General features: G+C 36.9%; 1 protein-coding gene across 1 annotated transcript; it reads right to left on the reverse strand.

Moving 5' to 3' along the window:
- Positions 1–29,469: 29,469 nt before the first annotated feature.
- On the reverse strand, positions 29,470–102,367 carry LOC131078133 (beta-glucuronosyltransferase GlcAT14A). Its single transcript, XM_058015806.2, has 4 exons — positions 101,213–102,367; positions 99,411–99,486; positions 99,183–99,298; positions 29,470–30,384 (listed from the first exon to the last, which is right to left on the reverse strand). Exons 1-4 carry the CDS (start codon positions 101,802–101,804, stop codon positions 29,870–29,872), a joined length of 1,299 nt encoding a protein of 432 aa, XP_057871789.2. The 5' UTR covers positions 101,805–102,367; the 3' UTR covers positions 29,470–29,869.
- Positions 102,368–144,179: the final 41,812 nt, after the last annotated feature.

Below are 144,179 nucleotides of genomic sequence, written 5' to 3' on the forward strand. Positions count from 1 at the left end.
TCTTTACTGGTTTCTCCTGATTTCTCAAGAAACTCATCAACTCGGATATTTACACTTTCAATGATCTTCTTGGTCTGGTTGTTGTAACACTTGTAAGATTTTCTCTTGGTGGAGTAACCAAGAAATATGCCTTCATCACTCTTGGCATCAAACTTACCAACATAATCACCTCTCTTGATAAAACATCTGCTACCAAAAATCTTAAAGTAACTGACATTAGGTGATCTACCATACTAGTACTCATAGGAAGTTTTATCCTTACCTCTTTTGATGAGTATCTGGTTCATTGTGTAAACAGCTGTGCTGACAGCTTCTCTCCAAAATGTCTTAGCTACACCTCCTTGAATTAGCATAGTCCTAGCAGCTTCAACAACTAACCGGTTGTTCCTTTCTGCAATACCATTTTTTTGTGGTGTTCTAGGTGTAGAAAGTTGCCTCTTAATTTCATTGTCTTCACAGTATCTAGTGAATTCCTCTGAAGTAAATTCACCACCTTGATCAGTTCTTAATAACTTTATCTTTTTTCCACTTTCATTTTCAGATAAGGCTCTTAATGCCTTAAACTTGCTAAATGCTTATCTCTTGTCTTTCAATAATGTGAACCACATCATCCTTGAGTAGTCATTAGTAAATATCATGAAATACCGATCACCTTGAATACTCCTAGTCCTCATTGGTCCACAAAGATCGGTATGAACCAAATCTAACAAATGCTTTGCTGAGAAAGATTTTCTCTTGAGGGTTGAGGATGTCATCTTCCCTAACTAACATTCCTTGGACAAAGCATTCACCAATTTGTCCAATTGTGGCAAACATCTTACTGATTTGGACTTATTGACTTTTACAATATTTAAAGCTATGAGATTTCCACAATCCATTTTGTATTCTAATGTATTTTTCAAATTTCGATTGTGTATTTTTTTCCATCAATGTTTTGAATCACACTCCGTGATTCATCTTTAGGATGAAAGGAATTCCAAAGACATGAAAGATGTTGAGTTGCATATTTGAGACAAAATATAAAGAGGAGTGGGTGGGGGAGGGCACGAGGAACAAGGAGAAAGGAAAAGAAAAAAGACCACCTAAAGGATGGGTGACCAAAAAACCCCTAGGAATAACCACTCAAAGAAAAGAAAAAGGAAAGCCAAGCAACACAAACAAAACCACTAAAAAACAAAAAAGAATAAAAGAAATTAAGTCAAATTAAATATATATATATATACCAATAGAAATAAACACAAAAACATATATGTATATAAACATTTACATATACCAATAGACATATGCATATATAAATATACATATGTATATATCTATATACGTATATATATTTAAAAATATGCAAATATGCAACTAAACCAAAGGGGGAGTGGGAGATGCACAAAGGAAAAAGAAAGAGGGGGAGAAGTCAAGGTGGGGGGTGGGGATGATATTGGAGGATAGAAAGAAGAGGGTGCCACGAGATACTGAGGTTTAACCCATCTTCTCGATTAAGATTGGAGGGGTGATGAATAATAGCAATGGCCTCTTGAAAAAGTTGTTCTCCCTACACAATATCTGAGTGTCCTCCAAACAAATATGATGCTTGGTAGTTGATGAATGCTCAGCTAAGGCTGATTTGAGGGCACGTTCATGCTTAATGTTGATACTATGCTCTTTTATTCTAGTCATGAACGAACGACCTGTTTCTCCAATGTATGGAGTTCCACAGGAGCATATAATCTTGTAGACACCTGACTCTAAAAAGGCATCCCTAGTGTCCTTAAGCGGGGAGGCATGCGTCTTAATGGTGGAAACAGGTTTGAAGGCACAATAGAGACCTTTTTTTACAAGGATTTTTGAGATCTTGTGAGATATGCCTTCAACATAAGGGAGAGAGACAAACGGGGCCTGAGATGGCGAAGAGGGCAAGGGATTAGAGATGGAAAGGAAATGAGATTTGGCTTGGAGGAAGGCCCTAGTGATCTGCTTGTTCGAGTAGCCATTCCATTTGAAGACTTGACGAAGATGGGAGAGATCTTGATCTAAGTTATCCTCATCACAAATCTGATGGGCTCTTAAAGCTAGAGTTTTGAGAATCCCAACTTTCTGGCTAGGGTGGTGATGAGAAGTCGAATGAAGATATAAGTAATTGTGGGTAGTTTTGCGAAACACCCGACAACCAAGGGATCCATCAAGCTTTTTATAGATTAAGACATTGAGAAAAGATAATTGGTTGTTGGATTCAAGTTCTTTGGTGAAGGCAATAGAAGGAGAAATGTTGTTGAGGTGAGCATGAAACTCCTCTAACATGTCCAAGTCGTGTGGCCAACAGACATTTGTGTCATCCATATATCGTTTCCACCACTTTGGCTTGAGGGGGAAAGAATGTAAGGCCACCTCCTCAAAATGTTCCATGAATAAGTTGGCAATAACCGGTAAGAGAGGGGAGCCCATGGCTACTCCATCAACCTGTTCATAGATAATGCCTTGGAAGGAGAAGAAGGTTGTCCTTAAACAAAGTTCCACCAAAGAGGCGATCTCCTCATTGACCTTAAGCTTGACAATCTCGATGGAGTCTAGAATAGGGACCTTGGTGAAGAGGGACACCACATCGAAGCTCACAAGAGTGTCTTGAGTGTCTAACTTGGTGTCCTTGATAAACTGGACAAATTGGTTGGAATCTTTGATGAAGGAGTTGGAGTTACCAACAAGTGGAGAGATTAATTTGGCAAGAAAAGCAGCTAACTTTTAAGTCAGAGACCCAATGGTATCAACAATGGGTCTCAAAGGAATGTTGGCTTTGTGAATTTTTGGGACCCCATATATATGAGGGGTCACTTCCTTAGAAGGAAGAAGACGAAGTTTGGTAGAATCATCCAATGAGTAGTTGGAAATAGCAAATCTAACTACCTTCAAAATCTTCGGGCATGGGTTATGTGACAAAATTTTGCAACTACTGGAATCCGAGAGGAGGACTTCCATTTTGGCCAAGTAATCTAGTTTGCTCATAATGACTGTGGCATTACCCTTGTCTGCTCTTGAGATGATAAGGTCATTATTACGCATGAGATTATTAAAGGCCAACAACTCTTCTTTAGGGATGTTGAATTTAGGAGGTTTAGCATTACGGAGCGCCACAGCACAATCTTGTCTAACCTCTTCAGCAACATCAAGGGGAAGGGTACGCACCGCATTTTCGATCTCGATGAGGAAGTCGATGTGCGGAATGTTGCGGGAAGTCAAGGCAAAGTTGAGACCTCGCTTGAGGAAGTTAAAGGCGAGAGGATCAATAGGGGCGAGAGAGAGGTTGACGACAAGTTTGGACTCCCGATTACTAATAGGGTTGAGGTTAGGAGAGGACCTAGGAAGAGTGTCGTGATCCAAGGTGGGGGACATGGGTGCTGAAAAGACAGTTGGACATGACTACATGCAATGGGTGGAGTTTTTAGCAGGGGGAATGGTCAGAAAAGAGTTAGGCGGAGGTTGATGAGCTGAGGGGGATGTGTCCACCTGCTCCATAGGAAGAGCAGGGTACGGCTGGACACATGGGCACGAAGGATTAACCTCACATGCCTCAACCGGATGATGGGACAGTGAAGGAAGGGCTCGAGGTTGGAAAAGCTTGGGCAATGGCTACGTAGCGGACAAAATGGCCTGCTGCCATGCCTTCTCCATCGGATGTCGCATGCCATGCCATCCCATCACGCCCGTCCATGGCCATCCAATCAAACACAAACGGTCCCATCAACCCGTTACATCCGCCAATTGTAAATAATAAATTATATATTTAATTTTTTTATAATAATTTATATGTTTAAATTTTTAATTTATTTTAATAGAAAGTATATTACAATATATAATTAATTGTAAGATATATATTATATGTAAATTTTAAATAGTTATTTTAAATAGTTATTTTAATTTAAAAAGTAAATATATTTAGAAAATATAATTTTAATATAAGAAATAAATACCTAATTTTAAAATAAAAAATAATTAAATGATTTTAACATAAAAAATAATTATATGATTTTAACCTAACAAATAATAAGTGATTTTACTAATATAAGTATAGTTATTTCTTATGTTAAAATCATTTAATTATTTTTTATTTTAAAATTACTTATTGATTAGGTTAGGTTAAAATCGTATAGTTATTTCTTATGTTAAAATCATTTAATTATTTTTTATTTTAAAATTACTTATTGATTAGCTTAGGTTAAAATCGTATAGTTATTTCTTATGTTAAAATCATTTAATTATTTTTTATTTTAAAATTACTTATTGATTAGCTTAGGTTAAAATCGTATAGTTATTTCTTATGTTAAAATCATTTAATTATTTTTTATTTTAAAATTACTTATTGATTAGGTTAGGTTAAAATCGTATAGTTATTTCTTATGTTAAAATCATTTAATTATTTTTTATTTTAAAATTACTTATTGATTAGGTTAGGTTAAAATCGTATAGTTATTTCTTATGTTAAAATCATTTAATTATTTTTTATTTTAAAATTACTTATTGATTAGGTTAGGTTAAAATCGTATAGTTATTTCTTATGTTAAAATCATTTAATTATTTTTTATTTTAAAATTACTTATTGATTAGGTTAGGTTAAAATCGTATAGTTATTTCTTATGTTAAAATCATTTAATTATTTTTTATTTTAAAATTACTTATTGATTAGGTTAGGTTAAAATCGTATAGTTATTTCTTATGTTAAAATCATTTAATTATTTTTTATTTTAATTAAATGATTTTAACATAAGAAATAACTATATGATTTTAACCTAACAAATAACTAAGTGATTTTAACCTAACAAATAACTAAGTGAGTGATTTTAATTAAGTGATTTTAACCTAACAAATAACGTAACAAATAACTAATTTGATACTTACTATTGATTTCGATGGCAATATATATCAAACACCATAATTAAATGATTTTAACATAACAAACAACTAAGTGATTTTAACCTAACAAATAAGTAAGTGATTTACAGATAACTAAGTGAGTGATTTTCACTAAGTGATTTTAACCTAACAAATAACTAATTTGATATAATTATTTCTTATGTTAAAATCATTGAATTATTTTTTATTTTAAATCTACTTATTTATGATTTTAACATAACAAATAACTAAGTGAGTGATTTTAACTAAGTGATTTCAACCTAACAAATAACGTAACAAATAACTAATTTGATACTTATCAAACACCATATAATTATTTCTTATGTTAAAATCATTTAATTATTTTTTATTTTAAATTTACTTATTTATGATTTTAACCTAACAAATAACTAAGTGAGTGATTTTAACCTAACAAATAACTAATTTGATACTTACTATTGATTTCGATGGCATTATATATTAAACACCATATAATTATTTCTTATGTTAAAATCATTTAATTATTTTATATTTTAAATTTACTTATTTATTTTTTATATTAAAATCTATTAATTATTTTAATTTAAAAAGTAAATATATTTAGAAAAAATAAACTATTATTTACTTATATTTGTAAAATAATATTATTAAAATTTACATATAATATATATCTTACAATTAATTATATATTGTAATATACTTTCTATTAAAATAAATTAAAAATTTAAACATATAAATTATTATAAAAAAATTAAATATATAATTTATTATTTATAACTGGCGGATGTAACAGGTTGATGGGACCGTTTGCATTTGATTGGACGGCCATGGACGGGATGGCATGGCATGCGGCATCCGATGGAGAAGGCATGGCAGCGGGCCATTTTGTCCGCTGCGTAGCCATTGCCAAAAGGTTGCAAGCCACTCAACTACAAAAACAAGAAATAGCAGTGCAATTAAAGCAGAAGACGTGAGATTGGACAACAGAGGGAGAGGACAACGTACCATGGGTTGACCGAGGAGAGCCGTTGGAGTTTTGCAGGTTGAGCCATGGCGGTGGGCGTACCCAGAGGTGTGGTCGAGTCTTCAATCTCCACGGTGATTTCTGCAACGTCCTCAGGGAACTCAACAAAATGATGCAGCAGACAGGAGTGGAGGGGAAAAATAGAAAACCGCGAGACAACCATTTCTGTCGAGTTGATTGACAACTGGGGATAATGAACATGGTGGACCACCGTTTCAGCTTCAATCTCAATGATGATGTTTGCTTGATCCTTAGGAGGAGTCGATGATCTTCCGAGGTCCCCACGAGGCTGGCCAATGGATGCCTGAAGGTTGCGAAAGTGGTGGGCAGCGGCTTCTGCACACTCATCTAGTGACAAATTCGTGGAGGAAGAGTCAAAAAATGATGGGTACGAGCATGAACCACGTGCAGAGGGAGTTTGGTCACCAGAGAGGGAAGGAGGGGGCGGAGGAAAAGGGACGGGGGCAGGCGAAGACACCGTAGCATGGGGGTTAGGTAGAGATGGCGAGGAATGATGAGGAATAGAGGAGGCGAGGTAACGACTGACAGACGGAGAAGAGGAATGGCTCCAGTAATTTGAAGCTCATATTTATATTTTGTCAACTAGAAAAAACACCACTGTACCGTCAACCATAGTTACCAAAAGAACAATGTTGCTAGTTAAAAAAGTTTGATATAAGTGAAAACAAAAAAGCCTCAAAATAGTTGAACAGAAACCCTGATATCAGAAGATTCATTTAAGATAATATTTTCTACGACCCTCACCCCACTTGTCCAGCTTGCATATAATGAAGCTAACCACCTCTCACACTGATTTTAAAATTTATTTTAACAAATAAAAGTGGGATTTTCTGGCAAAATAGAGCACCAAGAGATCATGTTAGACCAAGCCCAATACGTGCCTCAAATTCCTCATTGCGGAGCAATCAATTTGTGTTAATTCTTCTTCAATTAAAACCTTTTCTCCTGCAACAACCACCATCTTCTTGACAGAAAACTTAGGCACCGAGAGTTGGCCTAGAGCTTCACTGGAAATCAACAAACATGGTGTCAACCCATTCCTCAACCTCAAATGCAAAATCACTGAAACGAAAATAGGTTATTATGCATGCATACTTAAAATATAGAAAATCACTCTAAAATGGAATGTTATCAAATATGGATGTGATTACTATCGTTTCCTCATAGTTGTGTAAAATGCACCGAAAATATAGGATGTTGACAATTGTTTGTACTTATCCCATGCATTTTTATTTTTTCAAACTGAGAAACGGACAGAATTTTTTCAGATTTGAGAAATGGCCAAACTTTTTTTCTAAATGTGAGCAATGGTGGATTTTTTTTTACATAATTCTGGTGGGCTATGTCCACAAACTCCACACTAAATATTTTATCGTTGTAGAGCTTTTAGATCCAAGATACATTTAATTTTTGAGTTTTCATTTTTTAACATTCATTTGTCATTCATAAAGTTGAGTGATCTATCATTTCATTTACTTTTTTCTTCAAAACATAATTCTACAATTAACTATCTAAATGTCTAGGATTTTATTTATTCAATTTTGTCTATGCTTTAGTTTAAGGTATTTTTTCTTGTTTATACAATATTTTGTTGACCATTCTAGAGTAACCTTAGGGATTGTGTTTTTTATTTTAATTTTTTGTAAATTTGATCTAGATTACACAAACCAATTTGTTTTTAAGGATTTAAGAATTTTTAAGAATATGTAATTATTTATTCTATTTTATTTTTACATTTGAACTCTCCTTTTATAATTTTTCTTTATTGACAAATCTTCCTTATAGAGTTTGGTGGTTTCGTAGGCCAATTTATTGCTCACCTCAATCATCCTAGATTTGCCTTAATGTTAACTCTTCTCAATATATTATAAATTTAATTTTGGAAATCAATATTTATAGATATAATAGATTATACCTTTCTTTATTGTGCTACATGATTCATCCTCTTAGGGTTGTCACTATTTTAAGCTTCAATCCCAAGCACCTCAAGATCAAATCTTGAGTGGCATGAGATTGAACTTATAAAAGTTCTAATTTTGAGGTAATAAATTAATGTGTTGGTGGGTGTGTCTGTGTGTGTGTGTGGTTGCAAAAGGTGTAATAAATGATGTATAAATAGTGAATATATGAAAATATGTGTTAATCTTAATGGGCCCTTGGTCTACTAATAAAGTTGAATGGCTCCAAATGAGCCCACCAGGGATCAAGTCTTGTTGAGTGCAAGGGTTCCAACATCATAAGAGATGAGGTCAGGATCATATCGAGCAAATTTGGCGAAATGGATACCCCTCAGTCCTTGGCTCTTAATTGAAGAGGTTTAAGCCTATAGGCTCGTGCCCTGTATTGAGTGGCAAAAACTACTCTGTGAAGGGCCTCGCTGGATGGTGGCTTTTGGGCTTCATGCACTTGGTGGGTTGTCGTGCTCGCAGGTTTGGACCTCCATCAAAGAAAAAAAATGTTAATATGAATAAGATAGGTTCAATGTATGGTAATACATGCAAATACAAAAAAATATAAGTAGATAAGGATTGTGCAATACATGTAACACAACTGTCATTTACCAATATATAGTCATACTAGCATGTACCTATCTTTAGAGGAATATAGGTAAAGTACGCTGAAAATATCATATTTGTTCATTATTCCACCTGAAAATTTATTATATTTTTATATTGTAATTAATATTAAATTGTTATTATATTATAATTGTAATTGATATAAATTATTATTAAGATATGATTATATTATTATGTTTTTACATGTTTTTTTTATATTATCAAATTATTATTATTATATTTTATTTTATATTCCTTCTTATCCTTAAAAAAAATGGACTTCATGTAGGAAACCTCCCTAATTAATAATATTAGATTAAGATAATTAAGTTAGATGGAGACAAATTGATTCATTATTAAACTCTAGTAGAAGTTGAGAGGTGGAAGTCAAGATATAATTAGCATTAAATAATTAAAAATTAGTTAATTGAATTCTTGAGAAAAGAAAAGAAATAAATTTAAAATAAGAAATAATAATTAAAAAAAAATTGACTCGAGCACATGGGGAAGTTGGCAATCGGTACCTCACAAAAAGATATTTTAGTTTTTAGGTTTCGTTTGATCTCTCTTTTTACCATTGTAAGTTTTTGCTCCAGCTATCGTCAGTCAAACATCATTAGCGTCTGTGCGAAAATGTGATCTTTAAAACAAGGCATGGACTTTAATGAAATCATATAGAAGTTACATCAGATATCGTTGTGACCGCCTTGGAAGTCATGTCTGTAAAATGTAAATTTAAAGACAACACACATGAACTATTTGACAAATGCCTCATTAAATGCAATCTATGTGAATGTAGATATGTAATCTATGTGAATGGATCTTGGAAAGTCTTTGGAAACTTTTAAAGTGAAATTAGCAGGCGTAAAACGAAGTTCCACAAACTTTGCCAGCGAAATGGGAGCCTTGAAAGGGCATCTGGAGGCAGATCGTGAAATAATATAAGAGGAGAGGGGCCAAGTTGCAAAAGTGGTCCAGAGGAGGTTTGGGCTGCATAAAGGTAGATTGAAAAGGCCAGAGCTTGACTTGGTTGTTTGAGATAGATATACTATAGCGGTTGTCCAAGAAAAAAAATAGAGTTTAGTTGATGTAGGGAATAAAAAGAGTTGTAGGTGTAGCATAGTGAATTCTAAAATTGGATTGTGAGTTCAAAGAGTTAAAGGATTGGATTGTGAGTTCAAAGAGTTAAAGGAGAAGGGTTTCATTTGAGGAAGTTTTATTTTGTATCTAATTGGTAGAAATAGAACATTTATTTGTTTAGATTTAAATAATTCTATCTGTAAAGCTAATTTAATAAATTATGAGTATATTATGTTTGTATTGGATTCTAATATGAGAGCAAAGAATTTGTTTACGTTGAATTGTGTAAGTTTGAGGCATGAGGGGACTACTCATATTGCATCAAATGGTATCAGAGCTAGAGATTCTAAGAGGATACATAGAGCATCGAGCGAGAGGCAACCTATGCCAAGACCTATAGGTAAAGAGAGGATTTGTGTGAACAGATCATCAATCATGAGGTAGTTTGCACTTGAGAGTATGGAGTGGTTGTGGAGAGCTCAAAAGGATCATTGCAAGTGTGAATTCTTAATCAATTGAGAGTTAAAGCCACAAACGTGAATGTTTAATGTGACAAATAATAGTGATTATAGAAAATGGGAGGATGAGTCTGAAAATGAAGATGAGATGGGTCATGAGGCGGCTCGTGTTGATTTCATTCTTGAAATGATATTGGGAAGAAAGCTATGGGATGTGGAGATTCCCATTGAAGGACAATAGTGATAAATATGTGTTTTGGAAAAAATGTGAATCTACCAAACACATCCTTTGGAACTACTTTAGCACAAAACTTGTTAGGAAAATGATGTCTCAACTTTGCAATAATTAAAAAGTTACTATTCATATTTGAGTGCATCTGAAAAGAAATTTCAATTATAATTTATCATTGTGAATCTTGACCAGTTATCATTAAGTCATAGATCTAATAGTGGATATTTTGTGTAGTTTATTTTCTCTAGAAGAAAACTCTATAAATTATGAGGGTGTTACATTGCAGCTGTGCATTGTGATGTATTCTAAGAGTTTGATAGTTGTTGAGTTGTATGTGGATCTCCATTGGTGATACTCTTGTGAGAAGCTTGCTATGTAAGTATATTGTGGTTTGTTGTTGATTTATGAATAATATATCATTGGGCATCTTTTAGAGTGTGGGGTTTTCCTCCCAAAAGGGTTTTCCCCACATAAATGACAATGTTGTGGTATGCATGCTATTTATGTTAAATTTCGTTAATTGTTACAAAGATCTGTAAATTTTTTGCATTACCCTCCTCTCAAGATTAGTGTAGGAGGTTGTTTCGCTACGATAATTACCTTACACAGCTTAATTGATTTTTTATTCATAACAATACTCATATAGCAAATTTACCCTCAAATTAACATGGAAAGTTGCACCATACAATCACACCATTTCTAGCAACTTTGTCCCTAAATCATTTAAACATTTTACTATAAATCATGTATGGAGGAAAAGGTGTAGTGTTGTTTGTAGAAATCAAAGTCCTCGTGGAGTTAATATTTGAATTCTTCACTCTAATTATTTTTTTTCAAATGGTGTATCTTTCTCACCATAAAAAATATTCTCTTTAATCTAATGGAAAGTTAGACCAACAAATCAAGAGTGTGCACCACCAAATAGATTAGTCAGAGCATACCCAAGTGTAAGATCAAAAATACATACTCTATACTTTCCTTTATTCTATTTGGATTTGCATAGTTGGAATTTTCATATATGTATTTTAAACCTCATTTGTTATCTTCCCTAGTCCAATCCGTATGTGCATGTGTCACCTTGTCTCTTTCATGTGTTTATCCATTGTTAATTTATTATTTTAGTTTCTTTTGATCGCTAGTCCTAGGTATCTTTCTCCTTTGCATGACAAATTGCCCCTTCACCTTAGCAACTTATTTCCTCTTAATCTTCCTAATGGAAGAACCACATTCAAGCTCGTAAAATATTAACAATAAATGTCTTCATGATGGGAACCACCATTACTAGACAACAAAACTTTCTTCTATGTGGTTAGGTAGGAAATTAAGCCTTTTTGAGTTTTGAGACTTCTTCAAGAGCATGCACCACCAAATAGATAATTTTGATAATTGGCATATGATAATATTGCTATAAACTATTCACCCAATACAAACTAATATATACTATTAGTTTATATTGGGTGAATAGTTTATAGCAATATTATCGTATCCAATTAAATTCAAAATTTTACTATTAATTCATTGAATTGCAACTGATTTGGTCTACTTTGTTTATAGCCCAAATTCCCTCCTACAATCATAATCTCTCATGTTAATACTACAATAGAAAATTTTCAAGTTGAGAGCAATTTTTAAATAATATTTTTTTGAGTAAAAGTGTTTGAGTGATTAGAGAATGCATTCATAGAGTCATATTTTATTCAAGCTGATGTAAAAAAAAAATGATCCCAACATTAGCCTCTATAGCCAAAACAAGTAGCAAGGGTATAATATTTTCATATTTTTGTACTAACTAGTTTCAGTTTTTCACTACAATAGCTTAGTTGGCATTACATTTTGGTTTCTAGGTTACATACCCTAATCCAGTTTTGCATTGCATTTTGGCTTCTAATTTGCATACCCTTATCCATTGGGCATCACTTAACCCACCATATCGACTCCCATTAGTTACCAATTGTCTTTCACATCTCTTCTTTTCCCCACCCCTCCTAGCTCCATTGCAATCCATAGAGCCTCTTAGCTTTGAATTTTCATTAAACAATTTGAAAATATATAGATATTTACATTGTTTTTCAAAACATATACTAGTCCCATAGTGTTTTTCATTAGTTTTTATTTGTATATATACTATTAGTCTACAATTTTCATGCTCCTAGATGATACTAGATCCATTCAAGTCCTAAGACATCCTAGTTTGTATTTTAGCTTGTATTTCATATAAATACAAGAAAATATTGAATCATATCAATCATATTAGTCTCAATAGTAATCATTTTCAGTTATACATTAGTTTTAGTTTCATAGGTTATATGTTTGTCTTTTTTTATAACTCTTCATGATTGTAAGATTTTAATAACCTAATAAATTGGTATTTCTTGCATAACTTTTGCATGCTATCATTTTCTCTCCAAATTAGTTTTTCCACCTTCCTAACTCAATCAATCATGTCTATTACACATTTCTTATATGTCAATTATCAAAATCAATGGCATTTCATTGATTATGCTTCAAATTAGAATAACATATATATGTGTACTTCATCATATTCCAAGTGGAATCAAGTTTGAAAGCCCATAGTGGCACTAAGTCGGGTATCTTTCCCTTCAACTCTTTGTTTTGCAAGTGTTCCCTATTATAGATTTAACTTGAAGGTCATTATGTGAACAATCTATGAAGAACAAACTTGGCATCAAGTCAAAGAAGTGATTGGAAAACCAAGAAGTAGCGCTCTATGTATTTTCATGTTATTCTAAGGTACAAAATTTCTCTCTAGTCTTGGGTGCAATATATGACTTCTTGTACCCCCTTGCAATGATGTATTAACATCATGTATTGCCTCTCATGTTTGCATTCTAGTAGTCTTATTTTAGACTTGGACTCATATACTAATACTTGATTCTTTTATTGGAGATATTCTCATTTCAGCATTTTGTATTGACAGCCAAGTCTTGGTGCATATTGTGAGACACATGTGTGTTATTACATTCTCATGTTTATGCTCCAACTAAACCTTTTCTTGTTTTAGTATATATATATGCATCAGTGGATGGATGTTTGCCTTTATGTTTTATGATGTTATACCCCACTCAAGAACTTATCTTGTGATTAGGCTATCGTATACGTGTTGCAAGTATACTTAATGTGGGTTATAAGTGTGCAAGTACAAGGCATTTCTCCGCTTGACTTTACAAGTCTAAGTTATCCCCGGTGGTGGTATATAGGAGATGTCACACTAAGTTGTCCCTTTTTCCTATACCTAATAATACTTGATTTGAGTATGAGTCATGTTGTGGTTGACCTATGCTAACTTGGATCCAAATTGGGGCAAATTTGAGAGTTTATACTTGTTGTAAAATGTCAATATATGCATGATTTAAATAATTACTTAAATTTTGTGTTTTTTAGAAGAAAAAAAAATTATGAGTTCCATTTATATGATTCTGTTGCTATTTAAATTATGAAATAAATTGCAGATGAATGTTTAGTTGATTTTAGTTATTGAAGGAATATTTTCAATAGGATAAATTAAAATGAAACTAAAGAAATAAAAATAATATAAAAGAACAAATTGAAACACATGGGATTTAGAGTCAACTATTTCACCTTATTGTTCATTTTGGAAGGACCTTTCTCTCAAAACCCTCTCCAAGCTAAAATTAAGAATTTTACTGTGGGCTTAACTTGGAATGAAAAAACAAGCATTTGAATTATAAAGGGAAGGGAATTTCTTGTAGGGTTTGGATTCTCCCTTTCTTAGACTTATGCAAGCTCTATGTGATTGTTTGTACCAACATATTTTAGGTAGGTTATTCATTTATCCTTCTTTGTTCATGTTATTTGTTATTTGATGGCATGATCATGCTTAGGGAAGCATAAGACATCCCTAGTAAAATTTAAATATTGAATTATGAGTAGAATTCAATTAATATTTATTTTTCCCTGTTAATGGGGTGGGGAAGGTTGATCTTACAATCAACCCTAGAGATGGTGTTCAGTGGACTACTCCTAAGGTAGGTTGGATAAAAATCAATTTTGATGGTGCCCTAATGGGTAATCAAGGACCAAGTGGTGCGGAATGTATCGCCAAAGATCATGAAGGACAAATAATGGGGGATAAATTTGAATTGTTATGGGTAGCCACCAATAAGCTGGTTGAGTTTTAGGCGGCTCTACTTGGACTTGAACTAGACCTAGAACTAAAGGCAAAAAAAGTGCATTTGAAAAATGACTCTTTAAACACCATCAATACTATCCATTAAAATCGAACCCCAAATTGGAAAATCAATAGATGGTTGGCTCTAATCCAAACTTTGATTGGGAAATTTTTGAACTTCATGATCACATGCATGTAAATAAGAAGGGAACATGTCAGCAGATGAAATCTCCAAGAAAGCATCAAATGGGAATTATGTGGTGGCGACAAGAGAGGGAAATTTAAAAATGATATGAAGAACGGGTGAATTGATAGATTTGAGATAGGGTATTATGAGTTGGTGAGCCTCAAAGAGGTGAAAAGATGGAAGCATTAAAGGAAAGTACGGGGGCTCATCAAGTATTGCCATCAAGTATGGAAATATGGTAGCTAAAGGAAATGTGTGAATTATCCTTGTAACAAATATTTAAGGTAAAGTGGTAGATTGGGAAAGATCTAGCCATATGGAAAAACTCATTAATGTGAAAGGCATTACTCCTTCATGATGTTGACACAAGGTAGATGATTATAAAAGGGTGGAGGTGGCAGCAAATGTGTAATCTCGAGGTGTTTGGCTTTGTGAGTTGAAAGGAGAGAAAATGGACATGTTAATACCACTTGAATCCTTCTTGGGGGAGGTGACTGATAAAAAGTTAGTGGCTATATTTGCCATAGGTCACCCCTTGGTCATTCATGTAGTAAAGACCATTTTGGGGAAGGAATTTATTTCAGCCTTCCACTGTCACATGATGAACACAGATGTGATTGATATGTTTCTAGTTGATGTTTTGATGGCAAAGTAACCGAAGGACGGAGCCAAGGTGTTGTGTTAGAAAGTGTTAAAGCTTGACTTCCTAAGTGAAATTGATGTATTCTTGGACAATGTGGATGGAAACCTCCACATTATGGTGCCATAGAATTACTACACACAAAAATATAAGGGTAGAGAGGTGAAGAAATTTCACCTTATTAACACCCTAGAGCCAGACATTTTGGTTGGGTGTGGGAAGGAAATTGGTAGGAATATTATCTTCCTACAAAGGTTGACTGGGATATGGATCGAGGAGTTGTTGGAGGAGAATGAACCAGGGCCATACGTGGACTTGGATTTTGCTATGCTTATACAGGAAGAGTAATGGGTTGAGAACAACATGCATGGCCCCCTGAATATGGAGAGTACTACAGCCCATGATGTTTGTGGACCACATTTCCTTATGGTAGCTAGAGCCTTAGCAATGAAAAGGATAAAAGATGATGACTAGCTTGGTGGACTACATGGAAATGGATCTTGGCAACTTCATCTATTTTTCTAATGAAATGATAGTTTAATGTTATAAAAAGATAAGACTTAGCCAGTGTCACCATTTTGCTAATAGTGAAAGATATAGGAAATATATGTGTATATGCCTCCAATCTTGTGGCATGGAGGTTAATGTCAAGGGTGAGTATGGTTATATGAATGTATATGATGATACAGGGACGTAGAAGTACTAGGGAGTTGAATTGCAAGTAAATAAATGCCAATGAACTATATTGTAATCTTTTTTTCACTAATATTTGGGTGATGTCCCTTAGCAGTAATTTGACTACCAAAAAAAAATTGTTTATATTTTAAGTTTTGGCCATTTTGTGCCCTCATACTGCCCATTTTTTTTAAAAAACCCAAAAAGTGAAATTGATGACATGAAATGATTGTTGTTCACATTTAGAGAAAAAGGGCACTTTTTTAAAAAAACTATCAACATTTAGAGAAAAAAAATCAAGGTATTATAATGGAGTTATTTAAACTTTTTGGTTTTGGGTGTAGGAAGAGTTTTGCAAAATTTGAGTTTTTATGTCTTGGAATGGGGGAAAGAATGTATCCTCCATTATTTTTTTAATCAATATAGGGCTAGAAAAAGAGCAATGCCAAACTAGGAATTCGAGAGTAAAAGAGCTAAAAGATCAAGATGAACTATCAATTCATAGTTAATCAAAATATTCATAGAAAAATAGAGATAGTTTCTTAAGAAGATTAGCCATCCGAGGATGGAGAACCTGGGATGGAAGCAAAATTAGTCAGTGCCCCAATTAGAATGGTTGGAAGGTGTTTGCCCCAATCAAGCTAATTTGGCCTAAGAAAGCACTCAATCTCATGATCTGGTTCAACACCACTGATAGCCCAAATGTCTCGAAGCTCCTCAGCCCAATCCTTCATTTTCTCCTTTGAAGCAAATTGAGAAAATCCTAAAAACTCAAAGAAATTTTCTATCCAATCCTCTTTGTCTATATTAGTCTGCTTGAATAGAGCCCATAAAAAATTATTCTTCTCCTCAGTGAACTTATTGTATTTGAAGGCCCTCATGTCCTCAATGTGTAAAATTGGAAATCTAGGCAGTTTCTTCCCATTCTTAAAAGTAACTCTGAAATATATTGGCAAAGGATTATTAAATCATCATCTATATTCTGGAGGACTTGGTCTAGGCCCCCTAGAAGGATAGGCTTGAAGACCATCTGACAAAGGATCTCCTCTTTGCGCTTTGGAAGGCCGAAGTGAAGCAAGGTTGCAAGAAAAATCGTTGGAATTTTAGTATTCACTATGTATTTATAATTAGACCGCAAGAAGAGATCACCCAAAATGAGTTTAACCACCCTAGATATGATGAAATAATAATGCAAAGACACCTCTTGCATTCTTTTCTCATTAATTTCTCCAATAAAAGTCATTTGTCTTTTAGATGATAACAAACAAATAGGAGAATCCATTGGCAAGCACTCAAACCAAACCTACAAAATAGAGGAGAGAGTTGGCCACAAAAGGAAGTGGAAGATAAAATTATAGAAATGCAAGGTAAGAAATGAAACTTGTAGAGGACGACATATACAAAATAATGAGAAGAAGGACTCCCTTTACTTCATCTATCAAATCTCATAATTGCTAATTCTTGAAAGTAGAACCCTATCAGCTTTGTCAGATAGAAAAACTTATCTATCTATATTGTCAAAGTCAACATCCTCCAAAATCCTTGGCTAATGAGGTGGATAACTTCACTAAACAAAATGGACTATTCTAGCGAAAATAATGGTAAGAAAAGAAGCGCCCCATGATGGATTCAAATCCTCAAACAAGGATCTTTAACCTTTAAAGAAGGTTTAGATTCTTGGATTAAAGAAGGGGATTGAAATTTGAATATTTTAAACAAAAGGTAAATACTCAAAAGGATTCAAATTATTGGCTTAAAGTTCTAGAGTGTCTAACCCAAATTTTGAACCCTCCCAGTTATTTAAAATGTGTTCAAAATAAGCTACTAATTTGTTTGAGATTTCCACCGAGTCTTCGATACTAGCTCCTTGATCATCCTCAATTCTCACTATTTTGTTAATAGTCCTTCTCTGTTTGGTGTTGTTATGAAAGAAATTCGAATTTCAATCTCCTTCTTTAAGCCAAGTATCTCTTGATTATTGCCTCCAAAAAATCTCTTCTTTTGCTAGGATTTCTTCAAATCCCCGTAATAACTCTTTCTCCTTGTGAAAACTAGTTTGATCCATCCCAAACTCTAAAACTTCTAAATTGAGAAGCTCCATTTCTCACTATTTTGTTAATAGCCCTTCTTTGTTTGGTGTTGTTATGAAAGAATTTTGAATTTCAAACCCCTTCTTTAAGACAGGTATCTCTTGGTTTTTGCCTACAAAAAATCTCTTCTTTTGCTAGGATTTCTTCAAATCCCTGTAATAACTCTCCTTGTGAAATCTAGTTTGATCCATCCAAAAATCTAAAACTTCTAAATTTAGCAGCTCCATTTCTTTTTCTACTTTGAGTTTTTCTTGAAAAATATTTAAGAAATTTTTTTTATTCCAAAGGACTAGTTTTTGCTTGATCTGTTTCAATTTTGAGTTAAAACAAAATAGTTTTGAACCATCAAAACTTTCTTCATTCCACCATTTCTCAATTAGTGAATCAAAATTCAAGTCCCTCAACCACATTTTCTCAAATTTGAAAAGGCAATTAATTGGTTTTCTATCCCCTACAATCAAGAGCTGAATTGGGAAATGATCTAAGCCTGAGATAGGACTTGTATCTCTGATTTCATTGTGAAAGAAGCTTTAGAAAGGTATCCTTTAAAGAAGAATTTGTCCAATTTCTCTGCTATGTAACTAAAATCTTGTCTTCTATTATTCCAAGTGAAAACTTTGTTTGATAGTTCAATGTCCAGAAGATTATTTCTGCTAAGCTAATCTCTATGGTTTTTTTGAGATTGTGATTCCCTCTTAATACCTCCAAACTTTTCTGAAAGATGAAGGCTTTCATTGAAATCTCCGCCAATCACCATATCCTGATGAGGGCATTTTTTCATAAGACCGCTTGATATAATTTGTTCCAACTCTAGTAGAAATGGTTTTAATGTATTAATCCAAAAAATGATGGGACAAAAATTCAAAATCCTAAAAATTATATCAAGAGGGATTCCTCTATTATTCAAACTAGTGAGAATATCAAGAGGGATAACCTTTAACCTTTAAAGAAGTGAACAGTTCAATTATATCAAGAGGGATTCAAAATCCTAAAACTTATATCAAGAGGGATTCCTCTCTTATTCAAACTAGTGAGAATTCAAATATTATGATCAAGAAAACTTCTTAAATATTTTTCAAGAAAAACTCAGAGTAGAAAAAGAAATGGAGCTGCTCAATTCAAAAATTTTAGAGTTTGGGATGGATCAAACTAGATTTCACAATGAGAAAGAGTTATTACAAGTATTTGAAGAAATCCTAGAAAAAGAAGATTTTTTGGAGGCAAAAATCAAGAGATACCTAGCTTAAAGAAGGGGATTGAAATTTGAATTTCTTTAATAATAGCACTAAATAGAGAAGGGATTTTAACAAAATAGTAAGAATTGAGTATGATCAAGGAGCTAGTACTGAAGACTCAGTGGAAATCTCAAAAAAATTAGTAGCTTATTTTGAAGACATTTTAAATAACTAAGAGGGTTCAAAATTTGGGTTAAACACTCTGGAGCTTTAAGGTAGGAATTCGAATCCTTTTGAGTATAAATACCTTTTGATTGAAATATTCAAATTTCAATCCCCTTCTTTAAGCCAAGAATCTAAACCTTCTTTAAAGGTTAAAGATATGTGTTTGAGGATATCCTTAAGAGCTGAGGTTTCCTCCTTATTAGCCTATAATTCATCAAAATCTTTCCACTTCCAACCAAGAGTTGAGTTCTTCTCATCCTTAATGATGCAGTCATTGAGATAAACTCCCCAACTATTTTCTGAAATACATTTAAGGAGAGAGGGGGCCAATATTGAAATAAGGGTAGGGTATCCACCCCAAGAGTCTGACCAAAATTTCACTTTACTTCCTTCTTTAACATTCCAAGATAGCTTTTCTGAAATCAGGTCCCTACGGCTTAGAATAAAGCTCCGCACTCTAGAACCTTTAGGGGGGTTGTTAGTTTGAAAGATTCCTTCTGGGCTTAGGTCTTCCAAGTATTTATATTTCATGATCCTCACCCATTTCTTACTAGGGTCACCATATATCTTCCAAGATACTTTAGCTCCAAGGGATTTATTCTACTAGAGTTGGTTCCTAAGACCTACTCCTCCATGATTTTTGGGTCTGCAAATTTTATTCCATGCTATCATAACCATTTTCCTTTTTTCAGTCGCCCCTTGCCAAAAGAAAGATATCATTTTCTTGATAAGGTTGTCATTAGCTTCAATTGACAATGATAAACATGACATTAAATATATTGGAATGGTTGAAAGAACGTTTTTCAACATAATGATTATGCCTGCCCAAGAGAGTCATTTATATTTCCATGAGTCAATTTACTTATCCATTTTTTGACCCAGCAAGTCCCAGACTTGTGTGTTTCTTATTCCTTTATCTATAGGTAAACCAAGATAAATGCATGGAAATCTCCCTTTGTTGAAGTTAATATGGGCAAGGATCTAAAGTTCCATTTCATTTTTTGCATTGAAGAAAAAAAAATTGATTTCTCTTTATTGATCACTTGACCTGATGCAGAGACATATGCCTTCAAAATGATCTTAAAATTGATTTCTTCTCTCTCTGTTGCTTTACCAAACAAAATTGTATCATCTGCAAACTGCTAATGTGTGACTGCCTCCATTGCATTTGTATCATGATCCCTAGAATGCTTCCTACTAATTGAGTTTTTTGAAAATCCCTTCCCAATGATTCACCCAAGATGATATAAAGGAAAGGGGAGGATATTGGATCTCCTTGTCTTAGCCCTCTAGAAGACTCAAAAAAACCATATGGAAATCCATTAACTAGCATTGAAAATCTAGGTGTTGAAATACAATAGAAGATAAGCTTTATCCATCTTTTTGAGAAGCCAAAGGCTTCCAAACACTTGCATAAGAATCTCCAATCCACTTTGTTGTAAGCCTTGCTGATGTCCAATTTTATCAGCATACTAGGATGCTTGTTCACTTGTAGGGAGTGAATGGATTCCTGACCTATAATTACCCCATCCAAAATGGATCTACCTAGAACAAACCTAGTTTGTTCTACTAAAATGGTATTAGGAAGAAACTCCTTTAATCTTTTTGCTACATTTTTTGAAAAGATCTTATAAATGGTGTTGCATAAAGAGATAGGTCTGAAATCTTTTTAAATTAGAAGACTTCTCTTTTAGGGGGATTAAAGCTATAAAAGTGTTATTGATTTCCTTCAAAAAATTACCTAATTTTCTCGTTGCTTCTAAAGCATTTGTAATCTCCTGGCCAATAATTGACCAACATCTCTAAAAAAAGCATGCAAGAAAACCATCTGGCCCTAGAGATTTTTCTAGGTGCATCTGGTTAAGAGCTTTCTTTGTTTCTTGAAAAGATATACTTTTGTTGAGCATAAGGTTTTCTTCATCTGATATAATCTTTGGGATGTTTCTAAAAAACTCCATTTGAGGACCTAATTTTGAACCCTCCCAATTATTTAAAATGTCTTCAAAATAAGCTACTGATTTGTTTGAGATTTCCACTAGGTCTTTGGTACTGGCTCCTTGATCATCCTCAATTCTCACTATTTTGTTAATATCCCTTCTCTATTTGGTGTTGTTATGAAATAAATTCGAATTTCAATCCCCTTCTTTAAGCTAGGTATCTCTTGATTTTTTCCTCCAAAAAATATCTTCATTTGCTAGGATTTGATCAAATCCCTGTAATAACTCTTTCTCCTTGTGAAATCTAGTTTGATCCATCCAAAACCCTAAACTTCTAAATTAAGCAGCTCTGTTTCTTTTTCTACTTTGAGTTTTTCTTGAAAAATATTTAAGAAGATTTCTTTATTCCAAAGGAGTAGTTTTTGCTTGATCCATTTTAATTTTGAGTTAAAACAAAACAGCTTTGAACTATCAAAACTTTCTTCATTCCACCATTTCTCAATTAATGAATCAGAAGTTGGGTCCCTCATCCACATTTTGTCAAATTTGAAACGGCAATTAATTGGTTTCCTATCCCCTACAATCAAGAGTTGAATTGGGAAATGATTTGATCCTGAGACAGGAAGTATCTCTGATTTCATTATGAAAGAAGTTTTAGAAAGGTCTCCTGTAAAGAAGAAATTGTCCAATTTCTCTGCTATGTAACTAAAATCATGTCTCCTATTATTCCAAGTGAAAACTTTGTTTGATAGTTAAATGTCCAAAAGATTATTTCTACTAACCCAATCTCTAAGGTCTTTTTGAGATTAGGATTCCCTCTTAATACCTCCAAACTTTTATGAAAGATGAAGGATTGCATTGAAATCTATGCCAATCACCATATCCTGATGAGGGCAATTTTTCATAATCGTTTCTATTTCCTCCCATAAGGCTAATTTCGAATTGTTTTGAATGGGCCCATAAATGTTGATGATATTGATACTAATGTTCTTCTGAAAGTTGACAATGTTTGAACCATGAATCCAATTTTTATCCGAGGATAGAAGTTGAAAAGAAATTCTCCTGGGATTCCACAAAAGAGTCATCCCTCCCACTACCCCTATAGCCTCCATTGAAGCCTCCTCCGAGTAGCCCAACTTTTTCATGAAAGAGGAAAGTTGATCTTTGTCTAATTTGGTCTCCTGCAATAAAACCACCTCTGGCATAATCCTTTTAATACTTATCCTAACAAATCTTTATTTTGAGGGAGAATTAAGTCCCCTAACATTCCAATATATTATCATTATTAGGGGAAAAGGGAAGACCCTTTATCTTTGCTCCAAAGATCTAAAATTACAATTGATTCCAACCTTTCCCATCCAAATGTCTGAGTGTTTCCAAAGATTTCCTACCCCTTCTCTTCTTTGGCGACTAACCACACTCGGTTTTCAGTTTAGAAGAATGTTGAACATTGCATGATACCAAAATATTCCAAGGCTTCTTCCCCATTAAGGATTGCCCCTGCCTCTGAGCATGTTGGGGATAAATTTGTCTCGTTCTCAATTGTCTCATTCATATTCAAAATTTTCTTAATAAGATCTTTTTTCTGAAGCCATGATTCCTCAAATTCCCCATTTTGTGGAGAAGATATGCCTAATAAATCATAAACTACTTCCAATTCTCCAGTAAAAGGACAGGAGGGGCAGAGTTTTCCTTGTCTGAGTCCAATCCTGACGAGGGGCTTAAGAGGGGAAGAAGGTCCTCTTGAGACTCAAGGGTATCTGAGAAGTCCTTAGAAGGGCTTTCCAACACCATTGAAGAACTAGAATGTTTAAAGGAGCTTTTAGGAGACAAAGAATGAGATCCTTTCAAAAAAAATTTCCCCAATATTCTCATTGATCTTCTCTTTTCCGTTTTGAGACTTGAGGGATCAATTTCTGAATTAAACAATTCTTCACATTTTTTCCCTTTTTGAGACTTGGAATTTCCTGGAGGTCTCCCTCTCTTGGGAATGGGAGGAGAGGAGAAAACCAAATCCTCTATACATGGCAAGGAGCCTGAGCCCAATGGGGTAGCTAAGGAAGAAATTAAGACCAAAGAGGATCCCTCAGCAACTTCTATGCTCAATAAAGGACAACTCTTATAGCTTTGAATGAAGTTACAAATCCAGAGGATAAATTGTCTAACATACTAAACCTTTTGATGATATGTAGGAATTTCAAGAAAAACCATGTTAGCAAGACTTGTATGTCTACCATAGGGCATATTTCCCCTCTGAGCTCTACTCTTAAATCTTGGGAATTTCGGATTTTGAACTTGTGAGAAAAGTATTTGAAAAATAAGTTTCCAGAATTTATACATCCTAGATGTCTTATGTGTGTATGACAATGATTTGTTCCAATCTGAATTCCCAAACTTAAAGAAGAGGGGAGATAAAGAGCTAAGGCTTCAAAAAGGACCAATGAATGGAATATAATATTACAATCCCCTACTCATACTTAAACTTAGCCTCTGAAGCTAAGAGTCGGATACACAGAGGGCCTAATTGTTTAGCTCTAATACCCCTAAAACACTTTGGGATACTATGTCCCTGAGAGTGATCTCACTTGAATTTTACCTAAAACTTGATCCACTATTTATATTATCAGCTCTACTTGTGTTTCTTCAATCCATTTTTTAAGTATTGCTTCAAGATCTATGGGAGGAGAACCACTTCTATTAGGCTCACCTCTATCTGGAATAGTTATAGAGGAGGATTGAGATTCTAGAAGGGATATTTCTGGAAAGAGCTCAAAGGCTTGAGGTCTGATTTCTACAATGGACCAGTTTGAGCCAAAACAACAATCCTCAACCTTGCACTCGGGAGCCTCTGCAATTGAAGAATATTTTGCATCTAGACATTTTGCATCTCTCAGAAAATAGGTGACAAATATTGCAAGAAGAATTGGGACCTTCATAAAACACCTTTTTTGACTAGCTTCCATTTTTGGAAGTGATATTAAGAATGGAAGGAAGATTTTTAGTGGTATCCATGAAAAGGCAAAGTCTAATAGCAAAATTCATGTTTTCAAAAAAGTTTACATCCATTTTGAGGAAAATCCCCAAAGAATTACCCAAAATCTCTAAGATTTCTAATTCCCTATATTCTAAAGGTAGGTGATGAAATTGAATCCAGAAGGGGACAAATTTTAAAATGGTAGAAAAGGGATTAAAGTTAGGAAACCATTTTTCCATATATAGGCCTGAGGATTCAAGGCACCATGATTTAATCTTGAATACACTATCCCTATCTTCTCTAGAATCAAACAAAGTGATAAAGTAACCATTTCCATTATCAATCATGAAAACTTCATTTACCCATGTCCAATGATCTAAAACCCATTTAAATAATGTTCTTTTTTCTATTGATTAATTCCAAAATTTACAAATCATGGCTTTATGATGATATTCTATAATTTGAGAGGAAAGGGAATGTTCTGCAAAGGTAACAATTACCTCATTGCCATTCTCTCGAGTCTGAAGATCGAAGCCCTTGTCCAACTCCTACAGAGAGACTTCTAGAGAAGAATGAGAGGTTGAGGCAATGAGGCCCCACTCTACTATTTCTTTAGCTTTCTCTACATAACTTATTTCACCTTTTTTTTTAGGCTCCAGATCTGTTGATCAAGTTTGTCCCATTTGATTGACTTTCTCTTTTCTTTTGTCCAAAGGACAAAGGGAGTTAGAAATCCTGATATGTTGGCCTTCTGAAATCTATTGAGGCTTGAAAAAGGACTTCCCAGAAAGCCGAGAGTTCTTTCTTTTCTTGAGTCTCCAATTTGTATGAGAGAATTTCAAAGGTCTGTACTTTCCTTTTATAATAGGGCCCCTTCTTCCCTGTTGCGTTCTATAATTTCCTTTAATAATAGAGCTCCTTCTTCCCTACTAAAGAGAGATAGGGATGTTGTTCGAGAAAGAAGGAAAGGAGCTAGGGGGATGAAAAAAACTACATTGAATCTGATGAGGATATAGACCCCAGGGGATGAAATGATGAAAAGGGGAGCTCCTATCAGAAAACTTTTTGAGCTTTCACTATCTTATCTCTTGCCAACACTACTTGCCACTTCTGAGACCACGCTTTCTTCGGCAGTGTCGGTTTAATGGGCTTCCCAAAAACCCCAATGGAAAACTAGCGATATTATTCAGAAAAGAGCTTGGGCCAAACGAAGAGGGAGAAGACAGAAAATTAGGTTTTCGCAACTTCCCCGAAATAACCCTCTGAGAATCATAGCTTTTGTTTTTCTAGGAATTTTGATTGAATGCAGATTGATAAGAAAATCGGTCTTGACTTCGTTTTCTGTTTACTATTCTCCAGCCTTCCTCATTCGGCTCTGAATACCTACTCTTCCAAAGGGCCACTTTAAAAAAAAAAATGTTCTTCCAACACCTCTTAGAAGGTCTACAATTGGAGAAATGTTGCAATCATAAATAATTTTCATAAGTGCCTTGAGACTTGAAGGTCCACTCTAACCGATCCAGACAACAATGGATTATGTTGCAACTCACTTGTTATATCATTTTTAGGATACTTATGAAATCATTATTACCGAATGTCTCCTCCATTATTTATTGAGGCAAACCTATTGAGAATATGTTGAAAATTTTGTTGTGTTAAAATTTATACATTGTTTATCATACCATATTTGACTTTGGAAATTTGATGAACCTAATGCATAGGTGTTAGAGAGAAGTATGGGAGTAGCTTCCAACATTTGTTGACGCCCAAAGTGGTTCAAGGATATCTCATGTGTAAGTCTCTTAAGCAAGTGATAATGAATGAAACACATGGGTACATAAAATAAACGAAGATAATGATGCCTACTACATGCTTGGAGCACTTGTAAATGTACTTGATTTCACTTAGCCAATACCTTAGGATATTGCAATGGCACTCCCTATTCCCTCTTTAAGATCTAATCCTTATGTTGTCTAAGTAGTGCCTAAAAAGATCTTGTACTCCTTCCTCATGTTATCATTTATTGATATTGCATTCTTTATATGTTGTATGCATTTTCCATGTTTGATGTGAATGTAAACCTACCCCTCCCCCTTGTGTATTACATGAGTGTGTTTGGGCCTTTGTGACTATCTCCTAATTGTGTGGCCTAGAAATCATCATTGGGGACTAGAGGATCATGGATGGTGTTGAATATTGTATCAAGTTGGGTAAAGACTTTATCATTATTTTCTCTTTTATTCAATTGATATAAAATTTTATGAAAGGATGTTTCAGACCTCATGTTATTGTAATGGAATAAATGGGTCTTCCCTTCTAAATGGATTTTAAGTGTGCTACATAAGTGGTGTCAATATTGTATCACCTTTACATGTCTCGACATGGGAATCAAGGACACATGTCATCTTGTTTGTTTTCCTTACTTTCATATGGTTGATTTAAAATAAAATTAGGCATTTCATATTTTTATTTTAGTTTTTTTGGGGGGGCGGGGGGGTAAAATGAATATTGTGTTAGAAAATGGAAAAGTGATGTTGAAAACTATAAGTACTTTAAGAGATCTTAGGTGTCCCTTCTTAAGGAATCATCTTGTCTCAAGACTATTTAGGGTCACTTGTGTGCTCTTGGAGTGGATGAGGTGTGGAACCACCTTCCCCTTTGTCCCTTTTGTATTAAACCACATGTTGGAGTCTTGGGTGTTCCACCAAGCCCTTGAGAATCTTCTCCATGTGTTGAGGCGTCTTGTGATTAGGAGCCTAAGATCTCTAGGAGACTTGACGTTTCTAACAATTTGGAGTCCAATTTTTATTATAGGCTCTCATATGTAGTTAAATGTTGCTTGGAATGTCTTTGTAACCAATCCCTATATTAGGATTTCTCATTGGTAAAGACTCTAGTGCCAAGATTGGACTACAATCCTAGCTCAAGAATTTGGTATCAAAACATGACACCTACACCAATCTAGGACATTTGTGTTTGGATGCTAGTATCTCACCTAGGCATTGAATTCCTCTTAGGGAATTGTAGTCCCCTGGGAGCACCACTATCCCTCCATATGTTAAGGCAATGAGTATTTTCAGACCTTATTTTTGAAAACATTGTGAATAGATTTTGTTCTACATGGTCTTGTGAGTCTCTTTAATTTTAGATCATGTTCATAGGTGTAGTCATTAAAAATTTATATCATCTTTTATCTTGGGATACATTTCATCACATAAAAGTGTCATGTTAATGAAAATTAGCTTAAGGAACTCATCCTCCTAGTGTTATCAAGTCTTCTAAGTATAAAAACCTCAAGTTAGGGACCCTTGTCATGGTTATCACATCCCTTGGATGGTAAGGTGTGATCAATCGTTGTCGAAGTCTTTTGCTTGTGCGACATCCCTTGGCAACAGTAGCATCATTTGATGGCACCATAGTGTCATTGGTTTGAGTATTGTTGTTTCGAAAAAATGTGTGTTTTTCCTAATTAATATCTCGTGCGTCCTTGGTGGTGCATTACACATGATAGTTAGTTGTCTACAAGCTTAGAATGGTCTTCTAATTCTAATCTTGAGCTGTCAATCACCACATGTTTGGCTCACTCACATTACAAGTGTCCATATTAAAAATTGAGCATTATCAAATTCTGCAATCCCTAAAAATTTGAAGTCATTTGAACCTAGAGAAATTCTCCCCACCCCTTTACTTCTCCCCAATGTTGAGTGCACCACTTCTTTGTAATGAAATATTGAACTCAATTTTCAATGAAACTTTATTTACAACCTCCTTAGATAATTTCCAAACCAATTCTAACATGTCCCAATCTAAATTGCATTTAATGAAATTATATTTTCAGAATCCTTAAACAATTTCCAAACCAATTCCAACATGTCCTAATCCAAAACGTATTTTTTTCATCTCCTTTACCATTTTCAGATTCTTTAATTTAGCATGATTGTTTCTATTTGTACCCGTCTTGAATTGCTTTTAGACCATAGCTCAAATTTAGCTTTTAATTTATAAGTGCTTGTGTGATTTAAAACACTTAATTCACATTTACATTATTATCTAACATCTTAAAAACAAAGAAATAAAATGTATTCCTCCTATCTTAAATAAAAAAGTGAAAAAATAAAAAAATTACAACAAATCTGCAAAACATCACCTCTAATGTTGCCTACCTATCTACTAGAGAGCTATACTCAAGAACAAAGGAAAATCATGTCAAGTGAGTGTACAACACATTGAATAAATTCACCATATCTCATGCAGAAGGTTTCTTGTAAATTGGGTGACACCATTGGGGTTCCTTTCATAGGGGAATAGTGGTTATCTTTTTTCTTTTGGAGTAATTGGGTGACACCATTGGGGTTCCTTTCATAGGAGAATAGTTGTTATTCTTTTTTCTTTTGGACTCCACTAATTGTATCATGTCTCACTCTGAACATTGATTACAATTTCTTTTATATACAGAGTAATAATTTAGCTTTCTTGAAACAATATATCCAACCACAAGAAACACTAACACATTCGACAAAATGTTTATAAAATATATGTAACATCCATCCCATTGACATACAAACTACAAGAATGGAGTTTCAATGTGCTTATAACTTGACCTCAAACACCATGTAATGGGTGTTCAAGTATTTATAGGCTTTTGTTTATAAGGGCTGCATTATTTTAGTTATGATCTTCATGTGCCATCAAATTTTGCCATACTCTTGACAACCCATTGGGTTAAGCCCTTAAAAAAAATCTGAAACACATGTTTTTGCTTCCCAATAAATAATTTTCAATGTTTATAATTAAATCATAAACAAGCATAATATATATTTTAGAAATTTTCATTGTTTTATCATTTTAAAAAACATATAAAAACTTAATTTTTAAAGTTCACTTATTTAATTGACAAATACAGATTAAAAATATAAATATAAATGGCTTGAATAATAGAAAACGTGTACTATACTTTTAAAAAACAATTTAATTGCAACTTTATTTCTATTTAAAATGTTGGAATCATATTTCTACATTACCAAAATATTCCTCAAACATAATTTACATAAAACACAATTCATTTTCAAAGTAAAAGATGAACATAACTCAAATCTCCACCAAAGAAGGGGAGAAACCCCATCTCTCTATGTACTCAAAAGTAGAAGAGTTATTATTTTGAATCCACAATTAAAAAAAATCATATCAGAACAACAAAATTCCCATTGTAGTCCACCAAACATAAGGATGCTCGTAACAATTTCATGATATTCTTTCCCTACAAATACTGGGTAGGTCCTATTTGTTCAAAACTTGTGTACAGATTTCACATGATTTCTGTGGCACGAGGAAGAACCTCACAGATAAGCAAACTGCAAGATAAGATAATTCGACGTTAAAATCTAAATACTGTAATTCAAAAGTTATCTTAAGCATAGTTTAGTGGGAAGTTCTAGACATGACTTTAGTGGGAATGATGTCAGATATACAAATAAATACTCCATTAAGAAAAGATGCACCTTCCCATATTTCCATTTATGTCTCTTGGTTCAAGATCCCATGCCGATAAATACAAAGACCAATGTTCCATTTTCATTTGCATTGTTTGGTCTGAAAGTTTTCAGAGGATAGTAACTTCGTCACCAGGCCTACTAGTCTTTTAGCACCTGGCCCAGGTCTGAGGACCATTGGATCACCTTTGACTGTGCAAGGATCTTTACCACCACCGCTGCTCCCTACACACCACCCACCAGGTGTGAATTGATCCTCAGAACGTCCCAAAAGCTCTTTGTCTATTTTATCCAAAACAGGGTCATCTTTAGGAAATTTCCTAGCAAATGGAGCACCACTTTTAACCATGTCATTAAAATCCTTCGAGGACAACAACTTCGGGTGTTGTTTCGGTGGGGTATCCCAGGCTATATAATGTAAGTCATGGTTCACTGTGGTATTCCGGAATTCCTGAGCATTGCAGATCACTGTGTGAAAGTATCCTTCTGGGGATGAAATAAAATTTGTGTAGTACATGAGAACTGTTCTAGGCAGATTATCCCACCCCCATATACAGAACTCCAAAAATGGACGAGTCAACATAACCCATGCTGATCCTGCAAAAAAAAATGTGCATCATATAATCAGATTCAAGTTGTTTTCTAATATGAAGCGGGTAACATATAGCACTTTCTTGAACGTACGTCTTTAACTAGATAATCTACCATTCTATTTACTAAACAACATGCAAAAGACGATAAAACACTTTTCTGTTTGGCCACACACAGAGAATCAAAAAAGTCATTACGTAGATAATTTATATCAGAATCAAACAATACCAAGAAAGCAACAATCAGATATTCCCTGAACTAAAGAACTAAGAAATATGTTCCCTTGTGCCATAATAGATTAAGACACCTCCAAGGGATGATGGCAAACCAATTCCACATATAAGGATAGGAAAATCTTATTTATTATTATCATTGATATAACCATGGCAACATGTAAGAACAAAGATGGTCACACATAACCATGACTGTATTTTATGAAGCGTAATGGAAAAACAAGTTGTAATACCATAGTTTAATAAAGCAAGAAATACAAAACGTAACAGCTCACAGCAATTCACATTTTGTTAGTAATCCCTCATGAATTCCAAATCTGACTTCATTCGTTTGAACTATATGCATGTAAATGTTGTCTATCTCTACATCGAATATTCTTAGTTCTATTAGATTCTGCACCTCAGTTTCGTGTGCTTTGCAACTAGAAGCAGGTTGCAGATACTTAGTCAGCTTGAGGGACGCAAATCAAGGCTAGGCTCCATTGGCTCAAAATAGGTGATAGTCTCAAAGGAATTTTTTCAAGCCTTGCATGCCCGACATTCCTCACCATCCATCAAGTGAATTTGTGAAGGACGACACCTTCTGCAAGAACTGTCTAATATTCAAGCCTTTGTCCAACAGTATGAGTAGGTCTTTGCAGTTCAAGATTATACGCTGGAGCAAATGGCTGCCTTGCAGCAATGCCTCAACGTGGTCCCTTGCTAGGTCAGTAATTACTAGCATATTTTGTGTGAATCTGTGATCAACTTCTTGCCTGAAAGGATTTGAAGGAGGATATAATTTCAAAGGAATTTTTTCAAGCCTTGCATGCCCGACATTCCTCACCATCCATCAAGCGAATTCGTGAAGGACAACACCTTCTGTAAGAACTGCCTAATATTCAAGCCTTTGTCCAGCAGTATGAGTAGGTCTTTGCAGTTCAAGATTATACGCTGGAGCAAATGGCAGCCTTGCAGCAATGCCTCAACGTGGTCACTTGCTAGGTCAGTATTACTAGCATATTTTGTGTGAATCTGTGATCAACTTCTTGCCTTGAAGGATTTGAAGGAAGATGTAATTTCAAAGGCCAATGATAAAGTCCCTAGATTGGATGAGTTCCCTTGTGAATTTTACAGGTCCTTTTGGGACGTTGTTGGTAGCAACCTCCACAAGGTCTATCTTGAAGCCTTTTCATTCCAAATCTTTATGAAACTAATTAAATTATTTATAAAGGAAATGTCAAATTCATACCTAAAGTTGGTGAACATGAAGACATTTTTAGTTGAAGACTTGTCACTTTGTTGACGTCTCCCATAAGATCATTGACAAAGCTCTAGCTCTCAAGCTTTGCCCTTTCCACACTCAGCTTGTTTGTCCTGAACAAATAGGCTTTAGTAAGTCCAAGTTCATCCTAGATAATATTGTTGTTGTTCAGGGAGGCATGGAGTGGACTCGCCACTCTCAACAGCCCACCATCATCCTCAAGATAGAGTTTGACTAGGCCTACAATCACATTGAATGGTCATTCATCATTGCCATGCTTCATGCACTTGGCTTTGCTCCCCATTTCATTCAATCTATGACGATGTTCACAAATGCCCCTCCATCACGATTTCTAGCCAACAGGCTATGCCTTTTGGCCTTCACAGGTCCATCCATTAAGGTTGTCCTTTGGCACAAGCTCTCTTAGTTCTTGCTGCTAAAGGATTTTGTCACCTCCAGGGTCATGTGGTCTCTAAATCGCTGGTCAATGGGACATGGGATATCTCTTCCCAATTCATCCCAAAAATTGGTTAATGGTCACTTTGTCGATTCCTCTTTTCTCACTCTTATTGAAGAGTAGAATAATGGCATTCAAGACATTCAATGCCTAGACAGTTTTTGTTAGGCTTTAGGATCAAGCATTTAGTGGCAAAAGACTCAATGCTATAGGCAATCTGTTCTCCCACAACAGAAATAAGTTGACAAATTTGGCTGGAAGTGGATCGATAATGGAAGTGTGTTCTGTTTTTTGGTAATACCTTTTGACTTCCAGGCCTTGCCCTCCATGCTGTGGCAAACTGTGATAAATAGAGCACGGAAAAACCTCAATTGTTGGATTACCAACCCCTTATCTTTGGCTAGTAAGTTTCAAATTTATTCCAAAATGCTTGCTACCTGTTGACGTGTTTTTTTGACAGCGTCGAACACAGAATAAAGTCAGCAACGGTCACCTATCCTCTCTTGATCAAGATCAGTCCATATGCTAAGATTGCTTAAAGTTCAAATGGCTAATTCCAAGGTTCCTTCAGTGTGTGGATGTGACTCAGTTGTTTGATGGGTTTGTTGTTAACCCAAGGAACCTTACGTGTGTCCAATTGAAGAAGATGATAAACTCATGCAAGCTCAAGGATTTCTACACGGATGATTTGCAATGAAAGCCCTAGTTTTAGATTTTTTTTATTTTCGAATTATGCAGAAAGTAAATGAGAGTAGGGTAGAGAGAACTATGCTAAAGCTAATCTAATCCTAAGAACAAGAGACGGGATCACTCATGCAAAATCAAACCACGCTTCGTTTCGCCAGCAGAGCACAACTACACGAAGGCGGTGCAATCTTCAAAAGGTCGTGGAGGTTTTTCAGATCACCAATATGGACCATCGGATCGAACAATCTTTACTGATGATCGAAGTTAAGCATACACACATAACAAAAGGCTCAGGCTAACTTTGCACGGTATACAACAATCAGCTGCACACCAAAAGTATGAGCTCGGATTCTGCAACAAGTACTCCTATCAAATCCGGTTCCCCTAACAACATGCAAGCAAATCTAATCTAACTGAAGAGAGCAAGACCATGCAAATTGTTAAAATAGAACAAGAATACACCATCAAAATCAAACAATTTATTAAGTTAGCTACGTCAACAATCCTGATGCAACAATCTCAAATAATAATCTCTCCTCCCTGATTCCGTTTATGTCTTTATCTACTGCAAGCTCAGCAATGTGCAGGGTCCGGGATCCAGACTCTTCCCTGACAACCTTGAAAAATTTCCGGGGAGCCTTCCTTTTTGCTGGCTGATCCATCTTTTTCAACAATTCTTCCAACTCCCGAGCTGGGTCAGTTTCCTTTTTTTGTTCCCTTCTCAGCCTTCCTATCAACCAATCTAGAGCGGGGATGGAGTGAATATGAACCTCTATGTGCTCTTGCTCCTGCGACTCTTCTTCCATTTCACCGAGGATAGCTTCCATGAAGCTATCCTAACGAGCCTCTTCCTGGTGTGAGGGACTTTCTCATCTTTGACTTCTTGGCCGATGGTGTCCCTGTAAAGCGTTTATGTTGAGTATATCTGGTGCCGGAATGCTCTCTGGAGGTGGACCTGCTGGATGTGAAAACATCTCTACCTCCTGCACACTCCAGGAACTCGCCGGTGAAAGCTCCCTCTCTGTCCTTGCTCTCTTTTGTGGAGGTTCTTCCTGCTGGACTTCTTGTTGAACCTCCTGTGGAACTTCCTGCTGGATATCCTTCTTCCTTGCTGTCCTTGGTCTTTTGGGGGCATTTTTTCCTTTATCAATCCGGACTTCCACTCCTGCCTGGGCCTGTGAAGAGCCTTTTGTCGCCTCATTGTGGGAATCCAAACTTCCCATTAGCTGATATGTCAAATGAACATTTCCTTCCGTCAACTTCCTTATCTACTGGTCAATCCAGTGCTTAGTGAATTTCAGCACTGGTCTAGCCCAGACATTCAAATCATCCATTTCAAGCTCTGACCAATCTGGCAACTGAACTGAATGGGCTGATCTTTTACTTTCTCAAATTCAGGTTGCACGAAATCTGAATCCTCCTTCACCTGATCCGGCACTTCATAAATTTCACTTAACCTGATGGTGTCAAGGGGCAATCTGGAAAGCATTTTCTTCCAGACCTCAAGGTCATCCTCGGCACCTGCCCAATAATCTTCTAAGTGAAACTTGTGTATGAATTTGACGCCAACAACCTTCCTGATTTGGCGGTAAGGATCATACTGGGCCCTGGATGTATAAAATGGTAGGTGATAGAATGCCAATTCTCATGTTGCACTCTCAGCGGCCTCCAAGCCTAGGCATATTTCCATGAAGTCACCCAAGACAACTGGGAATTCAATTGATTGCTTCTTCTTCTTCTTCTGCAATTGATCATAGGCAGTTAACTGTCTCATGAGCTCCAGCAATATGAGCTTGTATGATGGATATCTTGGCAATTTGTATGACTGGAATGAGAATCTTTGCGTCCTGATGTAGGTGAATTTAGGAAATTGCAAGAATGTAGCTCCATACTTCTAGACTAGGGTACTTGCTTGCGGTGACACCCTTGCGTGCAACTTTTTCTACATGAGCCATGTCAAGTACATAGTGAAGGTGTCATTTGCCAACCTGGAAGAACTAACATTGTGAAGATGCAGCTAGGGATAACACTCGTGTACTTTCAGCTGTGTTGGTCCGCAACCCATGATTCCTCTTGCTGGCAGACCATCAAATCCTCCCCTTCACGCAAGCATATAGAACAGGTAGGAGCTCATGAAAAAGGACTGGGACCTTTTTTTCTTTTAAGTTTTTCAACTGCTCATGCAAGTAATGACTGATCAATCTGGCCTCGTCAACTAGCCCATTTGCATTCATGATCTCACCTATGTAGAAGAACATCCAAGTTTCAAAGTTCACAGAATGTGAACACCCCATTACTCTGCTCAGCATCTTTATCAGGTCCACATACTCCTGCTTGAACTCAAAGATAGTGAGAGTCTTTGGCATCTTGGAGGCATGCATCTTAGGCTTCAACAACCACTACTTATTAATCAAATCAGCACACCTAGCAAGACCTGCTTCATATACAGCCTTAGCTCTGTTGCTGGTCCTATATGTCATGGAATAATGCGAAGGGATTCCGAAAGCCTCACCAATTGACTCTGAAGTCAATGTTGCCAGCAACTTGCCATCTGATGTTGAGATTGTCTTCTGCTCCAAATTATAATATTCTGCACACTCCAGGATCAAGTCTGGACACTAAATAGCAGGAGGAAAACCAGCTGCCGCAACAATTCCGCTCTTGACAATTTTAACAGCTGTTGGTGATGGACTATGCCCTGTTGTCCCGAACATTCTGATCTTGAATGCAGCCAGATTGAATGTGCCCAAATTAGTATCGCTGATTTCTTCCCATCTGGAATTCAACCGAGAATGAAGAAGGAAACCTTTCATTTCTGCCTTGATCAATGCCTGCCTAGAGAGGGTAGCTGCCTTGCTTGATTCCGCCATCTTGAAAAGCACCTTGGAAATGATGAAAACAAAGACTAAGTATGACCACTCTTTACTTCTCCAATTCTTCTTTCTTGAATCCTGCACGTGAGAAATGAAATGCCTCCCCATGCTTATATAGAATCCTTCAAAACGTCCTGCTAAGTTAGGAGGCATCAAATTAGCAATTGAATTTATGATGTGTCATACTTTCCCAATCACTGCGCCATGCAAAAGAAACTTCCCTTGTGAGTGAGTTCGAATTTAGAAGTTTCATTAAATGCACTAAGTCATGCGTCATACTTGGAAGATTCTCTTTGCCAACTCATTAACTTTCTCTCTTTCCAATTTCGGAGGGAAATTGAAGGATTTTTTCAAGATTTGCTTGATTTCATTCTAACTTGTTGCCTTCTGCTTCTAAAGAAATTTTCATACCCTTTTCAACATCTCCTATTTTTTAGGGATCCCCCTAAAATTTAGGAGCCAGGTTCATTGGATAGAGAAATTCACCACGTTTCGAAATCTATATAATTTTCCACATTCTGACAAGATTCGATGTCTAAAAATAGAAATTTCAAAAATTTGCCCGAGGGGATTTTACTTTTGATTCCTCCTTGACTCTTTGACTTTCATGCCTTAGACAAATTTTCAATCTTCAAGCTTAAGTATGGATTTTTCACTGGAGAGGGAATTTCATCAATTTTGTGAATCCTCCATGACTACTTGATTTTGGCGCCCAGCTGGGTAGTAGGGCGGAATTTTGACTTGGTGGAGGATTCAGTGAAATCCGTGAATCCTCCATGCCTCTTTGATTTTGGCGTTTGTCCTTCATCTTGGGCGGAATTTTGACTTGGTGGAGGATTCAATGAAATTTGTGAATCTTTTGTGCCTCCTTCATTTTGGCGCCTGTCCTTCATCTTGGGCGGAATTTTGACTTGGTGGAGGATTCAATGAATTTGTGAATCCTCCATGCCTCCTCGGTTTTGGCTCCTGTCCTTCATCTTGGGCGGAATTTTGACTTGGTGGAGGATTGAATGAAATTTGTGAATCCTCCATGCCTCCTTCATTTTGGCACCCAGCTGGGGAGTAGGGCGGAATTTTGATTTGGTGGAGGATTCAGTGAATTTGTGAATCCTCCATGCCTCTTTCATTTTGGCGCCTGTCCTTTATTTTGGGTGGAATTTTGACTTGGTGGAGGATTCAATGAAATTTGTGAATCCTCCATGCCTCCTTCATTTTGGCGCATGTCCTCCATCTTGGGCAAAATTTTGACTTGGTGGGTCTTGAGGCCTATATAAAGGGGTGAACCCCCTCATTTGTAAAGGAGGGAGACTTGTATGAAATTGTTGTGATAAGGTTTCGATAATAACAGTGAAACATTGTTCTTTGATGGTGTCCACTTAAGTTATTTTTCAAAACTTGCACGGTTTCACCTTCCTCACTTAAGAGTAGAAGTAGTATAGTGCTTTGATTTCAATGGAGAATGTAATGGTGTTTGATGAATTTCCATGGTTCATACTTTTTGCATCTTGTTGATTGTAAGTTGCGATGTAAAGTTAGCCTGAAGCCCCAAATTTGTGTTAAGTTCGATTGTGGATAGTCATTTGGATTGAGTCGTGTTGGGTATTCAAATGCACTTTCTCAATATGAAAATTCTTCAACATCCTCAGAAGATTGTATCAGTTCTTGCAGAGTTGTAGTTAAACTTGGAGAAGCAAAGCTTGGTTTATTTGGAAATTGACATCACTGCCCTTAGGAATAAATTTAGGTCCTTCTAAACCCTTTCCCTTTTATTTTCAATTCATTTTAGTTCATTCAAAGCAAAAGCATCGCAAAATTGCCATATTTGATGATGGAGTTCCAGCCACAGCAAAGAAGTGAAAGAACGATCCAAACATAAGGCCCCTTGGATTACCGGCAATCACATCAGCCAACTGAGTCATGCCGGTAGCATAAAGGAACCTTGGAGTCGATTGCTTGAACTTCCTGCAATCTTAGCATGCAATCACACTTTGATCAAGAGAGTGTAAGGTGATCGTTGGTAACTTTATTCTATGTTCGACCTAGTCATCAAAAACACATCAACACAACCTTCCTCCATTTCGAAGTGATTTTAGACTCTAGCTGTGTTCCCTTGCTAGCAAACTTCATTTGAACTTTTCTTGAAATACCTCCCTGAGTGGTCATCTATTGCCTAAAAAAGACAAGGAAATTAAATGAATATCACTTTCAACATGTGAATTCCAAGTCTAATGAGATTTCATTCCTAATTTCAAACTTTTTGTTTCAACTTTTCACCTTCAGACTATGTAAGAAGAAAATCTGCTCAGCACTTAGTAGAATTTGTGAAAAATTAGTCCTTGGGACAGAAAAAATGATGGAAGAAATCAGTCTGCAACTCAAATTCTAGACTGAAAATTATACTTTTGACTCCAAAATTTGATGCAAAATCTGTCTTTACTTCTAAAATAAGATGAAAACTTTTGACCAATTCTTTCCTTTGCTCAGAAATTTTCTTGTTGCTCTTCGAAAATATTATTTCCTTTGGAATTTGAGAGAGATAGTTATTCAACTTCAAACTTGAGAAGGAATGAAAATGAAATGACATGTTGAAATGAATACAAGGCTTAAGAAATTTTAACTTATTTAGCATCTTTATGTTTTTTTGTGGATTCAATGAACTTAGTCTCTTTCTCGTCCTTCTTTCCTTGCTTTTCTCTCTTGAAGATGGCGACTCTATCCTTCTAGAAGATTCTCAAAAGAATATTACATTCTTCTTCCTTAGCGCCACTTCATACTTAGCCAATTTTATCTTTATCTTGTCCATGTAGGCAGATGTGTTGGCAAGAATCTTTCTTAGATTCTCTTTTCTTGGGCGAATTTGGCATGTGTTGAGAAATCTTTCTAAGTGTCGGGCGAATTTTACCTTGCCATTTATACTTGGCCAAACTTTTCACCTATCCATCTAGGGTGGACTTTGGCATGGGTTAAGACATTCTTCTTTATGCCTTGGCAGACTTCATGATTCCTAGGTGGACTTCACCATGTCACAAGACATTTTCTCACAAGACTTGGAGGAGTTAATGTGTTGCCAAGACATTTCTTCACAAGGCTTGGGTGGAGTTTATGTGTTGCCAAGCCATTTTGTATGCTAAGTGTTGGGCAGACTTTGGCATGTCTCAAAACACTGCATTCTCCATGATGGGAGGACTTTACCATGTCTCAAGACGTTGCATTCTCCATGATGGGAGGACTTTACCATGTCTCAAGACGTTGCATTCTCCATGATGGGAGGACTTTACCATGTCTCAAGACGTTGCATTCTCCATGATGGGAGGACTTTACCATGTCTCAAGACGTTTCTTTTCATGGCTAGGCAAATTTTACCTTGGATTAAGACATTTTCTTACCTTGATGAGCAGATTGCATTGCCTCAAGACATTTTCATCTTTGCCATGAACACAATGAAATTTCTCGCTCATCACCATGTTTGTCTGGAACTTTTTGGATCAATGCCTTGTCTGGAGGATTTTCTCATGATTTTTACCTTGGTCATACAAACTTTTCATTTCGAAGATAGGCACCTCATTGCCATGCCTTAAATGACCCTATCCTAGGTCAACTTTCAAAAAAGATGAAAAAAGCAAAAGGCAAAAAGCAAAAAAGCTGATTCCTGAATTGGTCCCAAAGCACCAAAAAAACAAAAAGCAAAAAGCAAAAAAGTAGAATTCCACAAAAATAGGAGGTTGTCAAAATTGACCCTAAGCAGTTGCATTTTTCGTCCTTTGGCTTGCCTTAGCACTTTTGAGATGCCAAAATGACCATTTGATCATCATTGGTCTGAGGAATTTTAGAGAACTCTTTGAAAAAACCCTAACTCTAGACCTATAAAGATTGGCGACTAAAAACACTAAAAAACAAAAAAAACTGGGGGTCCCCATTTGCAATGGGGCGATGTGTGAAAAAGGTCACAACAGGTTGATTATTAAACCTATAAACATGAGTCCTAACCCAAGAATTGACCTCGATAGACTTTTTAACACAAAAATAAACTCATTTTTCTGTCATTTTCAAAGCGAAAAATGCAAACCAAATACACTTGTTTAACATTTATTCTTGCTTGTCATAGCACAAATTGAGCCAAAAATTGATCAATGAAGGTTCCTATTAATGTATAAATTATTTTATTTTATTTTCTTTGATGTGTTTACTTAACTATATATTAATTACTTGTTAACTTGTGAGTAGTTGTCAATAATTGTGTTTTATTTGGCAACTATCAAGTACTTTAAATACGATTCTCGTAGTTACGGAAGGCTATCTAATGTTGTACAAGCACTAACCTAAACAAATCAATCAATCATATTGATCTACAATCTCTTGATATGTTATGTTAAACTCTATTTACATTGCAACAAGTAGTTGTTGGGCAATAAACAGATTCAAATCAATCGGATTCCTATTCCTATGTGCGTGCAAGTGCTCATTCATGGCAAAGAATGGGCATGGAAGAGGATTTTTGGATTGGAGGTAATTTTTTATTTTTTCTTTTACATACAAACACTCTTCTTTTGTTTACATTATAAAATATTAAATGAATATATATGTTTCCATTCGTTTAGAATGTGAGGTTTTCCAAGCTTCTTGTGTAATGTTCCCTACTTGGAAGCTGTCATATTTCCAACAATTATTATACATTACTAAATGCATTGCCAAGTTATTATGCCTATTTACAATTAATTCTACATTTTGCAATTCATAGCCTTACATATTATAATCTAACCTTGTTACTAACAAGCCCTAAGGGAGGAAGGGGTGATCATGTTGCCAAGGCGCTGAAAAACCAAACTACAACACGCTCCCTCAAGGTTTACGAATGTAGACCCTTACCCCATCTCAGGATTATACCCTCAAGGTTTACGGAATCGGATCCTTACCCCATCTCGAGACTACCTAATTGTAATGTCCCCTTCTCCGCAATGATTAGCTCAGTGGTCCATTTGCCTATTCCGGAGACCCTAGGCTATTTGGAAGAGAAAATTAGGGTTTCCAACCTTTGTGGAGTTCTGCACGAGCTTTTTAGGGTTTGTCAGGAGGGAATTCTTCAATTCTACTTATGGTTTCCTTCTGGGTTCTCCATGAACTCCAGGGTGGCATAACATGCATTTGATTCTTTGGTGAAGTCAAAACTTACTATTTTTACTAAGTTAGGGTTTGGTTGTTTGGTTGATGCAGTTCTACTGAGCTTTCCAAGCTCTTTCTCTGGGTGCGAAGATTATGTTTTTCGGAGCAGTATTCCTTGACTTACTATTTTTAGTAAGTGGCTGTGTCGAGCATTTCTATTTTTAGCAGTCTCGGACAGGGTCCTAACTCAACACACTTCAGTGGTCTTCATCGCACAGCTTCATCCTTGATTTTGGTATTAATCAGTATTGGAGTTATAAGTTATTTAATTAAATATTAATTCCTTATCCTAAGGTTTGATATTTAATTATTTTTATTGCTGATTAATTGTGTTATGGGGCAACTTAGGAAAAATATCTATCTGCCAGCAATATTGTCATTTTCCTAAGTCAATGGCATTAAAAAAGGTGGCATTGAGAAAGATGAAATATTTCATGTTTTTATTATTTTATATTGCAAAGTTGTCACCTAGGAAAAAGTTTGAACTTTGCCTAGGGAATTTGGGAAAATTAACGCCATGTCTAGGGGAGGCTATGACATGAAATGAAATTGAATTTCAATAGTTTTGGGCACCATTTGCATTTGAATTTCAGAGGGAAAAATCTATAAATACAAGTGCTTGGCCCCTCATTTGGTATCAAATGAATTTGCATTGTTATGCTGTCGAATTGGCGATTGAAAATCTGAGCTTCGAAGTGTCGCTTCCTAGCTAAGTCTCAGTTTCGTACTTGCAAGATAGTACCTAGTTGTGTCCATGTATTCCCAATGTTGTTGGTGAGTGAGTTGCAGATTGTGGAGTTTTTTATTTGAGATTGGAGTGTTTTCTAGTTGCTGGTCGCGGGACTGCTGAAAGTGTATTTTGCTCACACCTCTTGGCCAAGCGATTCCATCATTTTGGGTACTGGCTCATCCTTCCTTCCTACCACTGGCGATGCATATTGTAAGTTTTTAGCAACTTATTTTGAGTGTGGATTTTTATATTGAAAATCGAACTTCCCAGGTTAGGCATTGGATTTTGTGAATGCATTGGGAAGCATGCAAAATAAATATGGGTGTTTTGATGGCTTTTCTTGGGTTTGCTTTCATTGTAGTGGGTATAGCAATTGTTTAAAACAGATTTTGGGTGAATTGGGTGAGTAATGAGAGAGTTATGAGCGTTTTAGTGAATCCATAGGCTACTAATGTTGCGATACCAGCCTGCAAATTTTGATGTTAGCAGAAATTTCATGTTCTTATTTGGATGTTCAGCATTAGTCTCTTCTCACATTAGGTTGATTATTGTAAGGTTAAGTAGTAGTACTACTAACCAATTCTGACTTGTAACTCTCACCTCGCTGAAAAGTGGAAGAGGCTGGCTTGCCGCCTATTTTCAAGTAAATTGTAATTCAGTCCTCCCACTGCATAAGTGGTCGAGTGATGTCTGATTGTAATGGTCCTCCCGCTGCGTAAGCGGTTCAGTTGAGATTGTTTTGTAATTTCAGTCCTCCTGCTGAAATATCGCGGTTGAGTGATTTGTGCCTTTGTATGATTCTCTTCGCTGGTTAACTGCCAAGTTTCTTACATTCCCGCTCGATAAGCGGAAGGGGCTAGCTTGCCGCCCAAGCATTGTATTGTTTCCAATTATTGAAGCTAATGATCCCCTCAAGACCGTATGCTCTCACCTTCCCACATTGGGCACTTGGTGATCAAAAAGTGGAAGGGTTGCATTTTCCAGCAAGTTTTCAGTTTATGCTTTCTAACCTTAACGGGTTATCTATTTGTGGATGATTATTATTGGCCTAAAAAATAAAAATAAATAACTGGGGTATTACAGTGGTATCAGAGCTGGTTTTCCTGCCAGCCTGTGTGTTCAAATTGATCAGAGCACAAATTCTCCCTGCCATCTTGTTGGGTCGTGGTTTTTAGTTGCATATCAAAGTTTGGAAGAATGTCTACTACAAATAAGTCTATTTGTGAGTTAACGCAAGGATTGATTAATTTGATGAAGGATCCAGATATTAAAATGGGGTTCGTGAAGGTTCTTGCAAAATCCAAACATAAGGAAGTTTTTGAAAACAACAACTTTAATACAAAGACAAATGATGGAGTTGGTGTTTTGACACCTAACTTTGAGACAGTGCTTCAGGAAGACTCTTTGTTGATCCATGCACCTACCATTGATGAGGTTGTCATTCAAGAAGAAGAAAAAACAATATTTGAGGTTGTGCATGATGAATCTCTTAATGTTTCTTATGGAGCTAGTGACAGTGTTGAATGCACTCATGTGCTTCTAGAGGAAGAGCAGATGAAAATTGAAGATGTTAAACAAGAGGGAAAGATTAACAAATTGTTGGATGGAGATTCATGTTATGAAGCTGAAAATATTGCAGCTAATGATGAAGTTCCTAATGACCAAGAGGCTGTCCTATTTTGTGAGTTTAAAATATACCAAAATGATGACATTCAAGGGGCAGATTTAGAGGACCAATCAGAAATTGCATTTCAAAATAATGGGGTTGAGACTCGTAGTTTGAAGAATGAGCTTGACCAAATTTTGAAAGTCTTTGAGCAATGTCCTAAATTGGAATTTTCAGATTTAGGACAGCAAGATTGTTGGTCTAAGTTGGAGAAAGGAAATACTTTTCAGATCGTTGATAACCCATTGTTTGAGATGGGTAAAGTGAAAACATATGACAATCTACTATTTGAGTGGGAAGATGAAACATCACTTGTTTCTAGCATTGCTCTTGATGAGAATAGCAATGTGTGGAAATTAAGAGAAGATTCAAGATCTAAGTTGGATGATACTTGGAGCTATGGTGAGCACTTTTTAACTAAACAAAGTAATCAGCCCTTTAGCACTTGGGATCCGAGTATGATGGCACCTAGCGATGACAAGGAACCTGTGTGGGATGAATTTCCCTTTGATCCTGATGAAGCTCAAAAAGCTAATTGTGTTGTAGAGTTAGAGGACCATATGGTTTTTGATGATGGAAAGTTTAAAAAGGTTTTAAAATGCAAATCTGATTCACCTATTCATGAAGTTGGTAGTAAGCAAAAAGTTGAAGATTTAGTAGAATCTTATCCTCTTCATGATATTGAGCAATTGCAGCTAGTTGGTGGAGTTAGACAAGAGTCTTGGAGCAGCTATCGGGGCAGCGATTGCAAGAAACAAAGTTCTGCTTTTTTCTTGTTGTCGATCAGCAGTACACCATCTTTGCATTCTTATGAGTGGGATGGTCAATACAAGGTGTCTGTTGAAAAAGAAATGCAAGCTTTATCCCAATTTGATCACACACATAGCTTGATTGAAGAACTCTATTGGAAGGCTCAAATGGATGAGAGACAGAAAGGGGTTAAGGATGAAGTTACTCTCCCTAATCTGCAACTTATCAAAGACTCTTTGGAAATATTGAAATCAGATTACTTACACTTGATTAAAGATCGAGATTATGCCTTCGAAATTGCAAGGAAGACAACTAGTGCATTCCAAGGGGAAGAGAGGAAAGTTGAAGAGCTTACTCTTGAGCTTGAGTCAACAAAGGACATGTTAGGAAATACTCAATTGGCTCTAATGGAGTTAGAAGACCAGTTTGCTGATTTCAAACTTTTCAGGGAGCAAGAGAATGCACAAAGAGCTGAAGAAATTGAGCAAGTTATTGGTGAGCTTGATAGTCTTCGAGAAGAGTTTGATCTTGAGAACTTCACAAGAAAAACAAAGGTTGCATGTGCAGATTCGGATCAGCAAGATGGAAGTGAGCAAGAAGAAAGGGATGGCTTCCAAGTTCTTAAAAACCCTCTCTTTGTGCTAGATGATTTCAACATCTTTGGCATCAAGATGTTGTCTAAACACAGTTTAGAAGTCATCCAAGGTTTCATTGCAGCAGCAAGGAGTGAAGATTTCAGATTTATTACTCACAAAGTAGGGGAGAATGGACCAGAATGTGGTGATTGCATGCTTAATAACCCATTTCTTGGGTTGAATAATAATAAGGCTCATACTAGTCCATTTTGGGAGTTGGATTTGAGGGCAACACTTGTTCCATACTCCAATGTTGTTGAAGCTTTCATGGTTAGGCTTCAAGGGGTTGCTAGAGGAGACATCAATTTCTTAAGTATGCTCTTGGTTCTTACTAGCACTTGGGGATGTTTGGAGTTTTCTTTTCAGTATGTTGAAGATCACTGTTGGTTGGGTGTCCAGGCTCGAGATCATCAACATGGTCTGATGGAGCTTATTACATGTGGAAAGAAGGACCTTTGGAAGGATAAGGAACAAATTTTCAGACTTGATGGTGTTGTTCCCTTCTTTACCAGCCATTTGATGGTTCCATTTGCTCATCAACTAGTGGATTGGGCTGAGCAAAGGATGGTTCCATGCGGAGTTGAAGTCACTAGAGAAGATATTTCTAGCCTTGGACGTGAGCAAATGTGTTGTTTTGGATGACGATTTCCTATGTTGCAGTAGTTGTTCATCTTCTTGGATGCTGATTTCCCTGAAATCAAATCTCAAGTCAATCATTTTAAACTTGATGGGCTGTTGGTGTACTCTTTTTCAAACTTCACAATCTCTTGGCAGAACGAGTTTATGGTCTCAGATGAGAGGTATGGCGAGTTGGGGCTATCAGTATCTGTGTATGGGAAATGTTCAAGCTCTAACTAGTGATTATTCTTATGCCCTCTCTTCTACTTATGATTGGGACAGCGAACCTTTGCTCTCTATGGTTCATCATTCTGGGGTGCTTGAAGTAGGAACTATAAGAGATTTCAGAAGTCTCCATGGTTGTATCAGAATAATTCAATTGAGGCCTAGTAGATTCATGCGGAGTTATGGGGATGAGGTTGTTGAGCTCTTGCAAAGGATTGTTTTCATCTTTGCAGTGAGATTTGGAGAAGTCACATTTACAGTCATGGCTCTGCTTGACACCTTGGGAAGATATGTTGTGGAGTTTGATCGTGAGTTGAGTAGGATTTATTTCCTATTGCCCAGGCTTGTGATAGATAGTGGCCTTATTGATATTGATTACTAAGAGCTTTATGGGCATATTGCACGATAGTGATGTCAATGCTTTAAGATTTTTCAGTTTGAATATCATGGATGGTGACATTTTGGAGTTACAAGGGAGGTTAATGCAGTTTTGGCGTGATGCTTTCACTGATGTCATCAGAGTGGCACAACATCAACATGGTGGGTTCTTCTTGAGACAAGCATGGGACCCTAGGATTGTACTTACTTTGGTGCAAATCAGTTTAAAATTTTCAAGAGTTGTGATGGCATTGCTTGAGGACAAACAATTTTGAGAAGGGCAGATTGTAATGTCCCCTTCTCCGCAGTGATTAGTTCAGTGGTCCATTGGCCTATTCCAGAGACCCGTAGGCTATTTGGAAGAGAGAATTAGGGTTTCCAACCTTTGTGGAGTTCTGCACGAGCTTTTTAGGGTTTGTTAGGAGGGAGTTCTTCAGTTCTGCTTATGGTTTCCTTTTGGGTTTTCCATGAACTCCAAGGTGGCATAACATGCATTTGATTCTTTGGTGAAGTCAGAACTTACTATTTTTAGTAAGTTAGGGTTTGGTTGTTTGGTTGATGCAGTTCTACTGAGCTTTCCGTTGACGTGTATTTTGTACACAACCAAACACAGAATAAAATACCTAAATGGTACCTTATCCTCTCTTGATTAAAGCCTCTGAATGCTGAAGATATCGCAAAAAGGATCAATCAGGGTGACTTCAAGGTTCTTCGTTGTAGGATCTCTACGTGTGGATAAGCTCTCTGTGGTATGATGTGATTTGCTGGAATCACAAGGGGACTTACACTCAATGACTGAACGTCTAATTTGCTTTGAATATTGTTGGAACACAGGATTTTACTAGCTAACTGGAAGACAAACAAATGGCAAAAGATGCAAGGTTCAGGAAGTCTACTCTACTACCTAGAATGCGAGAAGATGGATGAATGACTAGGTGGAGTCCTACTGGGTGGGGTCTCACCATCAGGCTGAACAATTCAACACCAACTCAGTGCGATCTTCTAAGGAATGCTTCCGATATGTTTAAATCGTACACCATCTGACAATGATCACCATTCAAGAAAATGCATGAAACAATAGAAGTGTAACGACTTATGATTAAGCTCATTTGTTCCAGTTGACCACGCAAGGCGCACTTACCATCAGCAAGAGGCTAGTGGTTTGGATTAGACGGATTCCACACAGGTGCATTCAACAATTTTCTTCATTCAATCTAATCATCTACCATCTAGAATTGAAGATTCAACAAGAAACCATGCATATTGCAAGAAATGACACACTTCACAACTTCAATGAAAATGGAGTTTTTTACAATCAATGGCAACAATTTCTTGCCTTGTCCTCCTATTCTATTCTAATTGCTATTCTATCAATTGACTACTCACCTTCTAACTATTGACTAACTACTTTCTATTCCCCTTTACAAATGAAGAGTCGGGGCTTATATAGTGCCCATAATACAATTCAATGGCTAAGATCAATTTGAGATCAATGGCCAAGATTCTACAATGAAAACCCTAATTAGGGTTTATTACAACAAACTTAATTCCGACCAATGAAATAATTGTATTAATTGGACACATGTCTTCTTTGGAATATTCGACCAATGGATAGCTGGGGTAGGTACATCGAAGTTTGTGCCATCTCCCATGAGTTAGGTACATTGAATCTGGACACGCTGAGGTGGACCAAACCGACTAGAGAAGTGATGACTGGGATGCCACCTCATCTGACACTTGTAACTTGGTAGATATTCAACTTGATGTTGCTGAGAAGATAGCTTTAATTAACTCTTTTGAAACTATCTGCTTCTTCAACGAACCCTTGCTCTGACTTATTTTGTCTTTGATGTGCAGGATGATGATGTACCTCGCCTTGGAATGCTGGATTGGAAGAGGTTATTCCCGATGATGCTTGACCGAAGAGGACCGTCCTTGTCAATGCTGGACTGGAGGAGATCATCCTTGATGAGAGCCTGCCAACTTGTAGATCCTCCGGGCTTGGGAGTCGCCATTTGATGCCTACACAAAAATTCCACAATTAGTCTTTTGAGCATCAAACCTTAAAGCATGAAATTTAAGACCTTTCAAAGGTAAGACTTAAGATCTTAATTTGAAAAAGTCATGATAAATCAAGAATTATACATTTTCAAATTAATTATTAATGGAAATTGGATTTTCAAGACTTAGATTTTACAAAATTGCAATGGGATCACAATAAGTCTTGAATAAGAACTTCAAAATGATTCTTCATACCTCCTCCTTGAATGCTTAACTACAAAACCTTGACAAATGATGAAAGAAGACCGGATTTTGATGGACAAGGCTTAGATTATAGTCCTCCCTTGGATGAATTACGCCTCCATTAGTCTTCAAAAGAGCTCCACCCTCCTTAGCCTCCAACACTTAGCAAAATTTCGCCTCTAAATACCTTCCAAAATCTAGAAATTATCCTCCAATCTAGCAAGAAATTCACCTCTCCAATTTGCTCCTCAAATTCGCATTTAAAACAATGAATAAATGATTTGCATTTGTCCACAACACTCCTCTCTTATAGAGCGCTGACCTTGATTTACCATGAGGTCGACCTAGCAAATAATGGGTAAAATAAATAAAATTTCCTTGAAAAGGTGGCTGACTTGCCTATAAAGGCAAAAATAATATTTTTTGAGTGCTCATTTGTATTTTTTTTTTAATTTTAAAAATTAATTTTAGTGCCTCCAAGGTAACATTTTTAATTATTTCAAGGCTTAAAATTAATTTATTAAATGCAAAATGCTTTTAAATTAATGTAAATTTAAATTTAATTTTCCAAATGTCTCAAATTTAGCAATTTTGGTGATTTAGTGCAAACTGGAGAATATCAATTTTTTGATCAAGGTCTCAATGAAGTTTGCAAATAATTTCGCCCTGGACCCTCTCCAAGGGTCAAGAGCGATTTTCCAAATTTAGCTCAAAATTGACTTTTTTCAAAGCTCAAAATTTCTTCAAGGCATCTCAAATAGGTCTTCTTACTAAATTCCAGACTTAGCTCTATCCAACTTAGGAGAAAAAATGTGATCTTGGTGTTTTTCGCCCTGGACCCTCAGCAAGGGTCAGGAGCGATTTTTACTTATCTAGCTTGTTTGCTTCTTGTTCGCCATCCAAATTATCTTCAAAGGGTAAAACATGCCTTTTCACATCCATTCCAATCATAGAACAACATTTTGACTTTGCACAAAAAAGTGTTTTTGAGAATTTCGCCTTGGGCCCTTAGACAAGGTCAGGAGCGAATTTTGTAATATTGACCAAAATGCTTCACTTTTCACCTTAAAACCTCTTTGACATTCCAAAACTAAGTAAAAACATCCCCCATGAAATTTTCGCCCTGGACCCTTAGCAAGGGTCAAGAGCGAATTTTGTGTTTTCAACAAAATCCTTCATTTTTTCAAGTTAAAACTTTTTCAGGCGGGTAGAGGAAGTTGTTCATTTTCCACTCATTTTCAAAACTTGATCTTTTTCACTGCCAAATGAGAAGAAATCAAAATTTCGCCCTACACCCTCAGCAAGGGTCAGGAGCGAATTTGCCCTTATTGCCCAAAATTCACCATTTTTCATGCGTCCAAACCTTTGAATGATGTTCAACCTTCCATCCAGGAGACCTTGCACATAAAAATTTAGCCAAAATTAGTGACAAATAGGCTCAAATAAGATTTTCGCTCTGGACCCTCAGCAAGGGTCAAGAGCGAAATTCACAATCTAGACTAAACTGCTCAATCTTCAAGTTTCAAATCACTTCACAGGGCAAGGTAAGATCGTTTTCAAGGCCAGGAACAAGGTTTCAAGCTCAAACAAGGTGGCAAATGAAGTTTATAATGAATTTCGCTCTGGACCCTCAGCAAGGGTCAGGAGCGAAATTCCTAATCTTGGCCAAAATTCATCATTTTCTTCAAGGTTTTCAATCAATTCCAAAGTCCAAACAAAATGCTTTGCAAATCAAAATTTGGTCAAATAAGGCAAGGAATGAGTCCTAGATTGATTTTCGCCTTGGACCCTCTGGACCCTCTGGAAGGGTCAGGGGCGAGATTCGCTTTAGACCTCTTGAGAGGGTCAGGAGCGAAATTCGCTTTGGACCCTCAGGAAGGGTCAGGAGCGAAATTTGACTTTTTTGAACTCTCTGTCAGGATAATTTTATGGAATATAACATTTAAGTATAAGTGACATTCTTATACTTTAAGTTATATTCCATATATACTTTCAGGATGTTTGAGAGTGGTTTCAGACCTCCAGGAGCTATATTGCAAAATCTAGTTTTTGGAGGATTTTCAGTTTTCCAGACAGTCAAATTTCAGGATCAGAACATTCCAGACTTAGCCAAATTTCAGGATCAGGACTTTCCAGACTTAGCCAAATTTCAGGATCAGGACTTTCAGACTTCATCACTTATCAACTTGACCTCAATCAAGCAGAACCTGCTATCCAGGTGATCCCCTTGGCGACACTCAAAACACAAAGGCTAACAGACAAAACCCTAAAAGACCTAGAAAACAAACCCTAAAAAGCAAAAAAGCAGGGGTCCCCATTTGCAATGGGGCGATATGTGAATACGTCACAACACTTTCCAAGCTCTTTCTCTGAGTGCGAAGATTATGTTTTTCGGAGCAATGTTTCTTGACTTACTATTTTTAGTAAGTGGTTGAGTTGAGCATTTCTATTTTTAGCAGTCTTGAACAAGGTCTTGACTCAGCACAGTTCAGTGGTCTTCATCACATAGCTTCATCCTTAATTTTGGTATTAATCAGTATTGGAGTTATAAGTTATTTAATTAAATATTAATTTCTTATCCTAAGGTTTGATATTTAATTATTTTTATTACTGATTAATTGTGTTATGGGGCAACATAGGAAAAATATCTATCTGCCAGCAATATTGTTATTTTCCTAAGTCAATAGCATTAAAAAAGGTGGCATTGAGAAAAATGAAATATTTCATGTTTTTATTATTTTATATCGCAAAGTTGTCACCTAGGAAAAAGTTCGAACTTTGCCTAGGGAATTTGGGAAAATTAACGCCATGTCTAGGGGATGCTATGACATGAAATGAAATTGAATTTCAAAGGTTTTGGGCGCCATTTGCATTTGAATTTCAGAGGGAAAAATCTATAAATACAGGTGCTTGGCCTCTCGTTTGGTATCAAATGAATTTGCATTGTTATGCTGCCGAATTGGTGATTGAAAATCTGAGCTTCGAAGTGTGGCTTCCTAGCTAAGTCTCAGTTTCGTACTTGCAAGATAGTACCTAGCAGTGTCCATGTATTCCCAGTGTTGTTGGTGAGTGAGTTGCAGATTGTGGAGTGTTTTATTTGAGATTGGAGTGTTTTCTGGTTGCTGGTCGCGGGACTGCTGAAAGTGTATTTTGCTCACACCTCTTGGCCAAGCGATTCCATCATTCTGGGTACCGGCTCATCCTTCCTTCCTACCACTGGCCATGCATATTGTAAGTTTTTAGCAACTTATTTTGAGTGTGGATTTTTTTATTGAAAATCAAACTTCCCAAGTTAGGCGTTGGGTTTTGTGAATGCATTGGGAAGCATGCAAAATAAATATGGGTGTTTCGATGGCTTTCCTTGGGTTTGTTTTCATTGTAGCGGGTATAGCAATTGTTTAGAACAGATTTTGGGTGAATTGGGTGAGTAATGAGAGAGTTATGAGCGTTTTAGTGAATCCATAGGCTGCTGGTTTTGCAATTCCAGCCTGCAGATTTTGATGTTAGCAGAAATTTCATGTTCTTATTTGGATGTTCAGCATTAGTCTCTTCTCACATTAGGTTGATTATTGTAAGGTTAAGTAGTAGTACTACTAACCAATTCTGGCTTGTAACTCACCCTGCTGAAAAGTGGAAGAGGCTGGCTTGCTGCCTATTTTCAAGTAAATTGTAATTCAGTCCTCCCACTGCATAAGTGGTCGAGTGATGTCTTATTGTAATGGTCCTCCCGTTGCGTAAGCGGTTGAGTTGAGATTGTTTTTTAATTTCAATCCTCCCGCTGAAATATCGCGGTTGAGTGATTTGTGCCTTTGTATGATTCTCTTGGCTAGTTAACCGCCAAGTTTCTTGCATTCCCGTTGGATAAGCGGAAGGGGTTGGCTTGCCGCCCAAGCGTTGTATTGTTTCCAATTATTGACGCTAACGATCCCCTCAACACCGTATGCTCTCACCTTCCCACATTGGGCACTTGCTGATCAAAAAGTGGAAGGGTTGCATTTTCCAACAAGTTTTCAGTTTATGCTTTCTAACCTTAAGGGTTCCCTGTTTGTGGATGATTATTATTGGCCTAAAAAATAAAAAAAAATAACTGGGATATTACCAAGGCGTGATCGTGTTGCCAAAGCACTGAAAAACCAAACTACAACATGCTCCCTCAAGGTTTACGGATGTAGACCCTTACACCATCTCAAGATTATACCCTCAAGGTTTACGGAATCGGATCCTTACGCCATCTCGAGACTACCTAATTGGTTGGAATTAGACCACCTCAACCTGAGCACAAATATAGCCCATCCTCATGAAGGCATTAGCGAAGGGTTAAGGAATGGGCTATGAGTACACTAGGTTCTGATGTATTATGAATAAATATGTAATTAAGTATGATTGTGATACGTATTGCAATCTATATTAATTAGAGAAACGGGACTCGACCAGACTCGCCCAAACTCGGCGAGTCCGAGTACGAGTCGGGCCTGGCGAGTCCCAGGGGCTCGGACTCGGACTCATCCGAGTCTGGCGAGTAAAATCGCCGGACTCGTGCGAGTCTGGCGAGTAAAATCGCCGGACTCGTTCGAGTCTGGCGAGTAAAATTGCCAGACTCGCCGAGTTGGCGAGTTTGGCCCAAACTCGGCGAGTCCCAAGCCCTAGACTCGATCGGCGTAAGGCAAATGAAAAACAAAAAAAAAAAATATAATGCAAAGTTTTTTGAAGTCCGTTTTTTTATGTTAATTATCTTCTAGCCCTAAAAGTGACTTTCATTTCATTCACTTGCAAAAAAAGGAAGAGTAAAGTGAGTTGGGAAGAAAAACAAGGGTGCATAGAAGAAAAACCAGCAAGGAGGAAGCTCAAATTTTCTTCAATTTTTCACATTGGAGCTGCATTGTGTTTCGATTTGGTGCATCAAGAGTTGGATAGGAAGACTTTGCAGCTCATTTCAAGCTTGTTGTAAGAGGTACGGTTGTTTTTTTGAAGATAACTTTGTTTCTTGTATGCAAAAATTCCATTTTGCATCCATTTATTTTGAAAGTTTTACATCTTCTTTCAAAATCTTTTGTATGTGTGTATGTAGCATGTAGTATGTAGTTGTAGTGTTGTACTATGTAGGGTTTGTAAATTTCTTTTTTTTTAAAGTAGGGTTTGACAAACCCTACTTTAGTTTTTTTGAATGTATGTAATATGTATTAATTTTATTTTGTATTTGTAATGTTTTATTGTAGCAAACTTCACTTTATTATTTCAATTTGCCTCAACTTCAAGTTTCACAAAACTATCCTAAAATGTCTACTCCAGCTTCTAGACCCCCCATTAGAAAGGACCCTGCTCGGAAATATCATGAGGATTTTCCAGGGCAAGGGAAGGGGCAAACAAAATGTATATTTTGCAAAACAATATTCCATGGAGGTATATATAGGCTGAAATACCATATTGCTGGTGTGCGTGGACATGATGCCGAACCATGCCTAAAAGCAGTCCCTGAGGCCATACGTGATTGTTATGTAATGGTTGAGGAGATTGAAAGAAAAAAGAAACAAAAGGAGGATCGAGCGGCCATTGGAAGAAAAACAGTTTTAGGAAGAGGGACACAGTTAGGTTGTGTTGGAGGCCCTTCTTCCTTACCTCCATATCATCCCACTCAGTTTGCTACTGCTGGTGCTTCCATTTTTGCTTCTGCTTCTATAAGTGGCAGTGCCACCACCACTTCTCATGCTCCTACCACTAGTAGTTGTAGTGGGAATGTTACCATTGGACCTAGGATTCGTAAATCTAGGTTGGATTCCTTCTTTGTGCCTCGCACTACTCCTGGGTCCCAACCATCGCTTAAGGGCATGGGTTGGAACAAAGAGGTCCATGATGCTGCTAAAATGGCAGTTGGCAAGTTTTGGAGCTACGACTGTATTCCATTCTTTGTAGCCAGGTGAATGTTTTACTAACTTTTATGTTTGATAACTTTGATTGTTTTAATTTTTATACTTAACTTATCTCATTGAATTTTTATACTTAACTTATCTCATTGAGTTTCTTTGCGACAGGTCTCCTTATTGGCAACAAATGGTTGATGCCATTACCATATGTAGGGCGGGGTTCAAAGCCCCTAGTGAGAGTGATTTGACGGGACCCATTTTGTCTCAAATGGTGGATGATGTGAAAAAGGACTTAGATGAACAACGCCACATATGGAGCACTAAAGGTTGCACCATCATGACTGATGGTTGGACGGATAGGAGAAATAGAACTCTCCTTAATTTTCTTGTTTCTTCCGCAAGTGATTGATTAATTTTAGTTTCATATAGTCTTTAATTTTTTATTTTTTATCTAATGGTTTATTGAATGATCATTGACCTAGCTTTATTTTTTTATTTCAAGGGGCACCGTTTTCATCAAGTCCATTGATGCCTCCGCCCATTGCAAGAATGCCAACTACCTATGTGAGCGGATAGAGGAGGTGATTGAAGATGTGGGTGAGGAGAACGTGGTATAGGTGGTGACCGACAATGCAGCAAATTATGTTGCTACGGGTAAACTTTTGATTACAAACTAATTTTATTTGTAAATTAATTACTATCTTGTAGTTTGTACCTCCATTAATTACAATTTACAATGTAACAAATTATGTTGCTGCAGGTAGACTATTGACGAAGAGGCACCCATCTATAGTTTGGACTCCATGTGTTGCTCATTGCATTGACCTCATGTTGGAGGATATTGGAAAAATCCTATGGGTCAAGAGATGTGTAGAAAGGGCAAGAAATGTCTGCAAATTTGTGTATAATCATTCATGGGTGTTGGCTCTTATGAGACAATACACAAAGCAGAAGGAGTTGCATCGTCCAGGAATCACAAGATTTGCCACAAACTTCCTCACATTGCAGTCCATGCTTAGGTCTAAGTCTGCCTTGAGACATATGATTGTTGGTGAGGAGTGGTCTTCCTCATCCTATGCTACCACCCCTGCAGGAATAGATATGGCAGACTGCATTTTTGATGAGCAAGGCTTTTGGGTCCCTTATGATGAGATAGTGAAGGTAATTCTTTTATAAATTCTACAATTTAACTTCATGTTTTATAACTTATTATATGTATTCTCTTATTTGCTCATTTTTCTAAATTACACAATATTTTCAATTTTGCAGTTTGTTAAGCCCTTGGTGGTTTTGTTGCGAGTTGCGGATGGAAATAAGCCCACAATGGGCTATATATATGAGGGCATGGATAGGGTGAAGGAGGCCATCAAATTCGTCTATGGAGCAGATGAGAGCAAGTATGGTCCCATTTGGGAGATCATTGATAGGAGATGGCATCATCAGCTTCATAGGCCCATCCATGTGGCAGCCTATTATCTGAATCCGGCATTCCGTTTTATCCCTTCTTTCAAGGCTGATGTGGAGGTCCTTAATGGGCTATATGCAATCATGGAGAAGATGGGACCTGCTAGTACTTCTCAGATAGACCTTTTTCGAGAGCTACAAATGTTCTCAGATGCACAAGGGGAGACCTTCTCTCATCCTGTCGCCAAAGACGGTAGGACAACTATGATGCCAGGTAAAAATAAATTGTAAGGCTTAATTTTAGTTTTATTCAATACTATATTGTAACTTGTTAAATGAGTTCATGAGTGAGACTGATTTTATTTATTTTTCTCATTTCAATCTCAGATCATTGGTGGAACTTTTTTGGCCCAGAGACACCAAATATTCAGAAGTTGGCCATTCGCATCTTGAGCCAACCATGCAGTGCATCAGGTTGTGAGCACAATTGGAGTATGTTTGAGCACATATACTCCAAGAGGCGCAATAGATTATCTGTGGAGAAGATGAATGATCTCGTCTTTGTTCACTACAACCTCTGCCTGAGAATGAGAAAGAATGCAGTAATTGACATGTCTCCTATCATTCTAGATGAGGTTGATATTGAAGCAGAGTGGGCCAATGAGAATCAGATAGCTCCTGGGACTCCTACAACTGTATTTAGTGATGATGACATTGATTGGATTGACCAGGTAGATATAGAGGCTGAGGCTGTAGCCATGGCAGAGGAGGAGCAGAGAGCACGAGCAGAGACAGGAAATACTGAGACTCAGAGTGACACAGTTGTTCCTGATGTTGGTGAGCATGACACAGTTGTTCCTGATGTTGGTGAGCATGGCATGGTGTCACGGGGAGCGACTATGGCTGCTGAATCATCCAGGAGCTACTTTAAACGCCTTCGCAGGGGGCCAGGGCGAGAGGGTGCACGGCCCTCTGAGCCATAGGCTTGTACACTTGTAGTTGTATTTAGTATTTACTATTTACCTTTGGTATTTGTATGAAACATTTGATGATGATCATATGATGACATGGATTTTTTATTCCATGAGTTTTGTAATATTGTATACATTTGACAATATTTATATATCTATGTTTGTTATTTTCTTCGGCTACAATTTGTGTTTATGCTTATGTGATTGATGTATACCTGTGTATGTAATCAAATGAGCCGAGTTTGATGATGTTTTTGTGTCTTTAAGGTGTATTCAATAAAGGGTGTCTGAAACAAGTTTTAAATCTTTAAAAATCTCTAAATTTCTTGAGTTTTTCACTTTCCGGAGTCCAGCCGAGTCCCGAGTCCCGAGTCCAAGTCCGAGCCGAGTCCGAGTCCCGTTTCTTTGATATTAATATTACTATTAAATTCTCCATAAGAGCATTATCAGGGTTCATATATTAAGCACATCCCCATGCATACCACCAAGAACAAGGACGTTGCTGCCTATAACTTAATAACAGTTTTGATCCGATCTAATCAATGATGATGTCCCTAGATGCTTTTGATTCATTTCCTTTATATTTCTCAATGTGAGGGAGAGGTCACACCTCTTCATCATGTATGCCCTTTGGCAAGAGACACGCCCTTTCACCATTAGCACCCTTTGAAAGAGTGCAACTCTTCATTATTTCTGCCCTTTGAAAGGAACACAACCTTTCACAATCAGATCTGCACTTCTTATTTAAATCAAATCTGCACTTTTAAATCCCAAAATTATCCCCCTTCTCAAATGAGGTTCTCTTCTCCCTTTTATATCTCATGTTTGAAGGAGTCACGACTTTTCCTTCCATATCTTTTGACCATTCATTAAATTAATTAAATTTTAAATATATTTAATTATATTCTTTTATATTTTAATTTAAATTTTATGTTTATTCTTTTGTATTTTAATTTTATTATTCTCATTTATTATTAAATTCTATTTCAAAGTGGGGACATTACAGTGCGCCCCACTCAAGATTGTCTGTCCTCAAGCAATGATCATGGAGTGTTCAAATTGATACCCAATATGAAATTGTTTTGGAAACACACATGGAATAAACATGCTGCAAACTTATCAAACAGGGAGCATACACATGAAAACACGAGGCAAACACTTGGATATATGCAAACACAGAGCGTACACATGAATACACACATTGCTAGATTTCTTCTTATTGACTAGATTGATTTATTGATTCATCTTTACCCTGCAAGATCGTAGGATCAAAGCTCTGATACCAATTGTAATGTCTCCAACTAGGAGGCTGCCAATTCCCAATTATTAGCATAAATTACTATGCATTTATATCTGATTAAATTAAGAAACAATTAATGATTCATAATACATTTGATAGTTAATATACTTAAGCCCCAATTCGTTACGTCTCTCCTAATCATCAACCCTAAGGAGGATGAGGAATTACTTGTCATAGGGCACTTCGAAACCAATCTACATGTTAGAATATTTAATTTTTACTTGGCTTAGGTTTATTTGTATTTAGTTTGGGATATCACTTTGGAATCCCTACATGTAATTTGTCCTCTAGTACATGTGTGAGGACAAGTCATTTCTTTTATTTTCTTTTATTAAGGAATATTAGTTTATCCTTCTTAAAAGGATGTTGACACATTGCACACACATATTATGAATGGTGGCATTCATAGATTTGGGAGTTACTTTGTATCTCCTCTTCTCATCTCTATTTAAGAGATGCTTCTCTTTTCATTCTTCAGTTTGGATATCATTGTAATGAGCTTCTCTCTCTCTCTCTCTCTAGGCTTTGCCTTCATTCATAATACATAAGGGGTTTTTCTTTGCTTTTCCCCTTTCAAAAGCTCTTGTGTCTCCTCTTCAAGTTTTGGGTGATTGCTCTCAAGTTGCTCTCTACTTTGGTAACATTACTTCAATCAACATACTTACTTGGATTTATTTTTCATAAGGTTCCAAAAGAATATCCCAAACTAAATACAAATAAACCTAAGCCAAGTAAACATTAAATATTCTAACACTACAAGTAGGCTCCCTCAAGGCTTCACGACCCCATCCATATCCCATCTTGGGTTTCACCTACCTTGTGAGGAATAACTCCGCCTCTCCCTAACAAAACCACCCTATCCTCTTAAGGGGCAATATCGAGTGATCAAAGAATGGGATCGGAGTGTACTAACTTCTAATGTATTATGAATGTCTATGAAATTAAGTATGACTGTAATACATATTGCAGTCTATATTAATATTACTATTAAATTCTGCATAAGAACATTATCAGACTTCATATATTAAGCATACATATTAAGCACATCCCCATGCATACCACCAAGAACAAGGATGTTACTTCCCGTAACTTGATAACAGTTCTGATCTGATCTTATTGATGGTGGTGTCCTTGGAGGCATTTGATTCCTTTCCTTTATAACTCTCAATGTGATGAAGAGGTCACACCTCTTCATCATGTATGCCCTTTGGCAAGAGACAAACCCTTTCACCATTAGTGCCCTTTGAAAAAGAAAAACTCTTCATTATTTCTACCCTTTGAAAGGGACACAACCTTTCACAATCAGGTCTGCACTCCTTATTTAAATCAGATCTGCACCACTGATTCCCAAATTATCCCCCTTCAAATGAGTTCTCTTCTCCCTTTTATACCTCATATTTGAGGGAGTCACAACTTATCATATCATGCCTTTTGACCATTCATTAAATTTAATCAAATTTTAATTATATTTAATTATTTTTTTTCTATTAATATTGAATTTTTGTTTTTTATTCTTTTGTATTTTAATTTAAATATTATTCTTTATTATTATAATATATTACAAAGTGAGGACATTACACTTCTTGGTGGCATGCACGGGGATATGCTTAATATGTATGCTTAATGTCTCATTGGAATGTTACTTATTTTCGTGAACAAATGTAAGAACATTGTATGCACATTGAAATATTACCAGTCAACCTCAGCCTTTTTTTTTTTTTGACAAAAAGGGTAAAAACTTTATTGAAAATCAGTCACAAGAATTACAAAGAGAACCGGAGCCTCGAGGCCCCAGAGAAGAACCACCAACCCAGCCACCGATCATCCAACTTCAAAACCATCCATGTCCTCAGTGAAAATCTTCTGCAATTCCTGACAGTAATCCCCAGAGAGATGCTCCCAACCTTCAACTTTCCAATCACTATCATGTTCCGAGGCCCACTTGGCCAAACAGTCAACCGCTCCATTCCATTCGCGAGGGATGTGGATGAAGGACACCTGCTCCATTAAAGAGCTAATTTGGAGAATCTGCCGAACAATCCCTGCCAACTGCCACTGAATCCCACTCACCTTTTGCTCAGACAACAAGTTAACAACAATTTGTGAATCCGATTCACAAATCACCTTCCTACGACCCAACGCCAAAGCTCGCTCAAGTGCATAAAGAATTGCAAAACCCTCCATAAAATTATTAGACTGCCATCCTTTATGCACCAAAAAGAAGAAAACAACCTCCCCCCTACTAGTCCTGCCAACACCACCTATTCCAGCAGGGCCTGGGTTACCCCTAGATGAGCCATCAGTGTTAATCTTGATAAACTCATCCTGAGGGGGTATCCACCTTCCCACCCTATGCACCTTCTTCCTAGCCCGTCGACCTCTCCTGACACAAGCAGAGGCAGGACACAACTCCTGCAAGCCAAGCCTACTCACAATATCTGCCTCATCTCTACCCAGCGGGAAATTCACCTCACATTTAGCTTCTACTGTCTCCCAAATCATAGCAGTGATCCTATTCCAAACTTGCTGAACAAACAGTTTGGCCTCACGAAAGATCCTCCTGTTCCTTTCGAGCCAGATCTGCCACAGAATGAAGATGGGCCCAATGTACCAGACAATCTAGAGGAAAGAGGATGGGATAGAAGGTTTGCCCAAACTGCTCCAAAACTCCACCAGAAAATCCGCATGGACACAAGGATGCTTCCACACCCCCCACCAATAGTGCCAGATAAGCATAGAGAAGGGGCATCTGAAGAACAGATGTGAGGTATCTTTCTCTCCATTACCACACAAGACACAGATAGAAGGCCCTAAGAATCCCCGCTTGCGGATATTGTCCCAAGTTAGACATCCATTCCAAGCCACAGTCCAAGCAAAGCAGTTACACTTCGGCCAAGAAACATTATTCCACACCTGTTTCCACCAGTTCACTTCTCTTCCCTCAAGTCTTCGGCTCAGCAATTCCCAGTACCCACTAGCCACAGAAAAAACACCCTTAGGATTTGGAGACCAAGCGAGCCCATCCCTACCCTTGAGGGAGCTACAATGTCTACTCGCCAATATTCCCTGCAACTCAACACACTCTTCCTTCATCCCAACAACCAGCCATTCATTAGGAGTCTTCCACCGCTCCAAGTCCAACTGACCGCACCTATCAACAACCTTAAAGTCACTCACCCTTGACCATCCCGGTTCCAAAAACCTCTGACACAGGTTCCCAAGGTTAGGAAACTGATCAAGGATGGGAGGGTATCCATCCCAAGAGTCATTCCAGAAAAGGACCTCTTCCCCCCTTCTGCAAATCCAAAAAAGGCTTGCCTTAATGAGAGAAGCCCCCCACTTGAGAGTATACCAGATCGATGAGCCCTTTCCTTCAAGCGGATATCCAGGGATTTCCTCCATCGAGATCCTCTGCATATACTTGTTGGCCAAAATCCTAGCCCAACCTCGATCCTGCTCAACACACCACCTCCAGTATAATTTAGCTGCAAGTGCTTCCCCAAAAAGAATAGATTGCCTTAACCCAAGCGCCCCCAACTGCTTCAGGCTACACACCAGGTCCCAATTGACAAGACTCTATTTGGAAGAGGAGAGATTACCTGCCCATAAGAATTGCCTAGCCAGAGAATCCAAACCCTTCAAGAACCACTTAGGAGCCACCTAAAGCATACACTGATAGATCGGAAGAGCCTGAACCACCGACTAAATCAGTTGAACCCTCCCAGCAAAGGATAACCATCTATGAGTCCAGTGATCAACCTTCGAGCGGAATTTATCCAAGATCCCCTGCCACGACTCCCTAGGAGGGTTGCCAGGAGAAATAGGAATACCCAAATAAGTCAAGGGCAGGGAGCCAACTTGGAATCTCAAGATAAGAGCAATCCTCCTTTGAATAGATTCAGGAGTATTGAAAAAGAGGATAGAAGATTTATCCTCATTGATCAACTAGCCTGACGCCACAAGATAAACATCCAAGACCTTATGCAGATTAGTAGCTTCGTTGATCCGAGCCAGCCCCATAAGGGCTATGTCATCCACAAACTGCAAATGAGACTGTGGCTGTGTTTGTCCCATTTGTGAAATAGTGAAAGTTCAAACTTTGGGCGACAAAAGTTAAAATATTGTTAACCATTGAAAATTTTCACAAATTGATGGAAGATACTCGCATGCATTTTATGTGGTTTCATTGTCTTCATGCATCTTCAAATGGTCATGGTTGTTTCAATTTATTTTGGAGGGTACAATGGTTGAAAGAGGGCTATCTTCCATTTTAGTCAAAGTCCTCAGAGTGATCCAAATTTAGGTTTGTAGAGGAAATGTTGGCGAACAAAAGTAATAAATGATATTCATTTTTCGTATAAGAGACGACTAATGTTTTGAAAGTATTGACAAAGAGGACTTATGACATTCTCATGTCGTCACAAACATTGATATTCATTACTATCAATATCAACACTTACTCTAATCACTCGTATTAAACAAACCCAAAGCCATATCATTCACATGAGAGTTCGGCCTATAGCAGCCAAGTGTACAAGTGTAATAGATCATTTGTAGATGTGTGTGCAGAATGGAATAAAATGATTGCAGGCTTCTCACAAAATGTATGAATTGAAATTTCAAATCTCTTAAACAATTCCAAATACAGATGTATTAGTCTCGCATGAACTATGTGACAGAAATGTTGGAGTTCAGAGACTTTCAAGCGAATACAATCTGCAAGTATAAAGCCAAATCCACCTGCCTCTCTCATGACATGCAAACATCCATGAAGCAAGGACGAGTTGAGAGCTCAAGTCATTTAGCTGATGCAAATCGACGACCATGTGTATTGTACTAAAATGACAAAAGGGAAATCTTGTTAGATGTCGTGTGCACAATAAGGAAGCGTAGACAAAGCATATGACTCGATGTTATTCGAAGCCTTGAAATAGAACATGCACTAAACAAACTTGGTGAAAAGACTTCGAAAACTTTGAATCAGATGCAAATACAAAGTCAAAGGCGTAAAACCATAATGCAGCAACCTTCGCCAACATTCTATCTGCCAGCTTTCTGCTATAGAACAAATATTTGTAAGGTCGGTAATGAAGTGTTAAGCACTCAAAATGGCATTATGATGTTAAAATCGGCAAGTTGGAGCAAATTATTAAGTGGCCGATCACATACTCTCGCTCATCAAAGAGTTCGTTATTTTATCTTATTTTTGGACATTTGGTAAAATTGCAAGTGAGCCGCGATACATTCTTTCATCGGTCATTTGGAAGAAAGACACAAGTTGCCGATAATGCCCAAGCATCCGCAAATTGTTTAAGTTGAAGTAGCCGATAGCTCTTTTATCACTTTACGTCTTATCAAATTCACAAAGTGTTGAACATTGGCCGATACGTATGCTGAGTATTCAATTCGCATTCAAACTCGAAGTTCTCTCTCCACTCAAATCGGTAACTGCATCAAACTTACTAATGCATGAGATGATATCGGTAAGTTGACCAAAAGGATAAATAAGCCGAATACAAATATCAGCAACCAACTTTCAGATTTAAGTCATGTTTAAAGCAAAGTATGAATTGGTTGTTATCGGCAACTTGGCAAAGATGATCAACATGCCGATACCTTTGAAAAGTGGCACCTCCATAAAGCTCGCCTGAAACCCCAGTTGGCGGAAGGAACTTACCACGTGGCCATGAAGGAAGGCGGAGTTCGGTTTGTAACTACCTTCACCATTTGCTTTGCATGCCGATAAAGATGCATATCGTGCTACCCAACTCCACTTGCAAATATCAAAGATGAAGTATTGTGTTTAGATGTGTATTCTGCAGATTATCGATAACAATAATAAAAAAAAAATCAGTGAATGATATGCAAGAAAGGAGAATATATGCTTTGCGTGTCTATTTACATATTATTTGCAGCTGAAATAACTGCGTGAGCATTACATGAATCCTTTGACTCGGTGGAAGACGTAAAATCCAGAGTTAAAGCCTGCTATTCCTCCTCATGGATATGGAGAAATGAAAGTCTTGCAGAATGTATCGATGATGCACAAGAAGTACGCAGCAATGTATGGAGTCATCAGATGTTCCAGAGTTTCTCAGAAAGGATACTATCTCATGGACAGCTGTGAATAGCAATACGCCACCTTCCTTAGCGTCCTCACTCTTGCATGTAGATATGAAGGCTTTATAATAGTGCGTTGAGGGATTTGTTCAAATATTTCAAAGAAATACGATCATTATTGAGCTAGGTTCTGAGCATGAAAGGCCAATATTCTCTCCACCGGTGCAAAATTCAAGTCTTGGAAGTAACTATAGACATTTATGAAAGCATAAAGATTAGAGTTTTGATTATAGTCTTGTCAGCCTGCCTGTATACAAACCAGACAATATATGGGATTGGGATAATTTATTGAACACATCACCGAAGCCTTCAAGTTGCAATATGTGTAGCATATTTATTTAGTTGGTTTCAAAATCAAGGAAATACAAGTATGGCAGTATAGAGACAAGGTATAGACTGTGTATAGAATGCCATGATTGTGGAAAGTAGGCAAGCAGTTTAGTAGAAGTTTGCAATCAAAATGAAATGATGTAGAATATTCTACATAAATGAGATTTTCCTTTTGACAGAAAGACTCCAAGAAAGAACATATGAAGGCATAAAACCCTTTTGTACGAAGCATTGTAGTTTGAATTTTGTAGTGTTGTATGCCGAATATAGAAGCATAAAGGTATTCTGCCCTGAGAAACCAATTCTCACCTCAGATATTTTTATTTTCTCATGAACATGCTGATACACTGAAGTATAAAAGCTAAAGGTTGTAAACTTCTTCATATGCACATTCTGCGGGCGTAAAGGAGGTCACTGTTGTGACCATTTCACACATCGCCCCATCGCAAATGGGGACCCCCTCTTTTTGCTTGTTTTTCGCTCGTTTTCGCTTTCGTTTTTAGGGTTTTGTCAGTTAGTTGGTCGTCTGGATTTAGGGCCAAGCCTTAGGGTTTTAAATTTTGCCTTTTCAAGCCAAAATCCAGTCGTTTTTGAGAGCTTTTGAGCTTCTTTTCTAGAATGCAAATTTTGAATGCAATAAATTCGCCAAATGGTCTAATTTTCAATTGGAATGTTCATGCAGAGCTTAAACTTGTCTAAGTGTTGACCGTCAATATGAATTTTTGTCTGATTGAATATTTTGACCAAATTTTGACTTTTTTGAATATTGATCCTGGGCATTGGAATTGATTTGTTTTCGCCTCGTGAAGTGTTAAAATGTGAAAAATCTTGTTATTTTGGCCTGTAGGAGCAAAATCGCTCCTGTCCCTCAGTAAAGGACGGGAGCTCATTTTCAAATATCTCATCATCCTTGCAAAGTCCAGACAAATTTTACGTTTGAAGTGATGAAGAACGACGAGATCTTTCCATTGAATATAAATTGAAGATTTTCATGAGCACAGAAAGGCCTCCAGGAGGAAAATCGCTCCTGTCCCTCAGTGAAGGACCGGAGCTACAAATCAAATTTCGCCTCGTCCTTGCAAGATTTTAATGACTTAGCAATTTGAGGACGTCCAAAGGAAGATGCTTTGCCAAATGAATATAATTTGAGATGCAGAAACGAAGGAGAATGACCTATATTGACTAAATCGCTTCTGTCCCTCTCCAAGGGACGAGGGCGAGGTACCTTGTAGCTCTCGTCCCTCTCCCAGGGACCAGAGCGATTTCCTTCATTTTGCAAAATCCAGACAAGGGTCAAGGCAAGTTTACGTTCAAAAACAAAGGAGAACATGAGATGAACGCATTGAATATAAATTGAAGATTTTTGGGACGTCCATACCAGTGTTAAATGCCTAGTTCGCTCCTGTCCCTCAGGAAGGGACCAGAGCGATTTTTGATATAATTACCTTTTTTGCAAAATTACAAACAATGTCAAGGCATGGGCGAATAGAGTGAAGAAGGACAAGTCCGTTGAATATAAATTTGGAAGGTGACAAAGTGAAATGAAGGCCACAAGACCCAAATCGCTCCTGTCCCTCAGGAAGGGACCAGAGCGATATCTACATAATGGCATAAATTTCAAAAGGCAAACAAGTTTCGAGCAACCAAGAAGGTCGAAAGGACATCATTTCACGTAATGAAGATGATGGCAAGTTGATAAAAACAAGAACAAGCACATGATGATGAACTTCGCTCCTGTCCCTCAGGAAGGGACCAGAGCGATGTTAGATGTATTGATCATTTTGAGCAAGATTTACGTAAGGACAAGATTTCGCAAGGTCTTAGAGGGTCCACGGAAAGGTAGAAGGGTGATGCATGAAGATTTCAAACGTTAAATAATCACCAAAATTGACTTAGGGACCATATCGCTCCTGTCCCTCTCCAAGGGACCAGGGCAATTTGCTTTAGATCCTTCGTTTTGCTTCAAGTACGTGCTAAGTCAAGACTCCATAAGGATAAACAAGGTTCAAGCCATCATTTGATGATAACATACAAGAGTTTTAAACGTCCAAACATTGCTAATCAAGGTAAAAGCTCCTATCGCTCCTGTCCTTTGGACAAGGACCAGGGCGATCCTATCAAAAGCGCTCATATTCCTCCAAAATCGAAACAAGGCGAGGTTAAGCGAGACAAGGGATGGCGTTTGGAAAACATCACAATGGAAGATCGAAGGTCAAAAATGCATATTGAACGTGAAAAAATCAAGATCGCTCCTGTCCTTTGGACAAGGACCAAGGCGATACTATCAAAACACTCACGTTCCTTCAAAGATCAAGGCGAAGCGAGGTTAGGAAGTGCGAAGGACGACGTTTGAAGGACATTGCAAAGGAGATCGAAGTTTAAAAGTCGCCAAGATCAAGGAGAAATAATAGATCGCTCCTGTCCCTCTCCAAGGGACAAGAGCGATGGTCCCTTTAATACGTCCAAACATATAATGAAGACAAATGGAATAAGCGCAAAGGACACAAGCAATGATATTGTTCGCCTTACAATGAAGGTTTGAAGGTCAAAGATACAAGATGAACGTGAAGACATGGAGATCGCTCCTGTCCCTCTCCAAGGGACAAGGGCGATGTTAGACAAAACACGTGACATTCTTTGAAAGTCACGTTAAGACAAGGACGCACAAAGTTTTAAATGGCATTTGGAAGATGATACAAGGAGAGGATCGTACCAAAATGAAGAATTTCAAGCTAAAAACCTAGGATCGCTCCTGTCCCTCTCCAAGGGACCAGGGCGATAATGGTCATGAGATGCACTTGCTCGCACAAGAATGAAATTCAAATTTGAAGGACCCAACAAACATCCCAAAATCAACATGGAGATGAAGGAGTTGAACGTTGAAAACGCAAGAATCATGCCAAAGATGGTGAATCGCTCCTGTCCCTTTCCAAGGGACCAGAGCGATGAGGTACGTCCCTTTATTTTCATATTTTTGGCGCCAAATTAAACAATTCAAATTTCCTTAAATGCTAAATCGATTTAAAAATTGAAAATCCATTTAAATTGGCATTTAATATGGCGTTAAACATTTATTAATTATTTTTTGCCTTTATTTAAAATCGAAATTCTCATTTAAAAAACGCAAGGCATTAATAGTTAATTAATTAATAAAAAAATCGAGTTAGAGCGCTCATATATGGAGGTCGGCCTTGTTATGTCATTGCAAATCATTTAAAAATCGTTTGAAATTATTATATTTTACCAAGTCGGCCTTAGTAAATGGAGAGATGCAAGCGCTATATATAGGGGGGTGAAAACTATTATTTTCACATCATTATTTTATCCTTCTACATGCGAATTGAGGAAAGCGAAGATAGTGCGAATATTATCCAAGGTGGCGTAGACACTTCAAAGGTGGTGCGAGTTTCATTTATCCAAGGGTGGCGCGCTTAGTGCGATTTCATTCCAAAGGTGGTGCGAAGCGTGCTTGAAGTGTGGAGTGCGAATTGCGTTGAAGACCAAAGGTGGTGCGAATTTGAAGACCACGCCTAAGGCGAATTTGCTAAGGACTTGGAGATTTGTTTATACGAATTTGAAGATCCATTTGAGACCACGTCCAAGGCGATAATTGAAGATCACGTTCTTTCCAGAGGTGGCGAAGACAATTTTGAGGAGATCATATTGAAGATTACTTTATACCTCAAATTTTGCCTAAGCGAATTTTATCTTTTGCATTCTAGAGTTAGCTCTCTATCGAGGTATGGCGATTTAATTATTATTGTTTTATTCATTCATCGTCATATTTCAAATTTTGAAATTTTGAATTTTGAATCTCTTAGCTTAATCGTTGTATTTTAGGAAATGATAACTCTAGAGACTTATCATGAGGTTTCCTAAAATTTATCTCTCTTATTTACGTTATTTATTGCAAAATCTATTTCTTATAATGAAATGTTGTGTAGGTATGGCGACCCCAAAGGCGGGAGCATCCACCAGTCGCTCGGCTCTCATGAAAGAAGATCAGAAGACCGAAGAAGTGGAGACCAAGATCGTGTCCAAGTGGAGCAACATTGGAGATACCAACTTGGGGAACTTTAGCACGAAGAAGTTCCGAGAGGTTCCTTACATCGGCAAGCCATCACCTGTCGCCCGGAGAATAATAGAGAGTGGCATCATTAAGGCGGCTGGTTTTCCTCCAGCCATTGAGTGCCACGAGTTGATGATCGAGTGTGCCCGTCATTACAATCCACAGTCCAGGACAATTGTGTCCAACGAAGGAAACACTTTGGCATACCTTTCAGAGGAAGCCATAAGTGAAGCCTTCCATCTTCCAGAGCACAGGGACATGATATACAAGAGCATTGAAGGAGCCAGATCAGTGTACGATGATGATCCAGATGCTTGCCTAAGCATAATCAACAAGAACTGGCTACTTAAGAGTCGTCCCCGTCTGAGCAAAGTACCGAACACACCACACAGGATTGATTTCCAAGAGGAGTACAGAGATTTGATCACCATGCTCAACAGAGTTACAGGAGCACCTCATGCCTTCTATTTTGAGAAATGGATGTTTTACTTCATCCAGGTGATTGTTCAAGGAAAGGGTACAATACATTGGGCTAGGATAATTAGCCATTGCTTGGACGTACAGTTGAGAAGACTCAGGGCTACTAAGTCCTTCCACATGAGTTCATACGTCATCTATGCCTTAATCAGGAGCGTTGAGTACGCAGGACTACCTCACAGAGGAGTGATTGGAAGAGGACCCGGCGAGGTCAGAGTTAGTGAATCCTATACCTACTTGCATCATCCACCAGGGAAGAACTACAAGTTAATCAATGATACTTTCACGATGAACATCACAAGGACGTTGCAAGGAGGGATTCACAACAGATTATCTCAGGATGCCCAGGAGTTCATCAAGAGGTACGGTGCTTGGTTCATTCAGTTTCCCAAGTTCACTTATATTAGAGTGTATGGATGTCCTTTACCTCCATACATGTTGCCGAGGTACCCGACAGATAGAATTGTGTTACTTGAAGTAACAAGGCAGTTGGCAGCATATGTGAAGGCATTCAGACACAGACATCAGAATGGAGTTCAGGTACCTATTATTTTAGGTAATTCAGTTGAGGTATGTCCTACTGTCTTAGCCATGGATGACGCAGAGAAGGAGTTAGCCTTGTATCCTTTTTCATCTTTTGCTTGGAGGAATAGTTTTGATCCACATGGACATTTAGAGGAGACGGTCGGTAGAAGATTTAGACATGAGTACCAGATTGAAGATTTTATGATGAATCTCCTAGATGATCTTGAAGTGAAACGTAAGATACATTCTAGATTGCCTTTGGATTTCATCAGGAAATGTAAGATTTACAGAGTAGCCGACCAAGCTCAGGACAACGGCAGGCACATCCAATCTTCATATGATAGAGAAAGCAAAACAATAAGTTTGAATTGGAATGAGCCCGAGGCCGTGGATTTAGATGATTTGATGGCACCAGTCTTGTCTTGTACTCGCAGATGGGTAGACGTTCAACATCAGAAGTTGAGAGAACAAGGCATAGCCATGTCTTTTACTTTGGAAGAAAAGCCAGCCGAAGGTGGAGCCAGTGTTAGTGAAGGCAATCCTAATCCTAGGAATTCAGGTGAAGGTAACCTTCGATGTGCCAGTGAGGGCAATCTCCATTCGAGAGGTTCAAAGAGAAAGGAAAGATCAGAAAAGAAAGAGCCTTCCAAGAAAAAGCAAGGTGCTAACAAAGATCAAACACCAGGTACTTCTTCCAGGCCAGAGGATAGAACAGTTCGAGTGGAAGAATCCATGGAATCGATGGTACAGAATGACAGACAGGAAGAAGAACAGGCACAGCATGTTTCATCCGATGGATCTCTCCAAGACTATGATTTAGATAATGATAATGAAGTGATATCTCCTCCCAGACAAGAAGAAATAGTACATAAAGAGATTCAAGTTCAAGAGACAAGATCAAATATCCCAGATTGGTTGAAGGAAAGATTGACTAAGGTGATCGTAATTGAGGACGAGGACAGTGCAATTGATTTAGAGAGCCTTGTTGGACGTTCACATATGACAACAGAGAAAAAGAAGGCTACAAAGATGTCCAAGATGGTTCGAGATGAGACTGGATCTAGAAAACTGCAGATAGCTACACCAGCAGCAGACAAGTATGAGGGTGAGATCTTAGCAGAAGACTATCATATACAGACTATTGAGTTAGGACCATCCACAGCAGAGCAGACTTTAGATGATGCCACCGACACATTTGAGGCATTGAAGGACAAGTTTAGAGAAGAAGTAGAAAAGAATAGAAAGCTTGAGAAAGAGGTCGGTGCATGGAGGACATATTTCAGTCACATCAATGAACCTTTGGGACGTTAGGATCCAGTTAGATCACCATTGCAGGCATTGCCCCTTCAATCAATCAATGAAGCAGAAAGATTCAGGAATATGGTCCAGCGTACATGTAGTTGGATGGATAGATCTCATACGGTGGCCATAGAGTTTGTTACAAGGATGTCGAAGATCACCCATCAGGCTATCCAAGTTCTTGAGATTATTCACAGATTGATGGCAACAGTAGCTGCATTTGCCCATACCAAGGACGTTGTCATCCCTGTCTTGAAAGTTATAAGACACACATCCAGAAGAATTTTAGCACAAGAGAGGATCTTAGAAGGTGATTCTCACAGTTTGTTTCAGTGGTCAACCTTACTCCATATAAAGAGTGTTCTCTTTGAGGACATCAGTGTTAGAAGTGGTCAAGTTGAGGAGGTGATCAATCCGATCCAGGACAGAGTATTTGAGGTACTTCGTACCATTCTTGGCAGAAGGATCGAGGTCGAGACAGATGTGGATTTACAAGAATTTGAGGATAGAATCAAGATCATCTTTCGCAAGGACGCAGATGTTACAGATGAGCAGTATGATCAGATGTATGCTACCATGCTCCTGATTGATAGAACAAAGGAACTTGAACCTACTTGGGACACAGCTCTTCTAGATGCATTTGATCAGGTTATCCACTTAGAAGAGAGTATCAAGAATCTTCCCGAGATTCCAAGCACAGAAATCGAAGGAATCGTGACAAAATTCATTGCATATGCTAAGAAAGAGAATTGGAAAGGGAATAAGATTCTAGATGAAAGGTTGTTACAGATGACATGACATCTTATTTCTCATTGGTTGATACCTCCTAGATTTTTGTGCCAAATTTAATATTTGGCTATGTATTTAATATTGTTCAGTAAAAAGGAGGTCATTTGTAACAAACCCTAATTAGGGTTTAGGTGTCATGATCTTATCCATTGATTTACTTTCAATCTGGACCTTTCATTGTAACTGGGGATGCTATTTATACCCCCATTTTTCATTTCATTTGGAGTTAGTTAATAGTCGAATAGTCAGATAAGAGTGAAATAGAGAGATTAGAGTTAGAAGCAATTTTTATTTTGTAGCAAGATTGAGTCTTGAAGAGAGAAATTCAAGCAATTGTTGTACATGATGACTTGGAAATCAATAAAATATTGAAGTTATGGTGTTTTGTTGCAAGTTTCTTGAGTTATCTTCATGGTTGTTGGATGTACTTGAATCACGCTCAATCGAAGTAATTTGTTAATTTGAAAGACTAAGTGTGAGGTTTGACATTTGGTAGGATTCGCAATTCAAACCACTAGCTTCTTGCTGATTGTAGGAACGCCTTGCGTGGTCGACTAGAAAACACTTTGAATCCTTAACCTTCAAGCATTTTCGTATCTAGGATATGTACCTTCGTAGTAGTGTCCTTGGTCCTTGATGCATTGAATACCATTATTACCTTAGAAGATCGCACTAATTTCAATTGAGTTGTTATCTTATGGCAAAATTGAAGTTGGTTGAGTCTTGCCAAATCTCATTCATGCTAAGTCATTCATAGGGTTAGGCTAGATTAGACTTTCTTAAACCCTGTCCTTTTTCTATTTTTTTTGAAAGTTCCTTTTAGTTTAGTAAAATCTTCGAGCTTTTGGAATCCGTAAGACGCCTTGGAGGAAACAGCAAATCACATCATACCACTAAAAAGCTTGTCCACACGTGGAGACCCCACTAAAAGAACCTTGGAGTCCATCTAACTGATCCTTTTTGCAGATCTTCAGCAGTTAGAGACTATTTTCTCAAGAGAGGATAAGATGCCTGTCGGTATTTTATTCTGTGTATGATTGTGTACAAAATACACGTCAACAGTCACTAAAGATGTTTTCTAAAGTTTTAAATCCTTGCAATAAGTTGATGTAAACACAGAACACATAGCACTGATTAAAAAAAAAAAAACTTCTTTCAAAAGAGAACGTTCCAAAGACAAAGTTTCAGTAACATTGACATAGAGGAATTCAATATAAAGAATCTGCAAAAATACCATCATGAAGTACAAGGCTCAGGAGTATGAGTATGCCCCGATGATCAACACCATGTTTCCGGAGGTTCATGATACCAAGATTGGGCATATTAATTTGCAGGAAATCAAAAAGTTCTTTATGGAAGGTGACAGATCAAAGTTGTCCTGTAGAGTGGCAGGAAGCGGCTTGATTGAAGCAGCATGTTTTCCCATAGCAGTTCAATGTACAAATTTCATGATAGAATGCTCAAAAAGATATAATCCAGATGCAAGAGAGATAAGAGCTGCAGATGGATCCTTAATGGCCAAACTTATGGAATTTCAATAGCTATTATTCTTCGTTTGCCATATAAGGAAAAGTTCACTCACATCGATAAGCAAAAAGCTTACAAATACTTCAGCGATAATAGAAGCAAATGCCTCAACAATCTGGCTAAAGAATGGATGGTTGCACCACGAGGAGGACAGTCTCAGCTTCCAAAAACACTTCATCGTTCTCTTTTCATCAAAGAGATTTGTTACTTGATCATCTTACTCCATAGAGTGACAGGAAGTCCTGATTCCACTGAGTTCGAAATGTGGATGTACCTCTTCATAACAGTCATCTCTGTCGATAAGCAATTCATTGACTGGGGCCATCTCATCAGCAACTGCATACATGACCAGTTAGTGCACTTCAAAACAAGTCAACGCTTCCATATGACCTCTTACTTGATATATGCTATTGCAAATTTGAGGTCATGGCTAGGGTTAAGTACTAATGGTGTCCTGAATCAAGAAACTCAAGTTTACCATTATTACAAGCAATTGCAACTTGAGGAAAGCTTTGTGTATTTCAGGCGGGTGAATGATGCTTTCACAATGTGGGCAGTAAGGTTATTACAAGGAGACATTGCCACCAGAATATCAAAGGAAGCCGCTAAATTGATAAAGAAATATGGAAGTTTCTTCATCCAGTTTCCGAGATTTACCTATCTTTGAGTAGGAGGATTTGAAGGTTATCCACACAAGTTACCCAGATATGTTGATGATAAGCTCATTTTAATTGAGCTTTGTCGGCAATTGGTTTCAGTTCAAAAGAAATGTAGAGATAGAAAGAATAAAGGGGTAGCCTTTCCTATTTGTCTCGGGCACTATAGATGTGAGTCAAGTTCAAGAGCAGATGAGGCAGAAAAAGCTTTATCTAAGATCAACTTGTATCCATACCAGATGAGGTTCCCTTTTGATAGCAAGGATTATGTCAAGAACAGCTTAAAGTTAGGTCCTAGCTATTTTCATTTTCCTAATCTCGAAGACTTTTGGGAGGATTGCGAAGATGATTTCGAGGTTAGAAAAAGAGACTGGACAAGGTTAACTTTGAAGCAAATGAAAGATTTCAAGATGGATTGGACCATAGAAGGCATTGAAGATGATGGATCTGATTTGATTGATCCTATCTATTTTGAGCAAGTCCAGTCCCAGCCACTTCCCAGTTTGAATTGGGCAGATCCGGAAATGAGAGATGTCAGAGAAAGAACAAGTTTTGTAATCAAGAATTCTGAAACCTGGATTAAGAAGAAGATTACTCAAATGACTGCTACCAGACCAACAAAGGAAACTCCAAGAAGAAAAGGAAATCAGCTTGAGAGCTCTACGTCGCTGCATTCTTCCCATACTCTAGCTAGGGATACTCCTTCTTACCAGAATACTCAAGGAAGTGATGGAGATGAAGACCCTCCAAGGAGGAACAATCTTCAGAACACATGTGGTGATGAACCTCGACAAAAGAGAAAGAAATCTAGAGCAAAAGGTATAGAAGAAGATTCTATTGCAAATCAAGAAAAGGATCAAGTCCCAGTGGAATTCTTTGGATGACACGAGATTTGATGATGGAATGCATTCCATATCTCCCTCAGTTCCTATTGAATCCCCACGACAAGAAGTACAACAAAATACTTTAGTCATGGATTCATCATTTCCAAGCAATCCAAGTGATCAATTTGAAGAAATCAGAGAGGTGACAACAACACTGGTAGCAAGAGAAGAAATCATCTAAGAGTCTACAGAAAATTCTTCTTTCCCATGGTTAGAACAAAGTCTATTGAAGAAGAGGAAGGTAGAAAAGCTGGTGGTACCTGAATTTAGTAGCATATCTGATCTCTTTGGAAGAGCTGAAAAACCGAAGAAACTCAAAGTATCCTCAAGAATAAAGACTGATCCAAATTCAAGGAATATGTGCTTAGAGATTGCTCAACCCATATCTGAGAAAGATACAAATGAGGCCACCTCTGCGGACTTTGTTGTGACAAAGATTGATATGGGACCTTCTTCTCATGAGTCTGATATTCAGAACTTTAATGTGATGGCAGCCAGAATGGTGGAGAGAAGTGAAAAGGATAAGCAATCCAAGGATCAATTGAAACAACAAGTGCACACTTTGTCTTCTTACTTGAGATCCGTAGTTGATACCTCCACTATGCCACTAAGTGTAGATCGCCAGCCAATTATATTGATACCAGAAGGAGTAATTGAAAGGAATGTTATGGATAATCTTCAAAAATACCAAGCCTATGGAAAGGTAATTGAAGGTTGGGTAGAAAAGGTCAAAACTCTTGCATGTGATTTCCTAGTCCAAGCAAAATCTATCCATGATGAGGCCTTAATAAAGAAAAATACTATTGAGAAAGACTTGAAGAATATCAAGAAAGAGGAAGCAGCTTGGAAGGAAATTGTGAATGATTTCAAACAAATTATAGAAATTGGAATGGGCACCCTTGCAACTGAGAAAATCCTGCCTAGTAATGAAAAAGATTATCTAGAAATATGGATAGAAAGCATTAACTGGAAACTAGTGATCATAGATCAAGTTTCATCAGAGTTAGAAAAGCTCATGCTTTCATGTGATCAAGTGTGTACCAAACTCCAAGGACAACTCACTGCTTTTCTCCCAGATGTGACATTGATGGAAGATTTGCAGGTGTTACAGAATAGCTTCAAGAACATGGTAGATCAGCAGCTTTTTAATAGGACAAACTTCAATGAAAATACCATGGAAAAATTGATTGATATTTACTCTTCCTTGAGAATCTCTATGTCTCAGATACTCAGCATGGTGACAGAACTAAGTGGCATTCATAGAAACTTGAAGACATGGAAAATGAGGATAGCCAACATCCTAATTCCCAAAGGAAAATCTGTCACTTCAGCCATCCGACTTTTCAGAATCTTCAGAGACAAAGGACCTGGACAACATAATGTGGCTACAGAAGCAACAGCCTCATCGGCAGCACAAGGAGTTAGCTTAGAATAAGTGCAGGGATGCATTTTGTATAGTCTTCATTTTTGTTGTGTTACTCGCATCATGTTTTTGTCTTTCTTTGTAAATAACTCTCATGATCGAGTTTCCTTTCTCTCATCTCTATTTCTTTATTGTAATAAAGAATAATCTTGGCTCTTTTCATATGAGGTAGTTATCCTAAGTTCTCATTTTGGGTAGTTATTCTAAATAGTTATTTTTCCCCAAGTTGAGGAAGTTATTTCAAGTAGTTGAGGAAGTTATATAGTAGTTATAAAGGTGGTTAGGGTAGTGTTGACGTGTATTTTGTACACCGCCTAACACAGAATAAAATACCCAAGGGTACCTTATCCTCTCTTGAATAAAGCCTTTGATTGCTGAAGATATCGCGAAAAAGGATCAATCAGGATGACTCCAAGGTTCTTTGATGTAGGGTCTCTACGTGTGGATAAACTCTCTGTGGTATGATGTGATTTGCTGGAATCACAAGGGGACTTACATTTGATGATTGACTTCTGATTTGCTTTGAATATTGCTGGAACACAGGATTTTACTAGCTTTGATTAGAAAAAATGGAAAAAAGATGAGGGCGAGGAGAGGATCTAATCCTAATACTAAGAATGTAGGAGCAATGATTGATCTTTGATGAAATTCTAACTAGGTCTTGTTTGGACATCGCAGGACCATCTCCACAAGGCTAGTGCGATCTTCGAAGGAAAGCTTTATGATGTTCAAATCATCACTACAGGCATAGACACCATCAGGTTGATGCATATCAATGAAGAAGCGACAATTGAAGTTAGGCTTAGGCTGAATGATTCCAGTTGACTACACAAGGCAAGTCTGCAATCAACAAACTACTAGTAGTATGGATGTACAAATTTCACCATCAATCAAGCACATTTCTTCCATTCATCTAATAACATGAAATCAAATATGAGAAGTATAGAGACCATGCAAATTGTCGAATCGACCCATAAATTTCACCATTTCTTCAATGAAGTTACAAGTCTTTTACAACAACATCTTGGCAACAATCTTTGCCTTCTCTCTCTACTCTATTCTAATTGCTATTCTATCAACTAGCTAACTACTCTCTATCTGTCTTCTAACTGCTTCCAACTATTTTCTAATTATCTAACTATTTCTAATTGCCTTTACAAAATGAAATGTCAGGGCTTATATAGTGCCCTCAATACAATTCGATGGCTTAGATCAATTCGAGATCAATGGCCAAGATTTTACAATGAAAACCCTAATTAGGGTTTGTTACAACCATTACATAACATTTAATGCTTGACCAATGATAAAATTGTATGGCTTGGACACATGTCCTCTCTGGAAAATTCCACCAATGAATAGTCGGGGTAGGTACATCGAAGTATGTGTCACCTCCCATGAGTTAGGTACATTGAATCTGGACGTGCTGAGGTGGACCACACTGACTGGAGAAGTGATGACTAGGATGCCACCTCATTTGACACTTGGAACTTGGTAGATATTCAACTTGATGTTGTTGAGAAGCTAGCTTTAATTAATTCTTCTGGAACTATCTGCTTCTTCAACGAACCCTTTGCTTTGACTTCTTGTGTCCTTGATTTGTAGGATGATGATGTACCTCGCCTTGGAACGCTGGATTGGAAGAGGTCGCCCTTGTCCTTGCTTGATCTTCTTGGAGGAGACCGTCCTTGATGTGGCTTGATTTTTTTTCTTGAGGAGAGCCTTCCGACTTGTAGATCCTTCGAGCTCGGGAGTCGCCATCTTGATACCTACACAACATTTCAAAATTAGTAATATATCTTGAAATCTAAAAATTAAACTTTAAAAGGAGGATTCAAGATTTTAATTAGGAAACTTCATGATAAATCTTGAGTTATCATTTCCTAATTAACCATGCAATACTTAGACTTTTCTAAAAAATGTCTAAAAAAAAAAAAAATCAAACCTTGAATAAGGGTGTCAAGATGATTTTGCCATACCTCCTCTTGAGAATTAACTATAAGAAATGATGTAAAAATAGATGAATTTTGCTAGGCAAAGTGTAGATCAAAGCTCTCCCTTGGATAAAATGCACCTCCTTTAGCTTGGAAAAGAACTCCACCTTCCTCTTCAAAAATCTGGAAATTCGCCTTCAAATACCCTCAAAACACCTAGAATTTATCCTCCAATCTAGCAAGAAATACACCTCTCCAATAGCCTTCAAGATGAATTTCGCCCCACTCCTCTGGATTTCGCTCCTCAAATTGCTCTCCAATTTCGCACTTAGGAAAGGATGATTGAATGATTTGAAATGTGAAGCAACACTCCTCCAATATATAGAGCGCTCACCTTCCACTTACCCATGAGGCCGACTTGGTGAAATAGGCCCCAAAATAGATAAAATTAATAAAAAGAAAGAGGCCGACTTTGCAAAAAATAATAGATAATACCCCAAGCGCCCTCTTTTTTTGATTTTAAATTAATAATTAATTTCAAATGCCTTTATAATTAAAAATTTCGATTTTAAGGCTCAAAATTAATTATTAAATGCCATGCGCCATCATTAAATGTCAATTTAATTTCAAAATATTTCAAGGTTTTATCGAATTTGGCATTTAGTGCGATTTGGAGGATATTTGCGCCTAGGCATGGTAAAAAATATCAATTTGTTAATAACCTCGCTCTGGTCCCTTGGAGAGGGACAGGAGCGCCTATACCTTTTGGACCTCACACCTCTTGTTTCTTATGTCCAAGACCTCATTTTTGATGTCCAAGATGGCATTTTTACTTAGAATTTCGAGTTCAATTTATTCGATCTTTGAAATGAGTGCACTTTAAAGCATTTTCGCCCTGGTCCCTTGGTGAGGGACAGGAGCAATTTCATCTTTTGTCCTTGGTCTTTGCAATCTCGTACCCTCTTGAAGCACTTTAAATATCATTTTGACCTTGTGTCTTGACTTGGACTCATCCAAATTTGGAGGGGAAGACTTGACAATGTATATTTCGCCCTGGTCCCTTGGAGAGGGACAGGAGCAATTTTGCATTCATAAGCTCACTTGTGTTTTGCTAGCTTCCAAAATTATCTTCAACAGATTGATTGTGTCTTCCTTCACCCACCTCAAACGTAAAAATTGTTTTTCTCTTGCCCGAATCTTGTCTTGAGGGAAAATCGCTCTGGTCCCTTGGAGAGGGACAGGAGCGCCCTAGCCAGTCACCTTGGTCCCTTGGAGAGGGACAGGAGCGAACTTGTTACTTAGGCCGATTTTCTTCATTGTGGCGTTCTTAAGTTATATTCAACGGGCAAAACATACTTCCCTTGACCTCCTCAAATCGCGAAACCACTTAAATCTGGCAAGGATAATGCAAATTTGGAATTCAAGCTCCGGTCCTTCAGTGAGGGACAGGAGCGAATTTGCAAATCCAAGCTTATCCGTCCTTTGTTAGCCTTCCAAATTATATTCAATGGATAAATCAGGTTTTCCTTGGTCTCTTCAAATCATAAAATTGTCTTGATCCTGCAAGAACAGTGCAAATTTGAAATTCAAGCTCCGGTCCTTCAGTGAGGGACAGGAGCGAATTTTGTCTTCTAGGCCAAAATGCTTCGTCCTTAACCACGAAATGTCTTTGCTAGGGAAGATTTTATCCTGTTATGCGCCATGAATAAGAGTTAAAGTCCAAGAAAGGTCTAAAAATGTGTATCTAAAGAAAATCGCTTTGGTCCTTCAGTGAGGGACAAGAGTGAAATTACCCTTCTAGGCAAAACTCCATCATTTCATTGTCTTTGATCAAGTCTGGATGCTCTATCATGCTCATTTTGTCCTTCACCATGCCTTTGATGTCTCAATTCGTCCAAACAAGGTCAGGAATGGCTCAAATAAGACTTTTCGCCCTGGACCCTTGGTGAGGGACAGGAGCGCTTTGCCTTGGTCCCTTGGAGAGGGACAGGAGCGAAATTCGCTCTGGATCCTCAGTGAAGTACAGGAGCGAAATTTCTCTTTTTTAACTCTCTATCAGGATAATTTTTATGGAATATAACATTTAAGTATAAGAAGGAAATGTCACTTATACTTTAAGTTATATTCCATATATACTTTCAGGATGTTTGAGAGTGGTTTCAGACCTCCAGGAGTTTTTTGAGGTTTTTCAGTTTCCAGACTTAGTCAAATTTCAGGATCAGGACATTCAAGACTTAGCCAAATTTCAGGACATTCCAGACTTAGCCAAATTTCAGGATCAAGACATCACTCAAGCCGGACTTGCTATCCATGTGATCTCCCCGACAGCACTCAAAATGCAAAGGCTAACTGACAAAAACCTAAAAAGACAAACCCTAAAAAGCAAAAAAGCAAGGGTCCCCATTTGCAATGGGGCAATGTGTGAAATGGTCACAACATCTAGCGCCACCTTGAATAAATGTTCCTGAAACATTTTAGAGATAAAGACTCAATCGACACCTAGAACCTCCGGAAAATTCAACCTAGCTCACCAAGAGATTAGAAAATGTACTCAAAGTGGAAGGAAAATCTTTAACCAGATCTAGACACTTAGTCTTTGATTACCCAGGTGTGTGCAAGTGTATTCATTCCTCTTGACAAGACAACTATGACTTTCAGGTTCCCCTGTGATCGGCTACGTAGTTTATCTGAACTTCAAAAGCATCCTGGATAGAGTCTCGCTGCCAGTCAGACGTCCATAGTCCCGACGAGGTTATCGCCGCAAGCTCACAAACATTGCTCCATTGCCAGCCAGGCGTCTATAGCCCCGATGGAGTTACTCGCATATTCCCCTTAGCCAATTTTGATATTTCATTTCATTTTTTATTTTTTTTCATTTTTCTCTTTCATTTTGATATTGCTTTTTCACTCCATCAATTCCTTTGGCTCGTAAGCAGTGAAGCTTACTAGGGTTTGAGGATTGCGGTGGCGCTGAAGCCAGATTTTAGATTTTTCACCAATCACAGCTTTGCCTGAAAACCATAATGACTCGGAGTCTATTAATGTGCGAAGAGATAGTAATCAACAGATGTCGGCATCAAGATATAGAAAATGATTCCCTTCCAAGTCAAATACAGGTCCTAATCAGATGATAACGCTGGAGAGGAACAACCTCGGATTCCGAGCACTTCATGAATAGATATCTAAGAAATGAGTCTAACATAAGATCCAGGATGTTGCCAATGTGTGAGGAACAACACAAACACCTTTCTCACAAGATGGAGACTCCCACTCAAGACACCTAAACTAAAGCAGACCAACCGACAGACCGACCCAAAGCAAACTAAACTAAAACGCACACCAAAAGCAAACAACTAAAGAAGGCAAACAACTAAAGAAGGCAAACAACTAAACTACCTGAGCCACACCAAATCATGAGTCAAATGACTCAAGGCAAATCAAGAACAAGGCTCAAAAGACCTTTAACTAAAGACACGAAAAGAAAACCTACTCTAAACCTATATACAAGATTCCTAGACTCGACACGACTCAAAGAAGCAAAATATATACATGACTTCACATGATTTCTCAAGTTGTGCAACAGGGGCATGGCAAACATGATGGTTCTCAATCGGGCAAATTCATCCTTAAATACAGAAAGGCAAACTCTCACCATGCATCTCTCATACTCAAGCAAATTTTCACTCAAAATGATCAACTCGGGTAATTCGTTAGGACCATGATCAATCCAAATGCAAGTTGTTTTCCCAAAATCCCCATAATCAAAATCATAATAACTTTCAAGGCTAGGATTAAGGAAAGAAACAACCTGGCATATTTCAGGTTCAGACGGAACTGCATTGTCGAAAGTGAAGTCACCAGCCGCTTCAGGAGGTCGCCATTGATGATGAATCATTCCACGAGCATCCACAACATGTTGATCTTGATTAGGAAATTCCTCTTGAAACAAGCTCAGCGCCCCTTCGAATAGCCCAAGATTTTCTGTTTTCATTGAGATATCTTGCATAAACCAAGCATCTTCATGAAATTTCGTTAGCATATCTTCAAAAATGAGTCTCCTTAATGGATTGAGCCTCAAACATCTCCTCTAGTTGATCAAATGTAATCTCAGGTGACCTTTCTTCTTCAAGCTTAGTCTCGGGAGGTCGGAGTTGATGATGAATCATTTCACTCACAATAACTTGCTTATCTAGAAAAAAATTTGGCAGTGATTCCATTTGTGTTTCCTCTATAAGATCTTTCAATGCTTCCTCAAATAGCATAATGGTGATGAAATCTTCAAGCGCCCCTTTGAATTGTTCTTCATATCTGGGCTCACTTAACATGTCAACTTGATTGTCTTCTTCAATGAGGCCATTTGAAACCTCCTGCAATTCAATCTCAAGGATCTCCTTTTGTAGCATAAATGAGAATTCTTCAAGGAATAAGTCATCTTCTCCTTTGATCGCTTGTTCAACCCCTGGATCTTCCTTTATCACTGTTTGAGTATTCTCAACTGACTCTTCAACTTTTGTTTCATGACATTCCTTTTCAAGTACATGGCATGGCGAGCTATCGACTGTAATACATTGTTCCTCAGGTGTATTTGTATCGTCAACGTACAATTGATCCTTCTCACATTCAAATGCTAGAACAGTGTCCTGTTCATAGGTTCTCCTGAATTCGGCTGCGAGATGTGCACCCCAAGATTTGTTCATGATGCATTCTTCCTCGGACAAAGTTGGCATTCCAAACTGGTTTCTGACTTGATTGATAGCCATTTCACATACTGAGCAAGTAAATTCGGAGTGAGGTGAGTTGTGAATTCTACACCACAATGGTAGCAATATGTTTTCAAGACGCATTTCGCCATCCAAAATGAGTTGACTCTCGATCATCCACATGAAGCTTAGAAGTGGATCCTTGCTCTCTGGGACACTGAAGCTGCCTTCTTCTATTTCTGGCCTGGGGACATCCCAAAAGAAGATTTTTCCCTGCGCTGCCGATTCCATTCTTGATAAGTACTTCAAGCAATGCATCTCATCATGTTCCTCTGTCTCGTGGATTTGACACTGCCTTGGTCTTGCAAACTCGGACAATCTTTGTGGATAAAGTTGTGTATCTAATCTCCACCAAAGTTCAGGAAAATCGACTTGTTGCTCTTCGTGAAACTATTGCCGCTCCATGAGAAATCTTTTCTTTTTTGATTTTTTGATTTTTCACTTTTTTTGATTTTCTATTTTTCACTTTTTTTGGATTTTCTATTTTTCACTTTTTTTGGATTTTCTGGTTTTTCACCTTTTTTGGATTTTCTGGAATAAGAGAGATCTTGAATATCTCAGATTCAACTTGACGTTCAACTAGTTCCAGCTTGATTCCTTCTTGCGTAAGTCCAACTGACGATCCAACGATCACCTTCCTTCTTTGTATCACTTCCTTCAAGCGTTGAAAAAGGCTTTCCACTGATCTTCCTTGGATTCAAGAGTTCGTGTTCGCTGTCAGGCACTCCTAATTCAATTCTGTCGAGCGTGGAGGGTAAAAAGTTCTTGGATAACTCCTTGTAAATTAAGAATTGATAGAATTTCGAAGTCCAACTTGTTCAAGCCCTCCTTCTAGCGCCAATTCTGTTGTGCGCGGGAGGAGGGACAAAAATCCTGCACAACTCCTTGCGAATGTGATTATCTATGAACAACTTGATAATGATCGAGGCATGATAGTACTCGCCCTCCTTCTAGCGCCAATTCTGTTGACGTGTATTTTGTACACTGCCTAACACAGAATAAAATACCCAAGGGTACCTTATCCTCTCTTGAATAAAGCCTCTGATTGCTGAAGATATCGCGAAAAAGGATCAATCAGGATGACTCCAATGTTCTTTGATGTATGGTCTCTACGTGTGGATAAGCTCTTTGTGGTATGATGTGATTTGTTGGAATCACAAGGGGACTTACATTTGATGATTGACTTCTGATCTGCTTTGAATATTGCTGGAACACAGGATTTTACTAGCTTTGATTAGAAAAAATGGAAAAAAGATGAGGGCGAGGAGAGGATCTAATCCTAATACGAAGAACCTTGGAGTCATCCTGATTGATCCTTTTTCGCGATATCTTCAGCAATCAGAGGCTTTACTCAAGAGAGGATAAGGTACCCTTGGGTATTTTATTCTGTGTTTGATTGTGTACAAAATACACGTCAACAGGTAGGTACCTCAGGTGGTTATCACTTCACCTATATATACCTCATTATTATTCAATGTGAGGGGGATTCCACTTTTTCACAAGCTTTGTATGAGAGACTTGGATAGTATTATTCAAGCAATTAAGCAATAGAGATCAATTTGGATGTGTGTTCAACTTATTCTCATGGGTTATTATCAATGTTCTTATGTTTAATTGATGATTACCTAATGCTTTCCCTTTAACATTGAATGTGAAGAAGATTATTTCAAGTTGTGGTATCTCAAACTTGATTATATGGAATTTATTTTAATCTAGATTCATACATTGTATGGCATTCAATCTTTCTTTATTGTTCGTTCTTTAAAATTTTTGAAAAATCCAAATACCCCCATTATACGAGGGAGCTGCCCCTCTCAAACGCAGAGAAGAATTACCATTCTTTTTTTGTGATTCTTCAACTGTTGTGAACGCTTTGTTGCTAATTACAGGGCAAAACAGAGTTCTTCAAGAAAGTTTCCTAAAGCAACAAATCCGTTTACCAAAAGGCTGCAGGTCATTACCCCATCTCCAACCCTGAATAATACCTAGGCCCACATTATGCTTAATCAATCTCCCCAGACCCTTAGCAAGAAGAATGAATAAATAAGGGGAGAGAGGATCCCCCTCGCGGAGACCCCTAGAAGCACCAAACAGCTCAGTATGGTCCCCATTGATAAGCACAGAGAAAGAAGTGGACGTAACACAACTCATAACCCACTGGATCCACTCGTCAACAAAACCAAAAGCCCTGAGGATCTTCTGAAGGAAGGACCACCGAACTCTATCGTACGCCTTAGCCATATCCAGCTTGATAAACCTAGCTTTTTCCTTAGAGGTTGCCATAGAATGAATAGTCTTCGTGGCAATGACCACCCCATCCACAATTTGTCGCCCTTCCACAAACCCACTCTGCTCCTCAGAAATAACATTCCCCAGGTACTTCAATCTATCCACTATCAACTTAGAGATAATCTTATAAATCACATTGCAGAGAGAGATAGGGCCGAACTGGCCTAGTCGATCGGCCCCTTCACACTCAGGGATTAGAGCAATGAAGGTCGCATTCAATGCCCGAAGCATCTGCTTATTCCTTTGGGACTCCTGGACCACTTCCAATAAATCCAGCTTGATAATATCCCAGAACTCTTGAAAGAATTCAACTGGGAACCCATCCAGTCCTGGAGCCTTTCCTTTCCTCATGTGGAAGACAATCCTCTCAAGTTCTTCCAGCAAAATAGGACACAAAAGTTGTTCATTCATTTCCCTCGAGACAAGAGAAGGAATGCAAGCCAGAACTTGATTCTCTTCCACTATTTCCCCCTGAGAGTCCTCCCTAAAGAGGGACTGGAAAAACTGAAGCGACTCCCTAGACATCTCCTATGAGGATAAGCACCGCTCACCTCTATCATTAACCAGAACAGGGATGGTATTTCCATGTCTCCTTGCTTTCGCAAAGTTGAAGAAGAAAGCAGTGTTCTTGTCCCCCTCCTTCAGCCAATCAATACGAGCTCTCTGCTTCCAATAAATTTCTTCCCTAAGCTCCCATTCCTCAACCACCTTGACAGCCCTGTCTTCCTCTCTAAGCAAGTCCTCAAACAAACCGTGCTCTCTGATTTCACTGGTGATCTCATTCAACACAATTTGAGCAACTTTCTTCTCGTGAAAAATGTTCCCGAAACTTTGTCGGTTCCACTGTTTAAGCTGAAGCTTAACAAATTGCAGTTGCTTGGCAAAAGAGTACATGGCAGTGCCAAAGGCCGGCCTCCCTTTCCTCCACCAATCCGCAACAAGAGCCTGCAAAGAAGGGTCCCGAAGCCACATAAGTTGGAATTTAAATGAAGGCGAGCGGGCAACCAGAGCCGAAGAAGAAACCAGCTTGATGGGCCAGTGATCTGACCCTCTCCAGTCAAGAATCTCAGAACTTGTGGACCACCCCCCACCAATCCAAACACTAGAAACCAAAAAACGATCCAACCGTTCTGCAATCCAATACTCTCCCACCCTCCTGTTGTTCCAAGTGAACAAACCATTGCCAGGCTTAATGTCAACTAGCTGCAGCATGGAGATACTATCCTTAAAAAGGAAAGAAGAAGGTTCCAACTGCATTACACCCCCCTTCTTTTCACTCAACTCCAGGATGGCATTGAAGTCTTCTGCCATAATCCAAGGATGAAAGGGGGCCAACCTTCGCAAACCAGAAACATGAGACCATAATTTTTGTTTACCCTGAAGATCAGTGGGAGCATAGATGTTCGAAAACAAGATGAATTCCCCAGTCTCAAGACTAGATAGCACCCCGGATAACGAGGATTTGGAGGCACCCCACCAGACAGGGTGAAACCTTAAAGGGTTCCAAAGGCAGGCCACCCCTCCTGAGGAACCAACTGCCCCAACACATTGACACTCACCTCTCCCCCACAACTTTGGCACAATACCCATCATACTCTCCACTGAAAGTTTAGTTTCTTGCAAGAATAGGACATTAGGTGAATGATTCCTAATCAAATCCCGAACAGCTTTTTGTCTAGGCCCGTTGTTCAAGCCCCTTACATTCCATGAGAGCACAATCATTTAGGAGGATTGGAAAAGTGCGAATCCAAAGTCTTTACTGACCCTGACTCAACCAAATTCTCCCCCATCAATTTGATCTTATCCAGATCCTTCTTTCTGCCAACCTTTGAGCTCTTCTCTAAAGCACTTTTCTTAATATCTTTCTGATGTAGACCCAGGTGAACGGAGGACTTATTACTTTTAACCCCAACTGGTTCCAATTTCCGAGCTATCGGAGACCCCTCCCCCTCAGCCAAATTCACCTCAATACCAGGAACCAGGCCCAACTGTACCCCTACTGTCTGTTCCATCTCCATCTACTGGCTTCCAACCCCTAGCAGGGCCTAGGTAGAGTCCTCCATTACACTTTCTGGGACCCCTCCTGATGCTCCTTGATCTAGAGGGGTTAACCCCGGATTTATTTCCTGATGGCTCAGGTCATCCAAGGCCTCAAATCTATTAAAGGTATCCTCCTCACGTCTCTCCTGTAAGGGTCTCTTTTGTCCTCTGTTCCTATTCTTTGTCTTAACTGGGACAAAACCATCAGCACCCTCTACCACAACCGATATGGCAGCTTTCCCTTTCTCAGCCCTAGCAAGGCTCGGTTCTGACTGCTGAGGTTGTCGCACCACCGGTTTGTATCTAGGACACTTACGCTGTAAATGACCATACTCATGACATAGGCGACATCGAAAAGGTAAAGTCTCATAGTCTAATTGTTGAACCCAAGAATAAGAGCCTGCACACATATCTATAGCATCTGGCAAGGGTTTACTAAGGTCTATTTCAACACAGATACGAGCAAAGGTCATTACCTTTCTCCCCAGAGTTTGCGAAGAAGATCCCACTGGCCTCCCAAGCAGAGCGGCAAGCATCCGTAGTACATCCTCCCGACAGCATTCCACTGGAAGACGTGGTAACCGAACCCACACTAGAACTCTATTTGGGAGCTCCTTTGAAGGATTAAACCCCGCATGCCACGGTTTAATGAATAGTCCCACCTAGTTGTAAAAATACAGGCCTCCTTCAAAGACCCTATTGCGATCCTCCATGTAGTTGAAAGTAACCATGAAGTAGTTATTTGCCAGAAACATAATCTCCATTTCCCCTTTCGGTGCCCAAGTCCGCTGCGCCCAGTTTTCCAAAAACTGCAGGGGAACCCTCATTCCCAAAAACTTGCAGTATCGCGAGTGATTTGAAAAATATTCAATGTCTTCAGCTATTATCTCTGCAAGAATGATCAGCTTTGGCCTCTCACTGCATCTCTCCAGACAACCATTAATCTTCACCATGCGAGAGCTACCAACATTCCCAGATCCCGAATCAGAAGAGAAGAGATTATTGTTAAACGTCTTCACACTCTGAAGTGGGGGTTTTGAGCCCACCGCAGCACAGAAATCCATGGCTGGAGCAACCTGCGAGGTCTCCCCACCCAGATTCGCCATCGGGCCACAAAAAAATTAAAAAATAACAGACAAAAGGGCAAGGGCCCCCCACGGAGGCTCAGCATCCAAGGCACCTCCCCTCACCCGTACCACCGAAATGAGACCTGCCGAAAATCCCTGTCACACGGGATATCCCCGGTCGCAGCAGGCAGAAACGGCACCCCCGCACAGTCTCCACACCTCCCGGCGACCACCCGCACCCCCACAGTCGAGCCCTACTAGCACCTTCCGCCACAGCCTTCCCCCGACACCCTGCACTTCCCCCCCCCCCCCCCCCAGACGAAACCGCTCCAGAACCACCTGTGAGCTAGGACCGCAAAACCCTAGCTCGGCCACCTGCAAACCCCTGCATGAACACCATCCAAGCTTCCTAAATTTGAGGTAAATAATGGTTTGAACCAAGGATGTAAGCACTACAAGCAAGAAGCCCCACTATTTCTCCAAGGTTCTCCCCAAGGTAAGGGTACTCCATTTTTAACACGGTAGAGACGAACCCGTGGGGGTTTGAACCTAGGTTGTAGGCACTACAGGCAAGAAGTCCCACCATTTCACCAAAGGGTCATCCCCCGTCAGCCTCAGCCTTTCAATCAGCAAGAAAACTCTTATTTATTTGGCATATGTACCTTTCCCTTGGCAAAAATCTTCAAAACAAATCAGGGATATCCATTACAAAAACAGTAAGCTTTTTTTTCTGAGAAATAATTATTTACAGTCAAGACTACTACGAATATGAAAATGTATCTGTGTTGAATGGCAACATACAGTTGTTTCCTTTTTACCAATTGGCAATTCAATGACTGCATACAGCTGTAGGAGAGCAGACAATTATAAAATGTGAGTACACAGGTGTGGAATGAGCAAAAGCATGGTGGCACATGATTGTAAAGAGAAATCACGAATATCTCAAATGAGAGCATACTGTTGTAAGAAATGCATGTTGTCATTACACTTTCATTTAAGATTTGTATACTTCAACGACTTTTGTAGAATGAAATTGAATATTTCTATTTTTTATTGCTGTTATATTCAAATTACTAAACATGTTATATGAATGTCTAAAGTTGGATTTTGATAGCTGTAAGCATGCATATATGTGTGTACATATATATGTATGTGTGTGTGTATGTTACATATATATATGTATATATTGTTGATAAGTGTCCAGCATACCCCTCAGGATTTGTGACATGGCTTAACAGCCTCCTGTGAGATCCTTAACTGGGATGGCATCGGTTTCCTGAATATATGCATCTTTTGGGAGAAATGGCCAGCTCAACTCCCTATAAGTGGTATCGGAGCGGAGTCGTAGGTTCAAATATCCTCGGGTTATGCTGAGGGGGAGATTGTTGGTAAGTGTCCAACATATCCCCTTGGGATTTGTGACATGGCTTAACAGCCTCCTGTGAGATCCTTAACTGGGATGGTATCAATTTCCTCAATAGATGCATTTTTTTGAGACAGCAAGACGTGGTAGTTAAAGGGAACATTTTTTGGGGCAGCAATATTGGCAATCCATGGAGACATTTTTTGAAATGTAAATATAGATATCTTAGCAGTTCCCAAAAATGCCCCCTTGGACTGCCATCATCCCCACAACACATCCCACTATACCCATCCTCAAAACATCGTCGAAGATAGTATAGATCAACTGAACACTAATGGACCAAAGACACCTAAAATCTGCAGGGTGTGGTTATCAAACTTGTGTCCTCAAAGGTGTCAAACATGAAAACATGCCTAGGCACCAGAAAACTGGGTTCCACACTCAACAGCAAAATTCATAGCAGTCTTTACTCTATTGCATGTTATACAAGCATGAACCCAAAAAGCACACATGATCTCTTCATAACAGGCGGTAAATGCAAGGTTAAACAACTTGTGAAACAAATATTGAGATTATAAAAAATTGTAACTCAATTTACTAAAATTTCCAGACTACATGGATTTCCATAAGTGATCAAAAGCAAATTATTGGAATTTAAAGACATCAACAATATATTATAAAAAAGGTAAAAAAATGCTTTTTCATATAAACTTATTGTTTAATGCTAAATAAAATCATTCAGAAAAAATATAAGAAAAACTTCAATATGGTAAAAGGTTCCATGCTTCTCGTGTATTGCATAAAACAAGCTATGTGAAACCTAAAGCTTCAAGTAAGCACTTCTATAGAGAAGATCCGACATGAAGACATGCTATAGGATAGTTATGCTGCATGCATCTAACAAACTATCTTGGCACACAAAAACCATACTAAGCCATTTTGCATACAGTGACATGTTATATAATTTCTTATTAACATTACAATTTTTCATTCAATGTAATTAGAATTATCCCACAAGATATGGGATGCATCCATTTGTGTTATAAAATGTAATTTTAGTGTTTTCGTTGCTAATTGTGCTTTAATGCAATTACAAACATTTGACCAATAATCCAATATCTAAGGTTCACTTACAAATAGAAATGCCTATATTGCTTTAGCCCTCTTGGAGCTTGAATACAACTTTGTGCTGCCATTAGTTGTTGATAAGAAGAAATCCAAGTTGATACCATTAACAAAGAATATATGTTAACATCCTATTGTGACGTTTTCACACATCGCCCCATTGCAAATGTGGACCCCCACTTTTTTTTGCTTAGGCTTGGGTGTTTAGTTAGGTCATCTTAGCTTAGTAAGTTTAGTAGCTATTAGCCCTTGCTTATGAGAGGTGAATATGTCTTGTCAAGTCAGGATTGAGGTTGTGTTGCCAACCTTGGTAAGGTGGTTGATGTTGTTAAAAGTTGTCAATTTGCAGGAAAAGAACCTTAGGATTTAAGATTCTATACATTATGATTTTCGATGGGCGTAGGTCGAAATAAGGAAGTCATCAAAAATTGATTTCAAGGCTAGGTGAACAATGAAATCTCATAGCATAGGTCGAGATACGGTTTGGCGAGAAAATGTAGAACTAGGGTATGAGCTTGTCTTGCATGGTAGCCTTGATGAAATGTAAGAGGATTTAGTACGAATGAGACCTCAAAAGCCGAATGGACAATGAAAGATCTTTGATTCAAAAGAGAGAGTGATTCAAGCCTTTATCAACAATTAGTACAAATCAAACCCCTAAGGCCGATTTGCCTTAGTACATAAAGAGATCACAAGTTGGTAAATTCAATCATCTACTACGAATGAGCACAAAGATGTTGATCCACCTTGACGAAGCAAAATGATCAAAAGTCGATTGCTCAAGACAACTTAGTACAAACAAAGGAGAAAAATCTGACTCAACAAGGAGGGTTTTGATAATGCAAAAGGTGAGGTTTTGAATGCTGCACTACAAATGAAGGTGGAATGACCGATTTGACAAAGTGATTTTGTTCATGCAAAGGGCGAGAGATAAATTTCATCAAACAACCTTAGTACAAATGAAGTCTCAAAAGCCGCCCAAGTTTCTAAGTGCAAACGAAGTCCAAATCTCCGCCCAAGTTTCTTAAGTACAAATGAACCACACATTTCTGCCAGGGCAAGCTTACTACAAACAAACCCCAAATCTCCGCCAAGATTGTCTACTACAAATGAGCCTCAAATTTCCGCGAAGGCAAGCTTACTACAAACGAACCCCAAATCTCCGCCAAGATTGTCTACTACAAACTAACCTCAAATTTCTACTAAGGCAAACTTACTACAAACAAACCCCAAATCTTCGCCAAGATTGTCTACTACAAACGAACCTCAAGTTTCCGCCAAAGTTAGCTTAGTGCAAACGAATCATATTTGGCCGCCACTACAAACGAGCATGAAATCCCTGACCAACAAAGGCAAGTTCAAAAGACAAGTCGGCTAGTGCAATGATTGGCGCTCAAAAAGAGGAGATGAAACATTTTATCTGATCAAAACAAGTTGGCGAAGGGAGATGAGATGAAAGGACACAACTCTTAGCCTTGAACTTCTATATAAGGGAGATGACTGATTTTATTTCAAAACATCATTCATCAAGCAAGTTAGCAAATTCTGATCTGCATTTGAAGGCACAGCAACTTCCATCTCTAAGGCAGCAATTTTGGTAACAAATACCAGCGATTTTGTGACTTTCATCGATCATCCCATTGATCAAGTTCTGATCATTACTTCAAGACAGAGTGAAATACATTGAAGGCAACAACTTTGATTACAAGGAAGGGCGAATTTCACCAAGATCAGCGATTTTGACAACAGATTTTGATCATTTCATTGATCAAAATACACTTTCAAGAAAGGCAAACTTGATTAGAGGGATCTTTGTCCTAGTTTGAGAGGTTTTCAGTCCAATTTGAGGGCAGCCTGGGCAAAATTTGGTGAAATTCTGTATACCATCAGACCAGCGATTCTTCATTGCAAAGAGCAACAAATTTATTGATCAAAGAAAGGGATTTTGGAAGACAAGTTGGAAAGAAGACATTTTATCCACTTTGAAGGAAGGATTATCTGAAAATTCACATAGCATTAGACATGAAATTACTTGAAAATCAGAGATGCAAGCTTAATTTACAAATCAGAACTAGAAATCAAAGGGTTAATCCTAATTCGCAGTCCTTGAACTCAAAATCAGACCTAAGATGGTCGTTTCCAGGATGAGTGATAATTGAGCAAGGGTTATTATATATACATTCTTTAGAGGTTTTTCAAGTATTGCTCCTCAATTGTATTTTTCCTTGTTCTTACAGATCTGATACAACGTAAAGAAGTCAAGACTCCAAAGTATAAAGGAAAGACTGTACAATCATACCGAGGCAAATCAACATTGTGAAAAGTTCAACACATTCAAAGGTTCATCAAATATCAAGGATCAACATCAAAAGTTAAGATGGAAGCGAACAACATCAGCATGAAGGACTTAGGTTCAGCAACAAGGCAACATCAAGATTAAGGTTCACATTACAAGGAGGCGATGAGAAATCAAGGATTCCATAATATGAAGTCAAGAACAACACCAAGGAATGACAAGATTAAGATCATGAATAAGAGAAGATCAACCATCATCATCACATTGAGCAAATAGAATAATGTTTAGTATCAAGAGATATTGTTCAACACTCCTTCATGATGACATGTCAAGTTTACAAATGCAAGTTGAGGTGTCATCCTAGTCATCATTCCACCAGTCAGAAGAGTTTCACATCAACATGTCCAAATACAATGCACCTGACTCATTCAAAGAAGACACAAACTTTGAGCTACCTACCTGTTGTGACGTTTTCACACATCGCCCCATTGCAAATGGGGACCCATGTTTTTTGCTCGTTTTGTTCGTTTTCGCTTTGCTTTTTTAGGGTTTTGTTAGTTTGTTAGTTGTCTGGATTTAGGGTCAAGCCATAGGGTTTTAATTACCGTCTTTTCGGACCAGAATCCAGTCGGTTTTGGGAGCTTTTTGATTTTCCTTTTCTAGAATGCAAATTTTGAATGCAATGAATTCGCCAGAATGGTCTAATTTTCAATTGGAATGTTGATGCAGAGCTTAAATTTGTCTAAGTGTTGAAGATGAAATGTGAATTTTTGTCCAATTGAATATTTTTGACCAAATTTTGACATTTTTGATTTTTGATCCTAGGCATCTCAAATGATTTGTTTTCGCCTTGTGAAGTGTTAAAATGTGTAAAATCATGTTATTTTGGCCTGTAGGAGCAAAATCGCTCCTGTCCCTCAGTGAAGGACCGGAGCTTAAAATCAAATATTGCTTTGTCCTTGCAGGATTTTAACGTCTTGACGATGTGAAAAGGTCCAAAGAGGTACATTTTATCAAATGAATATAACTTGAAGCACTGTCGGGGAGATCAATGGGGTGGCAAGTCCGGCTTGAGTGAGGTCCTGATCCTGAAATTTGGCTAAGTCTGGAATGTCCTGATCCTGAATTTGACTAAGTCTGGAAACTAAAAAAACCTCCAAAAACTAGTTTTTGCAATATATCTCCTGGAGGTCTGAAACCACTCTCAAACATCCTGAAAGTATATATGGAATATAACTTAAAGTATAAGAAAGAAGAAACATAGAAGTAAATGTTATATTCCATTAAAATTGTCCTGATCGAGAGTGCGAAAAGTCAAATTTCGCTCGTGTCCTTCTCCAAGGGTCCAGAGCGAAAAGCGCTCCTGTCCCTCTCCAAGGGACCAAGGCGAATCGCTCGTGTCCCTCACCAAGGGACCAGAGCGAAAATGATTAGTTGAGCCATTCCTGACCTTGTTCGGACGAATCGAGACATCAAAGGCATGGTGAAGGACGAAATGAGCATGATAGAGCATCCAGACTTGATCAAAAACAACAAAATGATGAAGTTTTTGCCTAGAGGGTCAAATTCGCTCCTGTCCCTCACTGAAGGACCAGAGCGAAATTCTTCATAAGGTACGATCTAGGCAAAGATCAAGCAAATTTTATGTTCGAAGGCAAGAAAGGAGGTCAATCGAACCCGTTGAAGACAAATTGAAGATTATCAAACGTCAACAAAGGACCAAAATGCTTAAGTTCGCTCCTGTCCCTCAGGAAGGGACCAGAGCGATATTGATTATATTGGCCAAGTCTCTCAAAATTTACGTCAAGCCAAGGTTTTGCAAGATGGTAAAAGGTCTAAGGCGTCTTTTGAAGGTGATATACCAAAGTGTTGAACGTTAAAATGCTACCAATTTGCACAAAGAGCCTATATCGCTCCTGTCCTTTGGACAAGGACCAAAGCGATTTTTACTAAAACACTCATGTTCCGTCAAAACCAAGACAAGGCAAAGATAGGCATGGTCAAGGACGTCCTTTGGAAGACAATGAATGAAGAACAAAGATCAAAAGTTTGCAAATTTGAGCCAGGACACTAGGATCGCTCCTGTCCCTCAGGAAGGGACCAGGGCGATATTACATCCAACGGCACTCATTCACACATGCAAGTCAATCTAACTCAAAGGACCCAGCTAAAATGGCGATTTGGACGTAAGGATGAAGACCTTGGACGTAAAAATTGCAAGAATCATGACCAAATTGATGGATCGCTCCTGTCCCTCAGTCAAGGACCAGGGCGATGAGGTACGTATCTTCTCACTTTTCCATTTTGGCGTTTAAAACACATTTTTTAAATTTATTTAAATGCTAGAAAAAAATCGATATTTAATTAAAAGCATTTAAATAGCGCATGGTATGTATTTATTAATTATTTTTTGCCTTTGTAAAAAATCGAAATTTATTAATTAAAAATAAAGGCATTTAATAATTAATTATTAATTTAATAAAAATCAAAAGGGAGCGCTTGGGTTTATTTTGTCAAGGTCGGCCTTTATTATTTATTTAAAAATCGTTTTAATTGCTATATTTTGCAAAAAGTCGGCCTAAGGTCAATATGAAGGTGAGCGCCTATAAAGGAAGGTGTTTATTTCATTTTCACATCATCATTTATCATCTCTCATATGCAACTTGGAGAAGGCAAAAGAGGAGCGAATTTCATACAAAGGAAGGGCGAAATTATCATTCAAGAAGAGGAGCGAATTCAATCAAAGGTGGTGCGAAACTACTATCCAAAGGAGAGGCGAACTTGAAGTTTCCATTTGAGCGAAGTTGCCTAGGACGTCAAAGACATATCAAAGATGGCGAAATTGCTAACTTGAAGAGGAAATCACGTCCAAGACTTGAAGGGTGGCGAAGTTGATAAGAGGAACGTTCTTTTGAAGATCACATCAAGACTATCGAATTTCAAATTTTGCCTAGGCGAATTCCTTTATTTTGCATTTTAGAGTTAAGCTCTCAAAGAGGTATGGTGATATGGATTTATTGTTTTGATTTTGAACGTTGATCATCATTGCCTTAATTTTGAAATTTTGTTTTTCCTTAGCTCAGTCTTTTTTAGGAAATGATTAATAAAGGACTTATCATTAAGTTTCCTAAAAAATTGCTCTCTAATTTATGTTATGTATTGCAAAATCATGTTTCTAATTTTGAAATGTTGTGTAGGCATCAAATGGAGATCTCATCAAGGAAAATCAAGCCGAATCAAGGACGGTCTTCGCCAGGACAGTCTTCGCCAGGACATGGGCGACCTCTTTCAATCCAGCGTTCCAAGTACATCATCATCTTGCACATCAAGGACGCAAGGAGTTAGAACAAGGGCTCGTTGAAGAAGCAAAATAGATCCAGAGGAATTAATTAAAGCAAGTTTCTCAACAATATCAAGATGAATATCTACCAAGTTACAAGTGTTAGATGAGGTGGCGTCCTAGTCATCATTTCTCCAGTTAGTGTGTTCCACCTCAGCATGTCCAGATTCAATGTACTTAACTCATGGAAGGTGGCATAAACTCCGATGTACCTACCCTGGCTATCCATTGGTCGATTTTTCTAGAAGGGACATGTGTCCAAGCAATACAATTTTATCATTGGTCAAGCATTAAATGTTATGTAATGGTTGTAACAAACCCTAATTAGGGTTTTCATTGTAAAATCTTGGCCATTGATCTTGAATTGATCTAAGCCATCAAATTGTATTGTGGGCACTATATAAGCCCAAACATTTCATTTGTAAAAGAGAATTAGAGTTAGAGAGATTAGATGATTAGAGAGAGTTGTAAATAGTTGGAAGAGTTAGAATATAGTTGATAGAATAGCAATTAGAGTAGAATAGGAGGACAAGGCAAGAAATTGTTGCCATTGATTGTAAACAAACTCCATTTTCATTGAAGTAATGGTGAAATATGTCGTTTTTCTTGCAATTTGCATGGTTTCTTGTTGAGTCTTCAATCTTAGATGGTAGATAATTAGATGAATGGAGGAAATGTGCTTGATTGATGGTGGAATTCGTACATCCATACTACTAGCAGTTTGTTGATTGCAGACTTGCTTTGCGTAGTCAACTGGAATCGTTCAGCCTAAGCTCAATTTCGATTTGTCGCCTCTTCATTGATATGCATCAACTTGGATGGTATCTATGCCTGCGGTGATGATTTGAACATCATAAAGCTTCCCATAGAAGATCGCACTAGTCTTGTGTAGATGTTCCATTGATGTCAAAACAAGACCTAGTTAGAGTTTCATCAAAAGTCAAGTCATTGCTCCTACATTCTTCGTATTAGGATTAGATCCTCTCTTCACCCTTATCCTTTTTCATTTTTTTAATCTAAGTTAGTCAGAGCCTGTGTCCAGCAAAGCAGATCGGAAGTTCAATGTAAGTCCCCTTGTGATTCCAGCAAATCACATCATACCACTAAAAAAGCTTGTCCACACGTGGAGACCCCACTAAAAGAACCTTGGAGTCTACCTAACTGATCCTTTACGCGAATCTTCAGCAGTTAGAGACTATTTTCTCAAGAGAGGATAAGATACCCTTAGGTATTTTATTCTGTGTTAGGCTGTGTACAAAACACACGTCAACACTACCCCCATATTTCATTGGTTCACATTCAATATTGAATCTAAGTGCAATTTTTTCATTGGTCAAAGGTAGTTGTTTTAACAAACCCTAATTAGGATTTCCATCTTGTAATGTTGGCCATTGATTGTGAATCAATTTGAGCCTCTAAACTGTATTGAGAGTGCTATAAAAGGCTCATATCTCTCATTTCTAAAGAGTTGACAATAGAAGACAACAAGAGTAGAGTAATAGATAATAGTTCATAGATAGCAATCAATAGTTAGATCATTAGAATAGAGGTTAGATTAGGAGAAGGCAAAGATTGTTGCTGAGACTTTGTTGTAAAGAGCATATGATTTCATTGAAGCTATGGTGAATTAATGTGTCATTTCAATAAGTTGTATGGTCTCTACTTCTCAATTCATTTGCTTTCATGTCAATTAGATGAATGAAAGGAATTGTGAATGATTAACAATGAAATTCATTTATCCATACCACTAGCAATTCGTTGATTGTAAGTTTGCCTTGTGTGGTCAACTGGAATTCTTAATGAGTTTAATTTCAATTGTTATTCACACTTTGATATGCATTGCCTTGATGGTGTCTTTGTTGTTGATAGTGATTAGAACATCAAGTGCCTACCTTAGGAGATCACACTAGCTTTGTAGGGTTGTTCATTGATAGCAAAACGAAGCTTAGTTGAATTTCATCCAATCATTCATTGTCTCTTGCATTCTTAGGATTAGATTAAAATCTCTAAACCTTATATCTTTTGTCATTTCATTTTCCAAACATGTAGTTAGAATCTAAGTTCCAGCAACATCCAAACGTTCAAGCATTCAAGTATTCAACGTAAGTCCCCTTGGATTACCAGCAATCACATCAACCAATTGAGCTATCCACACATCAAGACCTGACTATAAAAACCTTGGAGTCATCTTGGTTGATCATTCAATTTAGCATCCAGAAAGATTTTGATCAAGAGAGGATAGAATACTTTTGGTATTTTATTATGTGTTCAATTGTGCTAAGAAACACATCGACACTGAGGATAGATCACAGAGTGTGATCCAAAACATTGAAGAAGTAAATAATTAAATGCAGTTTATCCAGAAACCTTTCTTAAAAATAAAAAAATAAAAAATCAGAAGAGTTCTAGATATCCCTGGTAAATAGATTTCCTCTTCCTTCTGTGTTAATTTTGAAAAGAAATCACTTACAGTTTTTCACCTATAAAGTATACAAGCAAACATCAGTCTTTTCCTGCAACAGAATAGCCTTCCTGCAGAAACTAAGAACCTTTACCTTAATAAATGTCAGGACATTTTCCACTACCACAGAGTGCTACCTAACTGCTGCATCATAAACAGATTCTAGTAACTAAGTAGTGGCTTAAGCAATCTCCTTATAAATGGAAATCATCAAAAGAATGCGCTCTAAATGCTAAATTTTATTAAAATTTCCCACAAATTTGCTTGCATGAAATTCAAAATTTGAGAAGTTGAAGTTGTCTGACCATTTAACAAATAAAAAGTTAAAAATTAAAATGAAACAAATTTACCATTTTTCACAAAATGTTGGGTTAAGTAAAAAGGAAGTTCAAGCTGAGCTATATACCATAGTTAAGCATCATCTAGCACTTTGAGTTCCTGTTCTTGTATTCATTTGAAAAGTAACCAAACAACTCATTTGGAAACTACAGAAAATTGAACTCACTATAATACTGAAAAGTTGAAATTTTGCAATGAAGTTTGATAATAGATAAGGTATTATAACTTTTTCAAAGTGCATAGGTAGGAAAATGGTTACCTGTAAATAATTTGAAGGACGTTGGAACAGCTCGATGCTGGGAAGCCCAAAATATGTCAGACTTTTTGGACAGGTACAAGCCTGGATCTATAATTATGGGTTTAGCCCTCTGATACCTGACACCACAAGACAAGAAACTTGTATTCAAATAATTGGCAATGCATGGAATATTGGTCTATGATTGTACATAAAACATAACATCAAGAAACTTACACTTCGCACACTTACAATTTCCAGCCAATATCACTTGTATGTTCAATGAAATTGACGCCCCTCGGCAAGTAGGTGAAAACATGAAGTAAATCTGCATGTGGACCCACAGTCAGCTTCTACTCAGGCAAAGATACTTCAGTAAACTGGATCGCTCATCAGGTCAAGTTTCTCAGCCCAGAAACTGCAACAATAAAAGCAATGAGAGCAAAAAGTGGGCACTATGTGCACACGGTGATTAACCTGCCAAGTACTCACACCCTCTTTGTGGCACAGATACTGGAATTTATTTGAGAAAATCAGGAATAATTGTTTATTATTTAATATTTAATGAAGGGTAAATGCATAGGCTTCAAGCTGAGAGCATCATTTGATGACCGTAATTGCTTTAAGAAATTTTGGCCCGGGAAATTGGAGTGCACCATCCATAACCACAGACCTTGGCCAAAGAACTGGAGAAAACAAACGTAGTACCTGATTTCTTGCAGACTAATTTAAAGGAAGAGTAAACTCAAATCAGCTGAAATTCAAAACAGGGCAATTTGTAAAGAACAAAAACATGGTTCATACTACCATGGTATACCAGGAACACACAGAGTCTGCTCTTGTTGCCAAATGAAAACCATCAGCTACATCCCAAACAAATAATTCAACTCTTGAAGGGTACAATGAGGACCCAACCAATCAAATCGTCAACCGACTTAGAAGCTTAGTCCTTCATCACTTAGGACAACATAATCAATTCCTTTGAGCTATTAGCAACTTTTTAGTTTGTAAGGTTCTCTTTTGACTCATACTTTTATATTGAGACTAGATAAACTTTCAAGTCCTACTAACCTACAATAGTCCTTCACAGATTTGAATTTTGTTTCTTTCTTATTCTAGCTTAAGTTATGATTTCTTCACTAGAAATCATGCGAATGATGCAGTCACCTTTTTATTGATTGCAATGATTGCATTACTTATAAGATTAAATAAAAATAAAAAATGAAGCTTTCACATTTAAGAAAAAAGTATATATGCAAAGAAAATGCAGAAACCCTCATCAGAACTGGTGTCACCTTAAAACGCAAACCCCGCTAGCTATAGCATAAGATCTTACAAAATTCAAGCGGACCACAGAACAATAAATGCAAACTAACTTGTGAGTAAACATTATAATTCCTACCTGATATTTTGCCTTATACATGTTAACCTCAATATTATCCATGCCAGACACAGCCTCAATTGTTTTCTTGAAGGTAACAAACGACACTAAGTAATCAAACTGTAATGGGGATGTAACTTAAGTGGAATGCCATAGTATCAAAGGGAGGTCCTAGGTTCATGACTTAGCTAGTTCACGTTTTTCAACATGTATCAGAGGCAGGCTAGGGAAGCTTGGCATAGACTGCATAATTTATTGCTAGACAAAGGGGGCAATTATCTTACAAGAGATAACAGAGCCTACCCAATTTCGCAAGGATAAAAACATTGTGAGATTGAGCTAACAAAACAGCAACGGAAGCACAATTTCTGCAAATGCATATATAAATGAACCTACTACTCTGTCAGTATACAGAGCACATGCAATAGATATTGCTAGCGTTACATCATTGATATTCCTGTATAGCGGCATTTTTTTAATTTACTTGGTCGAATCCATTTGAACTTGGATCTGTTTTTAACCAACAGATAGGCTTACTCCCAACGGTTTGGCATCCACTTTCATGTTTTTGGTCACACATCGTGGTTAAATGATGCATAGCATTAAGAGATGCACCAATCAGAAGACCCAACGTACAAAAATAACAGTAAAAATAACCGATTAAAGAGCTTACCATCTTGTGTGACAAGGGGATAATCAGAAGCACTAAGGTTGATGAACCAGTCCCAATCCTTACTTTCCTTTAGCAAAATTGCCACAGCCTGTAGAGTACAAGAAATCATAGTTGGGCCTTTGTACGTGACCAAATTGGCCTTCCCGACTACATGAACATTCTTTGCTTGTGAGAAAACGGGATCAGATTTCACCAACATGGCCACTTCAAGCCTTTCCCTTGGAGGTGCTTCCAGGTCCAAATGTAAAACATACTGGTTTCTGGGATGGTACAGAGCCTGCAATGTTCTCCTCATTCTACCACTGTCTCCCTTTGTTCCAGATATCAGATAAGCTATTCTTGGAGGCTTGAGATTCTCTAGATGATTATTTTGGCCTAGTTCAGATTCGACAAAATACCCACTCGAATCATCTGTCCGTTTGAGTGAAACGAGTTGAAAAGACGAAGATTTTATCCGCTCAGTGGATGAACCATACTCAACAGTTAGAAAGTACAGGAGGATCACAAATATCAGTAAGCTAGAAATCATAGGAAGCAGCCATTTTCTTTCACTAGCTGTTCTACCATTATGAAAATGGGAACTTTTCTTCATACCTAACAGACAAGATGTTTTTAACCGACTGCTGATAACCAAAAACTCTACCAAGCAGTTCACAAAAATGAAACGAACTACACCATTGAGGGATCATAGACAGTTAACCTGAAACACCCTGATTCCCTGCAAAAATCACACGAATCCAAAAGCTAGGAAACATGGGGAAAAACAAATTTACCCCCCCAGAAAAAGTCATCTGAAACCAGACAAAAGGAATCAAACAATGGAGAGGTGATTGAAAGAGGGATCAATACAGAAAATTAATTGGGTATATGTTTGACCAGCTCACGTTTTTGGGTTCTCATGGAATGTTGAGATTGTATTGGCCACCACTACTCCATCGGTACAAAAGTACTCCAAACAGTAAGAAAACTTGTGTGCATACCCACAATAAGTAAGGGAAAACAATATACAAAACACTCAAAAGGAAACTCGTGTCATCGTCGATTTGATGCATTTGCTTCTTGGGTATTAAGCTCATAAGTTGTTGGTAATCACAAAACGGAATGTACATTGATTCGTTTACGGCAACAAATCCGCAGAAATTGTAATTTAACAAAAGAATGGAATATTGTAGTGAAATGGATTATTAGTTATAGAAAATGATGGAATGTGCTCGCTTAACGAATAATTAACTTATTTTTCTGTCGCTCTTAGCAGCAACATTTGATCATATAACTTAATTGTTTTTAATCTAGTCTTTTCCTTTAGCATGTTGGATTTCGTTCGTTCATCACTGTCCTGTTTAGTTTTGTGGGGCAAATAAAATTTGGTAAACAGGATTATCCGACTAAACAAATAGACAGGGTAGCTTTCCTGCTACCAACCAAAAGAAGGTTTATTATTGTGGTCGGTATTCTCTCATTGTTTTTCCCAAGAGAATCGTACGGGTTAGGTAACCAATGTGTTTGATTCCCAACTTGTGCTGCAACCATGTTTTTGGAGAAACGAGGCCATCTTGTAATGAGAAAAGCTTTTTTCAAAAAAAAAAGCTTTGTTTTTTAATTAAATCATTGCTTTGATCACAAGATGATTAATGGTTATATGTTTGTATAGTATACATTTTTAAAGTATTTGTTTTAGATTTGTAATAGTAATTGAATATGGTAAATAGTTGTAAATAATCTTAATAAAAATAAAAGAAAGCAATAATACATTGCAAACAAATATCTTTGTAAGAAATTATTTAAAATATGAATTTGAATAGTAAAATTTCAAAAAAAAGAAATTAATTAAAATATGAATTTGAATAGTGAAATTAAAAACATTAAAGTCGCGAGTGGAATCTAAATAAGCAATTTTATTATCCATTCAATAATAATTTATTTTGTGATAAAATAATATAAGCTAATTGAAACCATGTAAAGTTTTGAGAAACATGTTTAACATAATTTTACTTTTAGAAATGATATTTAATAAAAATAAAAATTTAAATATATTTAATGTAAATAAAATTGGACTAAAAATTCAAACAATTTTCAACAAAGTTTTAACATTTAATTCAATATAATATTAATTTTTGTCCATTCTTTTTAATTTAATAATCTAATTGTTGAATTGTTCTAATTCATTATTGCATACTTAACAATTTCAATCTTTTGCCTGTAAATAAAATTCCCAAGAAAATATGAGCACAAGATTAGAGTAGAGTGTGGAGAGTGGTATTCTCCTTGTAATAGGATAGGATTATGGTTAAGTTAGAGTTATGTTTAAAGTTGGTGTTAGGTTAGTTCTAGGTTAAATATGCTAATGCTCAATTAGAGATGTGATTAGATTTAAGATTGATTTAGGATTCATGTGATGTAGAAATCTTATAATTATTATATTATAATTATATACTAATAAATACATGATATATTAAATACAATCCAAAAAATTATGAGCACGAGATTAGGGTAGAGTGAGGAGAGTGGTATTCTCCTTGTAATAGGATAGGATAGGGTTATGGTTAAGTTAGGGTTATGTTTAAAGTTGGTGTTAGATTAGGTTTAGGTTAAATATGTTAAAGTTTAATTAGATATATGATTAGATTTAAGATTAACTTAAGGTTAGTGTCATATAGAATTCTTATATCACTAGCATACCTATATTTTAAACAATTTAAGTAAAGTACGTTGAGAGATATCAAGTTTGGAAATATGCAATATTTATATATTCAATGATTAAATATGAGGTGCAAATTTAGTCAATGATAGATTATGTTTTTAATTTAATTTGGGTTACATTTTAATTTTTGATAATCAAAATGAGATACTTTTTAAAGCTATGACAACAATATTTGTAAAATGGTATGCAAATTAAAAATTTGGAATGATTTATCAAAATGATATTGTAAAAAGGAATTAAAATTACTTTGTTAATTATTCATGTAGTAATAACACTATTTTGAATGGGGCTAGACGGCCTCACAGAAGCATTCTCTAACACCCACGTCAACTTTTTTAAAAAATAATAAATTGAAAATTTATAGCAAATAAAATTATTATTAAATTTCCTAAATTGCATGAGGGTCGACTTGTTTGGGTTCGACCGATTTAGTTCAATTTATATTTTTGTTTGTTTTTTTGTCTTTTGTGCAATAACCCCATCCATGGAACCTATCCTAGAAATGGGTATTTGCTAAAGGGGATTAAGGGCTTAAATAAGAAAGCAATGCAAGGTGAAAATTAATTTTGGAGAGCTCTATATATTGAGTTTGTGTAACAATCGGCTCTTTAGCTTAATATATCAAAGCCACTTTTCTACAAATCATATTTTTGTGAAACGAAGTTTTCCATCTGCATTATGTTTAATCTATCTCTTCTGCAAATTGCTTGGTAAAAGCTCGATCAAGTGTGTAATTATAAATTGACTATTCAATTTTATTATTGCTTCTGAAATTATGGATTTATGGACAAATTTTATTTTGAATTAAGTTTGACTCAAGAATTATATAAGATCTAGGGATCCTTACAGAGTTAGGGTATTTTCAAAAGAGTGTGACCTAGCCTCAACCCTGCACTACAATAAGGCAACCTATAGTCTCACTCCTACACTGCAATAAGGCATCTCAAACCTCATTCCCATACCATGTAATGTCCCTATTTGGGAATTTCCTTTATTTTATCCTAAAACAAAAATTTTAACTTAAGGTGAGAACTGTAATACAAAATTTACCCAAACTGAAGACATTTTCTTATGATATTTAACTTGAAATTTTAAGAATAGTTCAAAGGATGGGACTTATCTTGATAACTTTATTTGATCTATATACTTGAGATATCTATATCTCAATGTTACATAATGCTACGACTTAACTAAACCCTTAGACTAGAATCATAATAAGATAGATTCTGCACAACTTATGTAATAGTTCTCTTCTCAATTTTTTCTATAATCACCTTCTCAAATTGGTTATAAGTTTGTCACAAAATCTCTTCTCAATCTGTAATCATTCCCTCTTGAATCTGATTTAAGTCTGATCACAAATCTACCATAATATAATTACAATCTCTCTCTCTCTCTTCTATCTTTCTTAACATTCGGTTACACGCATCCTCATATATTTGTTCACAGGTCTGGTGCGATCTTCTTAGATACATCTTTCTTCTAAATCTCGTGTATGTATTCGATTTCCCTTTTATTTATTCAAGCCCCACCCTTTATTAGTCATCCCTATATTTTCTTCAAAGTGTGACAATAAACTATGCAATAAACTAAGTTGTTTCTGTTGTGTCTGATATACTCAACAAGCTTGCAATTCTGAAGGTATTGTTGTTAGCAATATGTTTGCTATATCTAATATGGTTAATGTAATTATGCAAGATATCATGACATTGTTCAGAAGCAATATGTTGCTATTTCAGATTTGGATTTATATGCTTGCAACCACAAATATCGATGTTGTTCTTGATTATTCTCTCTATGTATGCAATCATGGTGCTATCTCTGATCTGAAAAAGCAAAGGTTCCATAAGAGAAAATCCTAAATTCCTTAAAGATAATTAGTAATCCCTTTCATATATATATAGATCCATCTTTTATAAGATTAGACGTGCCTTTTGGAACCATATCAAATCATATCCTTTGATAAACTATCAAATCGCACCTTTTGGAAGAGACCCTTCTCACTAACATTTTAATTGCACATCATTTCAAGGCAATTCAATCACATGTATAGAGAAGTATTTTCTTAACAAAATTACTGCAAACTAATCATTGTTTGTCAACCACTCCATGTTCTATATTGAATCACATGACTTGTAGTGTATTGTATTCCTTCATAGTCGCTACAGGTTATATGTATCAAATCGATGCTTTATCTTAATAGTCATCGTTGTCTATAACAGTCAAAAGACATTGTCTTGATCATAAAAGATAATTGTTATCATTTCTCTTTAATTGATTTCCAAGGAAAGTGATCAACATTCCATTGTATCTTCCATGTATTGAAACATTCGCACCTTCTCAGGGTAATCGCGCCTCCATTAGCACACATACCATAATGAATTAACTCTTCTCAACAAATCAAATACGTTGATTAAGTTTCCATATTTTCCTTGCACACTTTTCTTCAAACACGATCACAGCCTTTGACTTTTTCTCTATCTAATTCCACGTAACTTAATCACTGTCATAGTGGAGACATATTAGTCCATAACTAAATCACACTTCTTTATTGTCTGAACTTACACCACCTGAGAACAAACCGTTGCGTATATGGATCGTTGTTCATATAAGAATCTTTGTTTAAATTATTTTTAACTGTTTCTCTTTACCAAAATCAATTGCTGCTCTTAATCATGAATGGAGTCGACACACCAATAGTCTCCAATTCAATCAGCCATAAAACTATTATGAACCATGATTTCATTTTTAACTTACTCTTGCAGTCCTCTATATATTTTATCGGATGCACTAGTTGCTACTTTATGCAAGAATGCAGATTAAGCAATCAATCACGTGATTCTCAAACTTGTTGATTGTGTCTTGTGAATTGCACTCTATCTGCATTCTCATTCACTATCTTAACACTTCAAGCTCAGCCGGCACCAACAATACTGAGTGATGAAACTGATTTCTAATAGTCTTTTAGTTTGTTGTCTTGTTCTACATTCGATTGTCATGTGTCACTGCATATTCCCTCATTATATCTTCAAAGATCTCCAAAGATATCCTATCAACATATAGATATCTCTATGGTAGTTTTCTCTAATATAGTCGTTGTTCTTTCATGTATTTTCCTTTGCTTAGTTTGATCATTTTGATTCACAATCCTTGGTTTGTAATAGTTTGTTCATGTCCTCTATCATCTATAAAGATAATAGAAGGAGCTTCCTCATGTTATAAACATCATACTTAACAAAGTCTTGTTTTGTATTAGAATTTGGATGGGGACATCACATACCCGAATAAAGCATTCCAGAGTTTCAATTATGGAACTTAACTACAAAACAAAAGAAAATATTCTAAGATATCAAGCTACAAAAAAAAACTGCCTTGGCTAAATTGGGTATGATTTTCTCTCTCCATTTTTACTTTCGGGGACATACATGTGTTGAACATCTCTTTCAGCGTTATCTGAAAATAAATATGAATTCAATGAAATAGATTTTGTTTCAATGTGTATACCTATCTACATTGAGAAAATTTGTGGAAATATGTTAACAGATAAAAGGCACTTCAAATGATTTAGCATCATCAAATACCAAAAAAAGGCCCTCAATCCAAAATTTCTAAAACTTAAAAGGCCACTTCTCTTAATTTTTGGAATTTTAAGACAAATCAATTTTCTCTAAAAATTGCAAGCTATTTCTCTTAATTTGTAAACTTTGAAAACTACAAGCTATGTATATTAAGTTTCACAATTTTTAAATTTAATCCACTTTATTCTAATTGTTGCAAGCTATTTTCTTAATTTTCAATTTTTTACTGCTAAAGCAATTTATTCCAAAACTTGCAAGCTATTTTTTCTTAAAATTTCAAAAGTTTACACTTAAATCCAATTTGTTCATAATATTGCATACTATTTCTCTGGAAGTTGCAACATTTAAAACCAAAAAATCCATTTTGTTTCAAAAATTTCAAGATCTTCTACAATTGAACTCAATTTCTCCAAAATTTGCTTTTTCTTTCTCTTAATATTTAATATTTTCAATTAAATCCAATTTGTTCTAAAACTTGCTCACCGTTTCTCTTAATTTTCAAATTCTCAATTAAATCCAAATTGTTTAATAGAATATTGGAAGCTATTTCCACGAAACATTCAAGTTTTTACAATTTAGTCCAAGATGTTATAGGTCTGCAAAAAGGGACGAAATCCATGCTCTTGCTTTCAAATTTCTAAGCGTTCAATACAATTCACTGTTTCTGATTCAATCTATTTCACAACAGGAACTCGCAGCAGAGATGGTTAAGACAGTATACATAGCTGGAAAAGAAGAATCGAAGGTGACCTAGGCGCCAATCAAGCAATCTTCCAGAGGTGTGAAATAGTATATCTGGAGTTGCATGTTATAATTAATATCATTGCCCAGATTCATTAAAAATCAGGAGAGGCCAGTCACATCTAGACTTAGGGACAAATCAAGTCAAATAGGGAGGTCGGCACAATCAGCTCAGAATATTTTGATGTTTGTCTTTGATAGCATCAAAATATACCATATTGAGAAGGCCACAACTAGAACTATACCATCTAGAACTCTACCACCATTTCTAGATATATCAACCACAGGGTCTAGTAGTAAGTAATATTCAAGCCTGATTGTATTAATATATCCTTTGTTATTGGTAAGGATCTCATTTTCCATTTTAGATCTTGGTCCTTTATGTTTGCCTGATCTTTTTATGCATGCCTTTGGATCATATCTCCATCTATTGTGATTTGAAATGTTTGGCTAGAGAGAAACAACAGGATATTTAAAAAAACAAGGTCTCCTATGTCTGAGGTTCTATTAAAAATTGAGTCTTCAATCTCTGAGGTTGCTTTGTCATTTATTTATAAGAGTTTGGAAAATCTTACTTCTTTTTCGCACTGGGATAGTAGAGTTACTAGAGTTTGGAAGCTGCTGTCAGTTTTACCCTCTCATGGTTCAATTTTAAAAAAGAATGATGCAATAGGTAAGAGATGCTCTGTTAGATGGAAACCTCCTTCGCAGGGGCACTTTAAACTGAATTTTGATGGAGCCTCTCGTGGTAACCCTAGGCCGGCTGGGGTAGGCATGGTAATTTATGATCACAATGCAAATTTTATTCAAGCTAAGTGTCATGCTATTGGTTTTAAAACTAACAATTATGCAGAATTTCATGCTTTGTCTTTTGGATTGGATATGGCAATCTCTTTGGGAATTAAGGACTTAATAATTGAAGGTGATTCTATGGTGATTATTCAATGTGTTATGAAAAAGAAATCAAATTGTTGGAATTTGTAGTATATACTTGATCCCATTTTACAAAAATTAGAATTGTTTGAATCTTTCTTGGTATCCCATTGTTACAAAGAAGTTAATAAGATTGCAGATTATTTGGCAAATTTAGCCATTGATAGCAATGCTAATTAGCGAGAGGTGGGTTTTGAGGAAATTCCTTCTAGGGTATGGGAAGGTTTGTAGCAATAGTCATATGATTTTCTTGAGTAACGTCAATGTAAAATTTTATGATGATAATTATTCACGCTTTCCCCTTTCATTTCAAGTATTCATGTTCATTGTCTGGAGAAGAGTTCGAGGTCATGGTATTTGATATAATAGTGTTTTTTCAAAGGTTTTTTGATACTTTCTTTTTTGGCAGGAAGGTTTTTGGCTCATGGGATTTGGCACAGGGCTTTGGAAAATTTTGTCTTCTTCCATTGATAGCAGTTATGGAGTCTACATTTGAAAATTATCTGATGGGTTTTTTTGGCAAATTGTCTTATGGGCTCTATGCAAAACTGGTATTATATGTGTTGTGACTACATTTTGTATGTGGTTTTGGGCAGGGTGTATAAATTGATCCGTTAGATACTATAGGTTTATTTTATGAGCTGTGACCAGAGGTTTTCTTCCCAGGGTTCTTTCCTCTGGTATGCTCTTTGAATCCTGTGTAAAAAATAAAAAATATTAATAAAAAACTTTAGTGGAATAATCCACTTTTATTGAAAAAAATATATATATGATGCAAAGACCTACCATCAGGTCTGAGACAAATTTGTGCCTTGTTTTGGAATCTATGGAAGATTACTGTTATATTATGGACTAAAAATAAGATTTGACATTTGAGGATAATGCAAGTTCATGGCAATATTTACTACTTTCAATATTCACTTTCTAATATTCTGGGCAACTTGAAATAGTTACAACATTTAGAGTTGAGATACTATAGGAAATTATATAAGCTCCCTCAGAGCATTGGCAATCTGTCAATGTTGTAGTGTTTAGATTTGAAAGGGTGTAGAAAATTAAACAGTTACAACATTTAAAGTTGAGATACTGTAGAAAATTATATAAGCTCCCTCATAGCATTGGCAATCTATCAAAGTTGCAATGTTTAGATTTGGAAAGGTGTACAAAATTAAATAAGCTCCCTCAAACCATTGGCAACCTATCACAACTACAGTATTAAAAGTTGAAAGATTAGGAGAAATTAAATAAGCTTCCCGATAGCATTGACTACTTGTCAAAGCTGCAGTATTTAGACTTGAGATTGCGTAAAAATGTAAATAACCTTCTTGAGAATATTGGTAGCCTATCACAGCTATAGTATTTAGACTTTGCAGTATGTAAGAAATTAAACAACCTCTCTGATAGCATTGGTAGCCTATCATAGCTCCAACATTTAGACTTGATAGGATGTACAAATTTAAATGAACTTCATGATAGCACTAGTAACCTTTCATAGATTAGCTAATTGAAAAGCCATTACAGGCCATCTGATTTAATAATTAATAGGTAGTAGCACTCATTTTTAGTTTGCACATTCCCCGTCTGCAAATGATCCCAACACTATTTCAATGCCAATCTAATGGAATACACGAAAAAAGCAAAGAGAGCATGTTTACTTGTAGAAAACAAAATTCCCTAAAAAGCTAGTTGTAATTTCCTTATTATTTTTTCTAGTTCAAGCAAAGTTAGATCAAGGGTCAGGTCTAAGTTAAAAATTTAAATATTTAGAGACTTGCAATCATTACACAACATATAACACTACGCCTTTACCTAATACACAAGAAAAATAACTTAGGCTATAAAGTTGACCAGATTTAAAGCTAGAGATAGTTCAATAACCACAATTTGATTGATGTATCACAATATTTAGACTTACAAAAAGTTCAATACCAATGCTAACTCAACATTCAAAGTTTGCCAGATTTAAACTAATTATAGCTCATAGGAATATTCAAGCACGGTTTGATTGAAATTTCAACATTAATAAAACCTAGAAATTATTAGAGATATTTGTCAAGATCGTGGAGTGAGATCTAAGGGTTGAAAATGACAAAATTTAGATTGTGTGAGATGCACAAAAGTAGTCTAAATAACCGTTGGTTTAGAGAAAAACGTGATGGCATGCCTTTTATCATCTACAACTAAAAATTGAAAAATATTAGTCTAGGATGATGGCAATGATGATGTCTTTCGGTTTATTTTTCATCTTTTGGAAATTTTGTTAACATATTGGCGTTTGGTTGCATTTTTTTTTGAAAAAATTCAAGGCACTATTATGAGATGTCATGCCAAAAGTGCAACGTTAATTATCAGATTTCAGGGTTGATCATAAAAGTTGTGATGTGCTCTTGAAACCCTTTGCTCTTTTTATATTTAGACCATAGTTTAATAGCCACAGTAAAAAATCAAAACATTTATTTAACTAAGGGCTTGTTATAGACAATTTTGGTCAAATTTTAACTGTTGTCAATTGGCTCACAGTTACTACCCTAATATTTATGTCACTAATAATCACAAGATAAGGGAAACTTAGAGCACCTATCTTTAAGCATTTTTTGGCTGGTAGCAACTTTAAATTTTTTTTATCATCTAAAAATGGAATTATCGACATGTTTGTTTATCTTTTAGCCAATAGGCCATTCTTAAGGTGAACACTTTTTGTACCTACAAAAGATTTGGTAGTCTCTGATCTTATAGAAATCAATTTTTTTTTAAAATTTAGTCCTAAAATAACAAAGATATGGACACGCTCTAAAAAAATATTTAATTTTTAATTATTTAAAAATAAAAAACTATATATTTTATTTTTGTCGAAAAATTGCAACTATTAATTACTCCATGTCTATTGCTCTATCATTGTTGACTATTTTTGTCAAAAAAAACTTGTAATTGGTTATGACACAATACTCACATGTATTAGGCAGATTACTTGTTTGTAAGCTAAAGAAATTGCTATGTCTGAAATGTTCTTGTTCCTTCTGGTTTCACTAGGGATGGGATCATTCCAAGGTGGCACATGTTCCAAATCATCCATTGGATCCTTTATTGTGTGAGAAGATCGAAAATCTTCTTGGGCATAATAGTGAAGGGGACAAGACAGTAGTTTAAGGGAGCAATTGGGAGCGATGCCTTCTTTTTGACATCATAAATGAAGTATTGGTAAAGATATTAGATATGTTTTTTAATCATAGAAAGTGAACCAGATCTTCATAGAATTTTTTTTGTATCAAATATACTTCATAGAGTTTTAAATATCAAGCAAATAAAAAATATCCGAATATATTATATTGTGAAAGTCCTAATCTCTTGAAAACAAAAAGGTGTTTGGAATAGCTTGTCCCACATTGGCCCATTACTTTTTCTTTCATGGAATTGGCTATAAATCAAAAGAACACTAACTCTATATTAAAAGAGAATAAAAATGTAGATATGAGATTATATAAAACTATGTATTAAACTCAAAAGTATAAGACACTGGAATTTTGAGAAAACATACAAATTTAATAGGATATATAAGTGAATAAATGTATTCATCAACATCTATATCTATCTATACAATTATTTCATCCATTGAGTTAGATTTAAAATGAGATTTTTAGATTTGAAATGAAATCTATATTTTTCATAATAAAAGTGAGAAATCAACAAGCATACGACATAGGAATTTTGAGATAACATACATATTTAATAAGATATATACCTAATCTCTATTCACATGTATTCATACATTTGTATATATGTGCATATATATTAGATAAAAGAAGAAAAATAAAACATTATGGATAGAACAATATAAATATCAAGACAACACACATAATATTGTTTTGAATAAAGAAAGTTGGGACTTGAATTAATGATAAATTCACCTACTATAACCCAAGAACTTCAAATCTGATAAGGCTCTTTCAATCTCACTTGTCACTATTCATTGCAACCTTCAGAACCTCTACTTCATCTTCCTTCTTTCTTCTATGGTCTTTCTGACTCCTCTATTGTTGCTTAAAAAATCGCTATTTATGAGTGATGATATTATGTAGAATTACTTGTATATGAAAAGTTGTCTCTCAAAAGAGGTTTATTTCTATTTTATAGAATATTCGCTACTATTTTTGCCCTTTTTTACAGCTATGTTTAGCTCCATAGAAACTACAATCTTTTCATAAATAACTACTACAAACTCTAGTTTCCTCTACTACAATCTTTTCCTTTAACTACTGCATGCTCAATACTATCATATGCGTTGAAAGAAAACTCGAGTTTCCTCTTTATGCATTGCCATGTATTTAATAATAAAGTTTAATAGTTTTAACAAGATAATTTCATTGTCTTATTAAAATTGTTTTTTACTTTATAGGCATCAACATGTATTTAGGTTTTCTTTGAAAACTTTGACTTCTTTAAAAAACAAAAGAGTTTAAAATAATTTAAAAGTTTACTTCTAAAATTAAATGCTTTTTCCTTTCAATAATAAAATTGTATTTAAAAATTATAAAATTTAATTTATAAGTTTTTAAATAAATATTTTATTTAAAAATTATTATTCTTACTTTTATATTATATTTTGATTAGTAATTTTTTTTTTAATATGATAATATTGTAAAATCCATTTTAAAGCAAAATTTGAATTTAAATAAAATAATTTAAATAATATATATATCAAGCTTTGAAATATGCAATATTTATATATTCAATGATAAAGTATGATTTATTAGAATGATATTGTAAAAAGGAATTAGAATTGCTTTGCTAATCATTCATATAGTAGTAATAACCATCAAAACATCATCTATACTATACTGTAAGCATTGAATTTAGTCATAGATACAATGTGTAAATAGTTTTTCAAAAATTGTAGGAAATTTTCACTTTGTTAACCATTTATGCACTGGTAATATCTCTTCATTTTCAATGTCATCAAAAAGAGCTTGAACTTTGATTGAGACGTTGAACTTCACGGCATATAATGTAGGTATCCCATACTGTGCATGTAACAACCTAAATGATGGCATGGTATGATGCACCATGAATCTGATTGAATAATTAAACTTAAGAGTAGCAAGCAACCATTCTTAAAGCGGTCCTGTGTGGTAACTTATCTGTGACTGTCCCTTAAGAAATCTCATGAACTTTATACTGAATTGTTCGGATAAGTGGTATTTTTTATTGTCATTGTTGGCCTAATAGAAACTTTCTAAATACATCCAGCAAGGTAAAGATCTTGAAGCTCATGGTATTGAGAAATTGAACAATCACATAAATCTATAATATGAATTTGTAGATTATAAATTCTACATCTAAGTTCATTTTGACCTTGAAAACATAGAGGAAGTTAAAGTATGAAGCATAATTTTAAAATTTTGTTTTACTATTCTCTGGTCCATTTTTGTCAATTCTGTTGACCTTTTTTTGTCTCAACCAAAAGCGAACACTTGATTCCTCTATACGAAGGATGACATTGATTGCAAGATGGTAGTGGTACTTTGTCAAACAATTGGAGACCCATGCACATGCACTATGTCACATCTTGCTCACCTGCATGGAAATAGAAAAGAGCAACATATATGTAACATTTCTTTGTATCATAACAAAAAAAATGATGCAAGGTTAAGTGAAGTATATTTAGAAAATGCTACATATTTGGAATTATTTATAGGTTTTAAATGAATATTGAATAGTAGAAAATAAATATTTTAAACTTAATATAAAAGATAAATTTATAGACATTTTCATTTGATGCAAATGTATGCAATTAAATAAGAAATAGGTTGCATGAATTTTATTTATAAAATGATGTAAGTTTCTTTCATAGACATTGTGAAAGCATATGATTGTATATTAAATGTTAGAAATTATTATTGTGATTGAAATAAGACATTTATTAATGATAATTTGTTTGATAGTAGTTTTACTTTTTATTTTTTATTTTTTATGTTTTATTAGAAAACATAAAAGTCATGGAAACAAATTTGAAGAAAAATATATTACATTAATTTTTTAGATTTTTTAATTGTCATTTCGTTTATACACAATGTAATGAAAGAATTTTTTTAAATATATTATAATTTGAGAAAGTGTTTTTAGCTATTATATTTATATTAAAAACCTTAAAAGTCGCGGAGGAAATTTTGAGAAAAATATATTACATCAATTATGTTTTAGAATTTTTAATCTGTTTTCTTCAACTTTGCGCTTGGCAAGTTGTCTACCCATATCCATTTTTTGATAACGGTCATATGTGAATGTCGGCATTATTCTCAAACCTTCTAGAGACTTTACATGAGATATTGCAACAAATGTCAATCTCATTCTTTCTTTGAGTCCTATATCATTTGTGGCTTTTGAAAGTCAATCCTTGAGATTTATGTATTGTCAATGCCCATGCCAATATTAATGGTAAAATTTGATATGTTCAGCCCCTTTGCATTGTTGTTATCAGAATTATGTTTGGACGATTATCTTCAAATGGTATTCCTGAATAATTGTCAAACTCAACCATCACATATGTTGGTGGTTCAAGTGGGGAACTGCCTAGTTTGTAGACAATATTTTGAATATATCTGAGAGCTCCATTTACAACTCCTTCTTTAGATTTGAAGTCAACATGACCCTTGAATTCTTACTGATCAATATCAATAGATCAAGTTCATCATTTGAGCAATCTTTGGTTGGATGTGCACTTGTTACTTTTGTTGCAACATTGCATGCAACAAGATGCTTCAATGAATATAATATTTTCTTATTATGATTATGAACATTTTTTATTTTTGGAAAATAAATGAATAGTATTGTTAAACTCAGCATTACTTGCAACATCTATGCTAGAAGGGGTTCTTGTCACAAGCAACCTCCAGTCATCAATGTTTGGGTTTGCATCTCTTAGATTTGTCAAAAGTTGACCAAATCTTTGTTGTTGTATGTTTTCTCCATCTTGTCCAAAAAATTTATCTAATGTAATCACGGTTCTGAATTCCTCCTAGAGTAACTTTTCCCATTTGTTGTTGTCATATGCCGGTCTATCATTGATTGGAGACAACTGGCCCAAATCTCTTACTAAAATCATAGATATTCCTAAAAGATAATTATCAAAAAATATTTTCAAAACTTAATAGTAAATTTAGTAGAAGCTGCTTAGATATGAATTATATTAGGTATTATGGGTAAGTGCACAAAGATGGTGGTCAAAAAGGGGGGTATAAGTGGACACTTTTTTTCTGAAATCAAATGAACCTGAACTTGGAGGCAAAATTTGAAAGTCATCCACTCAAGATATGAAGATAATCAAAGAACAAATATTGTATTACTCTGAATCTAGTTTCCAAACTACTAAACTTTTTCAAAATTGGATAAGATTAAGGGGGTCAAATCCTTTGTGCACAAAAAAACAAACCTTGATTTTTTCTGAAAAACATAACATAGTGTCTGACGTGTGCATCAAAAAAGTCATAGTTAGATTTAATATTTTGACAAATCCTTTAGCAGAAAGATAGTTAAGAGTGAGCACTATAAGATGTGTGTTTTTTTTGTAATTTTTTGTTTAGTATTTTTTTTTTATGATTTTTCCAATTGAGCACATCTTGAAAAATTAGGTAAGTGTTCATGCGCGAAGCATAAGTTGCACTAAACAAATCAAAAATACAATTTATTTTTTTTAAATTGTAAAGATTCAAGTGCACTACAATAATATATAAAGTTTTTTAAATTTGGATAAGTATATCAAAAGTTATTAAAAAAAAGGTGCACCTATGTCTCTGAGAACTATGGAGACACTGGTAAAAGAAATTCAATAATAATATGTTATTGTTGTTCAAATTTTTTTTAAAATATATGGTTAGAAACTCAGAAGATGGGTGAAAATATGGTGGCAATTTTAGAAATACCCACTTGATGTAGTGTAAACTTGATGATGACAAAGTCGAGAAACCAAGTTGATAAAATAAAGCATGTCAAAAAGGAGGGAAATGGAAGGAAATCAAACTTTCAAACCGTAGCTTTGTCATACAAGCCTATTTCCAAGCCTAAACAGTCAAACACACGTACGGGGTACCTATGGTATAAAAAGCACGTACAGGATACTTATGGTGTAAAAAGTGCGTACGCTCTATCTTGACTATAAACAACGCATGCACACTATGTTTACTATAAATAGCGCATACGCGCTACGTTTTTTTAAATGTTGGGAGTGTGTATAATATGATATCAAATATATAATATGTGTATATACATATAATATATATTTTATATATATAATGTATAATATATATATATATAATATATTAAGCATATATATACACACATATAAGTGTATTGTCTCCCCCTCTCAAGTGCATACAAGGTGCCTCTCTTTCTATCCCTCTCACTCTCTCTCTTTCTCTCTCTCTCTCCCTCCCTCTCCCTCTCTCCCCCTATCTCTCCCTCTCCCTCTCTCTCTCTCCCTCCCTCTCCCTCTCTCCCCTTCTCCCTTCCTCCATACCCCATCCCTCTCTCTCTTCTTCTCTCCCTCCCTCCCTCCATACCCCACTGCAAATGTGTATGCACTTCTATAAAAGTAAGTGAATTTATTTCTTGTCTCCCACTTCCTCTTTGATTTTTATCATTTACTCTTAGGGTTAGGTCAATCTCTTACACTTACTTTTTAGCGAAGCCTCGTTGTTTGTTCGCCCAGAGTCTCTCTTATGCTGACAATGATCTAACTTAGCTATATCAAAACTAAACTACCAATGTTCTATTGTATGATGTTCTATTCATAACTTTAAATAATATATCATTTTATTAGCCCACCATATGACCCCTTAGGTGTCATTAGAGGTCATATTGTTTCCTAAGAGGTCATATGGTGTCCTATGACCCCTTAGGACACCATATGACCCCTTAAGACACTATACAACCCATAACAACACCATATGGTGTCCTAAGGGGTCATAGGATGTCATATGACCCCTCAGGACATCGTACGACCCATAACAACACCATATCGTATCCTAAAGGGTCATATGGTGTTCTATGACACCTTAGGACACTATTTGGTGTCATTATAGGTCCTATGGTGTGCTAAGGGATCATATAGTGTCTTATGACCCCTTAGATGTTGTTAGGGGTCATATTGTGTTCTAAGGGTCATATGGTGTCCTATGACCCCTTAGTACACCATATGGTGTCATTATGTGTCTTATGGTGTCCTATGACCCCTAGGACACCTTAGGACTCCTTAGGACACCATATGGTGTTGTTAGGGGTCATATGGTGTCCTAACATGTCATATGTTTCCTACGACCCCTTAGGACACCATTTGACCCCTTGGGGCTCCATATGGTGTTGTTATGGGTCGTATGGTGTCCCTAAGAGGTCATATAGTGTTCTATGACCCCTTAGGACACCATTTAATGTCATTATGGGTCGTATGGTGTTCTAAGGAGTCACATGGTGTCCTATGACCTCTTATGTGTTGTTATGGGTCATATGGTGTCCTAAGGAGTCATATGGTGTCCTGTGACCCCTTAGGACACATGCATGGATCCCTAGGATACCATATGACCCATAAGAATACCATATGACCCTAGAGAGGGAGAGAGGGGGAGGAGGGGGATGGAATGGGAGAGAGATACACCTAAGATAGGATGAGAGTGAGATAGATAGATAGAGACTAAGAGGGAGAGACAAGAGAGAGAGAGAGAGAGAGAGAGAGACGTAAGAGGTGGAGGGAGAGAAGGAGAGAGAGGGTGAGAGATAGAGAGAGTCTGAGTGAGAGGGAGGAAGGGATGGAAGGAGAGTGCAAGAGACTAGAGAGAGAGAGGCACGAAGAGAGGGAGAGAGTGAAAAAGAGAGGTAATGAGAAAGGGAGAGAGGGAGGGGAGGAGAGAGGGAGAGAATGAGATATATATATATATATATACTTGAGAGAAGGGGAGAGTGAGATAGAGAGATAGAGGATGAGAGATAGAGACTTCAGAGATAAAGAATGGGAGAGAGAGAGAGAGAGAGAGACTTAAGTGAAAAATAGACACTTGATTCACTCTCCTTCTCTCTTCCTCCATACCTCTCTCTCTCTCTCTCTCTCTCTCTCTCTCTCTCTCTCTCTCTCTCTCTCTCTCTCTCTCTCTTTGAGTCCCCTTCTCTGTGTCGCTCTCTATCTCTATCTCTCCCTCTATTTCTCTCTCTCTCTCTGAGTCCCCTTCTCTGTGTCGCTCTCTATCTCTATCTCTCCCTCTATTTCCCTCTATCTCTCTCCATCTCTCTCTCCCCCTCCCTTTCCCTTTCTCTATCTTTGTCTCCCCCCTCTCTCTCTCTCATTTATCTCTTGTCTCTCCCTCTCAGTCTCTATCTATATATCTCACTCTCCTCCTCTCTTAGTTATATCTCTCTCCCATTCCATCCCTCTCCTTCCCCTCTCTCCCTCTCCTCCATACCCCTTCTACTCTCTCTCTCTCTCTCTCTCTCTCTCTCTCTCTCTCTCTCTCTCTCTCTCTCTCTCTCTCTCTCTCTCTCTCTCTCTCTCTCTCTCTCTCTCTCTCTCTCTCTCTCTTTTCCTTCACATTTTCTTTACTACAAATAGCATGAACGGGGTACTGAGCCTATTAGTTCGATGCCCTACCATAACATTTTTAAGGCGTAGGAGCGCATAAACACTACTTATTACTTGTAAGCATGTACGATGTACTAAGCCTATTAGTTCATTGCCTTGCCATAACATTTTTAAGGTCTAGGAGCGCGTATGCACTACTTATTACTTGTAAGTGCATACGGGGTACTGAGCCCATTGGTTTGCTGCCCTGCCATAGCATTTGTAAGGTGTAGGAGTGCGTATGCACTAATTATTAGTATAGGGTGGAAAAAAATACCGTTGGGAATGCCAACATTTTAGGGACTAACAGCACGCACGTGGTTATTAATATAGTGTGTAAAGGGTACTTAGACATGGTTTTATTTGCCCAAGAGCCTCAATGGCCTCAAAAGAAGTTTTTGAGGTCGTTGAAGGCCCCACTACAACCATGTCTGCACTTATATCACTGTTTTATATTTATAAGTAAGTGAAAAAAAATTGCATGATTTCAAATGATAGAATTGTTGTTCTTATTAGTTTTGTCAATATTATTGTGATTGTTTAAAAGTTTTGATTCAAAAAAATAATGATAAGATGCATATTTATGCTTATTTGTTTGTTTATGAACCTTTGTTTACATATATATGTAATATGATTCTATTTAGGACAACCGATATCAACCATGGGAAAGAACAAGCGAGGAACGATGGAACAATGAGAGGCTCAAAAGGAAAGACAAAGGCAGTGTATGAAGAAATTATGTGACATAAGAACAATGGAAGAAGAAGGTATGTCATCCTCAACATCTTAGTTCGATTTACCAAACGAACATAACGCACCTAATGCAATTGAAGAAGAGACATTTGATTTACTGTATGAACCTAATTCAATTGAAGGAGATACCACATTGAATAATCAATTAAATAATGAACATACACCTTCTCTATTTGATGAATTGAATGTACACAATGCACCAATGTTAACACCTCCTAGAATCATTTGTAGGAAACCAAAGTATCTAATTGACATTGGTGAGAATATATTGAAGCCAATGCCAGATAAAATAAATGAATGAACTTGTAGGAGAATGGTTAAAAGAATATGGCAAAACTATTTTAAAAACTTAAATCAAACCGCAAGATGTCAATTAATTGTTCAAATGATTAAAAATTTGAATTTTAGAGAGACAATGAAAATTCTAGGCCTAAGATCATCTAAAAGTAACAGTGAAAGAACTACTGTGAGAAATCTATTTGATGCATATTAAGCTATTGGTTCAAAATCACGTACTAAAGATTCTAATGCTACTCAACATGTCATTACATCAACCATGATAAGCAAGAAAATAAAATAAAATTATTTGATAAGCAAAACAAGTAAGTCATTAAACATTAGTAGAACAATATTAAGTAAAGCATTACAGAGGTGAGAAAAAATAGAGTAACCTAACAATAATTCTCTTTGGGCATTCTCAAGTAGACTACCATGCAAAGACAAGGTTGTTGTTGATCCACTATGAACATTAATTGAAATTTTTTGGCATGACAACACAAGAGTTTCGCCTAACCAAAGAGATGTTGTTAGAAGGCGAATCGGATCTACAAATCATGAGCCACATGCCAAACAGTATTTGGATATGACTCAAACTAAATTTTATGAAATATTCCTTCAAAAGTTTCCTCAAATAAGAATTTCTCAAAGATTTTTTGAAATGGCAAAGTCTTTTTATATTAACATTAATCATGTACGCACCACATGTTGTTGTAGGATGCATATTGAATTTTCCATGCACTATGATATTTTTTGTCATATTTGTTCTACTTTGCACACTAATGATGTTTTGCAGGAATGCAATATACAAGCACCTCCTAAGTCGATAAGAGAATTTATTTTAAGTGTGCTATGTAATAGACATGATGGTTGCATTTATTATAAGATGCCTTGTTTGGAAGGTTTTTGTGCTATATGTGGTGGTTTGCAATATTTACTGAGATGTGTACATTTGGATAGCACACATGAAATTGGTAGGAAACTAGTTTCTTTTGGAAAATACAAGACAGTCACATATGGAGTTAAAGATGGAAAAGATTTGAAGAGATGTGAGCTAGTGAAAAATGATATATGTGTAGTCTCAATTTATGAAAATGTTTCAAGAGAAACTAGTTTATGAGTACATAATGCATACACATAGAGCTCAATGGTTAGATGAGCAATTCAAGTTATGTAAGGACACATTTCCTCCTGGCACCATTGTCTCTATCATTGATTTTGCTAAAAAATATACACTACAACCTCAAAATGAAGTGCAATCTATGTATTATCATTCTACACAAGTTTCTATTTTTGTACAAATAGCATTCATGCATGCATATGATAACACATAGGAGGATAGAAAGGTTGTAAGAGAGTATCACTCCTACATAGGTGATGATCGTACTCATTCATCAGATTCTGTACAAGGTGTTGGCATTATGCATGAATTGATTATGTGTTGCATTGATGTTTTGTCCTTGATGTCAACACTAGTTGTTATGTTTGGTTACCAACAGACGGGTTTTGGTTACTAGTAGAAGATCTAGTGTTACCGACAAAAGAGACTATCTGTTGGACACTTCCGGCATGTTTAGATCAATGGAGTATGTTTGATTTTATGTGTTACATGTTCCTAGAGCATGTTTTGGTCAGTTGGTATTGACTTGGTAACTGGATTCTATCATACACTCTTGTAAACCCTTACCGGCATTGGTCTAAGGTTTAACTGGCAGAGCTTTCACTGAGGAATCTTGATAGGATACATAAGTGGTGTTGTTGCGGCTTCTAGATGGATTTCAGGATATTGAACATGTTCTTTGTTTGTGCTTCAATTGCTTGAAGACATTGCTTTGGCGTGGTGGACCCAGAATAGGTCGGGTGCCTATCTAGGTTATGGATCAATATCATGTCGAGGTGTACTCTACACGCTACCGGGATGTTTCAGGATGTTATATGGATTGGTTATTGTTGTTTTGGTCTTAAGCCGACATGGCATATCATTGTAATATGAATTTATTTAATGATATTATTTTAATATCTTTTAGGTGGCCGACCTAATTGATTTAGGCCTTAGGGTTGGTATAAAATGATGTAAGATCTCATTGTAGAATATATTTGTGGTCGTGGAAGGTAATATCATATGCAAAGGAGATTTGGTCAATCATAGGTGATCGAATTGGGATTAAGGAAGAGGTCAAAGGCCTCTGATATTGAGCTTAACCAGGACTATAATCAGGCATGGTAGATGCTATCTCTGGCAGTTCATTATTCTGGATTATTGTCCATTTATCTTGAGGTGGTCTTAACCTCTCTGTAGTTAGTGAGACTCTTTTGTAATGAGTAGTACACTCTAGGCAGTGTGCCTTCCTGCATGTGCAGGCCCCTCATTATATCACATACTTTTTGCAGAAGTATCATCTGATTGTGGGTAGGATTCCCATCATGGGTTTTCCCTTTTCGGGTTTTCCACATACAAATCATGGTGTTATGTGGTATGGTTGCATTGTGTTGATTATCTGTTTCATTGCTTACCAGTATCTATTTCTGTTTTATCGATACTTAATTTGGTTAAAGGTTATTAAGTGGATTAAATGATATAATCTATTAAAAAATGATTCACCCCCCCCCCCCCCCCCACCCCCCTCTCATTTGTTCACCTCTTGAGGTAGATCCTATGGCAGCTAACACTTCAAATCCACCGGCAACTACTTTCAGAAGAGAAATCCCTAAGCTTGATGGAACAAATTATGGGATATGAAAAATTCGAATGGAGACTCATCTTAGATGTCTTGGCAAGGGTATTTGGGAGATCACTGAGAAAGGATACACACCTTATGATTCGGCATCCGGCAATCCAGCTCCTGCAAACTTGGACAAGAATATTAAAAATGATTGTAGAGCTAGAGAAGCCCTCTTGTGTGCACTTACTGATCAGCAAATCATGGGATTAACTGATAAATCATCGACAAAGGTTATGTGGGATAAATTTCAAACTTTGAATGAAGGTGATCCTACTATCAAAATTTCTAAACTTGATGGTTATCGAGTAAGATATGGAAACTTAAAGATGAAAGATAATGAAAGAATTGTTGTGTTTATGGAAAGAGTAAATGAGATTGTTACGGGAATTCAAAGTTGTGGAGGATTTTTGAGTGAAGATGAAATAGCTTCCAAAGTCTTGAGAGCACTTCCACTGGATTACAAGATGAAGGCAACTACAATTAATGAGTTGAGAACAATGACAAACTCTTCAGTTAACAGAGAAATTCTGATTGGGAAATTATCTGCTTTTGAGCTTGAAGAATTTGCATCTTTTGGAGCTGTAAAGTTTGAACCTGTTGTTCATGTATCATCATCATCATCTACCAACAAAAGTGATTGGAAATTCCTATATGCAAAAGAATTGGAAGACACGAGGAAAGAAGATGAAGAATTTGAGCAACATGAAGCCTTATTTGCTAGAAGAGTACCTAAAGGTCCGACAGGAAGTAAGTATGAAGGAAAAGAACATTTTAAATGTTTTGCATGTAATAAGATTGGTCATTTTGTATCTATATGTCTTGAAAGGAATGCAAGATTTGAGGAAAGAGTTAAGAAATCATTTAAGCCTAACCAGAACATATATAGATTCAAGAAAAGTAAGCAATGCTACATAGCGGATGAGGAAGGAGTAAGTGCCGACTCTAGGGATGAACCGGCTAAGGACTCTACTAGTGGATTCGACAATGGAAAGGAATGGGTGTTCTATGCTTTAAAGGAAGATGAACTGGAACTGGCTATCATAAATGAAGAAAAGGCCCTGACAGCAAAAGTTGAAGATAAGGACGAATGGGTAATTGATAGTGGATGCTCACATCATATGACTAGAGATAAGAGAAAATTTATGTCCCTGCAAGAATAAAATGGCGGTCAAGCCAGATTTGGAGATGAAAAAGCATGTATGATCAAAGGTAGAGGTATTATTTCTTTGGATGGCAAGCATAATACTGATAATGACTATTATGTAGAAGGTTTAAAGCATAATCTTTTGAGTGCTGGTCAATTGGTGGACAAGGGTTTCCAAGTTCAGTTTAAAGATAAAAAATACAAAATCATGAATAAGACTGATTTGGAGATTGCAAACAGTACTCAGACTCGAGGTAATATCTTTCACTTGAACACTGGTAATAAGACATGTTTGATTTCTCATATTGATGAGAGTTGGTTATGGCATAAGAGGTTGTGTGATGTTAATTTTGATTGTATTGTTAAGATTAGTTCAACTAAGGAAGTTAGAGATATACCTAAGATTATGAAGCCTCATAATCTGGTATGTAAGGAATGTTAATTTGGAAAGCAAGTTAGAACTTCTTTTAAGAGCATACATGATAAATCTAATGATGTATTTGATTTGATTCACACTGACTTATGTGGTCCAGCAAGAACTAGAAGCTTTCAAGGTGATAGGTATTTTATGTCGATTATTGATGACTATTCTAGGATTATGTGGGTGACTTTTCTAAGGGAGAAGTATGAAGCCTTTGAGAAATTCAAGATCTTTAAAGCAAAGGTTGAAACAAAAACAATTGAAAATCAAATGTCTAAGATCATATCAAGGTGATGAGTTCACTTCTCATGAATTTAACAATTACTGTGAGACAAATGGAATTAGGAGATAGTTATTCACACCTTAGACTCCTCGGTGGAATGGAGTAGTGGAAAGAAAGAACATAACCATTTTGGATGCAACAAGATCTATGATGATGGAAGCCAAATTGCCTCACATCTATTGGAGAGAAGTAGTGAGTACAACAATCTACACATTCAACAAAGTTCACATCAAAGGTGAAATTGATAAGACCCCTTATGAATTATGGTTTGGACATACACCTACTGTTAAATATTTCAGAATTTTTGGAAGTAAATGCTATATCAAAAGAGATGATTCAATTGGAAAGTTTGATCCTAGATGTGATGAAGGGATATTTCTTGGTTATTCAATTCAAAGCAAAGCATATAGATGTTATAACAAAAGATTGGAGAAAATTGTGGAGAGTGTTAATGTGAAAGTGGATGAGTAGTACAAAAATTAATCTATATCATATGACAGGGAACCAACAGTGGAAATGATCATAACCGAACCGACAACACCTCAACCGATACAGGAAACTGAGATAGTTACAACACCACAATCAAAAAATTCAACTGTGACTAATGATCAGAACAGTGAACCTAAAGTTCAGAAGACACCAAGGTGTGTAAGATTAAATCATTCTGAAGATCAAATCAATGGAGATAGGAACAGGGGAGTTATGACAAGAATAATATTGGCAAATGAAGAGGTATGTCTAAACATTGGTTAAAAGCTATGGAAGATGAATTAGATCAAATAGAGAAGAATAAGACTTGGACTTTACTTCCTCGGCCTCAAAATAAGAATGTTATTGAAACTAAATGGGTTTTTAGGAATAAATTGAATGAGGATGGTCAAGTTGTAAGAAACAAGGCTAGATTGGTTTGTAATTGATATTCTCAAATGGAAGGAATTGATTATGGTGAGACATTTGCACCAGTAGCTAGAATTGAAGCTATTAGACTATTTCTTGCCTATGCAGCTTATAAAAACTATAAGGTTTATCAAATGGATGTTAAATGTGCATTTTTGAATGGTGAACTTGAGGAAGAAGTATACATTGAGCAACCTGATGGATTTTCACTATAGATGATAAAGATATGGTTTGTAGATTGAAGAAAGCTTTATATGGATTGAAACAAGCTCCTAGAGCTTGGTATGCAAGGTTGGATAAATATCTTTTGAAGCTTGGTTCTACTAAAGGCAGTGTTGATAGTAGTTTATATTATAAGATCACTGATGATGATATTCTGATTATTGAAATATTTGTTGATGATATCATTTTTAGAGGAGAATATAAATTGTGCATGGAATTTGCTAACAATATGAAGAATGAATTTGAAATGTCCATGATTGGTGAGATGAGATTTTTCTTAGGTTTACAGATTACTCAAACTAACAAAGGCATTTTTATCTATCAAACTAAGTATCTGAGGGAATTGTTGAATAAGATTGGTATGGATAATTCCAAACTGGTAAGTACTCTTATGGTGAGAAGTGAGAAATTATCTATCAAGGATACTTCTACACTGGTAAATCCGACAAGGTATAAATATATGATTGGTGGTTTGTTATATTTAACTCAGACTAGACCGGATATTATGAATGCAGTAGTATTGTTTCAAGATATCAAAGTAATCCTAAAGAAAATCAAGAATGTGCAGTAAAGAGGATATTCTGGTATTTGCAAGGAACAACAAAATATGGCTTATGGTATTCAAAAAATGATGATTTCACTTTATGTGCATATACTAACTTAGATTGGGCAAGAGATACTGATGACAGGAAGAGCACTTCTGGTGGAGATTTCTTTCTTGGAAAGAAACTAGTTTCATGGATCAATAAAAAATAGTCATGCATTTCTTTATCTACTGTAGAAGCTGAGTATGTTGTAGCAAAAACTAATTACACTCAAGTCTTGTGGATGAAGCAAATGTTGAAGGATATCAGGGTAAATTGTAGTGAACCGGTAGTTATCTACTATGATAACTCTACAGCTATTGACATGTCTAAGAATCTAGCATTTTACTCTAAGACTTAGCATATATCAATAAAGTATAACTTTCTAAAGGACAAGGTAGAAGGAAAGGAAGTCAAATTGGTTTATGTGAACACTAAAGAACATATTGCAGATATATTCACTAAACTGTTGTGTAAGAAATCATTTCAGTATTTGAGAGATAGGTTAGGGGTTTCTGCCCCTCCGACAAAGACTTGATTGATTCGGTTTATAATCAATCTGACATGTATTATTAGAGATATTATTCATTCTGGCACTGATGAGTGGTGCCACTACTCAAGGGGAGTAGTCAGTTTGAGATTCAGAGGTTATATTCTTGCTTTGATATTTTTGTCATATTTCTAGCATTGGTGTCAAAGGGAGAGATATAGTGATGTGAAAAATAAATTTAGAACTTTACAGAGATATCATTCATGGGGGGAGAGTTACTGATATTCAGGAGATTGTTGGTTGTCTTCCATGGGGGAGACTTGTTTAGCATTTCTTGGTACTTAGATGTTTTTCACATCTAGTATTGCCATCAATGCCAAAGGGGGAGATTGTTGGCATTATGAATGAATTGATTATGTGTTGCATTGATGTTTTGTCATTGATGTCAACACCAGCTGTTATGGTTGGTTATCGACAGACAAGTTTTGGTTACTGGTAGAAGATCTAGTGTTATCGGCAGAAGAGACTGTCTATTGGACAATTCCGACATGTTTGGATCAATGGAGTATGTTTGATTTTATGTGTTACATGTTCCCGGGGCATGTTTTGGTCAGTTGGTATTGACTTGGTAATCGGATGCTATCATACACTCTTGTAAACCCTTACCAGCATTGGTCTAAGGTTTAACTGGCAGAGCTTTCACTAAGGAATATTGACATGATGCATAAGTGGTGTTGGTGCAGCTTCTAGGTGGATTTTAGGATATTGAAGATGTTCTTTGTTCGTGCTTCAACTACTTGAAGACATTGCTTTAGCATGGTGGACCCATAATAGGTTCGGTGCCTATCTAGGTTATGGACTGGTATCATGTTAACATGTACTCTACACGTTACCTGGATGTTTTTGGATGTTCTATGGATTGGTTATTGTTGTTTTGGTCTTAAGCCTACATGGCATATCATTATAATATGGATTTATGTAATGATCTTATTGTAATATCTTTTAGGTGGCCGACCTAATTGGTTTAGGCCTTAGGGTTGGTATAAAATGATGTAAGATTTCATTTTAGAATGTATTTGTGGTCGTGGAATTTAATATCATATGCGAAGGAGATTTGGTCAATCATAGGTGATCGAATTGGGATTAAGGAAGAGGTTAAAGGCCTCTGGTATTGAGCCTAACCGAGACTATAATAAGGCATGGTAGATGTTATCTCTGGCAGTTCATTATTCTAGATTATTGTCCATTTATCTTGAGGTGGTCTTAACCTCTCTATAGTCAGTAAGACTCTTTTGTAATGAGCAGTTCGCTCTAGGCAGTGTGCCTTCCTGCATGTGCAGGCCCCTCATTGTATCACATACTTTCTGCAGAAGTATCATCTAACTGTGGGTTGGCTTCCCACCATGGTTTTTCCCTTTTCAAGTTTTCCACGTACAAATCATGGTGTTATGTGGTATGGTTGCATTATGTTTATTATTTGTTTCATTGTTAAGTTTTATTGCTTACCGATATTTGTTTCTGTTTTATCAGTACTTAATCTGGTTAAAGGTTGTTAAGTGGATTAAATGATATAATCTGTTAATAACTGATTCACTCCCCCCCTCTCATTTGTTCACCGATTATCCTAACATGAGGATGCTTTAAAGTTTTCTATGATAGTTTAAGGGAAAGGAACATACGATTCAACTGACACTTAATAAGGTCAGATAATTGCACCACACAATTCAAGAATGCAAGGATGTTTTATTGGTTGACAAGGATGCATATGACAAGCGACATACAACATTTTTGGAATTTCACTGAGGCTGGACATGGTAAGGGAGAGCACGATGCTGCAAGTGCATGTGTAAAAAGAGCCCTAGCTAGAGAAGAATTGAAGTATGGAGGTGGTCCTGAGTTGATAGATGCAGAAACAATTGTACGATGGTGTAAGTCTACGATGGGTCCAAGTTATCCAGTGTAGCGTCCTAAAATTGCAACACTTGCAATTTCGACTGCATTTCGGTCTTCACAATGGCGACGCAACACGCAACTTGAATGGAGACCCCAAAATTCGCTCATGACACCAAAAACTGCATTTTTCATGCACCCTGGCCTGAACCTCCTTGCACCCTGCTGCCCCGGGAGGTGGGACCAGAGCGCCCAGCGCCCTGGTCCCTCAGGACCAGGGCGCCCAGCGCCCTGGTCCCTGGGTCCTATTTTGGGCCCGGTTTCCTAAGTGGTATCGAGTCTTTTCGTTTGCAATTTGGAAAATTACATTCCCTAGTCGGCCTAAGGTCGGGAAAATCAGTTTATCAGCCCTAATTGACAACTATATAAACTCCATTTTTCTCTCCCATTTGGGTAGAGAAAATAGAAGGAACACATAGGTGCACAAGCGTGGAAATTATACTCAAACATTCAAGCATTCAAGCATTCAAGCAATTGATCATTTCAAGTCTCCATTCAAGGCTAAGTGTTGCATTCAAGTCAAGGATTCAACCATTGAAGAGGAGATCACTTACTACATGCTACAACATACAACAATACAACAACATACAACATCTAAACCTTCGCACATAAGGATACTAACATCCTTAGAACAAGGTATTAGTACTTGTTTGTCATTACAGTCATTTACATTTACAGCACTTGCTCATTTCTTGGTTAATTCCAAAACCGGGGTTTGACCTAAAGGCAAACCCCTAATCCCTAACCCCCCATCGTCTTCGCTTTTCTGTGTGTAGGTTGCAGGTACGCGGCTGAGATTGAAGATTTGGAATCCTTGTGCAGAGACGAACCGATCCCACTTCGTTTCGCGGATTTTTCGGAGGACCGTGGCGCCGGGCGCCATTGTCCCGACAACTTTTTCTCAAATTTGCAAGACAGCGCCGTATCGACATTCTACTGCTAATTCCAGGTCCGCAGCTTCATCCTATAACCTAAACTCAGTTTATAAGCGAATCTTTATGACTTTCTATGCATTCCTAGCTTAATCAACATTCTTTACAAAAGAGGGTAGATTTGCTTTCCGAACCCTTGAAATTCATTTAGCATCCAATCCTACATTGTGTGGGATTGGATCTTATGAGTTTCAACCCCTCTTTTGAATGTAAAGTCTATCTCCCAAGTGAAAAACCCATCGAATCCTAGCGAACCTCCCTTCTCTCTCCTCGGAGTTGGAAGAGGGGAGACCAACTAGGGTTCGACCGCGATTTTTCCACTTTACATTTTGGTGAACCCGACGTGAACATCCTTTCTGATTTTTCATGCTTAGATCTAAAAAAATTGATTACATTTCCATGTTTGATCTTTTGCAAAATTTTAGAGGTGATTGCATAAAAACCCTAAAATTTCTTTTTAGTAATTGAACTTGTGAAATGCTTAATTGTTAATGCTTGCTTCAGATCTGCTTTTCTATTACAAATTATCAATTCATATCTGTGCTTTAATTTTGAAAATTAAGTGGTTAAATGTCAAAACCCTAATTTTTGAAACCCTCTTAATTCAACCTTTGTCCAACAATTTGACCGATCAAAACATCTCCAATTCAGCTGTAACTTTGGATTCTGCAATAAAATCACAATATCTTTCATCCCTGAAAATTTGGAAAAAAGTTGTGAGGACCGTGTTGCACTCCGAGCGCCATCGTCCCCGACATTTTTTCCAAAATTTTGGGAGCGAGATCTTGCTGTATTTTTCTGCTAAAATCCAGAATTTTGGCTGATTTGATCAATTATAACACCTTCAAAATTGCAGTCAAAGTTGGTCTTGTGATTGCTTGGTCTAGGGCTCCTAAACATTCAAAAATTATCAAAACTGAAATTTTGTGTCAAAATTGTGTTCTTACTGTCTTAGATCTGAAAAGTGCATTTGCATTCATTCGAAATTTCAGTGCTTTATTCAAATATTTGCATTTTGTGGCTTTTGAAATTAAGTGCTTAATTACAACAACTTTGATTTCCGCTTTCAAAATTGAATTTTGCGTGAAATTGAGTCAATTTTTAAATTTCAAAACTTGCACTGCATTTGACATTCCCTCTACAATCATAAAATTCAAAATTTCAGTTTCCCTCTCTTTTTCAAAATTCAAATTTTGCATTTTTCGACAATCTTGATAGGGTTCAATTTTGAGATTGCAACTTTAATTTGGCCTATCTACAGATCGTAAAATCCCTCAATTTTTTCAGATTAGCTCTAAAATCATCATACCTTTCATCCCTGCAAATTTCGAAAAAAGTTGCAAGGACCGTGTTGCACTCCGAGCGCCACGGTCCCGAACATTTTTTCTGAAATTTCGGGAGTCTATTGTGATTGCATTTAACAGCTCAAATCTGGAAGATTGGCTGTTTTTACTGAAAATTGCTACCTCTAAAATCAAAATCTTTCATCTCTCTCTAGTGCATGAGTTTTACAACAACAAGCCCTACTTACACTATTCCCATTAGACGAAGCCGTAGAATTAAGTCTTTCCGAGGTTTAAATACCAAGGAGATGGAACCTAATTTGAGTAGCCTTTTTAATGAGGACATGGGAAATTCCTCTAATCCTCCGAATGATGAAGAAGCTCCCCATGAAGTTTTCGTTGAACAACTTTCGAAATTGGATAACCAATTTGACGATTTTCACCAATGGATGTCTCGTGAGTATCCCGATAGTCAAGCTCTTCCTTTAATTGAGGGTCTAAAACGCATGCTTCAAAGTGATAAGAATGGAATTGATGTTTTGCGTGGTATTTCACACATTGTGAATTCGAACGTGATGCCTATGAAGAGTTGTGCTGAAACTTTAGGTTATACACAACCTCCTACACAAGTTAATCATTCTATTCCTTTGACAACTCCTATTGCTAGTATACCTACCTTTACATCAAACATCATGGCTACCTCTATACAAGATATTCCTCTTGTGATTACTAGTCATGGGGGCAATCCTCCCTCTTCTTCAATTAACCCTCTTCCTTCATTTAATCCGACTTCTTCATACATTCCTTCAATGAGTGTTCCTATTACATCTTCACAAATGAACATCACACAAGGGGGCAATTCATTTAACCATTCCATTCCTCCTTGTAGTGTTCCTCCTATCCAATCATCCCCTATGGTTGACTATCATAGGGTCCCACCACCTTACTCCCTACCTTCTTTCAATAACATAACACCTCCATCTCAATCCAACACACCTAACATGAATTCTTCGACTGAAGCTACCATTAACAATCTTGCACAAACTGTCTCTTCTTTACAGCAACAAATTGCCTCTATGAATCAATCTAAGTTTAGTGTGCCTACATTTGATGTTGCGAGCCCACTTTCTCTTGACATTGTTCGAGCCATCCCTCCTAAACATGTTGAAATCCCACATTTGGAGCTTTATAATGGTAAAGGAGATCCTCTAACACACGTTAAGACTTTTCAAACAATTTGTACTGATTTTGCTTATGACCCAAGGTTGCTTGCAAAATTGTTTACTAGAACATTAAGAGACAAAGCCCTACAATGGTATTGCTCATTGCCTTCTTATTCCATTACTTCTTTTGAACAGCTTGCAAATGCTTTCATTCAACAATTTCAAAACAATATAAGTCCTAAAGTTACTTTGATTGATTTAATGCATTGTAAACAAGGTGTTAAAGAAAAAGTGATTGATTTCATTGGTAGATATAAGCATTTGTATGCTCAAATTTCTTTTCCAGTGCCTGATAATGATATTCAAAGAATCTTTATTTCTAATTTGCAAAAAGATATTCGAGACAAACTTCTATTTTCTGAGTTTACTTCTTTCCAACAGTTGTGTGCCACTCTTCACAATTATCAACTGACTGTGAGTCAAATGGAACAATCACATCCTATGGCTCTGAGTGATAAGGGTGATAGCAGTCAACAACCATTTGGGAAGATTAAACCGAACAGAGATTCCATCAAATTCAATGAAAACATCATCAACAACAATGTGAATGCAGCATCAGGTGTGCCTCCTATTTCTAAATTTTTCAGAAAAGAAAGAAAGTATACTCCTTTGAATGAATCATTGCATGATATTATGAATAAGTTATTGGGACAAAATGTGCTTACTCTTCCTCCTGTACGACAAATTGATCCTGCAAAGATTACTTCACCTTATTTTGATCATAAAGCTTTTTGTCATTTTCATCGTCAACCTGGTCATGATACTGAAAAATGTTTTTCTTTAAAGGGTAAAATTCAAGATTTGATTGATAATAATACTATTTTTGTTTCTGGAGTGAATGATAAAGGCAACACATCTGTAGCTCCTCCTAACCAAAATCTTCAGATTTTTACTGATCCATTACCTTCTCATACTTTTCATACCTCTAATGCGATTGAGGCTAATGATTCCTCTTTCTCATCTGATAGTCTTGTGTCTATGACTCCGAATGTGATTAACTTTGTAGAGCAGCAAGAAATCCCTAAAGAACCTTCCATCACATTTGATTCTAGTGAAACCATTAGAGCACCTGATGGTCCTTTATACATAGTTGCAAAAGTCAAGAATATGCCTTGCCGTGGAGTGCTTATTGATCCTTCGTGCATGGTTAATGTTATTACTGAAGAATTTCTTTTTACTTTGCAATTGAATCAAGTGATATATGACAAAACAGATGTGGTTGTGAAATTATTTGATGCATTTTCTTCTCCTGCAATTGGTTCTATTACATTGCCTATTGAGGTCCATAACAAATCTCTTGATGTGAACTTTGCTATTATTCCATCTTTCGAACAATTTCGTGTGAAGCTTGGCTATCCTTGGCTATCTTCCATGAAAGCTATTGCTTCCCCTATACACAAGTGTTTAAAATTTCCCCATAATGGTGAAATTGTTACTGTCAATCATAGTCTCTTTAAACCAGCTGAAAGAACCTCTAGTGTTCCTATTGATTACTTTTGGCCTAAACAATTTCAATCTCTTCCTCCGCGAAGTGATCATCTTTTCAAATCTTATCAAAAGTGGAAAACAGATATGATCCTATCTCTAAGTGAACCTAGAACACCTAAACTTGACATTCCTATCATTCTTGAGAAGGAAATTCTTCCTTTGAAAGATAAAACTAATGTCTTTCCTCAAGAAGATTCCCAACCCGTCCCCATGGATGTGACTATGTCTATGCCTGATAAATCTTCCAAGAGTAGACCTATACCTCCTCGTCATGATGGACTTGGTCTTCTCCCTAAACCAAAAATCCCTCCTTTATATGGAGCAGTTCCTCCTCCTGCCTTTTATAGAGAGAAGAGACCTTCTTCTTCTCCTATTATCCAGCCTAAGAGACCACAACCTAAACATCCCAGTGATAAGGATGAGAACATTCCTCCTCCTCTATCTTCTCCACTTCCTACTAAGACTAGACGTAACCGTTCCGCACGCGAACGCCGACGAAAACGTCGTCTTAGGGCTCAAGCAGCTGCTTCTCAAAACTTACAACCTCCAAAAACATCTTCAACAAGCATTATTCCATTTTCTCTTCAGCCGGATATTGAGCCTAAATCTCCTAAACATAAGATGCATGATGGTCTTGATCCTGTGCGAGTTAAAGATCCTATTTTTATAAATCTTGATGATGATATAGATGAAAATGTTATTCATGATGAAAATGCTACTCCTCTTGCTTCTAATAGTGAATATGAACTTGTTGATGTTGATAACCATTTATCTAATGAATTTTCTAAAACACTTATCCTAGCTCCTAGACAAGAACAATGTGGCTCGGAACATGAACATAGCCCTTGTTTGGATCTTGTGATAGCTCCATCTGCTGTGTTGGATGTTCCTCCTCTAGCATGTTCCCTGCCTTCCCGAAACATTGATCAGCAAGATCAGGGGGTAGATGATGTGCTAGACTAGTTACATTAGCATAGTAGATTCTTTCCCCCTCTCTTTTGTTACTTCTTCTATATGTTATTCTCATTCTTCTATTTGTCATCCTTAGTGTTGTCTACTTGAGGACGATGCAAAGCATTGAGATCTCTTTGGTCTCTCTCATGTTGACTCAAAAGACACATGTGTTCCCTTCTTCTAGGTGACTTTCCTTGATTGGGGAATGAAGAACAATTATGCATACATACATATGATACATACATGACTTATCATACAACATACTGACCCCGAGGAAAGCGAAGTCACCTTGTGCTTTGTGTCTATTATCCTTGGGTTTATCTCACACTTGGGGGTTAAATCCTTGCGATAACGTGCTCCTTTCCTTTCTCATTTCTTATGTGTATCACTACGTTAAAACAATCACCCCCGTTGAGGCGTGTGTGATCCCTTTAACGTAGGGGGGCATACACCCTGTCTATCCTTTCACGATACTCGAAAATTTCTTGGCGAACTTAGCTTTGCCTTGAAAATTTTTGGTATTTCTTTTGCATGACTCATAGTGAGGGACCTTACTACTGACAGTCATGGTTCTCCCTCGTGATCTTCCCTTTTACTTTGTCAATCAAAGTCGTAAGATCCTTAGTCCACTGGGGGCTTGGTGTATCTTGCCTCCTTGACGTGGTGAAAGTCTTTCAATGTTGTTTCCTTGTACTTTACCGGAAGTATGAACTCACATACTCCCGCTAAAGTGGGGGCTAAATGTAGCGTCCTAAAATTGTGACACTTGCAATTTTGACTACATTTCGGTCTTCACGATGGCGATGCAACACGCAACTTGAATGGAGACCCCAAAATTCGCTCATGACACCAAAAACTGCATTTTTCATGCACCCTGGCCTGAACCTCCTTGCACCCTGCTGCCCCGGGAGGTGGGACCAGAGCGCCCAGCGCCCTGGTCCCTCAGGACCAGGGCGCCCAGCGCCCTGGTCCCTGGGTCCTATTTTGGGCCCGGTTTCCTAAGTGGTATCGAGTCTTTTCGTTTGCAATTTGGAAAATTACATTCCCTGGTCGGCCTAAGGTCGGGAAAATCAGTTTATCAGCCCTAATTGACAACTATATAAACTCCATTTTTCTCTCCCATTTGGGTAGAGAAAATAGAAGGAACACATAGGTGCACAAGCGTGGAAATTATACTCAAACATTCAAGCATTCAAGCATTCAAGCAATTGATCATTTCAAGTCTCCATTCAAGGCTAAGTGTTGCATTCAAGTCAAGGATTCAACCATTGAAGAGGAGATCACTTACTACATGCTACAACATACAACAATACAACAACATACAACATCTAAACCTTCGCACATAAGGATACTAACATCCTTAGAACAAGGTATTAGTACTTGTTTGTCATTACAGTCATTTACATTTACAGCACTTGCTCATTTCTTGGTTAATTCCAAAACCGGGGTTTGACCTAAAGGCAAACCCCTAATCCCTAACCCCCCATCGTCTTCGCTTTTCTGTGTGTAGGTTGCAGGTACGCGGCTGAGATTGAAGATTTGGAATCCTTGTGCAGAGACGAACCGATCCCACTTCGTTTCGCGGATTTTTCGGAGGACCGTGGCGCCGGGCGCCATTGTCCCGACAACTTTTTCTCAAATTTGCAAGACAGCGCCGTATCGACATTCTACTGCTAATTCCAGGTCCGCAGCTTCATCCTATAACCTAAACTCAGTTTATAAGCGAATCTTTATGACTTTCTATGCATTCCTAGCTTAATCAACATTCTTTACAAAAGAGGGTAGATTTGCTTTCCGAACCCTTGAAATTCATTTAGCATCCAATCCTACATTGTGTGGGATTGGATCTTATGAGTTTCAACCCCTCTTTTGAATGTAAAGTCTATCTCCCAAGTGAAAAACCCATCGAATCCTAGCGAACCTCCCTTCTCTCTCCTCGGAGTTGGAAGAGGGGAGACCAACTAGGGTTCGACCGCGATTTTTCCACTTTACATTTTGGTGAACCCGACGTGAACATCCTTTCTGATTTTTCATGCTTAGATCTAAAAAAATTGATTACATTTCCATGTTTGATCTTTTGCAAAATTTTAGAGGTGATTGCATAAAAACCCTAAAATTTCTTTTTAGTAATTGAACTTGTGAAATGCTTAATTGTTAATGCTTGCTTCAGATCTGCTTTTCTATTACAAATTATCAATTCATATCTGTGCTTTAATTTTGAAAATTAAGTGGTTAAATGTCAAAACCCTAATTTTTGAAACCCTCTTAATTCAACCTTTGTCCAACAATTTGACCGATCAAAACATCTCCAATTCAGCTGTAACTTTGGATTCTGCAATAAAATCACAATATCTTTCATCCCTGAAAATTTGGAAAAAAGTTGTGAGGACCGTGTTGCACTCCGAGCGCCATCGTCCCCGACATTTTTTCCAAAATTTTGGGAGCGAGATCTTGCTGTATTTTTCTGCTAAAATCCAGAATTTTGGCTGATTTGATCAATTATAACACCTTCAAAATTGCAGTCAAAGTTGGTCTTGTGATTGCTTGGTCTAGGGCTCCTAAACATTCAAAAATTATCAAAACTGAAATTTTGTGTCAAAATTGTGTTCTTACTGTCTTAGATCTGAAAAGTGCATTTGCATTCATTCGAAATTTCAGTGCTTTATTCAAATATTTGCATTTTGTGGCTTTTGAAATTAAGTGCTTAATTACAACAACTTTGATTTCCGCTTTCAAAATTGAATTTTGCGTGAAATTGAGTCAATTTTTAAATTTCAAAACTTGCACTGCATTTGACATTCCCTCTACAATCATAAAATTCAAAATTTCAGTTTCCCTCTCTTTTTCAAAATTCAAATTTTGCATTTTTCGACAATCTTGATAGGGTTCAATTTTGAGATTGCAACTTTAATTTGGCCTATCTACAGATCGTAAAATCCCTCAATTTTTTCAGATTAGCTCTAAAATCATCATACCTTTCATCCCTGCAAATTTCGAAAAAAGTTGCAAGGACCGTGTTGCACTCCGAGCGCCACGGTCCCGAACATTTTTTCTGAAATTTCGGGAGTCTATTGTGATTGCATTTAACAGCTCAAATCTGGAAGATTGGCTGTTTTTACTGAAAATTGCTACCTCTAAAATCAAAATCTTTCATCTCTCTCTAGTGCATGAGTTTTACAACAACAAGCCCTACTTACACTATTCCCATTAGACGAAGCCGTAGAATTAAGTCTTTCCGAGGTTTAAATACCAAGGAGATGGAACCTAATTTGAGTAGCCTTTTTAATGAGGACATGGGAAATTCCTCTAATCCTCCGAATGATGAAGAAGCTCCCCATGAAGTTTTCGTTGAACAACTTTCGAAATTGGATAACCAATTTGACGATTTTCACCAATGGATGTCTCGTGAGTATCCCGATAGTCAAGCTCTTCCTTTAATTGAGGGTCTAAAACGCATGCTTCAAAGTGATAAGAATGGAATTGATGTTTTGCGTGGTATTTCACACATTGTGAATTCGAACGTGATGCCTATGAAGAGTTGTGCTGAAACTTTAGGTTATACACAACCTCCTACACAAGTTAATCATTCTATTCCTTTGACAACTCCTATTGCTAGTATACCTACCTTTACATCAAACATCATGGCTACCTCTATACAAGATATTCCTCTTGTGATTACTAGTCATGGGGGCAATCCTCCCTCTTCTTCAATTAACCCTCTTCCTTCATTTAATCCGACTTCTTCATACATTCCTTCAATGAGTGTTCCTATTACATCTTCACAAATGAACATCACACAAGGGGGCAATTCATTTAACCATTCCATTCCTCCTTGTAGTGTTCCTCCTATCCAATCATCCCCTATGGTTGACTATCATAGGGTCCCACCACCTTACTCCCTACCTTCTTTCAATAACATAACACCTCCATCTCAATCCAACACACCTAACATGAATTCTTCGACTGAAGCTACCATTAACAATCTTGCACAAACTGTCTCTTCTTTACAGCAACAAATTGCCTCTATGAATCAATCTAAGTTTAGTGTGCCTACATTTGATGTTGCGAGCCCACTTTCTCTTGACATTGTTCGAGCCATCCCTCCTAAACATGTTGAAATCCCACATTTGGAGCTTTATAATGGTAAAGGAGATCCTCTAACACACGTTAAGACTTTTCAAACAATTTGTACTGATTTTGCTTATGACCCAAGGTTGCTTGCAAAATTGTTTACTAGAACATTAAGAGACAAAGCCCTACAATGGTATTGCTCATTGCCTTCTTATTCCATTACTTCTTTTGAACAGCTTGCAAATGCTTTCATTCAACAATTTCAAAACAATATAAGTCCTAAAGTTACTTTGATTGATTTAATGCATTGTAAACAAGGTGTTAAAGAAAAAGTGATTGATTTCATTGGTAGATATAAGCATTTGTATGCTCAAATTTCTTTTCCAGTGCCTGATAATGATATTCAAAGAATCTTTATTTCTAATTTGCAAAAAGATATTCGAGACAAACTTCTATTTTCTGAGTTTACTTCTTTCCAACAGTTGTGTGCCACTCTTCACAATTATCAACTGACTGTGAGTCAAATGGAACAATCACATCCTATGGCTCTGAGTGATAAGGGTGATAGCAGTCAACAACCATTTGGGAAGATTAAACCGAACAGAGATTCCATCAAATTCAATGAAAACATCATCAACAACAATGTGAATGCAGCATCAGGTGTGCCTCCTATTTCTAAATTTTTCAGAAAAGAAAGAAAGTATACTCCTTTGAATGAATCATTGCATGATATTATGAATAAGTTATTGGGACAAAATGTGCTTACTCTTCCTCCTGTACGACAAATTGATCCTGCAAAGATTACTTCACCTTATTTTGATCATAAAGCTTTTTGTCATTTTCATCGTCAACCTGGTCATGATACTGAAAAATGTTTTTCTTTAAAGGGTAAAATTCAAGATTTGATTGATAATAATACTATTTTTGTTTCTGGAGTGAATGATAAAGGCAACACATCTGTAGCTCCTCCTAACCAAAATCTTCAGATTTTTACTGATCCATTACCTTCTCATACTTTTCATACCTCTAATGCGATTGAGGCTAATGATTCCTCTTTCTCATCTGATAGTCTTGTGTCTATGACTCCGAATGTGATTAACTTTGTAGAGCAGCAAGAAATCCCTAAAGAACCTTCCATCACATTTGATTCTAGTGAAACCATTAGAGCACCTGATGGTCCTTTATACATAGTTGCAAAAGTCAAGAATATGCCTTGCCGTGGAGTGCTTATTGATCCTTCGTGCATGGTTAATGTTATTACTGAAGAATTTCTTTTTACTTTGCAATTGAATCAAGTGATATATGACAAAACAGATGTGGTTGTGAAATTATTTGATGCATTTTCTTCTCCTGCAATTGGTTCTATTACATTGCCTATTGAGGTCCATAACAAATCTCTTGATGTGAACTTTGCTATTATTCCATCTTTCGAACAATTTCGTGTGAAGCTTGGCTATCCTTGGCTATCTTCCATGAAAGCTATTGCTTCCCCTATACACAAGTGTTTAAAATTTCCCCATAATGGTGAAATTGTTACTGTCAATCATAGTCTCTTTAAACCAGCTGAAAGAACCTCTAGTGTTCCTATTGATTACTTTTGGCCTAAACAATTTCAATCTCTTCCTCCGCGAAGTGATCATCTTTTCAAATCTTATCAAAAGTGGAAAACAGATATGATCCTATCTCTAAGTGAACCTAGAACACCTAAACTTGACATTCCTATCATTCTTGAGAAGGAAATTCTTCCTTTGAAAGATAAAACTAATGTCTTTCCTCAAGAAGATTCCCAACCCGTCCCCATGGATGTGACTATGTCTATGCCTGATAAATCTTCCAAGAGTAGACCTATACCTCCTCGTCATGATGGACTTGGTCTTCTCCCTAAACCAAAAATCCCTCCTTTATATGGAGCAGTTCCTCCTCCTGCCTTTTATAGAGAGAAGAGACCTTCTTCTTCTCCTATTATCCAGCCTAAGAGACCACAACCTAAACATCCCAGTGATAAGGATGAGAACATTCCTCCTCCTCTATCTTCTCCACTTCCTACTAAGACTAGACGTAACCGTTCCGCACGCGAACGCCGACGAAAACGTCGTCTTAGGGCTCAAGCAGCTGCTTCTCAAAACTTACAACCTCCAAAAACATCTTCAACAAGCATTATTCCATTTTCTCTTCAGCCGGATATTGAGCCTAAATCTCCTAAACATAAGATGCATGATGGTCTTGATCCTGTGCGAGTTAAAGATCCTATTTTTATAAATCTTGATGATGATATAGATGAAAATGTTATTCATGATGAAAATGCTACTCCTCTTGCTTCTAATAGTGAATATGAACTTGTTGATGTTGATAACCATTTATCTAATGAATTTTCTAAAACACTTATCCTAGCTCCTAGACAAGAACAATGTGGCTCGGAACATGAACATAGCCCTTGTTTGGATCTTGTGATAGCTCCATCTGCTGTGTTGGATGTTCCTCCTCTAGCATGTTCCCTGCCTTCCCGAAACATTGATCAGCAAGATCAGGGGGTAGATGATGTGCTAGACTAGTTACATTAGCATAGTAGATTCTTTCCCCCTCTCTTTTGTTACTTCTTCTATATGTTATTCTCATTCTTCTATTTGTCATCCTTAGTGTTGTCTACTTGAGGACGATGCAAAGCATTGAGATCTCTTTGGTCTCTCTCATGTTGACTCAAAAGACACATGTGTTCCCTTCTTCTAGGTGACTTTCCTTGATTGGGGAATGAAGAACAATTATGCATACATACATATGATACATACATGACTTATCATACAACATACTGACCCCGAGGAAAGCGAAGTCACCTTGTGCTTTGTGTCTATTATCCTTGGGTTTATCTCACACTTGGGGGTTAAATCCTTGCGATAACGTGCTCCTTTCCTTTCTCATTTCTTATGTGTATCACTACGTTAAAACAATCACCCCCGTTGAGGCGTGTGTGATCCCTTTAACGTAGGGGGGCATACACCCTGTCTATCCTTTCACGATACTCGAAAATTTCTTGGCGAACTTAGCTTTGCCTTGAAAATTTTTGGTATTTCTTTTGCATGACTCATAGTGAGGGACCTTACTACTGACAGTCATGGTTCTCCCTCGTGATCTTCCCTTTTACTTTGTCAATCAAAGTCGTAAGATCCTTAGTCCACTGGGGGCTTGGTGTATCTTGCCTCCTTGACGTGGTGAAAGTCTTTCAATGTTGTTTCCTTGTACTTTACCGGAAGTATGAACTCACATACTCCCGCTAAAGTGGGGGCTAAATGTAGCGTCCTAAAATTGTGACACTTGCAATTTTGACTACATTTCGGTCTTCACGATGGCGATGCAACACGCAACTTGAATGGAGACCCCAAAATTCGCTCATGACACCAAAAACTGCATTTTTCATGCACCCTGGCCTGAACCTCCTTGCACCCTGCTGCCCCGGGAGGTGGGACCAGAGCGCCCAGCGCCCTGGTCCCTCAGGACCAGGGCGCCCAGCGCCCTGGTCCCTGGGTCCTATTTTGGGCCCGGTTTCCTAAGTGGTATCGAGTCTTTTCGTTTGCAATTTGGAAAATTACATTCCCTGGTCGGCCTAAGGTCGGGAAAATCAGTTTATCAGCCCTAATTGACAACTATATAAACTCCATTTTTCTCTCCCATTTGGGTAGAGAAAATAGAAGGAACACATAGGTGCACAAGCGTGGAAATTATACTCAAACATTCAAGCATTCAAGCATTCAAGCAATTGATCATTTCAAGTCTCCATTCAAGGCTAAGTGTTGCATTCAAGTCAAGGATTCAACCATTGAAGAGGAGATCACTTACTACATGCTACAACATACAACAATACAACAACATACAACATCTAAACCTTCGCACATAAGGATACTAACATCCTTAGAACAAGGTATTAGTACTTGTTTGTCATTACAGTCATTTACATTTACAGCACTTGCTCATTTCTTGGTTAATTCCAAAACCGGGGTTTGACCTAAAGGCAAACCCCTAATCCCTAACCCCCCATCGTCTTCGCTTTTCTGTGTGTAGGTTGCAGGTACGCGGCTGAGATTGAAGATTTGGAATCCTTGTGCAGAGACGAACCGATCCCACTTCGTTTCGCGGATTTTTCGGAGGACCGTGGCGCCGGGCGCCATTGTCCCGACAACTTTTTCTCAAATTTGCAAGACAGCGCCGTATCGACATTCTACTGCTAATTCCAGGTCCGCAGCTTCATCCTATAACCTAAACTCAGTTTATAAGCGAATCTTTATGACTTTCTATGCATTCCTAGCTTAATCAACATTCTTTACAAAAGAGGGTAGATTTGCTTTCCGAACCCTTGAAATTCATTTAGCATCCAATCCTACATTGTGTGGGATTGGATCTTATGAGTTTCAACCCCTCTTTTGAATGTAAAGTCTATCTCCCAAGTGAAAAACCCATCGAATCCTAGCGAACCTCCCTTCTCTCTCCTCGGAGTTGGAAGAGGGGAGACCAACTAGGGTTCGACCGCGATTTTTCCACTTTACATTTTGGTGAACCCGACGTGAACATCCTTTCTGATTTTTCATGCTTAGATCTAAAAAAATTGATTACATTTCCATGTTTGATCTTTTGCAAAATTTTAGAGGTGATTGCATAAAAACCCTAAAATTTCTTTTTAGTAATTGAACTTGTGAAATGCTTAATTGTTAATGCTTGCTTCAGATCTGCTTTT

This window comes from Cryptomeria japonica, chromosome 7 (genome assembly GCF_030272615.1).
Source record: "Cryptomeria japonica chromosome 7, Sugi_1.0, whole genome shotgun sequence".
Classification (NCBI taxonomy): Eukaryota; Viridiplantae; Streptophyta; class Pinopsida; order Cupressales; family Cupressaceae; genus Cryptomeria; species Cryptomeria japonica.

Bases quoted from the DNA above. Each gene is read 5' to 3' on its own strand.
- LOC131078133 (XM_058015806.2), bottom strand. From the start codon at position 101,804: ATGAAGAAAAGTTCCCATTTTCATAATGGTAGAACAGCTAGTGAAAGA. The intron at 99,487-101,212 runs GTAAGCTCTTTA...GTCCACATGCAG, and splicing joins TCCCCTTGTCACACAAGATG to ATTTACTTCATGTTTTCACC. The intron at 99,299-99,410 runs GTAAGTGTGCGA...TTGTGGTGTCAG, and splicing joins AGTGATATTGGCTGGAAATT to GTATCAGAGGGCTAAACCCA.